Genomic DNA, 144,179 nt, shown 5'->3' with positions numbered 1-144,179 from the left:
CCCCAGTATGCGCAGGTTATTCTGTCGAGACCTATTCTCCAACGCCTCCAACTTCCATTGCATATCTATCATCTGCTCACCCTGTTGATCTACCTTGCTAGAGGCTGACTCTGTTTCCGTCGACACCACTCTTTCTTCCAGATTAGTGACCCGTTCTCCCAGATTCACACACACCTTAGTCAGTTTCCTCACCACTCCTTGCATTTTTCTGACCGCCGCCTGTGATTTGCGACTTTCCTGTCGTGCTTCTTCCCTATGTGCGATTATTTCCTGGTGTATCACCTCCAGAAGAGACATTTGTGCTGCTTCCCCTCCAGGGCTCGCCAGCACAGAATTAGTCGTCGGATGATCCAGTTTTTGACCGTGTATTTTTGCACCTGCCGTGGATTTCACCGCGTTGTTGGGGGGCTGAACTCCTCCTTCTCCAACTCACTGTTGGTAGCTGATCCACTATCCTCTTGCTCCAGACTATCATTGTCTTCCTCCGACCATTCCCCTCCCTCTGAAACTGAAAAGAAAGCCTCACTGGGGATTTCCTTTTTATCGCTTGTATCTTCACCTGCATCTTCTTCCAGCGCATCTTCTAGCACCAGGGGTGACACAGTGGTATTATCCTCAGCTTCTCCCACTCCGCCGGCTTTCCCTTTACTATTCTCCTCTTTATCTGTAGATGCAGCAGGCTGAGCAGGTATTTCCAACACATTTTCAGCTGCCCCCGCTGTACCTTTGGGACTACCGCCCTCCTCTGGCAGCACCACAATAGTCTCATTATTAGTGTCTTTGTCTTTAATAAGTTTTTGAAAGATGTCGGATATCGGGGTGGTGCCCTGATTGTCCTGATTGCCCTTAGCTGCACCTTGTTGTTGCGCCATTCTTTTAGCAGGGGAAAGTTGTTTTTTCTTCTTGTTCCCATTTGTCTCCCTGTCTGCCATTAGTTCTGCCTGCTCCGCTGCAGCCCTTCTTCTCGCAGCCGCTTTGGCACTTGCACTAGTTTTTGGAGCCATAATCTCCCTCCTCCTTTCCTTGTCCCCAAACTGCTCCTTACCGCCTAGTGTGCTGCCCCACTTTCTTTCTTCTGGCTCAGCGGCGGTCTCCAGGACACTCCGTAATCTTTCCCCCGTCCTATGCTGCAAGCTCGTCTGCAGGCTCGTCCGCCTTGACTTCCCAGACCGGAGCCGCCTCCTCAGCAGCGAGCTCCGCCCGCTACGCGAACTCCGCTCCGTTTGTTTGGCAACCTCCGCGAGCAGTCCCGCACCTGACACGCCTCTCAGCGTGACTCTCCTCACTACCTGCAGCAACTCCCATAGAAGCCGATTGAGCGGCCGGCGGCAAGTAAGGAGCATCCAGCGGTATCGTTTTTCACCTTTTCTTCTGCCGATTTTAACTCCGGACTTTTTCGGCTTCTTTCAGCTCCTTTACTCGACCTCGCTAACGGCGCTCCGTGGGTCTACAATGTCATACTGCTTCAATCCGACATCTCCTCAGCCACACTGCTTCCCGGCCATCCTAAGCGGCCGCCATCTTGCTCCCCTACCCCACACCCCCTTTATTGTTAATGTTGTATTATATATATGTCTTGCACGTCCGTTTTGGGTGTAGTTAGTCTGAATGCTAAATTGCCTTGTAAGTGCCCTTCCTTTCTGAGTCTTACCCATCTTGTTCACTTGTACAGGCTTCCCCTTTGGATCCCTTTTCTTCTCTGACTCCCTGTATGATCCTGGGCAGCACTGTACTCCTCCTTTCTGTGTACGTCTTCTACCCAGTTCCCAGTCCTTGTCCAAGTCCCTGACTGTGTTCCCCACAAAGCCCCGGACAGTCCCTGACACAGGCCATGTGGACTGCTCCCATTCTGCAAAGTTCTGACTATTCCAAACAGTTCATTGTTCAAACTGATGCATCTGAGTTGGGGGTAGGGTCTGTGTTATCACAACTGAATTAAGAGGTCAGGATCAGCCAGTAGCTTTTATTAGCAGAAGGCTGACCCCCAGAGAGAAACATTGGTCAGCTATTGAGAGCGAAGCCTTTGCTGTGGTTTGGGCTCTGAAGAAGTTGAGGCCATACTTGTTTGGCACTCACTTCATTGTTCAGATAGACCAAAAGCCCCTCTTATGGCTAAAACAGAAGGGTGAAACTACTTCCCCTCTGAAGCGAACACGCATGCGCGCTGGTACAGCATCTCCTGTGGCAGACGGAAAGAGCTTGTCCTACTCCGCAATTTGTGCAGATTTACAGATGTCTAACCCAAATCTGCGATAACCATAAGGCTGCCTGACCACAGTACCTCCTAGAAGAACGCCTTGGGATTGGTAGAGCAAGCACCTGTCTACTGCAACAGCAGACCGGGAGACCGGGACAACTCACCAGCAGGTCACAATCAGCTCCTGGGGCCCTAACGCTGTGGACTCACCGCGGTCGCTTCACTCCACCTGGCGACTGGCGGCTGGAGACTACAGCTCCCAGGGAGCCTAGCACCAACTTCCTGCCGCAGTGCGCCCGGAGGCGCTACAAATTCAGGATGCTCCCTCGGTGGAGCGGGGGGCATTTTGCAGCAACAGCAGACCGGGAGACCGGGACAACTCACCAGCAGGTCACAGTCAGCTCCTGGGGCCCTAACGCTGTGGACTCGCCGCGGTCGCTTCACTCCACCTGGCGACTGGCGGCTGGAGACTACAGCTCCCAGGGAGCCCAGCACCAACTTCCTGCCGCAGCGCGCCCGGAGGGGCTACAAATTCAGGACGCTCCCTCGGTGGAGCGGGGGGCATTTTGCAGCAACAGCAGACTGGGAGACCGGGACAACTCACCAGCAGGTCACAGTCAGCTCCTGGGGCCCTAACGCTGTGGACTCGCCGCGGTCGCTTCACTCCACCTGGCGACTGGAGACTACAGCTCCCAGGGAGCCTAGCACAAACTTCCTGCCGCAGCGCGCCCGGAGGCGCTACAAATTCAGGACGCTCCCTCCGCGTCGCGGGACGCGCACGGGCGACGCCGGGCTGAGCCCGGGCAGAGGGCGGGCCGTCTGTGGCCGTCAGTGGACTACAGTGGTCGGGCGGGCTACCCCTCTAACATCGACTTCATGATAGTGGTGAGTGTAATTCATTTACCATGGAGCATGCAGATAGAGTTGCCACACAGTATGATTTTCCATTCCCCCCTCCCACATTTGAGTCCCTACTTGAAAATGCTCTTAACTTGGTCTCAAATGAAATAGCGGATACTGAAAGAAGAATGTCCATGAGCTGTACCTATAATATTACACAGCCAATATCATTGCCAACTAGCCCAAGTATTTCATTATCGCCAGCTGTAGTAATTACAAAACCGGCATCGGTACCCACACTCCCCGAACCCCAGGCGACAGAAGCCGCCCCAACTATCATAATTGCTTCCCAGGAAGATATTAATACTACTGGAACCATGGAAACCAACAACAAACAGGGAGGGGAAAAACGCAAAAGAGGTACCGCCAAACCAAGTGCTAATAAAAGGAAACAACCATTAAATAATAAGAGCCAGCCCACTCCTCAAAGCTTGTGGAATAAACAAAAATCCTCTGGGGCACAAACTATTCATATTGATGAAAAAGACCGAGTGGATGCGGATGAAATCCCGACCGCAACCATTAGCAACTTAAGTGGGAATTCTAATACGATATGGACACAAACCACTTTAATGGGAGACAACTACAATCTTTCTAAACAAAATGGAAATCTTATAGAAACTATAGTTGACACCATTTTTAATCGACTAGAGAAGCAAATGATCAAACAGTTTAATAATGTTTTTAAAAGACTTGACAGATTAGAAAACCTGGTTAAAAACGAGGAAGTAAAAAGAAAGGGGACTGTTACTTTGGACCAAATTAGAGCTGATCGTTTGCTAAAAGAACTTGAGTCTGTAAGTAACACTCTGTCACAGAAAAAGCAGGAAACTTCCACTTTACCGGATGGGGCCACCAGTAACCCCGGATCATTATCATCGCCTATTGTACAACCCACAATTCAACCACGACTTGTTAATGGCGGAAAGAACTTGGCGAAATCTAACTTACCTTCCAAAACTGCACCCACGCCCGCACCCCGAAAAGCAGCCCCCCTCGTAACTACTAACGTAAATACCACCAATCACAATAACGGTTCCATCCAACCGACAACAGCTGCAAGGTCAACCGCAGATAACAACAAAGGCACTGGGCAATCTGGGAAAAGCAGGCCTTTTAAGCATCAAGGGCCGGCCCTACATCTGCCACCGGATGCCTGTCCTTTTGTCCTGGTCCTTGCAGGTGTGCCACCGCTGAGGGAGGAACAGGGGGAATCGTGGGTACAATTGCGAAATAATTGTATTGACTGGCTAACCAAGCACAAAGGTGTCGGATATGACATCTCGAGAGAGATTCTATCGGCTTGCAGGGTGTCTTGGGTTGGGCCTCTATTCAAAGATAAGGAAGGTGACTGCATAGTTCTTAATTTTAAAAATCCTGCTACTGTAAGACATCTAATCAACATAAATAATAATTGCTCTGCTATTTCCACCGAAGTTATTTCTATAGACCACCCCCAATGCAACCCCGGTTACCTTTAATGCAATTCCAGCCACCCGCAATGCAATTTCAGCCACCTCCTATGCACTTTCAGCCAGCTCCATTTCCACTCAAGATGTTTAATAGATTCGCACCCTTTTCGGATTTGGACATGCTAGACTGACCATCAGTGATCAATCCAGTTGAACTATCTTTGGTACCCAATTCTGAACCTCAGGAAATTCCACAACTTCCATCATGGACTGTAGCTAGTCAAAAATTTTCAAACCAAAGAATGACTGTCCAGGATCCCGAACTATCTCTTGTAAGCTGGAATATAGCGGGTCTTAATTCTAAATTGAAAATTAAAGAATGGTCAGATTGGGTTAATGTCAATTGTGACATATTGATATTACAAGAGACTTGGTGCACAACCACGCCTACAATGGAGGGATTTAGCTGTTGTAATCTACTGGCATCCCCCTCACCCATGGGTCGCCCTAGTGGTGGCCTATCTATCTGGACGAAAATAAAAACCGGGGTGCAAACAAAATTGATCCCTACACAGGGCAAATGTTTTATGGCTATGAAATATACTAACATGATGAAACTATGTATAATTAATTTTTACAATAATGATTTTGTTACCCACCCTAATAGCAACTTTTCGATATTATTTAATTTTATTGATGAAATTATGGAGGGGCAGAAGCATGGGTCCTTTGATGGTATCTGTATTGGAGGAGATTTCAATGCCCATATGTACCGCAATAGCCCACCATGTAGAAATGGAGAGGAGTTGAAAGACCATTTAGCCTCCCATGACCTATTGAATGCTATGGAGATTGCAGGAACAAATGGAAGCAATATATTGACACCTACATATATTGGTCAGGGCTGTGCCTCCACAATAGACTACATGCTGATCTCTCCATCATTAAGTGACATAATTTTAAAAGCTGAAGTCATCTGTTCCGCATATAGTGATCACTATCCACTTAGAATATATTTACAAAATATGCAGTGCATGAAGGATGCACCGAGAGTAGAGATTGGGGCTCAAAATCTGGCACTATCCACTGATAGATTAAGATTGATATGGAAAGGGGTGGACAACAAAGATATTTTAGCCAGAGTCATTAATAAACACCCGACGCTAGTTGAGACTTGCTTGTCGCCCAACATTCCAGGCCCTGATGTGGTCGTTGCCTTTAGTAATCTCTGCGGGGCTATTAAAAGAGAATCCTCTAAACCAGTACGGCCCAATAAAGATCATGGCCCCTTTGGTTTGATTCTTCATGCTCTAAGGCTAACAGGGACCTGAGGGCGGCCCTAAAAACCAATCCAAGGGACGCTCTACTTGTAAGAGATCTAAGATCAAAATATAAAACCACTTTACGCATTCGATCTGAGGCTCTAGTGGTTGATCATTGGGAATCCCTCACCCGTACTGCCACATTAAAAGATACGACGGGTTTTTGGAGAGAGGTTAAGTCTCTCAGATCCTTTGGTTCAAACATCAAACCAATAAATTGTAACATAACTGGTGAGGCATGGGTGGAGCATTTCTCCAAAATTTATGCTACTTCTGGCCTTCCCCAGATATTGTCCCCCCATCTAATACCGCCGGATCATTGAATATCTTACTATCCGAGGTCGAAGAGGCTATAGTCGAGAGCGCCAGTAATAAAGCCCCCGGCCCGGATGGTCTCTCAATTGATCAGATCAAATCTGAAATTAATTTTTGGGCCCCTTTATTATGCAATTTATTTAATAATCTGTCAGACAGCTCAATTCCTGAATCATGGTCGAATAGTGTAATCGTACCGATATTTAAAAAGGGTGATAGGATGGACCCTGCCTGTTACAGTCCGATTTCACTGATCAATAACACGCTGAAAGTCCTTGGAAGGGTAATTTTTAAAAGGATTAGGAACTGGGCTGAGGATAATAATGTTTTAAATTGCAGTCAATTAGGTTTTAGAAGTCATGTGGGCACCATTGAACAATGTCTTAACTTGAATCTGATCATGGCCAAGTATATCACTGTAAAAAAGTCCCCGCTTTACTTGGGATTCATGGATTTGAGTTCTGCATTTTATTTTATTAATCGTTCTAGTTTGTGGTCACTTTTGCCTAATTATGGTTTGGATGATTCTTTGGTATACTTCCTTTCTTATTTACATAGGGACCTAAAGGCCAGAGTACGTATTAATAATGAGGGCGAAGTCTCCAATTATATTTTTATTAGCAGAGGAGTTAGACAGGGCTGAGTACTCGCCCCACTGCTTTTTATTCTTTATATTAACGGGTTGAGCAGTACTTTGAGCCAGATTACTAAGGATGTACCAATCATAAATGGCTCCCCTATTACTGCCCTGCTCTATGCGGATGACGCAGTATTAATGGGGCGTACACCTAATGCTTTACGTATTTTAATCACTGGGTTTGTCACTTTTATGTCTGATTTGGGTTTAAACACTAATTTTCAAAAATCATTTATTATGAATTGTGGACCGAAAAAATATAATATTACCTCGATCAAATCAGGTTACAACACTTTAACATGCACCAGCACTTTCCCTTATCTGGGGCTGTTATTCTCTAACACAGGCTCATGGCAGCCACATGCAGCCTATGAGAGAAATAAAATTAGCAAGTCAGTTAATTCAATTTTATCTCTCCGGCAACCCAAACAGGCCGATGTCACCACCCCTCTGCTAAACATCTTCCGCACTCAATGTCAACCAACGGGGACTTATGGAGCAGAGGTGTGGGCCTACTGCAATAGCACACATGTTCAGTTGGAGGAAAACAGATTCTGTAGGAGGGTGCTGGGGGGAGTCCCTTGTGCCTCTACATTTATCTGTCACAATGAGCTTAAGTTGCCATATATTGAGGATTTTATTAGATCTAGGCCCGCCCTTTTTTGGATAAAAATATGGCTAAACCCAGCGGCATCCTTAACACGCACCATAATATCTGACTGCTTACTATGCGAAAGATCCCATCATGTACCTTGGTTAAATGCCGTTAAGAAAAGCCTGTTGAGCGTGGGCCAGGGATCTCTGTTTGGCTCCTCTAACACTATTGTTCATGCTCACAAGAACATTGTTAAACGGGCATTGCTTGACTTATATAAGGAGGAACGGATGAGATCCGAATATGCTAAATCTGCAGTTATTAAATATTTGCCCTATGCTGAATCTGGCAATGAAAATTTAAGCAAGCCATGTAGATATCTGTCAATTTCGATAGGAAGATGGAATCGGAGCCTTTTGTTCCGATTCCGGGATGGAAGCATTGTCAACTTATTAAGCTTCCCCTTCGGCTATAATAGAAATCTAGAACAGTTGGATTGTCCCTGCTCTGAAGGTGGGAAACAAAGTTTGTTGCATTATTTCTTCTTTTGTGGCTATTATAAATTGTATACCCGCCAATATTTAATGCTGATTCTCCGTAAACATGACCAAAGGGATTTTACCCTGGCAATGAGAATTCTACAAATGTTGTCAACAGATGAGGTGATATGTGCTGTTAGTTGCTTTTTAAAAGCCTGTGTGAGATCAAGGGCAAGCATGGAACATGCTTGATGGACTACAGTATTTAGTTACCAAAGGCATATTGCACTTTATTACGACATATTTTGCACAAAGAACTTACCGTATGCTTGGCTGGATGTAAATGACTATCTCAGGGAGAATATAAACTAAGTTGAAATCTGTGACTAAAAAATACTGGTATTTTTAGGACCCTTTTGTATCTTGCCCTTTGTACTTTGCACTTTATGTGATATATGCTGCTCTAAACTTTATTGAGAAAGTTTTGTCTTTTATCTAACATTTTAAAAATATGCTTTTATGTGTTTTTAATGTGTTTCATACTGTATGTACTTTTATGGGTGTATCAAATTCCGAATAAAGATCATTTGACTTGACTTGACTTGAGAAGGGTGAAAACCCCAAACTGTAGAGATGGTCCATTTCCCTACAGGGGATGGACTATACAGTGGAACATAGACCTGGGAGTAACCATGCCAATGCAGAGGGACTCTTCAAATATTTCCACTTAGTACATGAAGACTCAGCTGGTCATTGTTAGATTAATGTCCTTACATTTGGGGGGGGTGTAGGAAAGTAGTATCTGCTTCTTATGGTTACCCCTAGAACCTCAATCTATCTGTTTTCTCCCTTAAATTGCAATGCATGTACTTTAGGTACACTCCAGATGGGTACCCTTATCAGTCCCTAGTGTTTGGTACACCATGTACCCAGGGCATAGGTACCCCAGAGGCCTCCCATGGGCTGCAGCATGTATTATGCCAACCATGAGAGGCCATCCAAATTTTGGGTCCGCTTACCGACCCGATGATGAATCATGTCACACACTTCGGTGTGTGAGTGAGGGCAGTTTTTCATAACAAATGTTTTGTCCTTTTCTGTCTTGTGCTGCTTCAGTCTCCACACCCCCTCTTGTGTGTTAAGTTCTGCTTTGGGGGCTCGGGGTGGTGGAGTTGTATAAATGGTTTGGCCCTCCCCCCTTTATTGTGATTAGTGAGGCCATCCAAATTGACACAACAGGCCTGCTACTGCAGACTGTGTAAGATGGTGCTTGCACCACTTACTGAGATATAGGTTCCCTATATCGCTCTAAATCTCTACACTTAAATACCTATCAGTCACTCCTATGGCAGGCCTTATCAATCCTGAAGGCAGGGTCTGGGTTTCACATGAGAGGGTACCCCTGCATGAGCAGAGCCCCTTTGCAGCCTTTGGTCCAGCTCAAACCAGTTCTGGGAGCCGTTGGCTCCTGCTCTGGTGTGAAACTGGACAAAGCATATAGGTGTAGCCACCCCTCTGTCCCGCCGCTCCCATAGGAGGGTCCACAAAATCTATATAACCCCTTCCCATGGGTAAAAAGTGGGTTACCTGATCACAGGACTTTAGATTTTACCTGGAAAAGATTCTGCTAAGATGAAACCAAGTACTTCAACTGCCTGCACAACGTTGCATGGCTGAAGAATCTCCCTTGGAGTAAAGGAGTTACTCCCCTGCAAAAGCAGGCACCTAAACGCATCTAACCAGTTTGCTTCTCCCGAGCTCCTGAGGACTCAGAAGATTTCAGCAACACAGAGGGGGGGTCCCGTGGGTCCCTGAGGTCGATCTGCCCTCTCAGCAATTCTAAGACCAGTATCCCTTGTGGGGACCGTGCAACCTGAACCCCTGTGCACGGCATGGTTTTGCAGTTGCATATATTAGAGATGGTTCCTGAGCCTGTGCTTTGGACTCTGTGTAGTCCTGACCAGAGCAGTATTTGCACTGAAGATTTCCAGCCCCCACTCCACTTGTGTCCTGTGGGCTGGTATTTACATACTTGCTTGAGATCTCTTGGCCTGTGGGTCCCGGTGAGGGTTACCTTTTGAATTCTTGGACCTAGCTGGTTGCTCCAGATGAACCCTGACTCTCCGTTGTTTTAAGAGTCCCCTGGACCTTGCTGGTCCACACCGTAACCTGATTCTACTGACCGCGTGGGTTGCAGTTGCAAAGGCTTGTTGGTGCTCCAGCCGGGTATGGACCCCTCAGCTCTCAACATATTTTGTGGGACAGCTCACCTCTGGATTTTGGTCATCCTTGCCCTGGTCCTTGTGGCTGCAGAGTCAAGCAACCCTTCTCTGCACCTGAAGCACCCAACATCAGTGGGCATTCGACTACCGAGCCCCTGGTCACCAGAAGGGACCCAGATTCTGTCTCCTTTGCTTTCCGGTTCCTCTCACCTTGAATCCAGGCTTGGATTCCATCGGACACTCTTCGTTTTCCTGGTAGCAGTACTTTTTTGCAGCTGTTCATTAAACGACAAAGGTTTTCAACATCAATTGACACCTTTGCACCCGGCTCCTCTGGGATAGGTAACACAGGTACCTCAGTACTTACTGGTGGGTTGGCCTTAGAACCTCCAATGTTCCAAAGGGTTTGCTTGAAATCCTCTTAGAAGTGTCCTTGAACTGTAATTTTCAAACCGCAACTTTCCCATATAGTTGTACGGAGCACACGTCCGTGTTTCCTCACTTCCTCCATCCTCCATGGGCTCCCTGTGTCACTCCTCTGGGTGGTTCCTAGTGGTCCCAGTGATTCTACATGCTCTAGGCACTATGTCTAGTTAAGACGTTGTTATACAAATTTTTTATTACATGGTTCAGTCTCCCCTTGGAGCCCACTGTGTATTGTGCTATTTACGAATGATTTCATATGGATTAAAAAAAAATCGAGGTGGTAAACACATTTGCATATTTAGGAGACCTCTTGGCCCCATAAAAATTATTTATCAAGTTCAGTAATTTGTACAGCGCACTACTCACCCCAGAGGGTCTCAACGCGCTTGAGTGAGGGTGGGTGCATTATTTATCGAATAGCCAGGTTTTTAGCTGCTTTCTGAAGGAGAGGTGGTTCTGTGTGAGGCGGAGGTGAGTGGGGAGAGAATTCTAGATTTTGGCCGCTAAGTAGGAGAAAGACCTTACTTCCATGGTGGATCTATTGATGCGCGGGATTGTGGCGAGGGCTTGATTGGATGAACGTAGTTGGCGGCTGGGTGTGTAGAAGGATAGTCGTTTGTTGAGCCATTCGGGTCCAAGGTCGTAGAGGGCCTTGTGTTCGTGGGTGAGGAGACGGAACGTTATTCTCTTGTTGACGGGAAGCCAGTGGAGATCTTTCAGATGACCAGAAATGTGAGCTTGACGGGGGATGTCCAATATGAGTCTGGCTGAGGCGTTTTGGATGCGTTGGAGTTTTTTCTGTAGTTTGGCTGTGGTTCCGGCATAGAGGGTGTTTCCATAATCCAGTCGGCTAGTGACTAGTGCATGGGTGACTGTCTTTCTTGTTTCGGTGGGGATCCAGCGGAAGATTTTTTTGAGCATGCGTAGGATGTTGAAGCATGATGATGAGACGGCGTTGACTTGTCTGGTCATCGATAGGGAGGAGTCTAGGATGAAGCCCAGGTTACGTGCGTGATCTGTAGGTATGGGTGCTGTGCCCAGAGCCGGTGGCCACCATGAGTCGTCCCAAGTCGAGGGGGATGATTCTAAGATGAGGACTTCCATTTTGTCCGAGTTTAGTTTTAAATGACTGTTCTTCATCCATTCGGCTACTTCTTTCATTCCTTCGTGTAGATTGGTTTTCGAGGTGTTAGGATCTTTGGTGAGGGAGAGGATCAGCTGGGTGTCGTCAGCGTAGGAGATGATGTTGAGGTTGTGTTGTCGCGCGATGGATGCGAGGGGACTCATGTACACGTTTAAGAGGGTGGGACTGAGTGATGATCCTTGTGGTACGCCGCAGATGACTTCGGTTGCCTCTGATTTGAATGGGGGGAGGCGGACTCTCTGGGTTCTTCCGGCGAGGAACGAGATGATCCAGTCCAACGCTTTTCCTTGTATTCCGATGTTGCTGTGGCGTTGTATGAGGGTGTTATGAGAGACTGTGTCGAAGGCGACGGAGAGGTCAAGTAGGATGAGGGCAACTGTTTCTCCGTTGTCCAGTAGCTTTCGGATGTCGTCTGTAGCAGCGATGAGGGCGGTTTCGGTGCTGTGTTTGGCTTGGAAGCCGGACTGTGAGAGGTCAAGTGAGTTGTTGGATTCAAGGAAGGCGGCGAGCTGACTATTGACGGCTTTCTCGATGACTTTGGCCGGGAAGGGGAGGAGTGAGATGGGGCGGTAGTTCTTAAGTTCAGAGGGGTCCGCTGTGGGTTTCTTCAGAAGGGCGCTGAGTTCGGCATGTTTCCAGCTTTCTGGGAAGGTGGCGGAGTTGAAGGAGCAGTTGATGACATCGCGGAGATGGGGTGCAATGATGGAGTCTGCTTTGTTGAAAATGTGGTGGGGACATGGGTCGGTTGGCGATCCTGAGTGGATGGAGTTCATCAGGCGGATGGTGTCTTTAGTCGTGATTGGGTTCCAGGCGCAAAGGTTGTGAGAGTGCTGTTTTGGTTCGGAGGTGGGTGGAGTGGGTTGTTCTTCGGACAGGTTTCCAAAGCTGTTACGAATGTCGGCGATTTTGTTGTGGAAGAAAGAGGATAGGGAGTCGCAGAGGTCTTGGGAGGGAGTGATGCCGTTGGTGCCGGCGGTGGGGTTGGTAAATTCTCTGACGATGTTGAATAATTCTTTGCTGTTGTGGGTGTTGTTGTCGAGTCGATCCTTGAATGCTGATTTCTTGGTGGATCGGATCAGTTGGTGGTGTTTGCGGGTGGCGTCCTTGAAGGTGGTCAGGTTGTTAGTGGTTGGGTTTTTTCTCCAGGTTTTCTCGAGGGTACAACATAATTTCTTGGATTTCTTAAGGTCATCGTTGAACCAAGGGGCCTTTTTGCTACCTTGTTTGATCTGGTGGTTTTTCAAGGGTGCTAATTTGTCAGGGCTGTGGGTGATCCATTGTGTGAGTTTGGTGGCAGCTTGGTTTGCGTCCGATGATATGGCGGGGGGGTTTTGGTTAAGCGATGTGAGGAGTTGGTCGGTGGTGATTTTGTTCCAGTTTCTTCGAGGAATCGGTTGTGGTGGGATGTGGGTCGTGGTCTTTTTGTAGCTGAAGTGAACGCAGCTGTGGTCCGTCCAATGGAGGGCCGTGGTGTAGTCGAAGGAGATGTGCTTGCTGGAGGTGAAGATAGGGTCGAGCGTGTGTCCGGCAAGGTGGGTGGGGGTGTCAACAAGTTGTTTGAGTCCGAGATTGGCCAGGTTGTCCAGAAGGGTGGTGGTGTTGTTGTCGTTATTCTTTTCTAGGTGGAAGTTGAGGTCTCCCAGTAAAATGTAGTTCTCGGAGGTGAGGGCATGTGGGCTGATGAAGTCAGTGATGTCTTCATTAAATTGTGTGCGGGTTCCTGGTGGTCTGTAGATGAGGGTGCCTCTAAGTGTGGTCCTGGGGTCGGTGTGGATCTGGAAGTGAAGGTGTTCGGCGGTCGCGAGGTTATCGTCGGAGCTGGTCGTGATTAGGATGGTGTTCTTATGGGCGATGGCGATGCCTCCTCCTGTTTGGTTGGTGCAGTCTTTTCGGATGATCTTGTAAGCGTCCGGGATGGCTATGGTGATGTCGGGCGCTGATGATGCGTTCATCCAGGTTTCTGTAAGAAAGGCGACGTCTGGGGATGTGGTGTCGAGTAGGTCCCAGAGTTCAGTGGCGTGTTTGTGGACCGAGCAGGTGTTCAGCAGGATGCACTTCAGGTGGGTAGGGTCGGAGCTTGTTTGGAGGAGGACGATTTGGTGTGGGTCCTGATGCAGGCGAACTTGCATGAGTGGCATGCGAATGGTCCCTGGGTATGTACTGGGGTAGCTACGCAGCATTGTGGGGTGCGTCCGGGGTTAAGGGCAAGGAGAGTAGCGGCGTCATACGTTAAGCGAGCGGGGTGGGTATTGCGAGGACCAGGGGGTCTGGCGCTGGGCGCGGTCCAGGCGCAGACGGGCGTAGACAGGCTTACCTTTGGCGCACCTTCGGCGCGCATCCGCTGCGTGTGAACGCTGCGCGCAATAGCATCTGTCATAAGTGGATAGTTAGAGGGGAGGGGCGAGGGAGGGTCAGCTGGGAGGCGGGAGCGGGGTGGAGATCAGGGCAGGGAGGCTCAAACAACAACAAACAAAATGGCTGCAAGCCAATAAGGAAACCGGACTGGGGCACGATCGGCAATAGCGCAAGGCAAATGGCAGTGGCGTCGACACAATCAGGCAAATTCAATCTGCAGGCAGCACACGTTAAAAGTTGGACTAGCGCACCTTGGCAATATGCGCTACTATCAAATATACCTCAGCAAAAACGAAATAATTATGCAGGCTATCAATTTAGATGAGATTATTATGCAGGCAATCGATTTACATGAAATAAATTGTGCAGGCTCAAGCAGTGCAGCGCGAGATCGCTACTATACCAGGTGAAGGCATGGAGCAGCGTGTGGAGCGACCGCTTCTGCTGGGAGCAGGACGGTCACAGCGCAACCACGGCGGAGCGGGTTAATCAGTATCAGTGGGAGGGAGGGTCAGCTGGGAGGCGGGAGCGGGGTGCAGATCAGGGCAGGGAGGCTCAAACAACAACAAACAAAATGGATGCAAGCCAATAAGGAAACCGGACTGGGGCACGATCGGCAATAGCGCGAGGCAAATGGCAGTGGCGTCGGCACAATCAGGCAAATTCAATCTGCAGGCAGCACACGTTAAAAGTTGGACTAGCGCACCTTGGCAATAAGCCCTACTATCAAATATACCTCAGCAAAAACGAAATAATTATGCAGGCTATCAATTTAGATGAGATTATTATGCAGGCAATCGATTTACATGAAATAAATTGTGCAGGCTCAAGCAGTGCAGTGCGAGATTGCTACTATACCAGGTGAAGGCGTGGAGGAGCGTGTGGAGCGACCGCTTCTGCTGGGAGCAGGACAGTCACAGTGCAACCACGGCGGAGCGGGGTAATCAGTATCAGTGGGAGGGAGGGTCAGCTGGGAGGCGGAAGCGGGATGGAGATCAGGGCAGGGAGGCTCAAACAACAACAAACAAAATGGCTGCAAGCCAATAAGGAAACCGGACTGGGGCACGATCGGCAATAGCGCGAGGCAAATGGCAGTGACGTCGGCACAATCAGGCAAATTCAATCTGCAGGCAGCACACGTTAAAAGTTGGACTAGCGCACCTTGGCAATAAGCGCTACTATCAAATATACCTCAGCAAAAACGAAATAATTATGCAGGCTATCAATTTAGATGAGATTATTATGCAGGCAATCGATTTACATGAAATAAATTGTGCAGGCTCAAGCAGTGCAGTGCGAGATTGCCACTATACCAGGTGAATGCGTGGAGCAGCGTGTGGAGCGACCGCTTCTGCTGGGAGCAGGGCTGGGAGCAGGACGGTCACAGGCATCAGGTCACTGGTATCAGGCCAAAACAGAATCAGCTGCGGCATATTGGGCAGGTGTATGAGGCATGGCCACCACTGAGCCATTACAGATAGCTGAAAACTATTTTTTTAAATCTCTAATCTCCCTTCCACTATCATACTCAAATCATATCTCTCATACAGAATCGGCCCTTCTTGATATAAACTGACTTAATTCGCTTGGCATCTCTCATGTTATGGTTGTCGATTTGGCGAAGGGTCACAGTCCCCCTTAACCAAAGGATAATTACAGACCTGTACATAATGGTGAACCACAGCAGGAGTGGATGGTTAACTATGTTGAGCAGAATTTCTGCACCTTAGGCTTGTTGAATCTTTTTAAGGTACCAATGGCGTGCCAGAACTTTCCTAAGTTGAGGTTGACCGAGATTTTCAAGCTGAGGGCCCAATATGAACATAGAGAGAAGAATTGAGGTAAACAGATGGTTCGGTTGTATGAACTAACACCCCAAGAAAGGAGGGTCAGTTTTCATATTTAGCAGAGGTCCCATTCTCTCATCACAAGTGTATCCCACTTCAATTTCACCTAAATCTGATCCAGTTGATGTTGGGATATCCAGGTAGAAGATTCAGGCACTCTAACTTACCTCTGTGCCCTTACTATTAGAAGTCACAACAAATTGATTTGCATTAGGTATTTTTCTGTAGCATGTATGCTCAAGAAAGAAAGTCATTTATTGTACCAATTTTAAAAAGACATCAATCCCGTCAATGCCGGGTTGCATTATAATTTTTAGAATCACTCCCAAACCCGTTTGTCTGCTTTGCAGTCGCATCTTTTTTATGGGCATGTATGCGTAAAAGGAAATATGCAGTCCATTAATAAATTATGAGGATCTTTTATCTGTTCACTGTTTTTACAATTCTTTAAAATGAAAATATATATATATGTATATAATTTTATATCAAATAATTCTTCAAAATGGAAAATATACATATGTATATAAATTTATACCAAGTAATTTTTAACTTAATTTATGTCCTAAAATGTGTTTTATATGGAAATCCACTGTAAACCTGATCAAGGGGGCTTGTTTAAGGAAAGAATTGTGACGTGTTGCATTTTTAAAGCTTTGTTTTATCTATTATTATGCACTTTTATGATCTTGACAAAAAAAGATTGAATAAAGTTTTTAACAAATGAACAAACTTATTGATCTTCATGTATAGTTTGGATGTGCAAAATGTTTATTATGCATGGTTAGCAACTATTGGCATTCACATATTTTTCAGTTTTTTGACTGCCATTCATCAGAGCTGATTTTATTTTTCCTTTAAAAGTGGTACTTGGTGCTTAACATTCCCATGAATACTGTAAAATAATTAATTTTATCATAAAGAACTGTGCTGACTCGGTGAGAGCTATAACCTTTTTTTCATGTGCAGGGTCTAAAGCTCAAACATATAACTCGGAAAATCTTTGAGGTAATGTCCAAAGATTGTGCATGGAAACTTCTGTGTTATATGTCTAAATTTAGTAACAAAGTACAGCTCAGAAAAAGAAAGAGGTAAACCATCCTCTAATAAAACTGCCTAAAACTCAACACAGACAAAACACAAGTGCTGATCTTTGGGAACACCTTCCAGCGGAACAAATCACAGTGGCCCACTGGACTGGAACCCTCGCCCATTCCGACAAACCATGTCCTCAACCTCAGCATTACTCTTGACAGCAAGCTCACCTTGAAAAGCCAGATCAAAGCTGTCTTATCCACCTGCTTCCTCACTCTTCACATCCTCTGGAAAATCGTCAAATGACTACCTGTCAACAATAGACAAAACATCACTCAAGTCCTAATCACCAATCGGCTGGACGATGGCAACGCATTCTAGGTAAGACTCACCACGCACCTCCTGAAGAGACTTTAGACCATAGAGAACTCATTGGCCAGACTCATCTTTGCCATCCCCAAATGGACCCACATCACCTCTCACCTCAAGAAACTCCACTGGCTTCCTATTCAGAAGAGATGTTTATTCAAGATGACGATCCACACCTACAAAGCTCTACACAACCAAGTACCAGCATACATCAATCACTGCCTAAACCTCCACCAACCTTCCAGACACCTGCGCTCAGCGTCCCTCTCTCACATCCCTGCATCTACTGAAGCAACAGTGAAGGATGCTCCATCTAGTACCTGAGAGCTAACTTCTGGAAAAACCTCACCCTTAAACTCCATTCCATCCATTCTTCTAGAATTCCGGAAAAGACTCAAGACCTAGCTGTTCAACTGAAGCGACCCAAAGCAGCAAGGTCCTCAGCGACTGGATATACTTGTGGGTGATTAACCGCAGTTTAAAAATCTATTTGATTGTTCAAACCTCACTTTTTTGAAGCTGTACTGTCTGAAATGAAGACCTATCTCATAGAACTATATATGGTTACCTTGATTTTCTTAAGAAACTGAAGGTGCACAAAAACAGTAGCTGTAAGGCTCCAGGTTTGTCAGTAACTCACAAATATTTTGTATGCAGGTGTGAGGTTCCGTGATTCTGAACCCGTTCAATAAAAGTCGTCGTATCTAGACGATTTTGGTATCAGCGGACCGCAAATGGCGAGTGCGGTATGAACGAGTGTTTTCGTCATAATCGATCAATGGAAACACTGTGTATTTATGGATTTCGTTCGAACCATCGGGTTCCATTTTGTGTACGGCAGCCATTTTGTGGTTGCCCTCACATAGGCCGATGACTACGGCTGAACGAGTCCTTTGGACACGTACACCTTTAGCTGACTTTTGCGTGACCTGAACGAGCTGACTCCCTTGCCCGAGGCTGACCTCGTTGAGCCAGTTCCTTGTTAGGCAGCTGGTCAGATAGAGATCAAAGAGCAGGACATTGCTGAGTTTATGGTACATGCACACACCCTTCTATCTTGCTTCTCATCTGTTTCTGTTCCTTCCTTTATGGCTTAATTTCTGATATGGGTTGAGGTCCTTTTATTATGTGTTCGTCCGGCCTATCCGAGCAGGAATGTTGGATTTTGCCTAGTCATTTCTGGTGGGCTGGACAACGGAAAGTGGGTTTGTCGTCATGCGATATGTTTGAAATGTCATCATCTGATTGGTCAGTTTGTATGTAACTGATGATAGCCAGGAATGGGATTTTTAGCATAAAAGACGATGCTTTGCTCTATGAATTTGTGCAGTCTCTAGCGAACCACCCATGCTGTGCTTCGTAGACCTCTGTTCCTGGTTGCAGCCAATAAAATTGGTCTTTGATATCACCGAGAAGTATTCCGTGTCTCTGTATTCTAAGACAGGTGAACCCGAAGACATCGGGCGTTTCCCCTGGCGCCGCTGGGTTCTAAAACCCGGTTCTTCAGGTGTAGATCTTATATAGCACTTTCTGGCGAGTATTGTGAAGCTGTGTTGTTCCAGTGACTCACTTATCTGCAAGCAAATGTTCTGAATTTAATGGGAAGAACTAATTAGGAAGAACTTTTATTAAATTAATGTAATGGCAGAACTTATCATAGCTCACATATTTTTCATATATATGCTTAACAAAAACAGACATGTGTGAGAGAAACACAACATGTCAATTGTTCTCAGGATTTTTAACGAAATATACACAGAGAAAAACCATGCTGATTTTGAGATAAATGTTTGGGACATGATGTTTTTGTGCTATTTGAGTTGAATTCCTTAGTACCACAAGTACTGCATTCTTTTCATATTTTCTTTCTTTGTGAACACTATTTTGATGTTGACTTGCAGTATACATCAAGGGGCACATTTACTCTTATTTCACACAACATGGTGCAGCAAAGGAACTTGCTGCACTCTGTTGCATTAAAGGGAAGGAGCAGAAATGCTCCATATTTACAAAGATATGAAGCATTTCTATTCTTTCTTTTAATTGGTGCATTTTGTCGGACTGTAGGAAGGTGGAGGATTATGTGGTGATACTGGATAAGCTTCACCATGCAATACTCTCACAATATCCTAAAGATGTTTTGGGGATTTACAATAATAAATCCCTACCTTAGTCCTTTTAGAGTGGCAAAGAGCAATCAGGCTTTACTAGAGGAACATTTGTTAAGCATTTCAGAGTACCAACATGGACAATAAGAAATTGCCACGACTGGAAAGAAATCCAACACTAATTTATAAAAGTTGAGTTGATTTGTGTATAATTATAGACAGCAAAACAAAGTAAATCAGAAAAGTATAACCAGAGTTATGGTTTTTAGAAGCAATATTAAATCTCTGCAAACTGTTATCATTGCGGTCAAGGGGAAAAAGCACAAGTGACAATCGGTCCCTTGCAGGTCGAGTTGTATAGAACCCAAAGAGGGTAAAGGTAATTCAGGTCCCAGGACCAAGCCACAATAGTCAGATTATTTTTACCTACCTGAAGAAGCCCGGATGCAAGAGTTGTCCTGGCGATCCTTGGTACTGAATTGAGAGCCGCTGAAAAGCTGGTTTTAATGCTCACACGATGCTGGTGGGGAATAGAGTGCAGAAAGTTGACAACAAAGCCACTACTGATGTTGAATGAAGGTTTTACAGAGTTTCCATGAGGTGCCACATTGACTAAAGGGGGTGGTTGCAGGACTGGTGACCAGCAGAGAGCTCAGCTGGGAGTTGTTTTGAAGTCTGGAAGTTTGGTGGAACATGGTATCCACCTAAAACATCATTGAGGTCAGGAATACATTTCCCACAATGCACTGGACCATCTTCCTTTGGGCAATCCCTTGAAGGGTCTGATAGCCAGTGGTCCTTTGGTTCCAGTACATTGTTTTTACCTGTGGTGTGGAGAGGACCGGTGCCACTATTCCAGGAGAGTCTGTAGTTACCTTTGGCTCTCAAAAGGTTTCCCCTGTCAGTGAGCACTGACCTTCAGTCCAGGTCAAGTCACAGTTGTGAAGTTCCAAGAAAGTTGACACAGGTTTAGAGCATCGCACCTTTGATTTTTGAAGCTCCTGTTGTAACAGACTTGGGTCTCTCTCTTCTTGTGTCCTTTGTTGCAAGTCAGATCAGAACTGAGGTTCTGGTGTCAGGGTATCCCTTGAATCCTGAATTTGAGGGTGTTAAGGGTATGGGTACAAGTTGCCAATGGTCTACTAGCCTCAGCAACTAATCCACCCATGAGGTGACCACATCCAGTGTTGTAGGTCACATTTTCTACCCAGAACTCTCTATCCAACCACCTTTAAAGATGACAAAAGCATTCCTTAGCTGTACTGACCAAATAGCCTGCCCTAGCGGTGTGGCTAGCCTCCGGGGGTGTATACCTCCAGAATACCTAGTTTTCCCACCTGCCCAGGTACAAATTTGCCTGTGACAGAGGGAGGGCTGTTTTCTCCTTTGGGAAGAAGTCAGATTGCATATCAAAGGCAGCGTAGCCTTTGAAGTGCTCCGCCTTGATGTGTCACTTCACTAGAAATCCTGTCAGGGATGAGGCATGACCTCCGTCCCATCCAGGCCATTGTTTTTAACTCCTGTGAGAGTTCACACATCCTGGTAGGTAGGTCAGATTCCTTTCATGGCAGCAGAAGCTGCAGGCTGGCAGCCAGAACAATGGAAAGACTGGGGCAACCGGATGGGAAACATCTAGGTAGCTATCTGGGTGCATGCCAAATCGTCCTTGACTCGAGATTCGTGTCTAGGCTGATGAGGCACATTGTTTGATACCAAACATGAAATATATTGACGGAACCATAATGGAGCTGCCAACCTCGGATTGCCTCGGGTGCCAGCCCATGTTATCCTATTGACCGCCCATCACTTATAGTAGCCTGTAATGGTAAAGTCAAGTATAGGGGCATATAAGCTTGCACTTACATGCTCACACCGTGCGCCCTGCCGCTTAGGCTTTGGAGGCCTTCCTTAAGGGTGACTGGCATATATTAAAAATAGTGCTTTGGCTTTGCCACACTTAGTAAGGACAAAGTCAAGATCAAGCTGTTTGCACTGCTCCTGCAATATGTAATGATAGGTCTGCTGTCAATACCTTATTTTGATCACACTGGGTGGTTCAAACAGTACTTTAGGCCCTGGTGATGCCTTTAACACTAATCCCCTGGGCACCCCTGTTATCATATACTAGGGAGTTATTAGGGGGTTAAAGTCCTTGCCAATTGGAGTTATACATTCACACATATCAGTTTTGGGGAGGGAGCATTGGCACTGGGGCCTGGGCAACATGCTACAGGGCACCTTCAGCATCATAACCATCAGCATTGGAGCACAAACTGTGTGTGTGTGGGGGGGCTTGACCATACAAAAAGCGCACTTCCTACAGGGTGCAGGATTAGTTTTGTACAGGAAGGGAAGCTTTTCTGAACAAAAACAATCTTTAGCAGTTTATTTCTCTATCTTTGTGTCCTGCAGGATGCATCACACATTAAAAGAGGAAGTAATGAGGAGATATTAAGATATTTCTCTTCTTTACCTCTCTGTCAGGTAAGTGCATCATTTTGGCACAAACCCAGGATTGTAAGTCTTTGTAAATCTTGGTTTGCATCAAAATACATGAGCGGATGCATGGAAATGCCCATGCTTCAATCATGTAATGTCTACCAGCAGCAAAGTAACGCTAGGCTGTGCTATGAACCGTAATGCGTTACTTTGAAGTTACTAAGGGGCATATTATCAAGAAACGGCGTTAAAATGATCTCTGCATTAGCGGCAGGAAACTGCTGCTAAAGCGGCGATATTGGGCTTGATAATATGCCCTTGGGAATTCCCATAGAAGCCCATGTTCTAGTGTGAACATGGGGTTCTATTGGAATTATCAATGGCATATTATCAAGCCCATTATCGCTGCTTTAGCTGCAGTTTTCAGCCACTAAAGTGGCGATAATTTTAACGCCCTGCTTGATAATATGCCCCCCAATTATGCAAAGTCACATAATGTGGCTTGGTGTGTCTTAGCAAATGGCAAAAATGATTTTGCGTTGGGGCTGAGGCACAAAACTGGCACAACTCCAACACATGGATATAACATAACTTCACAGAATATTATTCTCTGTTACATCTGTCCGGCAATCAGTTTGGCTCTAACTGAATACGCAAGCAAGATCTATACACTTTGACATAGCGTGTTAACAATTAACTGAAATGACCTCACACTGAGTTTTCAACATACTATGGGCCTCATTTATGAGGCTGTGCGCCACTTTTGCGCCGCCGGTGCATCACTTTTTGTGATGCTCCAGTAGCGTAAAAAATGTGCCTTGTTACGCCATATTTACAAAGTGAGGCATATAGGTAGATGCATCACTTTGTAAACCCCTGCACCACATTATACCTGCGCCAGGTATAATGTATGCAAGGGGGGCGTTTTGACGCAAGAAAGGGTCATGGAAGTGACGCAGTGAAATCTATGAGATTTCACTGCGCCACTTCTAGGACACAAATGCGTCAATTTCTTATGCCTGCCTCACAGCAGGCATAAGACTGACGCAGGCCCTTTCACATGGGGCTTGCCCCATGTACAAGGACACATTGCTGGAGTTGCATCTGAACACTCCAGCAATGCGTCACTTTTGCACCCAGCAGATACGTCAGAAATACTGACGTATCTGTAACTCCTTGCGCCATGATGCGTCATACTGTAAATATGACGCATCATTGGTATCGCAAGGAGGGCGCAGTAAAAAGTGACGCATGGCTGTTTTCAAGCAGCGTTGCGTCACTTTTCATAAATGAGGCCCTATTTATTTTGCAGCGATGTTTTACTATTTATGCTGTTTATTCTACAGTTATTGACAATGGCATTGGTGATTCTCATGATTGGCGTATGTTCTGAAAATATGAAAAGTGGTAAGTGAATAACTTTTGACAAAAGAGTTGATCATGTTTTATTGTGACAAACATTATAGGTAGGGGAAAAAACATATTTCTCACAAAGATGCTGAACAAACCAAAAACCATCAGATGATATATATTCAATTAAATATAACACGAAACGAGAACGCACACTGCTACATTTTTAGAAAGAATTTATTAGAATTTAATCTGATTTTTTTCTAGCCTACAAGAGCCATTTTTCTTACAAAACCAGGGCTATCTATATAATATCGTATTACCGTATTAATTCTTTATCACTGAAAAAGGGATCAAGCACTCTAGAGTTGTGGTTCCTCTTTCACATTAAATCTTAATGAAATTTTTGCAAGGAATGTGCATTCTCTTTGTTATATATGGTATGTTCAGACTAATTAACTTGGAACGGACAAGTTTTATCCATTACTGGACTGCAACCTACAGCCTTCATTGTCAGTAGCAATAGTCTAGGATTACGCACAGAGTTAAGATGATGGATTTCTGTGAAGAAAGTGTCCCTAGCTCAAAGAACATGCATTTTACATTATAAAAAGGAGGCATCTGACGATCTATGTTAACAATCACGTTTCATGTCCCAGATAATAAAAGCCGGCAGATATTTTATGCTTTTATCTTCCATGGCAAGAAGAAAAACGTGGTTATAAAATGAGAAGCAAAATCTCCAGATATACATTGTGGCAAATACATGGTCACTACTCCAGATTGCAATGCAGCGAACAACCCGATATGCCATTAATAGGAGCACCTTTCTGAAACACATGACACTCATAGGGGAATATGGAATTGGCGGAGTGAGGCGTTGGCTGTCATGGCTTAACACCTCACTCCGCCTCTTCAGAAACGTAGGGCTGCACCAAATTTACAAGGATATGGTGCAGCCCTGCGTTTCCCCCTGCGCTGGCGCTACACTTCTCAGTGTGGGGCCAACACAGGCACTCTTGCACCATATTGCAAGGGTGTGGAGAATTGTTTATGTGTAAGAAGGTGCCCCTTCCTGCACATAAACAATCCTAAAATGCCATTGTAAACAATCCATGGCAGTTTGCTTTTTCCACTTGTGCTGCACAAGGCAGCACACATGGAAAATGCAAAACGAGGAGAACTAATGCATTTCTCCTCTTTTTGCCAAGTCAAGACCAGGTTTTCCCTGGTCTTAATTTGGGTGCCGCCTCCTATGTACGCTGCCCTTGTACATAGGGGGGCAGCGTCAAAATCAACAAGTGTTGCGGTGGATCGCCCATCGCAACACACACTGCCCTCCCCTTTCACGCTAACCATAGCATGAAAGGGGACCATATTTACAAGGCAGCATTAAGCCACGGTAAGTGGCTTAACGCTGCCTTGTAAATAAGGCTAAGCCTCTATCGTCACCACAACTTCGGAAAAAGTGACGCTGTGGTGGCTATAGGGGCTTGAACATATGCCCTATAGAATATCAGGGGATTTAAACTTACTTAAAGTGTATTTATTGATTTGATTATTCAAAGTTTTAATATGCACGTAACACACTCCTTCACATTTACTGATGCCGTTATGTGTCATTGACTCAAATCAAGATTATATTCACAAACTTTATTGAGAGAACTCATCAGATATTAAAGAACAAGGTCCCCTCAAAACTCTAGTGGATTGGTTCCTGGCATTGGACCTGAATATGTTTAAATCTTTCACTTGCAAATGTTAGGACTATACCATGTATCTAAATACACACCTGTGCCTGACCAGCTGCACGTTTTACTGGTTATTCCAGCTGCCCCCTACACTGAGAACCATGAAATGAGGAGTTAGATAAAATCCTGCAGCACTTGAATTGAATTGCAGGGGGCAGATGTGACACATCTATAGGGATGCGTCACTTTACCTGCGCCACCCTGAGAAACCCTTGGGCCACCATGGATGCGCCGTATTTACTATATGGCGCACCATGACGCAAGGAGTGACAGAAACGTCAGAAATTCTGATGCATCTGTTAACCCAACAGTCACGCATTACTGGTGTTGTGTTGCAAGCGCGATGCAACTCCAGCAATGCATGGGGAGGCCTATACTCATTGTGCTGCATCACTCCTTATTCCTGCTCCAAGCAGGCGTAAGGTTTTGACGCAGTGGCATCCTATTAGAGGCACAGAGAAATCTTGTAAATTTCACTGCTACAATTTTATGAGGCTTTTTTAAAAGTGGGAACACCCACCCTGCATACATTATACATGATGCTGGTATAATGTGACGCAGGGCTTTACAATGTGATGCATCTCCCTAGATGCATCATGTTGCATGGTTACGAGCTCCATGTACAGCGTGTTTTTGTGCATGATCTCCGGTTGAGAAGGATTTGAAAACTGGCAATGAGCAGGGGTTACCTGCTTCGAAGAAACAAGACTTCTTTCCTGAAGAGTTTACAAAGAAAAAGCAAATTACTTTGGTGTGCCATATGTGCCTAAGCAAGTGTACAGTGGGTGTATGCTGAGTGTGAGCTACACTCAAGCACGTACAGAGTCTTGTGGAGAAGCTGAATGCCTAGCAGAGGAGTGACATTGGAAAATCCTGCCAAGACTGGTCTGCCAAGCTGAAGAAGAATATGGGGCTGCCCCACAAAACTGAGCCATCATTCATAGAAAGAGACTGCTAAAAGGCAGTGACAACCAAGTAAAACATGAAAGACTGTAGCAAAATTACTCATTGGACTTATGACCTCAAAATCGGATGAGGTGACTTGGAAGCAATCACTCGCGTTATATTCGTAAGGTTGTTGGTCCCAATAGAAACTGCTGAAAACTTATGAAAATTTTCAATTGGCTGCCCCAAGATGCAAGGAGTATGGTGCTTCTGCATTTTACATCTTCCACCCATAGCAGAATATTGGTGCCAGAAGGACCACATGGATCAAGACATTTGATGATTTCATTAATGCACTGGAAGAAGTAAATGATGAGAAAATCATAGCTAGAAATAGAATTCCTGGTTGGCTGAGGTATGCACCCTGGCAGGCAGGAACCACCACTCCAATCGGGGAAAGTTAGATACACACTAAAACATAACCTATGCTCACCCTCTGGTAGCTTGGCACCGGACAGTCAGGCTTATCTAAAGAGGCAATGTGTAAAGTATTTGTGCAACACACTCCCACTGTAACATTATGAATACACTACAAAAAGACTTCAAGCAGATTTTGAGAAATAGCTTATTATATTCTGAACGAAACAAGACCAAAACAACAAAAATCCAATGTATAGAACTTGAGATATTGTATTTTAAAAGAATAAATGCAGTCAAGTTCTAAGAAGCAATTAGAGCTAAAAAGGTTTCTTGAGGTTGTGCTAGAATGGTTTAAATCCAAAGTTCAGTCGAACTGCGATGCTGGGCAAGCCTCCTACAGGACTTAGACAGGTCCTGCTGACAAAATACCTTGGATGGAGCAAGCGTCGACGTCGCAGACTTGATGCAAGGAGTTGAGGAGGTGTGTCGTTGATCCCATGCATGGAGGCGAAACATTCAACGCCAATCTGCGCTGTTGATGAAAGCTTAGATGTTGAACCCCTTTTTTATGATGCATGTGCTGTGTCAAGGTCGAGCCGAGCTGTCTGTTGCTATCAAGCCATGCACTCAATCAAGGTGATGTCGATTGGCTCATGCATCAGCATGGAAGGGAAAAGTGTCAGTTCCGATCTGTGCAAAGTCATCACTGCATTGACTTTGAAGCAGAAACAGCTGCAGAACCCACTTCTGAGGCACAGGGCTGGATTATCACCTCAGGCAAGGCAGGTGGCAAGAGTCCAGCACCTGCAGCAGAACTGTAGCAAATCTTTAATGGCCCTGAGACTTCAAGAACATGGGGCAGGTCAACACCACCTTGGAGATCACTTCAGTGTGAAGGCAGAGTCCAGCTCTCTTAAGCAGGGTCAGAGAGCAGCAGGCATCAAGGCATCAAACAGAAATCCAGCCCTTCTAGATCAGCAGTCCACTTGAGTCATTTAAGCAGCACATTAGTTCTTCTGGAACAGCATCAGCTACAAGACCAGTAGTGTATGATTTGATGTGGTCAGAGACCCAGTAATTATACCCAAATATGCCTTTGATGTGGAGGTTACTTCAAAGCAGTTTTATGAAGTGCAACATTATCCCTTTCAACCCAGTCCTGTCTGTGAGGCTATCTGTGAGGGGGGCAATCGTCCTTTGTGTAGGGACAGGACACTGCCTATTCAAGTAAAGTGTTAGCCTTCCCTTTCATCCTGCCCAGCAAGACGATCAGAATGCAGATAAATGTAGATGGGTACTCAGATACACATATCCGTTCTGTGTTGTTGCTGTCTTACTGGGAATGCACAAAGTGTACCTGACACCCATCGCAGATGGGTATTGGAACACACTGCAAGGAATACAGAGCAGTAAGAGCAGAGAAATATCCAGGGGCAGATTTATAAGAAAGTGACGCATCTGTAGAGGTGCGTCACTTTTCCTGCACCACCATGCAAACCACTTGCGTCACATGGGTGCACAGAATTTACAATATGGTGCACCATGATGCAATGGGTGACAGATGCGTCGGAAATTCTGGCGCATCTGTTGATGGAAAAGTCATGCATTGCTGTAGTTGCGTCGCAAGCACAACGCAACTCCAGCAATGCTTGTTGCGGCCTATTCCCAATACACTGCATACCTCCTTATGCCTGCTTCAAACAGGCATAAGGTTTTGACGCAGTGGCGTCCTAAAAGTCACGCAGTGAAATTTTGTAGATTGCACTGCATCACTTTTACAAGGCTTTCCTGCCCGGGAAAGCCTACCCTGCATACATTTTACCTGATGCAGGTATAATGTCACGCAGGGCTTTACAACGTGACGTATCTCCCTAAATGCATCACATTGTAAATGGACAGCAACTTTTACGCCGTCGAGCATCACAAAAGTGACGCAACAACGGCACAAAAGTGATGCAATGGGTTTGTAAATCTGCCCCTCACTTTCTAAAAATCCAACTTAACCAGTGAAGATATGAAATATGATGCAGCTATTCCTTTCTAATCAGGAATTGCAGCTTGAAAGAGTGTATGAAATTGCCAATGCTAGCCTACAAGATGAGTAGGCCTCACAGAAGTGAAAAACAAATGTAGCCGTTTGTCACTATCAGAACATGTCAAACTTAAAAGTACATCTACTACCTTTTAGTTACACAGCAGCCTGCCCTTTGGGCCATTTTGGGCTTACCTTGGGTGTAATATATATGTAATAACAGGGGAGTTTGAGGCTTGACAAGTGGTTTTAAATGTCAAGTCGAAGTAGCAGCAAGCTGCACACACAGGCCTTTCAATGGAAGGCCTGGGGCAGGTTTGAAAAACTACAGTTTTTATGTCAGAAATTCTCAAAAAAATTGATTAAAGAAAGTATAAATGACCACTGCAATGATTAGATTTCCAGTACTGCAACCAGTGCTGCAGGTTCACTAGTAGCATTTAGATTACGAGCCCTGGGTATATGGGATACCACTTTGTAAGGGACTTATAGGTAAACTAAATGTGTCAATCAGGTATATGCCAATGCCACCATGTTTATCTATGAAGTTCCTATACTTTAGCACTGCTCAACAGGGGTACGGTGGTGAGAGTCCTAAAGCCAACAAAAAGAAGTCCAGAAAATAGGAGGAGGAAGGCAAAACATTTTGGGTGACCCTTCAGAGAGGGTCATTTTTCAAAAATCATTAAATAATTAAAAGAATCTTGCTGAGGATGGAGTAAAAGGAGTGATAAATAAAATCTCACAGACTGAGACAATGTCGTACCAGCAGATCAATGAGGTTTCATTATGAGCCAACTCTGATGGCAAACGTTGAATAGGAAAGGTACATTTTAAAACAAACAATACAACAAATTGATGAAACGATGGATGAGTTTGTTGAGAGACTTTAGATGTGTTTGTCAAACGCTGTAAGTTTAGTGAATTTAGTGATGAAGAAGCCATGCACATCAAAAGCATATGTCATGGGGGACCATAACTGATATTTGTTTCCTGCAGTCAAGGCATGGCTTAAATCTGAGTCATTGATGGCTGTCTTTTGTACTCGTTCAGAAGAGGCATGTTGAGACAGATGCTCAGTTTAGAAAAAGTACCAATGGCTGTAAGAACCAAGGAGATGGAAGCGGGAACAGCAAAATGTTTGTCAGCGTTATTCATAAAGAGCAAACACAAGCACAAAGTAGATGCATGTAAGTGGACATCCTCCAAAAAGATCAACTGAGTTTCTGATGTGGATTTTCATTTCGACATAAAATCAAATGTCCAGCCATCAGACAGATGTGCAAAGGATTCAGAAAGGAAACCAACTTCATAGCAGTTTGTAAAGCAAAAGAGAAACCAATTGAGTGACAATGAGATGAGAAAATGGATGTCAGAAGATTCCAGAAGCATTCTCACCACACTCACTAGGACAAGAAGCAACTTGAACTGCAACAGGTGGAAACTAAATAAAGTCAATTGTCATCAAGTTTAACCTGCAAGAGTTCCTTGACGTCACCGTCGAGCAACTGTGAAGAGGGTGAGTGTGCAATGATCATATCTAATAAAAAATAACATTCACACGTGGCCCTTGCTCACATGCAAGGAAGACAAACGACTGAGAAAAACAAGTGAGTCAATAAAACAAAAGAATTCATATGGAAATTAAAAGTCAACCCTTGATATACAACATCGGTGCATCAATCAAGATCATGCCCATACCATGACTCAAGATTATAACTAAGGGAGGCAACACTTGTGCCCCTTACTGCTGCACTGCGAAAATGAGGAATCTTCCTCTTACAATAAACCATATTTGAACCGGGTAAACCACAGTAATCCATAGTAATCCAATTTCAGTTTGCGACAATGATAATCCATGTACTCCATTCTTTTCTTTTTAAATCACTTCAGAAACAGCCAGGTTGAAATGAAATTATTTCTTCCGCATTTTCAAATGTCAAATGCTGCCAAAAGCTTAAAACATTGACACGTGCTTTCAACCTTCCTTAGACCGGTACAGTAAATGAACCCAATGCATTTCGAACATTTGTTCTTCAGGGGTACTGCAAATGAATTAACAAAGAGCTGCATCAACAATAATAAAAAGTGCACAACATTTTGATGTCTTAAAAAACAATGACATCAGCTATAGTTTTACCCAGGACTGCCTTTGGCCTCACATCCCCTCTTAAAACCCAAACAAACCAGATTGTAATGCAGCAAAAGATTACTTTGCCCTGGCTCCCTTATTGTGAAATAAAACCATCAAGAAACAATGTGCATTTACGTCGTGAAACCGGCAACTCAGAATCTACATCTCTTCCCTCGTACACGAAAAGTTATCAACTTCCCTCCTTCTGCTACTCTTTCCTAAATCCTGTTTGCACACGATTTCCCCATTAGACCTAATTAAACCATATCACATTACCTGCTGTGTCCTTTGGTGTTCGTGAACAAAAACTAAACACTCCCCTTCCCATAATGCACTGACTCAGAAATAAAACCCCAGATCAGGAATTTAACACGCATCAGAGCAAATCCCCCTTAAAGCACAAGTAATTTACGGACATAATTAATAATGCAAAAACCTCTTGCTTTAGTGTACTGACAAAGAATAAACATCAAAGAGTAAACATGAAATAGTGATGGCTAGAATCCGAAGAAAATCCATGGTATAATTAGCAGCCCTTTAGGTGTTAAGTCAGCTTCCTTAGAATGAAATGAATGCAGTTCAAATGTCAATATTTGTTTAAAGGATGATCTTGAGGTCCTTTAGGTTATCCTGTCCCTAAAGTGATATATATTTCAAATGTAATGCACCACACTTGATTCAATAATAAGTAACTCATGGGGTGCAACTCGTTTTTGGGACGAGTTAAATTGTGAAGCAAATGTAGAAGTATGAGTGCACACCTTCCCTTCATTTTGTAAATCTGTCTTTGCTTTGACTGACAAATATGCGTGCATCAAAGCGCTGCGGTCGCACCAACTCAAGGCATGAAACGCAAAGGTGTACACATGGGTGGCTTCCAAATCATTACATAGTCAAGGATCATTCACTGTGACCTTGCAGCATAAAAAGACATCTGTGCAAGCCCCAAACGACGTTCTTTAAGGTACTTCATCCAGTGCATGTCTAATTTGTTCTGAAATTGCTGGTGACATGTGACTGATCTCTATCAATTACAAACTCATATGGTAAAAGCCCCTATCGCCACCACAACATCACTTTTACCGAAGTTGTTGTGGCGATAGGGGCTGCGACTTATGTACAAGGCAGTGTAAAGCTACCTAACGTGGCTTAAAGCTGCCTTTTACATAAGGCCCCCTGTCACGCTATGGTTAGCTTGAAAGTGCGGTTGGTGTTGTGGTGAACATTACAATGCAACACCCATTGTATTTTACCCTGCCCCCTATGTACAAGGATGGCGTACATAGGAGGTAGCGTCAAAATTAATACCAGGAAAACCCTGGTCTTAAGTTGGCAAAACGAGGAGAAATGCATTATTTCTCCTCCTTTTTGTTAAAAAAAGCAAAATGCCAAGGTTTGTTTATATACAGGAAGGTGTATCCCCACAGAACATAAACAAACCTTTACAAAAAATGCCATTTTGTTACTTTTATGTATGCTGCATGAAGCACACATGAAAGTCACAGTATGGCATTTTAGGAATATTTAAGTGCAAGAAGGGACACATACCTACACATAAACAATCCTCTCCTGAACACAGACATTCCAGCACAATGATGCAAGGGGGCCTGCATTGATGCTAAGTTGCTAAACAAAGCGCCATGGCACGAGGTAACGAAAGGCTGCACCACATTCTTGTAAATATGGTGCAGCCTTGCATTTCAGAAGTGGCGGAGCGTGTCGTTAAGCCAAGGAGGTTAACGGCACACTCTGCCACTTCCTTGTACATATTCCCCTAAATACGCAATCAGAATTTATGAGTTAATTTCCGTCACTATTTCATGTTTTCAAGGCATAAGGGATTATGTAGGCTTCTCCACCTGGTGCCACACTTGTGTCCTCTCACACATGACACACGCTGTGAGGGAACCACCAGGAAAGATTCCTCTTCACTACATGTCGTTCAGTAAAGCACCCATTCTAGCCCACCTGGGTCTGCTTGGATATTCTCTCTTTGCCCCACCCCGCTTCAGTCTTGGCCCTGGGCTCACCTGACTTGTGGACATGGAATCTACCACTGGCACTGGCATTGACTGGCGCGTCCCTCTCCCCATAATTGTACCCGGTACACCCGTGAAGACGGGCGCACTCTGTTGATAGCAGGGAATATATGATGATACATCGAATGCAATTACAACGTATGCAAATACAACATGGTTGTCACAACACGTGTTGTTACAAAAAATTGCTTTTACATTGTAAAAAAATTCCAACTATTTGTATTTGCCACGCATGCCATTATAATGCAAAGGCATGTGTGGTAAAGGCATACACTTGGTAAATGTGCTTAAGGTAAGTAGATAGATAGATAGATAGATAGATAGATAGATAGATAGATAGATAGATAGATAGATAGATAGATAGATAGATAGATAGATAGATAGATAGAGTGGTCAGGTTTCTCATTGCGAGTGGTTGCGTATGCTCGCAATGAGAAACTTCCAGTCTGCGTTGAGAAAGCTGCTGCTCGAGTACAAATCTACTCGAGCGGCAGAAAACGACTGCTTGCACTGTGCAAGATGCGGTTTGCACTGATAGAACAATGCAGACACGTATCTGGCACTATGCAATCAGTGCAAACAGCGTTTTGCACACTGCACTACCCAGTTCGCGTAGCTGCGAGTAGCTTGTGTAGTGCGAAAAGCACTTCGCGTAGCTTCGCGAAGCTACGCCTAGCGCTACTATGCAAACTATGCCCAGGGTTCCAAAAAACCCATACCCAACCTGAACCTCAAAATTAACACTTGAACTCCAAAATTTAAACTCACCCTCAACGCTAAAATTACCCCTGGGACCCCAAAACCCAAACCCACCCTGAACCCTAAAACTACTCCCGACTCTCCAAAACCATACCCACCCTGAACTACAAAATTAACCCTTGCACCCCAAAACCCAAACACACCCTGAACTCTAAAATTAACCCTTGCATCCCAAAGACCAAGCACACTCTGAACACTAAAATTTCCCCATCACCCCAAAGCCCTAAAAACACCCTAAATCCTAAAATTACCCCTGGCACCCAAAACCAAGTCCCACCCAGAACCCTAAAATCACCCCATGGACCCTAAAACCTAAACCCACCCTGAACACAAAAATGACCCTTAGCACACCCCTGAACCCCACAAACCATACCTACCCTGAACCCCAAGATTAAACCTTCCACCCCAAAACCCAAACACACCCTGAATCCTAAAATTACCCCTGGCACCCTAAAACCCAAAGCCACCCTTAACACTAAAATTACCCCTGACAAGCCAAAACCCATACTCACCCTGAACCTTGAAATTTCCCCTGGCACCCCAAAATCCCAAAACCACCCTAAACCCTAAAATTGCCCCTGACACCCCAAAACCCAAACCCGCTCTGAACCCTAAAATTAACCCTGACACCCCATTAGAACAGAATAGAGCCTATACAGATTGAATATAGGCATATTCGTGGGCTGTAATTTTCAGGAACAGAATGATTATTGGGTAGATTTCTTTGGTGATTATGTTTTGAGAAAGACCTTATTTGCACTACCATTTCCTACTATAAATTATTGGATTTTGTCTATTCCTCGTGCGAACATATCATCTGTTACATTTAAGTCACTTGTCATTTTTTATGCCATTTTGTATATATGTACCTCGTCAACTTATTTTATTTCATTTTTATCCGATGTGACTTAGAGTATCTTTACACACTGGGTGGTTATTAGCTTGCTATACAAAAGGGACATTAATTTATTTGACTAGAAACTAGTTGCACTATCCAATGAATATATACAACCACTAAGGCTTTTTATCATGGTTCCATACAACATTTTATAAGCTTTTTAGTCAATGTTTAATTCTGTCTATTTGCACATACAATAAGATACTTATTTTTATTGATACAACAAGACGCTATTATCATGCTTCTTTTCCTTTGTTTCTACACTATATATTTGTACTTTACAGATGTGATTTACATGTATGGGTTAAGGTAACAATGAATTTGGACATTTTTGTCCATAATGCAAATTCAGAGGATATCTTACACCTATCCTTTAAAGGACCCCTGAATGGCAATAGAGTTGACCTCTTTAATGTATATGCCAGAGGAAGCCCAAGCAATCAAAACTCGGCCAAAGTTTTATCCCTGGAAACGGCCTTAGTAGGTATCCCCCCACGATCCAATATCATCTTAGGAGGTGATTTAAATTGCGCGTACGAACCCCTAAGTAAGGAAGACCTCCTGGGTCTAGTGAGCAAGACATGAAATTCTCCATCCCTGTATTAAACCTGAGTCCCATTAAGAGATGGACGGTTAGGGCCTTACAGATCAATGCCCTGACATTGGAATATAACCTGCGGGCACTTAATGGGAGAACAACTTAAGACCCCAATGGGGCTATGACATTTAACAGGCTGAACGGCCCCTCACGGATTTATTATATCATCTTAGACTTAAGATTATGGGGGAACGTGGTAGATATGGAGGTCAAACAGATGCCTGATAGTGACCACAACCCTCGTTGTGCTGGCATCAGATGGGAAGATAAAGGAAGCTTACAAACCCTTAACTCTCCTCAAAAGCAGTAGTTCCATCTAACTGCAATCGTAGGTTAAAATGGCACAAGGTGGCATGTCAGGAGGAAACACTGTCTAGTATAGATTTCCAGGTAAATGTTAAAAAATGTAAATTGATACTTGTATAGCGCACTACTCACCCGCAAGGGTCTCAAGGCGCTTGTACAAATACCGCTGTGGAACCCATACTGGCTTTCCCTGTGAGGCGTCCACTCCTGGGCACCCCCAAGGTGGAGGCCAGGCATCCTTAGTGTTGTGGGGGCCGTTGTGGAGATTAAGCAGGCTATTGCCCAGAGTTGCAGAGTGGGACTCCATGATTGGAATAGGCACCAAGGCGAGAATTATCAGGTCCACGGAATTTTTGAGCCCAAGACCCGCCAAGGCAGGGAATTGAACCCTGGTACCAGGCTAGACCTCTGCATCAGGGTCTGCCGCTCTAACCATTGAGCCACACTTCTCCACTCCACACGTGTCATCTAAAACAGTGGAACTCTCCACTTTTAATTCCATGCTTAATCCTATGCCCACGTTTGATCTCAGTGAATCTTACAAGGTATTTATAGATATCATAGGCTCCCATTTTAAAATTGAGGGGACCAGAGGTTGGAAAAATCCTGTACATAAAATTGGCAATCCCCGGTTTACCGCAGAATGCAGAGAAAGGAGAAAAGCCATCTCTATAGCTCTACAGAAAAAAGATCCTGTGGCCATAAGGCTAGCGAGACGGGAATATAGAAATATCACGGTATCTGCAAAACGGGCATGGGAGGAGGATCACTGGCAGAAACACAGGAAGGCGGCTTTTTTAAAAGACCCAACTCTCTTTTGGAATCTAATAGCTACACTAACTAGAAGGGGAACTGACTCTGTCCCAAATTATATAACCGAACAACAATGGTTTTCATATTTTTTAAATCTTTACAGTTGTGAGGTTGGTTCGGAGCAAACACCGGCTGTCCAACTAGACCCCGAGCCAGAGAGCATGAACCTTGACTCAATTGACCCCATTACACTCCCTGAGGTTGAGGCAGCCATTAACAGCATAGCCCCTGGAAAGTCTGCTGGCCCGGATGGGTTGCCTGGTGACTTAATTCTCCTTGATCCCATTGTTTGGGCCAATTTTATTCTACACTTGATGAATCTCCTGTTACAGGGCCATTCAGTTCCAGATTCCTGGAAAGGAGCGGAAGTGGTCGCAATACACAAGAAGGGGGCGAGAGAGGATCCTGCTAACTACAGACCAATAGGTTTAATTGATGTGATCCAAAAGGTGGTTGGCAGGGTTCTGATCTCTAGATGGGTGGCTTGGTTAGAGGAGGGAGACATAGTAACGCACCTACAAGCAGGGTTTAGGTAGAAAATAGGCACAATGGATCAAGTATTCAGATTTACAGCTACATATTGGAAGACTGTTGGTAAGGGGTCGTTGTATCTGGCCTTTATTGACCTCAAAACTGCTTTCGACCTTGTCCTGCATGCCAAATTGTGGCAGGTGCTACAGGACATGGGCCTACCGCGATATCTCCTTGAGTTACTCAAAAGGATGCACGATGGCACCTATGCAAGAATCAGATGGGGGAGTGCAGGACAATTGGCTGAGAGAATACCAGTACAGAGGGGGGTCCGCCAGAGATGTGTGATGGCTCCCACTCTATTCTCCCTCTTTATAAATGGGGTGACAGACCATTTGAGGGAAAACCCAGTGGATGCCTCCACCCTGGCGGGTGAAAAGATACTGACCCTCCTCTTTGCAGATGACACCCTCTTAATGTCAAAAACCCCCTCTGGTCTCCAGAAACTATTAAATAGGTTCAGTGCCTTCTGTGAGGAACGTGGGCTCACAGTTAACACCACCAAAACTAAACTGATGGTGCTGTCTACCCGCAGGAAAGTCAGGAGGATTAATGTTTCCCTCAATGGCATTTTACTAGAGGAAGTGGATGCCTTTGACTACTTGGGAGTCTGGATAAATCGTAAAATGAAGTGGGACTCCCACGTAGCCAAAATGCTTTTAAGCCTCAAAAGAGTGGCGGGAGCTATTTATAGAGATCATTGTGCGTTCTCTAGTAGACCCATTAGCCCTGCTCTAGCAGTCTACGATGGTAAAGCTTTTGCTGTTGCAACCTATGGGTCAGAACTGTGGGGTTTCGACAGAGTCCCAGATCTAGTTAGAGCGGAAAATACGTTTCTGAGAGAGGTCTCCCCATTTCCACTCCCTTAAAACCATTACTCCACGATATGGGCCGACCCTCTTTTAAAGACATAGTTGGCCTTCGGCCTTTACTTTATTGGGTATGCCTTAGAAGGACGCCGGAGCTTGCCAACTATGCTGCTGTCCTTGATGATCTCATCACCCTGAACTCTCCAATGAAGATTGGCTGGCTGAAAAAATTGAGGGACCTGGTGATCAATTTGGGGCTAAGTGAAGAATGGATCTCACAGTCACCACCCCTGAAAGAAACCATTAAGAAACTTTACTGGGGGTGGATCCAAGCAAGAGACTTGAAAAATCCAAAGGGGGGGGGGCCTTTTAACCGACCAGTTCTTGGACCACAAGCCAGAGAGGAAGCTGGAACCCTTTCTTGATTTAATTGGAAACCCAAGAGACAGAACATTGTTTTTGAAATTGAGGTATGGAACCCTACCCCTGAATGCCTTTACTAGAAGCTGTAGAGACTTCTCTTACCATCAAGCTACCTGCCCGGGGTGTGCTCATCCTAGTGAGTCCCTAGCTCATTTTTTGTTTGCCTGCAGAGCGTATAGGGGACCCAGGAGAAGATGGTTAAGATCAGTTTGTAGCGAACTTGGAACAAGGCAATATTCAGTGGCTCTCCGCATTCTAACAACAGATACCACATCCATGATTGTAATATGCGGAGTTGCAAAATTCCTGGGGAAAGCATGGCAAATACAAACAAAGCTTACTCAACTGCGAGTGGGGTAGGACACCAAGCGGTATAATTGTGTTATTATATCAACTAGCACTTTATTATTTAACACTTTCTAGCCCTGGAACAAACCAAACTGGACCTGTTTTTATCACTGATGTGTATTTTAACTCGTTTTTTAACTTGTTTCTTCACTTTGTACTTCGAAATGTGTTTTTTATCTAATTTTACCTTTTTTGATGAAATTGTATTTACTTTTATGATACCTTGTTATCGAATAAAGTATTACAACAACAGATTTACATTAGATTAGGTTGTTTGAATTCATAAATATACTGTTGCATTATATAATTTGCATATTTGCTTATTGAAAATACTGTTACAAAGGTTTATTCATATTTAGTGTGAAGTCTCTATACCGGTATCTATTTGAGATTTTATCACACCAGTCTCATCGAGCTGCTATCTAGTCTGTCTATTATGTTTGCTATCCTGGTGAGGCTGTTTCTACAGTCATTTTTGCATGTTTTTTTTAATTGGGTTTCCCGGATATGTGGCATATCATGTGATCAAGCTCGCTGTGTCGAGCAAAACACGTCATGGCAGGCATTTTGACTGTTTGATTCTGTGGTTTACTTTGGCATTAACTGCACTGCTTTCTCCACGACATCACCTTGTTTCAAGTCTTTCTGAGAGTCAAATCGAGGTCCGTGCCTGGTTGGTCTGTATAGGATTGGCAGACAGGACGTTTGCTTGCAAAAATGTGTATGGATATATATTTTTGACCCCCTAAAACTCTAAAATTACCCTTATCACCCCAATACCCATACACCTCAAATCCTAAAATTTCCCTTTCAACCCCAAAACCCTAACCCACCCTGAACCCTAAAATTACCCCAGGCACCCCAAAACAAATACCCATCCTGAACCTCAAAATTACCCCTTGAACGCCAAAACCCAAAAACACCCTGAACGCTAAAATAACCCCTGGGGCCACAGAAAATAAAACTCAGCCTGAACCCTAAAATTACTCCTGACTCTCAAAAACCCATACCCATCGTGAACCACAAAAATAACCCTTGCACCCCAAAACCGAAACATACTTTGAACTCTAAAATGAATCCTTACATCCCAAACCCCGAACACTAAAATACCCATGCACCCTAAAAACCCAAACACAACCTAAACCCTAAAATTACCCCTTGCACTCCAATACCCACACCCACCTTAAACCCTAAGATCACCCCAAACCTACCCTGAACACTAAAATCACCCCTGGCTAACCAAAACCCAAACCCACCCTGAATCCTAAAATTAACCCTAACACCCCAAAACTCATACTCACCCTGAACCCCAGATTTACCACTGACACTCCAATACCAACTCACCCCCTGAACTCTAAAATTTTCCCTGGCACCCCAAAAACCCAAACCCACAATAAACCCTCAAATTACTCCTGACACCCCAACACCAAAATACTCCCTGAACCCCAAAATTAACCCTTGGACCCCAAAACTCAAACAAACTCTGAACCATAGAATTAACCCTGGTACCCCAAAATACCCTGAATCCTAAAATTACCCTTAACACCCCAAAAGGCATACCAACCCTTAACCCCAAAATTAACCCTTGTGCCCCCAAACACCCTGAACCCTAAAAATAACCCTTGCACTTCAAAGCCTAAACCCATCTTGAATCCTAAAATTCCCCCTGGCACCCCAAAAACCCCAAACCACCCTAAACCCTAAAATTATCCTTGACACCCCAAAAGCCAAAACCACCCTAAACGCTAAAATTACCACAGGCACACCAAAACCTAAACACACTCTGAACCCTAAAAATACGGATGGCACCCCAAAACCCATACCCACCCTGAACACTCAAATTGCCCCTGGACCCACAAAACCCATGCCCACCCTAAACCGTAAAACTTCCCCTGGCACCTCAAAAAGCCAAAACCACTGTGAACCCTAAACTCAGCCCTGATACCCCAAACCCATCCTAAACCCCATCATTTATCCTGACACCCCAAAACCCATACCAACCCTGAATACCAAAATTAACCATTTCACCCCAAAACCCCAACCCACTCTGAAACCTAAAAGTATCCCAAGCACCCCAAAGCCCATACCCACCCTGAACCCGAAAATTACCCCTGACACCCCAAAACCCATACCCACACTGAACCCTAAAATTACCTCTGGCACCCCAATACCCAAACACACCCTGAACCCTTAAATTAACCCTTGCACCCCAAAACCCAAACACACCCTGAAACATAAAATTGACCCTGGCACCCAAAAACCCTAAAACACTCTGAATCCTAAAATTAACCTCTAACACCCCAAAATGCATACTCACCGTAAACCCCAAAATTAACCCTTGCACCCCAAAATCTTAAAAATCCCTGAACCCTAAAAATAACCCTTGCACTCCAAAACCTAAACCCACCTTGAACTCTGTAATTTCCCCTGGCACCTCAAAACCCCAAGTCACCCTAAACCCTAAAATTACCCCTGAAACCTCAAAACCCAAACCCCCCTAAACCCCAAAATTAACCTTGACAACCAAAAACCCATACCCACCCTGAACCCTATAATTACCCCAGGCAGCCCAAAATTCAAACATACCCCAAACCCTAAAATTACCCCTGGTCCCCCAAAACCCATACCCACCCAGAACCCTAAAATTTCCCCTTGGGCCCCAAAAACCCAAAACCACCCTAAACCCTAAACTTACCCCTAACACCCCAAAACCCTGCACACAGACACCCTTGCAATCTGGTGCGATGGTGCATGCGTTGGCGCTACGTCGTGAAACTTTGCACAATGGCAGGGGGAGACGCAAGGCTGCACCACATCCTTGTAAATATGGTGCAGCCTTGCGTTTCTGAAGTGGCGGGGCATGTCGTTAAGCCCAGGAGGCTAACGACATGCTCCCCCACATCCCTGAGATTTTAAAGGTGGAATTTGTATATTATTCTCAAACCTTCTTACCAGTTGATCGATTTAGAGTGCGAACAATAATGGGGAATACGGGCACCCCAGTCTTGTACCTTGTTGTATCATTCTCCTATCAGAACGCCACCTATAAAAAAGATGCTGGTTCTCGGTCTCTGATACAATGCTATTATGGCCAGAACGAACGCTGAACCAATACCCATTTTTCCCATTATCGCCCAAAGATACAGTAAGGAGACCCTATGTAATGCTTTTTTTGTATCCAAAAGTATTAAAGCCATAGGGTCCCCGGTTACTGCTGCTGCATCGAAAAGGATTATAACTCCTCGCTTATAATCTGTTGTTCACCGGCCAGGAATAAAACCATGCTGCTGGGAGTACACAATCTTGCTGATTATCCCTGACGGCCTCATCACAAGAATTTTAAAATAAATGTTAGAGTTACTATTCATTAGTGTGATAGGTCGATACAAGCCTAATTCTTGCAGAGATTTCGCTTTCTTGGGAAAAACTACTAAAATTGTAGAAGCCCACGACTAAGGCAAATCCCAGCCACCTTATATTTTCCGAAAAATATCCAGCATATAGAATTTGACACAGGTAAAGAAGATCTTATACAACTCCCCGGGGATAAAGTCTGTTTCAACTGTTTTTCTAAATGGGATGCTAGAAATAGCAGCTGTAATTTACTCTAACCAGAAAGGCTGCTTTAAAAACTCTTGGTCCACCACATCTAATTTTTTAATGTGAAAGTAACTACAGATACACTGACATATCCCCAGCCCCTGCTTCTAAATCCTCAATATACAGCTGCTGATAGAATCTTTTAAAGGCAGCCTGCATTCCACACCAATCCAATACATGGATCCCGGATTTCCCTGACTTGACACTGAACTGCTGGCTGCCTAGTCCATATAGCCAGGAGGTGCTCCACCCTTTCACTATATTAATAAAATATATGTTTCTGTGCTACATATTTGTTTAGCAGCTTGTTTTGTTGAGATATTTACTATTGCTGCTTAAGTAACTGGAACTTTATGTTTCACTGTCTGAATCTTAGTTCTCCTAATTACTGTATCTATCAGATTAGTTTATGCTATCATCAATTGTTTATACAGATCCTCAGCTGCCTGACTCCTTGCCTCATCGCATAGGATCACCTTTATTTTTGCATAGCGCAGGAGCGCTTATTGATTTCCTTTGCATAGCGCATAAGCGCTAATTGATTTCCCTTACTTAGCGCAGGAGCGCTTATTGATTTCCTTTACTTATCGCAGTTGCGCTAGCTACTTGGCAAGATATTCAGTTCCTTTTCCTTGATGGTAGCAAGCCTTCTGATGTCCACTTAGAAGGTAATCGCTGTTCCCACATGAGGGTATGTTTATGTGTGGTCGCTGGGTTGTTGTGTTGATGGTGACAGGTGTTCCCTTGTCTTCCTGTCCAGCTGGTGCCCACGGTTTATCTGAACGGAAGGACGTCCACTAATACCTTCCTGACATCATCCTGATCTTTTTAGCTACCATCCTCACTTCCATCTTCACCCTAGCTTCTCTCATATCTAGAGTAGGGTAAGGTGGGCGTGGGGGCAATAGCTCATGTCTTCTTTGCAAGATCCCTCCGCAAGAAGCAGGTAACTTGTGGGGAACCTCACAATGACCTGGATGGGAGACGTATTTTTCCACCCAAACATCTACTAATCCATGGGCCGATCTTAAGTCTGCCAATTATCTAAAAATGTTAGGCTTATGGCTATGATACTGATTGATGCCTGCACCCAGGAAATCCCTCTTTAGATTGATATTTAAATCTCCACATATGATAAGTGGCAGTTGCCATAAGGTAAGCTCGCTGTTTAACCAGTCGAATACAGCTAGATCATCCAAACCAGACTCATAAATTGAGTAAAGTATGAAGCCCCATTGGGAAAGCGGCACTCTGTAACAGCACAGTGGCTGTACTTACCTGCACTGCAGCACGGAAAAGTTCCTCTTCCTTTCCGGGCCAAGATTAGCTCCTACAACTAGTTGCTGAAGTGCAAGTGATTGCTTTTTAAAATCTAAATGAGAAAGAGGGGGTATAGCCAGCTTTGACCGAATACCATTGCTGGAAATATTGATGAAGAACACTACCCCTTCCATCTCGCAGTTACATGGCTGTTTGCTGGAAAGGGTTCCGGATGACTTGGAGAAACAGAATGGGAAATGGCGGGATAGGTTTGATATGGCCGACTCAGAGTTTTTGAGATGCTTGAGGTGGGAGGGGTAATCATGTGCGCCTCGGATCTACAGTCATAACACTATAAGGCGTTGTTTGATCTGTATATACCTCCAGCAATGATCACACAATGGGGTAGTGTGGCTGGGAACCGATGCCCTAGATGCCAGGCACTGGAGGCAGACCTGGTTCACATATTTTATTCCTGCCCTAGTATACAATCACTTCAATTGGAAATTGAAGGCGTTTTAGGGAAGGTTTTAAAATGTAATATCTCCCCATCGCCACAACTAATGTTATTGAGGGTGGACCCTGCAGCTGCGGCCCCAGGAGCGAAAATAATTTTTATTGCAATGACAGTTTAAAGGCTGTGTATCTCTTCATCCTGGTTACACCCTTTACCCCCAACTTTTCAGTAATTTATGTATATCACTTTGAAAAGGCACTGTAAGCACTGAAAGGCAAGCGCTCTAAAAGGATGGGGAGGAGGACTTGGGGGGTCTTAATGACATGGCTGGAACAATTTTTTTAGGCAATATTGTTTCGATTATTTTACACGCTGACTCTGCTCACAATTCGGAATGTATTATGAATTAGTCCCGCTACTCCGTTTATTGAATGTTATTTATTTTATCTACTTAATGGATTTTTATGTAACTACAATTCCTGGTATTGTAGTTATATATGTGTGAAAAAGTTTTTTTTTAAATCAATGGTGTAGCAGAGTCTCCACATGACACATTGAACAACTCGGTGCTCTTATGGCTCCTGCCAGTAATTGCTGAAGTACAAGTGATGCTGGTAAACAAGGGATTCATTTGAGGCAGTGGTTTGGGATGCTCAGCACCAGCACTTAATTGTCAACACTCATGGCAGTCTGCCACATGGTGGTACTGAGTGTCTGAATTGAGAAGAGCACAACAACAGTTGTTTACTAATTAAAAATAAATTAAACATGACTAATGCCTGTCTCCCAAGATATTATTATTGCTGTGGGGGCCTGGAGTAGTGTATATTGTCACACTTGTAGGAATTTGATGGTTTGTAGTTGGTGTTGGTAGTGTCATAGGCAATGCTGGCAGGGCAATGGGTTGTGCAAGCCACAGTGTCCTCCTGACGAGGGCCCTGGTACTTAATCTTTTACAACTTAGTCACTGTGGTAAACCAAGGCCAAGTTCTAAATCATAGATAGGAGGGTACAAGATTTGGATTCTAGATGTGAATAAATGAAACAGAAGGTTTCTGCTCTAGAAGATGTGCAAACAATTCACTTGGAATAATAACAAAACTCAAGAAAAAGATGAATAATCTCAAATTAAAGTTGAAAAAGAGTGTAAATAGATATTGGAAGGCATATTTATGACTGTTTGGTGTCCCAGAGAGCATCAATGCAAACAAGGGCATGGTCAATGAAGTTTCCAAACTGATTTCAATGCATGTGCTTATATGAGCCTCACTCAAACCTATCAGTTTTGAGAGTTCATAGAATTATTTTCATGCCATTAAAATATGGTGCAAAACCTCAGGCTATTGAAATCTACTTTCAGGACTTTAAAATTTGAGAGAAAGTCTTGAGAAAAGCAATTCAACCCAAATCCATTAATTTGGAAGAAATCTTTTCTTCCAAAACCTTTCCTGACATCTTCTATAAACCTCTAGACTTTGCTGGGAGTTCAAACAAAATAGATAGAAACATTCAAGGCAAATGGAGCTCCAGCACAAATTGTTCAACTGGCCAAGCTATAGGCGTTCTAGTCCCTTTCATATCTTTTCAGAGACATCTAAATCTACACATTCTTGAAAATAATGGGAAGCTCACACAAATCGGAAATTGGACTCTAGGCAATCAATCAATCAATCAATATTCTTTATTTCACATTGTTGCCAACGCACATAAAGTACATGATTAAAAACATCTCCACATGGGTGACAATAAAAATTAATCGATAGAAAAATCAACTATAAATACAAATACCACATAGATAAATATATAAAGTGTATTTTACCTTCAAATGTGAGCACCCCACCAATTTAAGGTGCATTGTTGGTTTGATCTTAATCATCACAATAGTATAATGTGCATTGTGCCCTGAGAAAATAGTTTCAATAATTCCCTTTTTGCACCGCTAATCTAATCTATCAAACCTATCCAATAATTTGGTATTGTCCTCTAATATACCTAAATATCATATCAAGGCATTCATTGATGCAATCAGAATGCACCAACTAGATGGAAGACACAGATGGACTTAGTTTACAGGGATAGGTGCACCAAAGAAAAAGAGTGCAGTAGACACAGGGCATTGGGTGAATGTTTGAGTGGTGGGGAGGAAAGGGAGGGAGAGATATATGATATAAGAAAGAACTTTGGGGGGCACTATAAAGAGGAAATAATAGATTTTAATCAGCTTCAGAAGCAGATATGGTGGTATAGTAGGTAAATGTTTGACTTTAATTACTAAAGATAAAGCAAAGTTACTGAAAAGGTCTCTCGTCTTGTTGAGAGGCAGGGTCTATCATCATTCTTCAAAGTGTTTGATTGATCAAGGGTCTTAAGCTTTTTTATATGAGTGTTATTTCTGAAATTTAAATGTAAATTGCTCTTATGCCTCATAACTTTGACCGCCCCTTCAACCTAACTATTGCCTTTTTTTACTCCTGTTTCATTTCGTAATGTTCTTGTAAACACCTCCCAGCTGTCAATAAGATCTGTTGTTCCTGTTTGCACTTTGCCTAATACCTGTTTAGTATGGAATTCAAGACTTTGTGGGTCATCCTTTCTACCTTTTACCTGCATATTATTCGCAGTGTATTCTAAGCTATGTGCGTTAGCTGTAGGTGGGTTTAGTATTGAGATGGCATTGATCCTTACTTCCTGGGGCAGATGGTCACTGTAGTCTTGTGAGCCAATGTGGAAATCCCTTGCCCTCTGGTACAAACTGCATGAAAGGAATGTAAAATCAATTGTGGGACTGGCTGTTGCACTGTGAAAGGTTGCTGCTTGAGGGCGGTCCCATGAGAATCTGCCATTAAGTGCTCGGAAGCCCAGTTCTTCTAGTGATTAAAGAAGTCTCTGTGCTGTTTTTGAGAATTTGTCTCTCAAATGAATAGATCCTCCTCATAAGTGATATCTGTAGTTGGTTTGCTGAACATATTTAGACTAAAATCCCCGCTGATAATCCAACTGTTTGTATCCTCAACATTTAATCATTTTATGAGCTATTCCTTCAGCTGCTGTGCTCCACTGTTTTTTTCACTGGGATGTAGAGAAAGGTTTATCAAAATGATATCTTCCTTTTTGGCCTTCCCCCTAAAAGAAATTTGTATCAATTGCATTGCATTTGGCGGGGTTAGTTCTTGTGTGAGGGGCATCACTGCATAAATGCTCCCTATGTAACTAAATACGGCAAGGCCGCCCTTTTTATGACCAAACCCTGAGTTTTGCATGGGAGCAATGAAGTTCAGATTATAGCCAGGAAGTGCCGGCAGATAATCGGACCACGTTTCTTGCAGTGCAATAATATTGAATCTTTTCAGATAGGTATAAAGTTCTGTGTCGGTAAACTTATCACCTAGGTCATTGATGTTCCAAGAGCACAGGATAAGAGTGTTGGAAGAGTTCTTGTCATTTTACTTATTTTGTCAATGATTTTCTATTTTGACATTTATAATCCTAGAGAGCCAGCTCCAGTACTGAAAGGCAGGGCTTTTCGTGATGAATGATCTTGTATTGTGTTACTTTCTAAGGTCTGGGATGTCTAGGGTATTGCTGCGAGCCCCACGCAGTACCGAAAGTGATCGTGGATTTGTATCTGATTGACAATTATCTTTCTGTTGTTCACTGTCTGGTACCAGTGGATCGGGGTATTTTGGTTTTGAGAATGGTTGGAGCTTTATACACTTGGCTTGTTCTTTTAGTACTCTCTGAGCCATTTCTGCGGTTGACCAAACTTTTTTTGTTGCTTCGGCCCCTGGGTGATCCAATATTTCTATGAACTCGACTGACTCCAAGTCGCTGGTAGATATATTTTTTAGGCTGATTATGGAATTCAGTACGCCTAGTATATTACCCTTGTTTAAGATGTCAATCGGACCCTTGGATTTGTACTCTGGGAAGAACACGATTGTGAGGCTGTCTGCCTGCCCCATCTTGAGTGTTGGGCTGTCCTGAGTGATGGTGGAAATGTCCCCTGAGCCATGCTTTTCTTCGCTCAGAATTCCGCAACCCTGAGTGCTATTTTCCTTTGCCTGTGTCAGCAATATTTGCTGATGTTATTATGGCCCCTTCTGGGTGACCCGCTTCATTTCTAAGAGTGGGCTAGAGACAAATCTGCTGTTTCGAGTGGTATATTTTTCTTTTTCATCTCTTCCTGGTTCGGACTTTCCCTAAGATCATGGACCAAATCTTTTTCATTGTTTCTCTGAGCATGTTCTGATTCTTTTTTGTGAGTGACGCTAGTTGCTGTTTTTTAGTTACATGTGGTACTATTTTTGGTCTTTTGCCTCTCTTCTTGAGACAGGTTTTCTCTTAAATTGTGATCCGTATCTATTTCATTGCAGTTCTCGGCTAACATATCTCTTATCGGTTCAGATGTCAGATCCCCTGTACTGTTATTTTTTCCTCTGAATATTGCGGGGATTTTTTTCTTTTGGTTACGGGCCTTCCTTTTCTGCTTTCTCCCCTGTTTTGTAGATAGGAGGTGTTCCGGTGATTCTTTATTTTGTGGGGTAACGTCCAGTAGCATTATGTTAGTAGGTGATGACATTTGGCATTCTCTTTTCCTTAAGCTCCTGTCTGATCCTTGCTTTGTTATGTCTGCGGCTTCACCCTCCTACTGTGCTTCTTAGATCAATTTTGTAGTTGCCAGACTTGGTGCCCAGGAGCCTGCGCTCTGAATCGGCCATGCTTTGTCTCTTGGCTGGTCCAGACCCTTTGCTGGATTTTTTTTGTAGCCTCCCTGATTTCTGAGAGGAGATTGCCCATTGCCATTGGGAGTGTAGCCAGCTTGTCTATGATTGTTATACATGACAAGTTGATTTGTATTAATTGTGTCTCTGTTAGAACTGGGATTCCTGGTTGGCTAAGGCTTGCGCAAAGGCCAGGCAGAAACCATCACTGTAGTCAGGGCAAGGGAGTCACACGCCAAGATAACCCCTGCTCACTTGCCCATTTTTAAAATGCCTGGGGAAGATGGATTCTGCACTGAATTTTATAGAATGTTCTTCACCACCTTAATAGATCTCTTAAAGAGTTTGATTAATTTAATTTTACAGTTTGAATTAATTATACCTGCGTCCCTTAAAAACTTTATGTTCATTCATTATTTAAAAAGTGGAATCCAGAAACAGGCCTAGTTTGTATAGGCCAATAACATCACTTAATACTGAATACAATTTTTTTTACTAAAATATCAACTAACCATATAAACCAATAATTAATAATATCATTCACCAAGATCACAATGGGTGTGTAATTGGATGAAGCTTAACTGCCAAATCACATTGGGCCCGATTCACAGAACTAACTTAAGACAAAATCCTAAACTTACTACCATTTTGGTATTCACAAAAGGCACTTACTCATTTTGGTATTCACAGAAGTTAGGAGTCCTAACTTTAGGACTCCTAAATGCTTTCTGTGAATACCGAAAGTCTTAAAGTTAGGAGTTTTCTCAGTTTAGGAGTAGCAAAGTTAGAACTCCGAACTTTAGGAATCCTAAATGCCTTCTGTGAATACCGAAAGTCTTAAAGTTAGTATTTTTTTAGTTTAGGAGTCCTACAGTTAGAAGTCCTAGTCATAGTTACTTTTACTTGAGGTAACTATAACAGGTGAATTTCAGTGTTATTTATTTTTTGTTTCAAACAATAATTTTGGCCAGGCTGTGCAAACAACTCCTCATGGGTAGCCAACCCTAATACGTGGCCGTTCTTTCAATGTGAAAAAAAAGGATTGTCTTTAAATATTTAATACAATTATATTTTTTTAAAAATCTAATATGTGTTTTTTAGTCTATAAGGGAAGCTGACTTAGTATATGGTGCACCCTTATTTAAGTGAAGCTCCTTGCACTAATCCAGAAACCTTTAGATCGATTTTAGTAGTCTTAGACAACGATAGAAAGCTCTCATGGTGGTTGCTGTGGAGAGCAGCCTTCAGGCTTATCTTGAAGGAGTGTTAAGCAGCTTGTTTTACTGGATCTAATCATGTAGCGTAGGTTAAATGAAACAAAAACACACAGTAAACTTATAGAAAATGTCTATTTATTACAGAACACCACTACAACAATGGTATTTCTCGTACCTGGAGATATCAATACAAACACACACAATACTTCAACTGTAAATAGGCAAGCAAGCACAATTCACAGGGGTCTCCCCGGGGAGACTAAACTATATTCTAAGGAAGTAGAATGCAAACTGTGACCGAAGTCGGGACTTGGACCAGGAGACTCAGAAGAGCTGGGGATACAAGGAACTACCCAAGTTAAGTACCCAAGAACCACATGGAGGCTGTGTGCAGAGTGGAAATACAGATGTGTAATCAATGGAAGTCAACAGGAAAGTCGTGATCACCGTTTTGAAGAAGAAATACCCTTCCCTGTGGACCCTGAAGAACCCCAGTGGAAGACAGAAGGTTGGAGAATCACCCAACCGTGGACACCCCAAGAACCAGGATTGAAGGATTCCAATCAGACTAGTCAAACAACATTCTGACACCAGCAAAAAGTGGGGGTAACCATGAAAGCAGATCCTACTTTCCTACAGTCCATCTTCAACCTTTTTATTCAGACAAGTACAGCCATAGAACCAAAGACAAGTTGGCTCTGCACTCCAGGTGAAGAGCATAGAATCCAGCTAGGAGTACTTTAATAAATAAATGAATTTAATGCCCCAGGCAATTTATTGTTTTTATTTTATAGTTCCAGGGGAGCTGCTGCAGTTCTTGCAGCCCCAACAACATGAAAAGTAATGCTTGGCGGTCCCCTAACCTTTTTTGAGACACCACAAAGATAAAACAATGCAAAAAAACCTTTACAGGGCATTATGGAGTGCACCATTCCTAGGGAAGTGACTATTAAATGAATGACTCACATCACTCTTGGAATATGTGAGAATGTGTAGATGATTTTGTTTTGGGGTAAGTAGTCTTCTGTGCTTCCCCTCACATCTGAATACCATGGAGCTGGTGTACCTCTCGGATATTTCCATTTAAAGAAACAGATGACACACTCACTAATTCACTTTGCAAACTCATATGATTAGACACTGTCATCCTGCTGTTTCCATTCTCATTGTCCACCTACACCACAAAAAACGAGCAATCATTTCTCAAACCTCATTCACTCAGTCGCAGAAGTCTTCCACTATATAGGCCCAGCAAACTCATAATGAACAAAAGATGAACAAGCAAGCAGGGGTTGTACTAATATATAAAATGGGACCGGGCACCAAAATAAAAGTGGTCCCGTTATTTGTGATTGATATAGCTAAAGAACTGGCTTATGTCTTCAAATCGGTTTTTTTAAACTGTTTTAAAGACATGCTGTATATGTATGTTTCAAGGCATAGTAGACTGCATGCATGTGTGCTTGCTGAAGCTATGTTCGTGATAAAAGCAGGAAAACCAACAGTAAAAACCAGCTCAATAGACCATAAAATTTGGTAAAACAGAAAAGACCCACAAACATCCAAAAAAGCACAAGCACTTATATTGCATACAAACCTTTTAGGCACTTTCTGATTCCCATGTATTTTTTATTTTAGTTTATTTTTATTATTTTATAAAGCGCAAACTTGACCTCGTGGGTTATCAGAGGTCTTCACATTAAAACCTCATATCCGTAGTTTCCACAGTACATTTTTGCTTGAAAGCATTTAACAACATATAACCAATTCAGAAAAAGTAACAGTAACTTCATTCAGCAACATAGACTTATGCACATTCACAGACTGTAAGTCTAGTAGATTCAATATTGCATATTAGTTTATTAACACAATGGAATGCAAACACCTATAAATAACAAGTGAGATGAGACCTTGGTAAGAGATGCTTGTGCGTAAATTAAGCACAAGTTTATAGGTGAGATGACGACATTGAACAGAAAAGGTCATGGGAGGAATTTGCTCATTAGAAATATCTTGGTTTCTTTCTTGAATCTTGTGGCGTTTGGTTATCTTCTGATGCTTGGAGGTAGTGAGTTCCAGATTCTCGGAGTTGCTCCAGAGAATGCTCTGTCATGTTTTTATTTCTTCTGAAACATTGGTGGCTCCCGTAGTAGATCTCTGGCGATCCTGGAAGACCTGATTCCCTGAAAATCAGCGATTTCTGAGCTATATACCTTGGCGTATTGAGGTGTAATATTTTGTGTGTGATGCTATTTTGAGTTGAATACTAGGTTTGCATGGTAGCCAGTTCAGGGGCTTCAGGTAAGGAGAGATGCGTTCAAATTTTTCAGACCCTGTTATACTCCTTGTTGCTGAGTTGAGGCAGGCTTTTAGAGGACCTGTTGTGATCTTGGGAAGCCCTGAAAGGGCAGTGCATCCGTATTTAATCCCCAACATTACTAATGCCTGGACGCCATTTTGAGGTCCACTGTTTCCATGAAAGGTCTCAATTTTCTAATGTAATTCAAGTCAAAACGTATATTCTTAGCTAACGAGTTGATGTGGGCTTGCAAGTTCAGGCTCTGATCAATAGTAATTCCTAGTGATTTGGTTGAAACCACAATGTTCGAGTGCAGTGAAAGAACTTTTCCATTCTTTTAGAGTGGGCACATTTTTGGTGTGGGATATAAGGAGGAATTCTGGGGCATATTACCAAGCAATAGCGATAATTATCGCTATTGCTTTGTTAGAGACAAAAATTTACCGCAGAGCTGCGGCTATTTTTACCGCAAATAAACCTTGGTATTACCAAGGTTTATTGCAAATGCGATAAAAATCGCCGCAATGCATGAATATCGCTGAAAAGTCAGCGATATTCATGCATTACCGAGCTAATGCTCTTAGCCATGTTATTCACCTCCCATTGGATAACATGGCTAAGAACTGCCCAGGGCAGGTGTTAGCTTTTGGAGATATTTGCACTTAGCGCGAATATCTCCAAAAGATGGTAATAGGAGATAGCGATGTTAGCGACTGTTTCCAGTCGCTAACATCTTGGCACGCCCACTTTGCATGTCATTAGTGATAAATATCACTGACATGCAAAGTGGGGCCCAAGATAGTCGCTATCTCCTACTAGCTGTCGCTAACTGGTGTTAGCGACAGCTAGGCAATAGGGAGATAATTTTATCTCCGCTGTCTTGGCTTTTAAAGCCAAAAAAGATGAGATAAACCCCCTTGATAATATGTACCTCTGTTTTTTGCATGCTTAGTTTGAGTTGATTACTAGTTAACCATAGCATCGTTGCATTTAATGCCTCATTCGTTGACTCAATCTCCTCCAAAGATGAAATCTTAATGTAAATCTGAGTGTCATCAGCGTACTTGTGGAAAGAGATGTTGACAAGGCGAAGTATATCTGTTAGTATTTCCAGATATAGGTTGAATTGTGACTGGGAGAGGGTTGAGCCTTGTGGAACTCCGATCTGAGGGGGGAAGATGCTGATAGGTTATAACTCAGCAGAAATCTCTGTGTTCTGTTCCTCAAGAAGGACTTGAACCATTCTAGAACTTTCTCTGAAAAACCCATCCTGTTTTCCAGATGATATAGCCACAGGTCATGGTTGACTGCGTTGAAAGCTGATGATAGGTCAAGAAGGATTAAAAGGCATGTTTTGTTCTGGTCAAGGGCGAGTAATGCATTGTCTACTATATGTAGAATTGCTGTTTCTGTACTATGATTAGGTCTCAATCCCGATTGGCAGATGTCTAGTAGATTACAATGGATATGTTTTGGCTCAGTTGTTGCTGCACACACTTTTCTATCACTTTTTCTAATAGGGGGATATTTGATACCCTACGAAAATCGTTAGGGTCTGCGGGATTCTCTGTTTGTTTTTTTATGATGGGGATGACTTGGCCCATAATTAGGAAACATAGAAAAGATCCCTGAGATAGGAAACCATTGACTATTGATGTGCAACTGGGGATGATAGACTGGTCGATGGCCGACACAAATTTTGCTGGGAGTGGATCGTTGTAATGGTTGTTTGGTTTTATGGCTGACATGGTTTTGAAGAGGTCTTTGCTGTTGTATAATTTGAAGGTGGACGAAGGAGCTTCGTTTTTGAGTACTAACTGATGGAGTATTGTTAAATCAATTTGATGCAATGCCTCCAATGTAGCTGCTGCTGTCCTAAACTCAGTTTCCATAGTATTTCCCTTTGTTGTGAAGAAAGTAGAGAATTATTTGCAGCTGTTGTGAGATTTTGTGGTTTCTTGTGTGCTTTTGCCCATTGTGTTAGAGTGATAGTTTACCGGTTTGAAGAGTTTTCAAGGTCTGTTTTTAGCGTTCTCCAATTCCTTCCTGAAATATTTTTGGGGAGGATTTACAAATATTTTTGTTGTAGGCATTTCTGGTGTTCCTTAGCAGTTTTACCTGTGGGGAAGATGGTAGATGTCTCCATTTTTGTTTTGCTAGTTTCAGCCTGTGACCTTCTTCGTTTAGTGCTCCACTACACCAGGATTTTTCATCTTTGTTCAGAATTTGTTTTAGTTTTAACTGAGCTATTGCATCCATTATCTTTGACATCTTCGCATTATAGTGCTCTGTAAGCTCGCTTATGTTTGTCATGTGTCTTGGAGGGGGACGAACCTTCCAGCACAACAATGCTAGCTTTTCGTTGACCACACCCTTAGAGTCCTTTATCCATTGTTTGGGTTTGATTGATTGAGTGGGGTTTTTCTTCAATATTCCTGGTATTTGGAATGTTATTAGGTGATGGTCTGACCAGTCACATGGCATGATGGAGGTTAGGTTCACATCTTTTTCTTTGGAGTTGATCCAGTCTAGCGTGGAGCCTTACATGTGAGTTGTCAGGGTGCAGGCTTGGGTTAGGTTTTGAACTTCTAGGAAGTTTTTAAAGGTGTTGATCTGGGGGTCACTAGTGTCATTCCAGTGGAGGTTGAAGTACCCTAGGAATATGTTATTGGAGTGAGGGAAGAAGCATGCTGTGATGATATCCATTTGATAAAAGGTTAATTCTTGGACAGTGAACAATAGAATGCATAGATCATGTGAACTTGTTTCTCTGTGGCTGCATTGCAATGTATCCACATGATTTATGAGGGTCGGACAGTAATGGAGTAACCACACAGTGAGAGTGATGAATTAATGAAATAACCCCCCTTTTCTTTTGCTAGTCTAGTCTCACTATGTGATGGTTTGGGGGCAACAGTAGATCCGGACGTGGTGAGGATGATTCTGTGAGGCAAGTTTCTGTCAGGATTTATCTCCTGACTCAGGATAAGATCAGCGATGTTGGATGCGTGTCTCACTGCTGAGCGGCAGTTGATTAATGGTCCTGTGATTGGTTACTGAGTAACCTGGATAGAGGCAAGATTCAGGGTGGATAGCGTAATACTCCTCAGGTTATACGTGTTTAGCTTTCTGTTACTTGGTTTGCGTTCCCTGAAGGTGTTGATTGGGACTGAGCTGATTAAATTTTCCTTGATTTCGATAGGTATAGTGGATGTAGTCTGAGTTTGATAGTAGTATTGAAGTAGGGCTTGCCTGTCCGCATTGGTTATATAATTAGGGTGTTTGCATGGCCGATGTTGTCTTTTTGATAGAGGCATTGGTGTCATCTTTGTATTATACTGTAGTGAGAGTACTACCTCTCAAATATTCTTGATTTTAGGTAGTTAAATTTCAGTGAGGAGAGCAATATTCTTCTGATTAAGTATTGCCTTGTTGATGGTATGGAGTAGGGTACTGGAATGTGGATTCAGAGAGTCTGTAACCCCTGTTGATGCCGGAAGCATGCAGGATGAGCTCTGCAGTCTTGAGGTTTGATTGTTTGGTAATTTGCCATCTGTTATCTCAGTGACACTTATCTTAGGAGCAGCCTTGTTTCCGCCTCTAGCTTTACTTCTGCCATGTGAGAGTCCTTTTGGGTGATGTATGAGATTCGGTGGAGACCTCTAACTGTTCAGAGCGTTAGATGTTATTGTGGCTGTGTGTGATGTTTGCATGGATGTAGTAGAATAATCCCCTTTGTTGTGGGGTAAAGCAGCCAATTTAGGTCAATTCAAGCCACCGAACAGATATATCAAGATGTATAGATATATATCTATTACACATTAGAAGTAAGTAGGTAAGCTACTGCTGTACACAGACTTTGCTTCATGCACAACCCCTTGTGGACAGCCCAAACACCCAATTCCTCTCAGATAGCTAAACCTCCACTACTCATGACCTCTGCCATATGATAAACCCTTTGCAGACAGCCATCCCCCCGGGGTAGGAAACCACACATGGGTGGGTAAGACACTGATGCACAGTTTTTACCCTGTGTACAACCCTCATTGACAGCCACTTCATTCCAACACCCAAGCCCCCATAGGTGGCCAACCTCCACAGTGCATGGTGCCCTGTATGAACCCTTTACAGATAGCTGCCCCTCTGTTAGCAGCACACCACATGTGTGGTCCAGACATTGCTGTGCACAGGCTTCACCCTGTGCACAACCCTAATAAACAGATGGCTCCCTCAAGACAGCCAGACCCCAGTTAAGTTGTCAAACCTCAAGCGCACATAGCCTTCACCTTGTGCTGAGTCCTTTGTGGTAACCTGTCTGCAACCAGACGCAAATTAGTGAGCAAGCCAGTTTTTACTTTCTGCACAGACCCTTGTGGACAGCCCACTCCCTCAAGGCTTCCAAGCCCCATTAGGTTGTTCAACCCTTGCTCATACAGACTATGGCATGTGCACAACCCTTCGTGGACAGCCAACTTCTGCTGGCAACAAACCACACTAAGTGGGCAAGGCACTGCTGCACATGGTTTTCAGCCTGTGCACAACTCTTCATGGACATTACACTCCTTCCAGACACCAATGCCGTCACTGCATACTTTCTTCGCTCTGTGCTGAATCTGGGACTTATAGTCTGCTGTAGCAGTCCAAGTTTGTTGTTGTATGGCTTTAGGTTGTCCTATAACAGTAGAGTAGCGCTTTACTACTTATTGAAGTCTGCTCTAGCGAAGTATGAACATATATTAAAATGAATAGACAAACACGACTAACAAAATACATTATTTTTCTATTTTTAACCATAAAAGATGTTTCTAGAAAGAGCCTTTGTGGGGGAGGGGGGATTTTCAAACTTGAACTAAAAACAAGAAAAAGGGACATCAAAACGTGGATTAAAAGTTTTTGAATAAAGACCACTTTATGCATCTCCGCTCATGTGCAGTCAAGACCTTGTCCCTGACAATGCTGCTGTGCTCCCCTGCAGATACAAATGTACCACAATGTTGAACAATTTGATGTTGTAGGTGGTTGAAATGTTCTGTTTCATCGCTGTTTCATCTGTGGTATTGCCAGAAATGTGGCCACTCCGTGGTACTCTTGTAACTCAGAGTTTCAGGCTAATTCCACCAATCACCACATGGTGGAATTTTTTCTTACATGCGTCTCCAGAACTGTAAGTTTACAAGTGAGATTTGTCATCCCTTAGTGTGATTTCCTGTCGCTAGTAGGGCAACAGCCAGATTTTTTTAACAAAGATAGTTGAGCTTAGCGCGAATATCTCCAAAAGTTGGTAATAGGAGATAGCGATGTTAGCGACTGTTTCCAGTCGCTAACATCTTGGCACGCCCACTTTGCATGTCATTAGTGATGAATATCACTGACATGCAAAGCGGGGCCCAAGATGGTCTCTATCTCCTACTAGCTGTCGCTAACTGGTGTTAGCGACAGCTAGGTAATAGGGAGATCATTTTATCTCCGCTTTCTTGGCTTTTAAAGCCAAAAAAGCGGAGATAAACCCCCTTGATAATATGCCCCTTTGTTTCCCTTGATAAAGCTAGCTGCATGCCGTGGCTTGCTTATGTCAAATCTATGTTTGGAAAAATTTGGCGCATTGATCTCTTCAACTCCCCAGAATGTATTAAGCGGGAAGATGTAAAATGTATAAAATCCAATTTTTAAAAATTTTTAATGATGGAACGGGAAGAACAAGAGTTAAAGAAACCATAATTATGGCTCATTTGTTAACAATAGCCTCACCCTTTATGGAGCCCTACTTACGACTAAGCCCTTCCATCGTTGGCTTTTAACTAGATTTCATTTTAATTTAATCCATCATACATTGGGAACCTCCCCAGGGTGGGGTAATCCTGTGAATCTAGGTCCCTGCCAATGCGATAGCTTTTCATCACAAGACACTATGCATTTTATTATATTTTGTGATTTCTACTCTGATATTCGAAATACATGTTTAAATCCATTGCTGAGGGACAAGGGTTTTTTACAAGTTAAACCAGCCCTTTTGTATTTGCAAATGCCTAACTCCGCTAGGGATATTTTCTATATTGCTAGTTTTTTAGTCGCTGCTGTACGCCTTAAACGCAGGAGATTTTCGTTACTGAATAATGTTGCCTGATTTTACATATCCTAATGATTAATTGTTGCCTGTATTCTCGCTGTTTTTATCTACATGAAATTCTCTCACCCACTTACAAACTGCATCGTTTTATAAAAAATAAAAAATGTTGATTCTTTTTATGTAAAGAAGAGCTTTGTATTGTGTGTTTTTCTGTACTTTTATGATTTTAATTAATCAAATAAAGTTTTTTTGACTGACTGACTGATAAGTTAAAATGTTCTAACTATAACATGTGACACCACCATACACACTTTGTCATCAATGATGTAATTTCAAATGGTGCAGTGATATTATCAATGATGTCACGAGTCATGTAATATGTGGGGTAAAAGGCAGTGCATGGTGAGGGTGTGACCTTGCCATGAGGCTTAGAGGTCATTTATTTTTTTAAACCTTTTTCTAGGTCTCTGGACTGAGCCCCAAGTCCTAACTTGACTGCTGCCACATCCTTGCTGAAGTGATGGCAGCTATTCAGTTCCCACCATGAGATCTGTCAGCCAGTGGACCCTTCTCAGTGTGATATATACAACATTTTTGGTCATTAATTGCACAAAACCTACCAAACTGATTTACAACAAATCACAAAAAGCACTCTTTGAGGACTAAGAATGAGCTGTATGCCAATTGTGGTGTAAATCTGTTCAGCAATTTAGAATGTAGCTGTGTATAAAGTTCTTATGAACAAATGAGGAAAATGCATTTTGGCACAACCCCTTTTTCTCAGCCCTTGCTTGATCGATCACCCCAAAACCTTCTAGGATGGAACTAAGCGAAATCATTTTTTTTTTTTAAGTTTCAAGAAGATTTGTCAAGCTGCACCAAAGATACAAGCAAACAAAAAAACTGCATTTTTTGGAAACACAATCCTAACTATAACTATACCTATCGTGTGGTGACTGTCTATCTATCTATCTATCTATCTATCTATCTATCTATCTATCTATCTATCTATCTATCTATCTATCTATCTATCTATCTATCTATCTATCTATCTATCTATCTATCTATCTATCTATCTATCTATCCATCTATCTATAGCTCTCGCTTCCAAACACCAAAGCAGATTGCTTTTGCACAAGGGGAGCTGCATGTCAGCAGCTCCCCTTGTGCAAAAGCAATGCCGGCTCCCGCAGGAGGCTGGGAGCCGGTGGGAACATGGGGGCATTTCGGCCCCCCACGGTCCCCAACCATGAGGCCAGGCCCTGGGTGATGAGGGCCCCAGGGCCAGAAGTGGCCTTTTTATACTTTTATTTTTAAAAAATAAGGCTCGCCCGGGTCAGATTTAGCCTAAGGAGGGGGACCACACGGCCACCCTCCCCAGAGTTTTAAAAATGAAAACAAGGCAGCCAGGCCCTGGGAATGGTGTCCCCGGGGCCAATAGTGGCCAAGGGAAGGGAGCCCAAGCAGCCCCCCTCCCATAAAAGAAAAAAGATGAAAGAAAAAGAAACCAGCAACTCACCTGAGGCCCCGTCCCCTCCCCTCATGACTCTGCAAATGCGCCCCCTGGTGCATTCTAAGTTGGGGAATCAAGTCCCCTTGAATACTGAAGGTACCTGGGGGCCAACTAGCCCACCAGGTACCTCCACTAAGCGCCACACAGCTTGATTGCTCAGAGTGGTCTGAAGCCACGCCTCTTTTTACACCTCTCTGCAAATGCTCCTGTTGGTGCACTGCTGGTGGGGAGATAAGGTCCACTAGTGTCCTGAGGAGCAATTCCACTTTCTTGAACATACAGGAGGTATCAGGTAGTGTTAGAACTGGGGGTCTCTAGTTGGCTGAGGCAGTTGCCTTAGTTCAAATAGTGACCCTTGCTTCTAGTTAGGGAAAGGAGGGACACCCTCTCTGATAATACCTGCTCACCCCCTGGTAGCTTGGCACGAGCAGCTAGGCTTATCTTCAAGGCAATGTGTAAAGTATTTGCAACCACACTCCCAGTGACACAGTGATAACATCACAAATGGACACCACACTGATGTATAAAAATAGTGGTATATTTATCAAGAAGAAAAGTAAGATAAGACCAAACGATAAAAATCCACATATGCATATTCGTAATATTTCACTTATTAGGCCAACAAACACTTGTAGGTTCTTGCGGTATTAATAAGCAGTTCACAATGTTCAAATGCAGTCCTAATGCAATGCTATGCAGTTCGTATTGTCAAATCAATCCAGTTTGTAATGCAATAATAATGCAATTCTCAATGCAAGTAATCAGGCAGTTCGTAATGCAAGAATCATGCAATCCTCAATGCAAGTAATCAGGCAGTTCATAATGCAAGAATAATGCAATCCTCAATGCACGTAATCAGGCAGTTCGTAATGCAAGTATAACGCACTCCTTAATGTAAGTGATAAGGCAGTTCATAATGCAGGAATAATACAATCTCTTTTGCAAACAATAAGGCAGTTCGTAATGCAGGAATAATACAATCCCTAATGCAAGTAATAAGCCAGTTCTTAATGCAGGAATAATACCAGGCTAATCAACGTGTTTAGCGCAGGCACCACTAGGCGCCAACCACAGACAACAGTCCTAAACTTTCAAGGGTGGCCCTGGTACTGCCGGGAAGGTCCAGACCGCTCGAGGAATCAGCGTGTCTAACGCGATGCAGCGGGAGAGAGATGGGAGCCCTCCTGGACTCCTCCTGCACGCCTCCCCAGGCCACACACACTTGCGGCTCCCAACCAAAGTCCAAGCCTTGCCTGGGGGATGCGCTTCCTCACTGTCGCTCTCCCCCGGATCATGGGACGTCCAGCTGGGCGCTCCCGATTTTGACGCAGCTCCAATGCAAAGCAACGCTGTAGCCGGACAGGATCTCTCAATTTCCTTAGCTTTACGAAATCCTTCAGCAAGTTGCTACTCGGGCCGAATGCAGTGATCTTGATCTGCAGCCTCTGTTACAATAATGGCTGGGGCCACAAACAGCCACACAGCAGCGTGGACGATGATTCACATTGCGGGGGCACTGCAGTCACGGGGCACTTTCCAACCAACACCTGGACCCCACGCAGTCTCAGGCTGCACACGCACCAAGTGTCACTGAGACTCACTTGGGTTTCGGGTCACACAGTCCCGTTGCAATGCTTACGAAAGTCTCAGGCTGCATAAAGCACACGCACACAGCATCGCTGAGACTCACTTGGGTTTCGGGTTACACAGTCCCGGTGCAATGCGTACGAAGGTCCCAGGCTACAAAAAGCACACGCACACAGCCCGCGGAGGCACACTTGGAAACTTCGATTTTCCTGAGTTTCCACAACAGGGAGCCAGCTCCCCTCGGGCCTTTGGAGACAAGTTACTTCAGGACACAGCACACAGCAAAGTCTCTTAGCCACACCATAGTTAAATCAGCAAACTACAGGCATGCCCCAGAACACACAACAAGGGTCAGTCCTTCTCTTCAGTGTCCTCATCTGTCATTCCTTGGCAGAGGTTCGTCTTGACCACAAAGTAGTTTCAATCATTTTCAGTTTTGATTAGTTCAAAGTTCATGGGGTTTCAGTTCTCATACTTATACCCCTAAATGTCTTTGAAGTCTTTGTGTTCAAGGGGGCACTGACCCTGTCCAACCCAGTTCTGGGTGTCTCCCTGCCAGTGACACCTTCTTCCTCTGATTAGTGTGGATCTGGTTCCTCAATCATTAATCACTCAGCAGGAGGTGGAGCCATTCTTTTAAGGCAGCAGCCCAGGCCTCTTCTCGCCTCTAGGGGCTACTCCTCCACCCTACACTGCAGATGCAGGTCAGCCTGTTGCTGTCTCCTACTCACCCCTGGGTCAAGATATTTCCCAGACCCTATCACATTCAAATCCAGACAGTCAATCCACAACCAGGCAGAGGCACACAGAATTGTTAGAGCAAACAAATCAGCCACTTCTAAAAGCGCGGTTTCTAAACACGCATTGCAAAAACCACCTTCACAAAAGGATGTGTCATTAAATTTTGAGTTCAGGCACACTAAACTTCACCTCTCCATCTTCAGCCTATGGGAATATAGGCTGGAACCATATTCCACAGCCTTCCCCATTCTGTCCTATGGGCAAGATGGCCTTGCAACAGTGAAAGACGAAATGGAGAGTATTTCACTGTTAGGACATGGTGCACACCTCAGTACATGTCCTAACTTTCACAGACACTTCACCCTGCCCAAGGGGTACCTTGGACCTACCGTAGGGGTGACTGATGTGCATGGAAAGGGAAGGGTAGGGCCTGGCAAGTGGTGGGGAAACGGGGTATGGCCTGCTATGACAACTTAGCAATCCTGCTATGTGGGACTTACTGGAGGTAATAGGAGGAGTAGTTGGACCCTAAGGATGGCTTTGGGGGCCAACTATCCCTCTTGTTACCTCCAGTAAGTCCCGCACAGTGGGATGGCTAAGACATCTTCGGAGACCATGCCCTCTTTTCTCCACCACTCTGCAAACATGCCTCCTGGCAGAGAACGTGATGAGAATTTACTCCTGAGGGACTATGGGGGCCAGAAGCCCTCCTTGTACCTCCTGTAGGTCCTACACTGCTTATTTCTGCACCTCACTTACCTCTCTCTGCACTTCTCTTTCTACACCTCTGTTGCTTCTTTCAGCGATTCTCTTGCCTCTTTCTGCACTTCTCTTGCTTGTTTCTGCACCTCTTTTGCTTCTTTCTGTACCTCTGTGGCCTCTTTTTGCACTTCAATTGCTTCTTTCTGTATCTTTTTTTACTCTTTTGGCACCTCTGTTGCTTCTTTCTGCACCCCTCTTCTGTACTTGTGCAACTCTCTTACCTCTTTCTACACCTCTCCTTTCTCTCTCTGCAGCACTTGTGCCTGCTTTTGCACCTCTACTTCTTTCTGCCCGTCTCTTGGTTCTTTGTTCACTGCTCCTGCTTCTTTCTGCATCTTTCTTGCCTCCTTTTGCACCACTGTGCCTCTTTCTGCACTCTTCATGCCTCTTTCAGCACCTCTGTTGCTTCTTTCTGCACTTCTCTTCCTTCTTTCTGCACCCCTTGTGCCTCCTTTTGCACCTCTGTTGTTTCTTTCTGCACTTCTCTTAGTTCTTACTTTACTGCTCTTGCCTCTTTCTGCATTCCTCTTGGCTCTTTGAATACCTCTCTTGCTTCTTTCTGCACCTCACTTGCATCTTTCAGCACCCCTGTTGCTTTTTTCTAAAGATCTTGTGCCCCTTTCTGTACCCCTCTTTTCTACCCCCCGAGCACACTCCCCGTGAGTGAGCCCGTCCTCTGGTGCCGTCTCTGCCCTGAACGGTGCCCTCTGCCAGAACCGCTTCCACAGATCTCTTGTGCCCCCTGCCACCTGCTTGCTTCGCCGCCGTTGTGTTTTTCTTTCCCCGCCGTTTTTTCCCTAGCCCCCAGTGCTCCCCCCTCCTCGCCCAGCCCCGGCCACGTTTCCCGCCACCTCCTTGCCGCTGCCCCCTTGCGGCCCACCCCCTTCCCTCGCTCGCCATCCCCATTCGCCACCGCGCTCCCCCTCCCAGCGGCCCCTCCCTCCCACAAGACTACTTATAGTCCTCTGTGGCCAGTGAGGTGCAGTGACCTCTGTCCCTCCGGGCAGGTCACCCCCCGAGCATACTCCCAGTGAGTGAGCCCATCCTCTGGTGCCGCCTCTGCCCTGAGCTGTGCCCTCTGCCAGATCTGCTTCCACGGATCTCTTGTGCCCCCTGCCAACTGCTTGCTTCGCCGCCGTTGTGTTTTTCTTTCCCCGCCGTTTTTTCCCTAGCCCCCAGTGCTCCCCCCTCCTCGCCCAGCCCCGGCCACGTTTCCCGCCACCTCCTCGCCGCTGCCCCCCTGCGGCCCTGCCCCCTTCCCTTGCTCACCATCCCCATTCGCCACTCCGCTCCCCCTCCCAGTGGCCCCTCCCTCGCTCCCCCCCCCACTCTCCTCATATGGCAGAGTGGCCAATGTGCAGCGTGCACGCGCAGCGGGCGCGCCCTAAGCGCGCCGAAGTTGCGCCAAAGGTAAGCCCGTCTGCGCCCGTCCGGGCCTGGACCGCGCCCAGCGCTCGAACCCCTGGCCCCCGAGGACCCCAGCCCACCCGTCGGACGTACACCGCCGCCACCCTCAACGCGCTCAACACCGGCCGAGTCCCGGGATGCTACTGAGCCACCCTGAGAAGCACCCACGGACCCTTCAGCTGCCACGCCTGCAAGTTCACCTGCATCCGGACCTGCCCCGCACCAGCACCCGCCAAGCCGAACACCAGCAGCAACCACCTCAAGTGCATCCTGCTCAACACCCGCTCCGTCCACAGACACGCCATCGAACTCTGGAACCTCCTCGACACCACAGCTCCTGACGTTGCCTTCCTCACAGAAACCTGGATGAACGACTCCTCAGCGCCCGACATCGCCATCGCCATCCCAAAGGGATACAAGATCACCCGGAGAGATCGCGACATCCAGACTGGAGGAGGCATCGCCATCATCCACAGGGACACCATCCACATCATGACCAACACCGACGACACCCTGACTACCGCCGAACACCTACACCTCCAGATCCGCCCGACCCGAAGACCACCCTCAGAGGCACCCTGATCTACCGACCCCCGGGACCACGCACACAATTCAGCGAGGACATCGCCGACTTCGTCAGCCCGCATGCCCTCCCCTCCGCTGACTACATCCTCCTGGGGGACATCAACTTCCACCTGGAGAACAACAACGACCGCAACACCACCACCCTGCTCGACAACCTCGCCAACCTCGGACTCAAGCAGCTGGTGTCCACCCCCACCACCTCGCCGGACACACACTCAACGCCGTCTTCTCATCCAGCAAAGACATCGCCTTCAGCCACGCCACTGGATTCCACTGGACGGACCACAGCTGCGTCCACTTCACCTTCAGAAGAACGACGATCCACCACCACCAGCAACAGGTTGCTCGAAGAAGCTGGAACAAGATCACAGCCGGCCAGCTCGCCGCTTCCCTGAGCCAGCACCCTCCCGCCAGCTCAGCGAACCCCAGCCAGGCCGCCAACAACCTCACGAAGTGGATCAGCAACTGCGCGGACGAACTCGCCCCACTGAGGACCCCGCCCAGCAGACCCGGCAGCAAGAAGGCCCCATGGTTCACCGACGAACTCAAGAGCTCCAAGAAGAACTGCTCAGCCCTCGAGAAAGCCTGGAGAAGGGAACCAACACCGGACAACATGACCACCCTCAAGCTCGCCACCCGGAAGCACCACCAACTGATCCGCGCCACCAAGAAAACTGCATTCAAGGACCGCTGGACAACAACGCACACAACTGCAAGGAACTCTTCAACATTGTGAAAGAGCTCTCCAACCCCAACGCCGGAAACAACGACATCACCCCATCGCAAGACCTCTGCAACTCCCTCGCCTCCTACTTCCACAACAAGATCGCGGACATACACAACAGCTTCAGCACTCAACCGACGCACGCCACGACCAAACCACCGCCCCCACCACCACCCTCTGCGCCTGGACTCCGATCAGCACCGAAGACACCGTCCGCATGATGAACTCCATCCACTCCGGATCTCCAACCGACCCCTGCCCTCACCACGTCTTCAACAAGGCCGAAGCTGTCATCGCACCCCACCTGCGGAACATCATCAACACCTCCTTCGACACCGCCATCTTTCCGGAGAGCTGGAAGCACGCCGAACTCAGCGCTCTACTAAAGAAAAAAACAGCGGACCCCACCGAACTCAAGAATTACCGCCCCATCTCGCTCCTCCCGTTTCCAGCCAAAGTCATCGAGAAGACCGTCAACAAACAGCTGGCCGCCTTCCTCGAGACGAATGGATCCCTCGACCCCTCACAGTCTGGCTTCCGAGCCAACCACAGCACCGAGACCGCCCTCATCGCTGCCACCGATGACATCCGAGCCCTGATGGACAACGGAGAAACAGCGGCCCTCATCCTCCTAGACCTCTCCGCGGCATTCGGCACTGTCTGCCACCGCACCCTAGTACAGCGCCTCAGCAACGTCGGAATCCAGGAGAAGGCACTGGAATGGATCATCTCCTTCCTCGACGAAAGAACACAGAGAGTCTGCCTACCACCGTACAAGTCATCCTGGGCTCCTCGCCCTCCGCCTGGGACGACTCCTGGTGGCCCCCCGCCCTGGGCACCGCACCCAAACCGACAGACCACGCACGCAACCTGGGCTTCATCCTGGACTCCTCCCTCTCCATGACCAGACAAGTCAACGCCGTCTCCTCGTCGTGCTTCAACATCCAGCGCATGCTACGGAAGATCTTCCGGTGGATCCCCACCGAGACCAGGAAGACGGTCACCCAGGCCCTCGTCACCAGCCGACTGGACTACGGCAACGCCCTCTACGCCGGAACCACCGCCAAGCTCCAGAAGAGACTCCAGCGGATCCAGAAAACCTCAGCCAGACTCATCCTCGACATCCCACGACACAGCCACATCTCCGGACATCTGAGAGACCTGCATTGGCTCCCCGTCAACAAAAGAATCACCTTCCGTCTCCTCACCCACGAGCACAAAGCCCTACACGATCAAGGCCCGAGCTACCTCAACAACCGCATCAAATTCTACGCTCCCAAACGCCATCTCCGATCAACCAGTCACGCCCTCGCCGCCGTCCCCCGCATCCGAAGAACGACAACAGGAGGAAGGTCCTTCTCCTACCTGGCCGCCAAGACCTGGAACTCCCTCCCGACCGACCTGCGCCTGACCCAAGACCACCTCTCCAGTAGCAGCACCCCCCCCCCCCCCCCCCCAAGCGCCTTGAGACCCTCCGGGTAAGTAGCGCGCTCTATAAATGTCTCTGATTGATTGATTTCTACACCTTTCTTGCCTTTTTCTGCACCTCTTTTTCCCTGTTTCTGCACATTTCCTGTATGTTTCTGAACCTCACTTGCCTCTTTCAGCAATTTAGTTGCTTTTTCTGCAAATATCTTGCCTCTTTCTGCACCTCACTTGCCTCTTTCAGCACCTCTGTTGCTTATTTCTGCAGATCTCGTGCCCCTTTCTGCACCTCTCTGTTCTCTTTCTGCACCCTTCTTACCTTTTTGTCCACCTCTGTTCCCTGTTTCTGCACCTTTACTGCCTGTTTATGCACCTTTACTGCCTGTTTATGCACCTCTCTTGCCTCTTTCTGCATATCTGAGTTAGAGGTACTTTTATTCCCCTTGCCCTATTATGTACTAGGTATAAACAGCAAGTTGTGAGCGGGTGTACTTTAGGTAAACAATATCTAGACAAAATCCTCCTTGACTATTAATGTGGTTTCGTGTATTTATTACACTTTTGACGTTGATCAATTTTTGAACATGAACATTCAATATTCTGGATCAAAACTAAGAAGAACAACAATTTAGAACAATCATATTTTCTTTGCTTTTGCCCCTTTACTATACGTTGTTCATAGAGCCTTCTTTTGTACCTATGCTCATATTCCATGTATTACCTGCATCAAAATGTTTGGGCAATGGCATAGAACACTCCATTGTCAGTTGGAGCGATCATCCTGAGCCCTCACTACACTTGTACTTGTTCCTTTGGCTAATTCAATAAAGCTAAACAAATCATTGAAGACTTCCGGCTTATGCTTTCCTGCGATCTTCCTTTACTACAGCAAGCCATCTAAATGGGATTTACAGGAAGCTTACCATCAGGCGGAACTGGATGAATCATCCAGACATCTTACAGTGTTTGTTACACCTGATGGTACAGTCCAGTTCTGCAGAATGCCATTAGGACTGGCGTGTGCTGCGTCCGTATTTCAAAAAGTGATGTGCAACATATTTAATGGTATACCCAAAGTGGTTGTGTTTCAAGAAGACATTTTAGTCCATACCATATCAAAAGAGAAACACAATGAAGTGCTTGAACAAGTCCTTTCTATCTTACAAAACAATCAAGTCACTGTAAGGGAAGACAAATGCATCTTTACAGTTAATGAAATAGAATATCTGGGGCAAGTTCTATCCAAACATGGCCTTAAACCCAAACAAAGCATTGTTGATTGCATTATCAACGCACCACATCCCACTGACAAAGAGCAACTTCCTTCTTTCATTGGGCTTTGTGAATTTTATTCAAAATTCATCAAGAATTTTACAAACCTCACTGAATGTTTCGGAAGTTTATGAAAAAAGGTTCTGACTTTATCTGGACAGCTACTTGCCAAGACAATTTCCAACGTATCAAAGAGAGCATACTTTCTGCTCCCGCTCTTCAAATGTTTGTGGAGTGTCGGGACACATATATCACTGTTGATGCCAGCTTTTATGGCATGGGTGCTGTTTTATAAGAGCTGTGTGGCAACAATGAAGTTACCATCGGGTTTGCCTCAAGAAGGATGAAAGATGTAGAACTGGTGTATTCTGTTATTGAAAAAGAAATGCTCGCATGTGTGTGGGGTGTCCAGAAATTCAAACCTTATTTGTGAGGGAGAAGATTTTGACTTAGAACGGATCACAAACCATTAGTAGATATCCTTTCCAGTAATAAGATTAAGAAAGCCACTGCCAGGTTGGCTAGGCTTGCTACCAAACTGTTAGAATTTAACTTTACTATGCAGCACATAGCTGGCGGCAAGAACATTAAAGCTGACTTCTTATCCAGACTTCCTGTCCAGGAGGACAAACTTAATGTAAAAGAGGAAGAGGACATTGAAGAATGCATTATTGCTTCCAGTGATGATACTGTAATTTGCACAGATAGGGAAGAGTGGTGTAAAACCTTAGAAAATGACTCTAAAAAAGTCATTGATTTTGTTGTGAAAGAAAGGTTGGCCCAAAGAAAGATCTATTGATCTCAATTTACAGCCTTTTTGTAAGATTTACAACAAATTATCCATGGAGGGAGAACTATTAGTTAGAGAGGGTACATTAATACTTCCTTCTTGCTTCAGAAAAAGAATTCTGGAAACTGCACACTCAGGTCATCTAGGTATGACTGCCACCAAACGCAGAATCAGCAAAAATTCTTGGTGGCCCTCTGTTGATCGTGAGGAGGAAGCTCTAGTGAACGAATGTATCCAATGTTTGTCCGGTTCTTCTCCTTCACCCTAACCTACTGTGTCTCCCAACAAGGTGTGGCAAAGGGTTGCTGTAAACTTTCTGGGACCATTTCATGTACTCCCCAATTGTATGAAGTATTTAATTGTTTTAATTGACCATTTATCCAGGTGCGTGGAAGTTAGGGGTGTTTCTAAACCTAATACTAAATCTATTGTCCACTTCCTCGAAGATGTATTCAGCAGAGAGGGTGTCCCCGAAGAATTACTAACCGACAATGGGGTTCAGTTTGCTTTACAGTCTATGCAAGAATAAAAAAAAATGGGTATTAAGCATCTTCGCAATCCATTATATTTTCGCCAAGCCAACGACAAAGTTGAAAGATTCAATAGGGTCTTGGTTGAATGTATTCAAAGTGCAATAAAAGCAAGAGTAGACTGTGAGACCGCCATTAGAGATGTTACGCTATCGCTCGAACAAACTCTCGGTAGAGTTTATGACTGCTGCATGGAAAAATGAACAATGTTTCCCCTACATTGAATGGTTACCCGATTATCATTTATGAAGAGAAGTTTTAAGGGTAATTACGTTTTTAATACCGATATTTAGGACACAGGCAGTAATTCTGGTGACTGAAATGAGCCATTTAGATATTGCTTTTGCCATTGGGAAATGTATGCAAAGAGTGAAGGCATTTTTTATTTCTTTATCTTAATGCTTACCCTGATATAATTGATGGAGGGATTTATAATAATGTCTGTTTTAAGATGTGTTTTAATGTATTTAAAGATGGGTAATTTTAGATGAATTTTAACGAATATATGTAATGTTTGAGGACCAATGGTCCAAATAAACGTGAATTAAAAACTGAAACTGACTTTTTTTATATGCCCATGTGTAAATTATCACACAAAATACTTTACCTGGGAACATTACGCAGAAAACTGTGTGAATCTTCTGTATTTTTAATTCATTTACCTGGCATTCTTTGCACAATCCGCTCCTGACCCCATTCCGCCGCAGCAAAGTGCCGATTGAGCGGAGGGTCTTACTGTAACCGCCACAACTTGCACAACTTCCTGCCTGCTACAGAACTCCCGCAGGTTAGCGGGCTAGTTGCTGCTGACAAATTGTCAACTTAAGACGCCAGTTTGAGCGCCCTTGCTGCGAACGCGGCGATTTTGGCCGCATGACGTGCGCATAGCGCTCCACCAATTCTCGGAGTGATATCTTTGCCTAAATATTAATTGTTATTTTTTAAACTGTGTGACTCTTCTGTATTTTAAATTCATTTACCTGGCATCCTTTGCACAATCCGCTCCTGACCTCGTTCCGCCGCGGCAAAGTGCCGATTGAGCGGAGGGTCTTACTGTGAGCGCCACAACTTGCACAACTTCCTGCCTGCTCCAGAACTACCGCAGGTTAGCGGGCTAGTTCCTTCCCTCATTAGGACTAATTAAGATAGACATCAGAAGGAGGAGCAGCGGACGGGCGCAGCGGTCTCACAGAAGGCAAGCCCGCCTGCGCCCGTCCGCACCCAGCCAGGACCAGGGGCCAGTCATAATGCCCTTCTGATCACCTACACCTCCTCTGACCTCTATAAGACACAGCACAATGGGCCTATGAACCGTAGCGTTAAGTGGGCCGCCATGAAATGTGGTATACTAGCTCCCTGTAGTGTTCCCTCAGCTCCATATGTTCCCTGTGTTCCCTATCAGCCCCATGAGCCCTCCCAGCTACCCTCTAACCCTAAATCTCTGGATACCGACTCTCTTGTCATCACTTACCTGAACACTCGCTCGACGGTGAAGCACCAACTTGAGATTTTTCAGCTGCTAGATGCTAACAACACCTATATTCTTCTCCTGTCAGAAACCTGGCTGACGGACGACTCCTCCCCTGACATCCTAGCAGCAATCCCCACTGGGTATTACATACTTCATACTAATAGGCCGCAGGGTAAATCGGGTGGTGGGGTTGCAGCTATTATTCGCCAACAATACAAATTCACTATCTTAGAAACGGTCACTCTTCCTAGGGTCGACAGTCTTATTCTAAAATTTTCTTACCGAACTCCTCTTTTGTTTGTGCCCTCTACTATCGTCCCCTGATCACATGCCTTTGTTCCCCCAGCTCTTTGGCGACCTAATCTCCCAAATTAACCATGCCATGATTATCATCATTGGGGACTTTAACTATTGGCCCACGGACGTTCGTGAAAGTAACCTCTGGGCGGAATTTTCAGACCTCCTTCTGGGTATGAACTGCTCTCAACACGTTCACGTAGTCACTCATACCAAGGGACACATTTTGGACCAAGTTTGGACTTCAAACATTGACATCACTTCCCCTTTAATTTCCCCCCTGTCCTTGGTCCGACCATTCCTTTATTTCCTTCACTCTGGCTAACATTTCCCTCACTCTTCCACCGCCTGTCAGTAATCTCTTAGCTCGATACTGGAAATTGGCTAATATGGAAGAATTCCATTCTTTACTGGTTACTTCTGTCCCCACTGACCAGGCCTCCATTGCCTGCCAGGCTTCTTGCCTTGAACAATGGTTAGAATCAGCTAGCGACAAGGTCGCACTATGGAAAAAAATAAAAGTAAAACGTCCTCATGATGCCCAACGTTGGTTTTCGGGACAAATAAAGAAGGATAAACTGGCCCTCCGCCAGGCTGAGAGCTGCTGGCGGCGCACATATGCCCCTGATGAGAAATCCGTATATGTCGCCTTGCTGAAACGATATAAAAATTCTATCCTCCATGCCAAAACAGACTACTTCTCACAAAAAATTATAGCCTCTGCTTCAAAGGCGAAAGACATCTTTGCCATCGTCAATGAACTCACACAACCGGATCGGGTGATCATTCAATCCGCCCCCTCACAAATACTCTGTGACTCACTTAATTACTACTTTATCAACAAAATTACTGTTATTAAAAATAACATCCCCACTCCTTCCTCCCCTATCGCTCTGGTCTTACCTTGCAAGAACTCTCTCTCACTGGACTCTTTTCCCTTAATTTCCAAAACAGATTTTTTGGCCTTACTGAACAAAGTGAGTTACGGCTCGCCTAATGACTGTTGCCCAGCCCAGATCCTTAAGGAGGCTTTTCTTGCCTGTCCTGATCCTCCGCTTGCACTCCTTAATAAATCCCTAGCTACAGGCATTGTCCCAGATTCCTTCAAACGTGCCGCAGTTGTCCCCATCCTGAAAAGGCCTAATGCTGACCCCTCGGTATTAAGTAATTTCCGACCTATCTCTCTGCTTCCCTACCTTGGTAAGATCTTAGAGGCCCATGTTACTAACTGCCTACGCTTATTTATTGAGAATTCCCAGTTCCTTGACTCTCAGCAGGCGGGCTTTAGGCCAGCTCATTCTACTGAGTCCGTCATCCTGGCTGTGATGGACGAGCTCAGGAAAGGAGCTGATAATAATATCTTTCAGGCACTTGTGCTTTTGGATTTATTGGCAGCTTTTGACACGGTCGATCACGAACTCCTGATCGACCGTGTCAACAATGCTGGTATTCAGGGCTTGGCGCTTAAGTGCTCCCAGGTGGTTCATTTGTCTACATTTTCAGCATCACAAATCAGTCTGACTTGCGAAGTCCCTCAGGGCTCCGCCTTATCGCCCCTCCTGTGCAATATATACATGCAACCTTTGATCGTATCCCTTCGCAATAGCCCGGTTACTATCTTTAACTATGCTGATGACCTTCAGCTGGTATTCAATCTTGATTCCACCACTGCATCCTGCACTAACTTTCAATCTACCAAGCTCTCTATTAGTGAATGGATGTACCAAAGCCATCTGAAACTCAATCCAGACAAAACAGAGCTTGTCTTAACTGGTGGGCCTGCTAACCCTTGGAATTCTAGCTTCTGGCCATCTTCATTGGGCACTCCCCCCTACAGGCAGACTCTGTTAAGAGTCTCGGTGTCATCATTTGTAAAGATCTATCAATGAAACCTCAGATCAATGCTGTCACTTCCTTTTGCTTTTTCCATCTACGCAGAATTTGTAAAATCTGTAGGTTCCTGACTACGGACGCTCTTTCACTTGTCATCATGGCCCTGGTCACTTCCCGTATTGACTACGCCAACGCTCTCTATGTTGGCATTCCAGCCTACCAGCTCCACCGTCTGCAACTGGTGCAAAATCAAGCAGCCAAGCTCGTTTTTCGTCAACCCAAATTCCAACATGCTTCCCCGTTGCTGAGGAACCTTCACTGGCTCCCGGTGGACATACGCTGCATTTTCAAACTTGGCTGTACCATCTTTAAGGCACTATCCGATCAGGGCCCTGCCTTTATCGCCTCTAGGATCCATCGGTATGCCCCTTCCCGCGATCTTCGCTCCTCTCACAATAACCTGCTTATCATCCCAGCTTTTAAGCGGAAAAAACATGGTGGCCTCCGTTTTTCCCACTTGACCCCCAGGCTATGGAATTCACTCCCGAGCGAACTCAGACTTACTCCTAACTACGCCTCATTTAGGAAACTTCAAAAAACCCATCTGTTTCGGCAAGCCTATGAGTGATAACGCTTCCATCGTCACCTTTTTCGCTGCTAGCGCCATGAAACCGCTTGGTGTCCGTGCGCTGTATAAATATTTTTAATATAACATAACATAACATAACAAAACAGCGCAGAGTAGAATTATAAAATACTGGGACTCACCTCCAACTCTTGAGCTCACTGATTAAATACAGTTAAAAGCGAGGAACAGTGCAGGAGGATTTCACAATGTAATGACCCTGTGTGCACAAAATTTCAATGTGATAGTCACAGCAAGGAGCTGACAGCGTTAAACAATGTTACACAAGCCGGGGTAAGCAGAGTCAGCGACAACAATGTTGCACTCGCTTCGTGTTCGAAGGCTTCCCTGGGGAACACATGAAGTGTCGAGTTCATCAATTCAGTCGCTTCCTAAATGAAATGAAACAATGTATAAGCATATGTGGGTGTATTGAATGCACTCTCTCTAACGTAGACAAGCTGGCTCTCCTCACTTGCCTGAATTTGGAAACATCAGCTACTGCAACTTTTCTCAGGCAGGTCTGAGCCAGAAAGACTTCTCAGGAAGTGGAACAAAGTTCACACGAGACCTAACTTGTAGATTCTTGTCACGTGGATGGCGCATAGCATGATGGTACTTGTAGTCTGGTGAGAGAGCTAATTGATTTAAGACTGTGTTGGAGGAATCTACAGACTGTTCATCTTGGACATTTCATTCAGGCCTGAAGAGCCAGTATTGAATTTCATATTTAAATATGTCTCTCTTTGGAGAAGAGGTATTTCAAGGTTGCCACTCCGATGAGTGGGTTTAATGACACTGTCCAGCAAAAATCTTTTTCTGAGTGCCCCAAATTTTAAAAATGCGTGACAAGAGGAGCATTGGGTACTTTATTCTTCAGTCTGGATTGGTGTTGGGTTATGCGATGTCTGATTTCTTGCTTTGTTTTACCAATATACAGCAGCTTGCACAGGCAAAAAATCACATAAACCACGTTCTTAGTCTTGCAGTTGGAAAATTCAGAATGTTTCCATTTTTTTCTCCTGTTATTGAATTCAGACCCCTCTAATGTAGAGCTGCAAGCCTGGCAGTTGCCACATTTATGGTGTCCCAAAACTGGTTAAAGATTGAAAAAAGGGTGTATTGATTCAACTTTTTTCTGGGGTTCCTCTGATGCTCGTATGATGCGTTGGCCAATGCCGGCCTTCTTTGTTGGAGCAAAAAGACCTATTTTGAGATACTTGTCAACATCTCTTATCAAATGCCAATTTTGGTGAACAATTGTTTTTAATGAGTTAGTGAGGGGTCCAAATGTGGAAGCACATACTAGGTGGGCCATTGGTTCTTTGACTTTCTTCTTGAGCAGGACTTCTCTTGGTGTGAACCATGCGTGCCTGCGCGAGTGTTTGAGCAGTTTCGATGGATAACCTTTGGCTTTTAATTTTTCAGTCAGGGCTTGGGAATGGATATCTTAATCCTCCCTGCGCGAGCAATTACGTTGCACCTGCAGGAACTGACCATACAGTAAATTATATTTCAGACTTTTAGGATGAAAGCTGTTGAAGTGCAATGCAGTATTTTTGTCTGTGGGCTTGGTATACAGTGTGGTTATCCGTCCTGCTTCCTTGGGTCGTATCTCCACATCCAAGAATGTGAGACTGGTTGTGCGGTGTGCCAAAGTGAATTAGATATGACGATTCCTGTCATTGAGCCATGTATGGAAACTGAGGACATCGTCTTTAGTGCCTGCCCAAATGCACCACACATCATCTATATATCGATGCCATTGTGCCACATGATTCTTGTTTGGGTTGTTATTGTAGAAGTGCCGCTCCTCATATCTTGTCACATAAAGTACCGCCATATCTGGTGCGAAGGGACATCCCATAGCGGTCCCTTTCACTTGGAGAAAAAAATCATTTGCAAACTTGAAATAATTTGTTTTCAATGCCAATGATGCCAGATCTAAAATGAATGTGGTCAGTACCTGATGGGGGTGCTCTCTGCACTCTAGATAGGATTCCAACACTTGCGGTATTTGCATGTACACACAACATCCAATGTGACTATTCTGTGGTGAGCAGATTAGAATTCGAAACCCTCAAGTTTGTTTATAAAGTCAGTCGTATCCCTCAATTATGATGTGACCTCTTTTCGAAATTCTTTGAGGAATAGATCAACGTATTTGGCAATGGGCTCTAAAACAGAGTTACATGCCGAAACTATCGGGCGGCCAGGTGGAACAGCGGCACTCTCATGCCCCTTTGGAAGAAAGTAAATTAAAGGTGTCCTTGGATTTTTTTAAGGGGGTATTCATGTTCCTTAGGATCCAGAATGCCTTTCTCCAAGCCTTCATCCAGGATGATTTTAATCGCACCTTGAATTTACTTGACCAGGTCAGAGGGAATCCTTCTGTACCATGTTTGGTTGAAGACATGTTTTTGTCCCTCAGCTACATAAGCCTCTCTTGACCACACTACCATCATGACACCTTTGTAGGTAGGTTTGATTATTATGTCTTTATCCTCTGTCAATTCCTTAATAGCCAGTCTTTGTGTTAACGGCATATTGTTTTTAACAAAGGTTTTTTGATGGCTCAAGTGATTGAGGGATGATAAAATCATTTGATGTTCTTCAGAATGGTATGTGAAGGAGAACAAAAGGTTGATTTGTTGTGGAGACCTGAGACTTCTCCAGAAGATGACTGTTCTTTATCTTTGAAAACTGTATGGAGTCTGATTTTTCTAAAGTTCCATGGCTTCCATTTTGAGATGAGTTATGTCTTGCTTCTGACTGGGAATACATTTGAGACCAAGTTCTAAAACAGCTTCTTGATCATGTGTCAATGTTTTTGTGGATAGGTTGATGATGGTTGTTGGATTCATGATTTGTAGTGTTGGCGCCTTGTGCGCATTCCCCATGGCTGGAGATTGTACCGTTCTCTTTTCTGTTCTTGGCCTCCTCCTAAAAAATTGTTGGGGCATATTACCAAGGGCATTATCGTCGCATTAGCGGGACTTTTTCCCGCTAATGCGGCTATATTTTATCACCCTATTACCAAGCTGTCGCTAACACCAGTTAGCGACAGCTGGTAGGCGATAGCGGGCATTAAGGGGCCTACTTTCCATGTCAGAGATAATTATCGCTAATGACATGCAAAGTGGTCGTGCCAAGATGTTAGCGACTGAAAACAGTCGCTAACATCTCTAATTCCTATTAACAACTTTTGGAAATATTCGCGCTAAGCGCGAATATCTCCAAAAGCTAACGCCTGCTAAAAGCAGTTCTTAGCCATGTTATCCAATGGAAGGTGGATAACATGGCTAAGAGCAATGCAAAACCCACAGTTGATGGGCAGAATGTAGAAAAATGTCATACATTCACCCCAGTACAAGGATCTGGGCCTAAATCCATCGTTTTTTTGCACTCCACACCACCATGGGTTAGACACTGGCTATATGCAAATCAGCTCTGACCCTGTGCCTCATGGGAACAGTCCAGTCCGAACTACCAAGCAACGTTTTTTTCCAGACCGGAATCAAGCATCCAAGGACCGGTTTCTAGCTATCAGCCTTCATCAGCCTGGATAACTTGACTCCAGTGGTGTGGAGAGCCTGGGACTCACGTCTGAGCAACCCAGCCCACTCGGGGTGAAAATTGCAAAAAACACAGTTGATGGACAGAATGTAGAACAATGTCATACATTCACCCCAGTACAAGGATCTGGGCCTAAATCCATAGTTTTTTGCACTCCACACCACCCTGGGTTAGACACTGGCTATATGCAAATCAGCTCTGACCCTGTGCCTCATGGGAACAGTCCAGTCCGAACTACCAAGCCATGTCTTTCCCAGACCGGAATCAAGCATCCAAGGACCGGTTTCTGGCTATCAGCCTTCATCAGCCTGGATAGCTTGACTCCAGTGGTGTGGAGAGCCTGGGACTCACGTCTGAGCATACCCAGCCCACTCGGGGTGAAAATTGCAAAAAACACAGTTGATGGACAGAATGTAGAACAATGTCATACATTCACCCCAGTACAAGGATCTGGGCCTAAATCCATCATTTTTTTGCACTCCACACCACCCTGGGTTAGACACTGGCTATATGCAAATCAGCTCTGACCCTGTGCCTCATGGGAACAGTCCAGTCCGAACTACCAAGCCATGTCTTTCCCAGACCGGAATCAAGCATCCAAGGACCGGTTTCTGGCTATCAGCCTTCATCAGCCTGGATAGCTTGACTCCAGTGGTGTGGAGAGCCTGGGACACACGTCTGAGCATACCCAGCCCACTCGGGGTGAAAAATTGCAAAAAACACAGTTGATGGACAGAATGTAGAACAATGTCATACATTCACCCCAGTACAAGGATCTCGACCTAAATCCATCGTTTTTTTGCACTCCACACCACCCTGGGTTAGACACTGGCTATATGCAAATCAGCTCTGACCCTGTGCCTCATGGGAACAGTCCAGTCCGAACTACCAAGCCATGTCTTTCCCAGACCGGAATCAAGCATCCAAGGACCGGTTTCTGGCTATCAGCCTTCATCAGCCTGGATAGCTTGACTCCAGTGGTGTGGAGAGCCTGGGACTCACGTCTGAGCATACCCAGCCCACTCGGGGTGAAAATTGCAAAAAACACAGTTGATGGACAGAATGTAGAACAATGTCATACATTCACCCCAGTACAAGGATCTGGGCCTAAATCCATCATTTTTTTGCACTCCACACCACCCTGGGTTAGACACTGGCTATATGCAAATCAGCTCTGACCCTGTGCCTCATGGGAACAGTCCAGTCCGAACTACCAAGCCATGTCTTTCCCAGACCGGAATCAAGCATCCAAGGACTGGTTTCTGGCTATCAGCCTTCATCAGCCTGGATAGCTTGACTCCAGTGGTGTGGAGAGCCTGGGACTCACATCTGAGCATACCCAGCCCACTTGGGGTGAAAATTGCAAAAAACACAGTTGATGGACAGAATGTAGAACAATGTCATACATTCCCCCCAGTACAAGGATCTGGGCCTAAATCCATCGTTTTTTTGCACTCCACACCACCCTGGGTTAGACACTGGCTATATGCAAATCAGCTCTGACCCTGTGCCTCATGGGAACAGTCCAGTCCGAACTACCAAGCCATGTCTTTCCCAGACCGGAATCAAGCATCCAAGGACCGGTTTCTGGCTATCAGCCTTCATCAGCCTGGATAGCTTGACTCCAGTGGTATGAAGAGCCTGGGACTCACGTCTGAGCTTACCCAGCCCACTCGGGGTGAAAATTGCAAAAAACACAGTTGATGGACAGAATGTAGAACAATGTAATACATTCACCCCAGTACAAGGATCTGGCCTAAATCCATTGTTTTTTTGCACTCCACACCACCCTGGGTTAGACACTGGCTATATGCAAATCAGCTCTGACCCTGTGCCTCATGGGAACAGTCCAGTCCGAACTACCAAGCCATGTCTTTCCCAGACCGGAATCAAGCATCCAAGGACCGGTTTCTGGCTATCAGCCTTCATCAGCCTGGATAGCTTGACTCCAGTGGTGTGGAGAGCCTGGGACTCACGTCTGAGCATACCCAGCCCACTCGGGGTGAAAATTGCAAAAAACACAGTTGATGGACAGAATGTAGAACAATGTCATACATTCACCCCAGTACAAGGATCTGGGCCTAAATCCATCGTTTTTTTGCACTCCACACCACCCTGGGTTAGACACTGGCTATATGCAAATCAGCTCTGACCCTGTGCCTCATGGGAACAGTCCAGTCTGAACTACCAAGCCATGTCTTTCCCAGACCGGAATCAAGCATCCAAGGACCGGTTTCTGGCTATCAGCCTTCATCAGCCTGGATAGCTTGACTCCAGTGGTGTGGAGAGCCTGGGACTCACGTCTGAGCATACCCAGCCCACTCGGGGTGAAAATTGCAAAAAACACAGTTGACGGACAGAGGTGGATAACATGGCTAAGAGCATTGTCACGATAATGCATGAATAGTGCTGATTTTTCAGCAATATTCATGCATATTCATGCATTTCGCAGGATTTTTACCGCTTTTGAGATAAACCTTGATAATATCAAGGTATCTCAGCGGTAAAAATCCTCGGTGCTCAGCGATATTTTTTTCCCGCTAACCAAGCAATAGCGATAATTATCGCTATTGCTTGGTAATATGCCCCGTTGTTTTTTCTTCTTTGCTGATTGGGGTTTGAGGGTCCTGCACTTTCATCTGATTCTCCTGTAGACTCAGCTGATGATGTTTCAGAAAAAGTTAACAACTTGCATCTGGATCTACCACGAAATTCTGGAATGAACCTGCGGGATTCCTCTCTTGTATAGAAATCTTCCCTCAGATAGGGGTAAACGGTCTCTAAGTTGAAGGATTTCTTGTCACGTTCAAATTTTGAATTTTTTCAATCTATGGTGTTGTCTTTAAATGTGGCAATATCTTTTTCTATTTTCTCTAAGAGAGTCTTGGCCTCAGAGACAGTATGGTTTACTTTAATTGATTGTATCAATTGATCTATTTTTCCGCTTGTGTGCCCAAAGCCTTTGAGCAGTCTCAATAGAGTATACCATTAAGTCTCTACTACATTTGGTACTGATACAGCTGAAGCTCTTCTTATATTCTGGGTCTACAGTAAAAATAACAGGAATGGTCTTTACCTGGAGACCCCACCGGATGGTGCTGGCTTTTAGATTTTCCAAAAATCAAATAATCATGTAATTTGGTTCTGATCAATTGTTTTTTGGAGTCTCATAATTTTTTCAGACTCGTTTTGTGTTTTACCGGTTGTACTCAGATTAATAGTAGGAAAAAGGGACAGTTCTGAGAAAAGTTTTAGATTATGATGAACTAACTATAACGGTGGAATTTCTATGGTTTTGTACGAGTGAAATGTCCAGCTAACAATAACGTCCCTGAAACCTATGGTTTTTTCAGAAAATTTCAAAGGATTTAAGAATACTAATTTCTAACTACAATGTCCCTGCAACCTATATTGTTTTTAAGAAAATGTTAAAAAGACGTGCATCCTTTTTATAGTGAAAAACTGACTGTAACAGTAGTCTGTTATAAGTTATAATTTAACACTGTTTAAAACTTAATTGGCAGTATTTAACATATAAGTGTGGGAAAACTGTGATGCAGCAGCTATGATACCTGACTTTGAACAACAGTGTTCATAATTCGATTCCCGGCTCCAGCGGCACATTAGCCCACCACTATGTCATTGTGGGTAACACCTTGCTTAATCTTTCCGATGGCCACAAACGCCGGCACATGTTTTCGGGGGTAGCAGTACGCTTTACAAATGCTGGTATTTTTTTTAATTTAAAATCGTAGTGATGAGAAATATTTTTTTCATGTCTTCTATTTAGAATTACAGCAATTAATATATTTTTTTAGTCATAAGAATGGAAAAGACACGGTTTGCCGGGTAACAGTTTTTAACCACTCCAAAGTTAAGGACCTCATACGTGTTAGGATCAAAATCAAAACCTTTACCGCTTCACATTTTGTAACTTTTCCCAACAGGTGCAGAGTTAAAACGTGAGCATGTGTGAACTGTTAAACATGACATCTAAATGGGCATCTTCCTTCCATTGACTACTTTATAACCAAAAAGTATATAAACCATACCAGTTGTTTGATTAGTTTTGTTTTTACGAGTTATTTACGCATGTCCATTCTGTGATGCAGGTTCCCTTTTATAGCTTTGGATTCTTGTTTTGCAGTAACAAAACATATTCTAAGTATGGGCGTAAAATCCATTTCGCGGGTGAATTTGCGGATTTTTGACGATTTTGCGATCTGCGAATCCCGCAAATTTACCCAATAATCCGCAAATTCGCAAGCTACGAATTATTTTGCTTGGTCGCGCTTGAAAAATACAATATCGCGCGCGCTGCATTGACTTACCGTGATTCTGAGTTCGCCGAGTTGTTTTTCTCCCGGTTTTGCGTGTGCTGCGCCATTTTCGATCTTGCTGTGTGATCGCTAAGCATAGGCAAATTTTGTGAATCTGGCATTCGCATATTTGCGTATTTGCGAACTCGCAATCCGCAAAATCCGCGAATTTGCAGATTTTTTTTTTTGTGTTCGCAAGGGTTTCTGCCAGTTCGCGAGGGTTTTGTACCAGTTCGCAATTGCGAACTTACTTGTCGGCTCGCAACGGTCGCAACTTTGTTGTTTCTACGTCTGGTTCATCATCACAGGTTCACAGCACCGTCTGTTTCACCACTGCCACCCTCTGATTCACCCATGCCACCCTCTGGTACATCACTGCCACCCTCTGATTCATCACTGTAGATTATGGGGGGAAAAGCAAGCACACCTGCCCTGCTTAAACTGACATGAATTAATTTGGGGTTGATTATGTGTCACTGAATTTAAACTTCCTGTCTGGCACCTGCTTCCTTATCTGTAATTTGCTTTCTGTTGCAGTGCAATTTTTTTTCCCAGGACCTTTGTGGCCTATTCTATGAGCCTGCTGTGAGGGTCAGCGCAGGGTCATAGAATAGTTGCAAGTAGGCAACTGAACTCTGGAGGGGACCCTCAGGAAGCACTACAGGGGATGGTTACTAATGATGAGTGAACTTTTGCACCTGCTGAGTGCTTTCAGTTTTGCAAAACTCGTTTTTCTGCAGAACAGCAACTGTACGTAGGCAACTGAACTCTGGAGGGGCCCCAGTGAACTTTTGCACCTGCTGAGTGCTTTCAGTTTTGCAAAACTCATTTTTCTGCAGAACAGCAACTGTAATGCCCTAAACAAACTTACTTGTGAGAGTTAATTTCTAATCCAAAAGTGATCCAAAGAAAGTCAAAAAAAGGCCTCAAATCCAAAAAATGTGCAGGCAAATGTCAACCTGAGGAGTTATTCTGATAAAAATTATCATTTTCAGAAGGTTTATGCTGCTTGCTGGTGGATTTCTTGTGCAGAATTGCAAATTTTGTAATTTCGCGAGTGCGAGATTGTTGCTGCCTGCCACATCTACATGTTCACAATTGCGAACTCTCGCGATGCGTCGCCAAACTCCCGCGGGATCCCGCAGCAAGATCCAAAATGGCGCAGCACTTGCAAAATATCGAGAAAAACAACTCGGCAAATGCTGAATGATGGTAAGTGAACGCCGCACGCCGCAATATTGTATCACCAAGCAAAAAAATCCACTGCGTGCAAATTTACGGATTTTCGGTAAATGCGCGAGAGTTCGCGGATTGCGAATTTACCGAAAATCCGCGAGCGGAACATATTTTCCGCTCATGCTTAGTGATCGCGCGAGACTTTTTCGAACACAATTATGTTATCGCTGCTTGCCATCTTACATGGCGAGAGTTTGACAACGCAAGTACGTCATAAAGGCCCGCGATCACGCATTGCTGGAGTAAACAATGCCAAAAATGTAGATGCGGCGCGCAGCTGACTTCCGGCAGGAGATTGAACAGCTCGCGCTCCCAAAATTGCAAAAATTGCAATTCTGCACAAGAAATCCACTGCAGAAAGCATAAACCTTGTGAAAATGATGATTTTGATCAGAATAACTCCTCAGATTGACATTTGGCTGCACTTTTTGGTGCAGGAGTCCATTTTTTGGGGTGGGGTGGGAGGAAGGAAGTGCCCCAGAGTCTCCAACTTCCTGTTCCTGTCCAGCAGGCTCCTCCCAGTGCTTTGTCCATGTCCTGGTCACTTTTCATTTGGCTGTGGAGCTGGAAGGATTACTTTTTGTGACTGCTGCTGGCTATTTGTATTTTTAGGACTTTTTGGAGTTTGGATCACTTTTGGACTTGAGATTTTACAAGTAAGTTGGTGTTGTTTATTTGGGGCATTGCAGTTGAGGCAACTACAGTTCTAAAACTTTTTCACGACTTTAACAAAATATATATTGTGGTGGGTAGCCACAGTACTCAGTAGGCCCAGGGTTAGTCATGGGTGCATGATACAACTGTTTCTGTGATTTTTTTTAACTTAATTCTCATTTATGTCATGGAATTTTAGCTCACTGTTATATGTTGATTTTAAAAAAAATGTTAGGGTGCCTGTAAAGCCTCACTAGCCAGTAGGCCCAGGTGTAGTGAGTGGTGCATGGGCCTAGTCTTTCTGTGGGGTGTCTTGAATTTAAACATCATTGAGGGCATGGATGGCATGGGATTGTGGTGATTTTTGAGTGTTTTTTGATTTTTTGGGGTGTTGCTGGGGCCTGGCCATGTAGGTGGGGGCCATTTTGAGGCTTGGTACAGGCACAACTTTGGAAAGGCGGTTCCATGCATAATCCCCAAATCAGGGTATGCAACAGTAGCTGGGCACTAAAGGAATACGAAGCCTTAGGATAGTATAGCGCATCACAACCGGAATTCCTAGATCTTTTAGACGACATTCAAACATGCCCCAGTCGACAGATTACTCATTTCAGGACTATCCCTATCCTCGAGGGCAGCCAGCCAGCGCATATTATAATCAACCCTCGCATGCAAGTAGTTTGTCTGACCCCATATAAACTCCTAGTTCGCATGATTACAATGCTCAATTCACCTTTAGGATAGAGGCGCTTATACGCCAATATGGAAACAATCTAGTTTAGGGCGTGCTATATCTAATGCAAGACCTATCCGGATACACCTTCAAATAGGGCAAGGACACATACAAACAACGGGAGGACCTCGGTGTAAACCGAACCAACACACAGAGGAGGGCCGATACAGGAGCTTTAAGCACCCAATAGGATCGTGCGAATCTAAAGCGCATTATGCTAATTCCTACCCTCCAAATAAGCATAGATGATTGTCCGAACCATAAATCGGCACAGACCAATCGTATTAGAGCATCTCATACTTAAGCAAGGGCGGCTGCTACCTACTAGATCATTTCTTCGAGAACCCCCGAGACGGCGTGATTCATCCGCAGCAGCAGGTAAGATTCCTCCTGCCCTTATATTCGAGATTTGGCACATAGGCCAGTCTCTAACTCCCTTTTACTTTTAGAGTCCATCCTAATCGTCATATCTTCCACCTTGTTTTTCATTCTATTAGGGGCCTCCAATTCCTGGTAAGGGAAGTTTTTTTCCCCAACATCAGAGCGCTCAGCCTTAAAACATCTGCAATTCTCGGCAGTTATAGGCATCGCAACTGCTCTTCCTAAATAAGACTGCGGGCACAGTGCACTACTCTTATCTTCTCAATATCCAGAGATAACGAATTATTCCACATTGAAGGTATGTGCACTAAGCCCTATACATCATAACCCGTTAACAGTATTTTTACAATTTCCTGATCGGATGTCTCTGTGCTCTCTCCCACCCAAAGAGAATGAGAGTCATCCACAACAGGAATCATATACGGTCGCAACCTCAAAAAGAGCTCCGACATAATAGACTTAATAGACAACACATGTATATTTACTTTAATACAAATTTCCAGTACTCCTGTAAATAAGCCATATCCTAAACTAACATAGAGCAAGAGTAGTTCAAACCTCTCGACCACCTCTCAATAACTATGCAAAATACAACTAAGGGAAAGAGTTCCAAACAATATACCATTATTGGGCAAAATTCAGTCTAAAAAAGTTGTGTTGTCCTTGCAGATGTCCCGAATAACTTCCATCATAAACAGAAGACACTTGGCCCACAAGGCATACAGGAAATGTGATTGAGATCAGGCCCCAGACTCAATTTGTCAAACACGTATTGCTGATTATTAGAGGTAAGATGGAGATTTAATCATCCACATTACAATAGTATCCAGGTATCAAGATTTCAGGAAAAGTGGAAGACACTTCATGAGTTCCCTTCCTTAACACTCTATATGTACAAGGTCACATCCTCCCAAGATGGGTGCAAAGACACCAACAGCAGCAGGGGGGCTAGACAATCACCTAAGATGGTTAGGGTAATATTCCAGTAGAATACTTTAGTGTAAAAGGGTGAGGTGTGTTTAAGCAGACATTGAGAATAGAGGATGATACTTTCACCAACCAATTTCCTAAAAACTTTGTGACTTGATTTCCAACAACAGTTAGCAAAGATAGAGACAATAGAGATAATGCACGATAGTAAAAATATACCATAGCTGTACTATGCTAGTCGCAAAATATGTCATGTGAATAGGAAATGTTCGGCAACAATGTGATATCGAAATGTTATGTATTGAATAATGATCACAATTGTGGAAACCTTTGAAGAGAATGGATGATTAATTGTATGTATATCTATTATAGGGTAATTTTTCAGACCCAGTAATTAGACAGACATCAAACCTTAGTCTTGACAAAGGTGGAGCATATTTCCGTCCAGTACCACCGAAACGCGTTGACGCAAAACCATTGTACAATTCAAGACCCTTCCTCCCTTGTCTATATGAAATTTGTGGCTATACAACAAGGGTGTGATGTAATTACAACGTTGAATGTACCAACCGTATTTGACAATTTTTATGTTTTACAAATTTTATGTCTGTCCTTTGTATTGTGCAGGTCACAATAGATTGTATTATTAGTTGACATTTTAATTGGTATGCTTAGGAACCTTATTATGCATAAATGTGAACTGTTTTAGTCTCGTTACTTTTTAATTCATTTTGTTACAATTCATGTTTTAGACTACATTAGTTTATGATTTTATCTTTTTGACTTAAGGCTATGTTTTAGCTTATTCCGTATAGTTCTCAAGGGAACCAGTTGATTTCTTTGGTACAGGCAGGGCCTGGCCATGTGGTGGGGGTGAAGGGACCATTTTGAAGCCAGGCAGTGTGTTCAGGCCTGCACCCAGTTTGCATTGCTTTCAACCATTATGCCCAGGGGTACTCAGTGGTGCATGGGTCTAGTCTTTCTGTGGGGTGTCTTTAATTTAAATATTATTGAGGGCATGGATGGCATGGGATTGTGGAGATTTTTGAGTGTTTTTTTACTTTTTGGGGTGTTGTTGGGGCACCACTCAGCGCCACCACAGCATCACTCAGCGCCACCACAACATCACTCAGCGCCACCACATTATCACTCAGCATCACCACAGCACAACTCAGCACCACCACAGCAACACTCAGCACCACCAGAGCACCAACCAGCACCACCACAGCACCACTCAGCACCACCACAGCATCATTCAGCACCACCACAGCATCACTCAGCACCACCACATTATCACCACTCAGCACCACCACAGCATCACTCAGCACCACCACAGCACCACTCAGCACCACCCCAGCATCATTCAGCACCATCTAAGTATCACTCAGCACCACCACAGCACAACTCAGCATCACCACAGCACCACTCAGCACCACCACAGCACCACTCAGCACCACCCCAGCATCAATCTGCGCAACCATTCAACAACAACTGTAAATCTGCCCCAATACATTTAGCCAACGAGGGAGCACTTACTGATTAGACAGTAGAAAGTACTCCAGTTGAGTAGAGGTATTGCACAAAAAGGTGTCATCTTCGTTGACAAACACGCAGGGCTTGATTCATTCTACCCCCTGTTAGACTCATTTTTTGGGGCCTTCTGCCCTCTGTTAGACTCGTTTTTCACTTGTTTTTCTGCCCTTCTGCCCTCTGTTAGACTCGTTTTTCCCTTGTTTTTCTGCCCTTCTGCCCCATGTTAGACTCATTTTTTGTGCCCTTCTGCCCTCTGTTAGACTCGTTTTTTGTGCCCTTCTGCCCTCTGTTATTCCCTTGTTTTTGTGCCCTTCTGCCCTCTGTTAGACTCGTTTTTTTGTGCCCTTCTGCCCTCTGTTAGACTCGTTTTTGTGCCTTTCTGCCCCCTTTTAGACTCGTTTTTTGTGCCCTTTTGCCCTTTGTTAGACTCGTTTTTTCCCTTGTTTTTCTGCCCTTCTGTCCTCTGTTAGACTGTTTTTTTCCTTGTTTTTCTGCCCTTCTGCCCTTTGTTAGACTGCTTTTTGTGCCTTTCTGCTTTCTGCATCACCACAGCACCACTCAGCACCACCACAGCATCACTCAGCGCCACCACAGCATTACTCAGCGCCACCACATTATCACTCAGCATCACCACAGCACAACTCAGCACCACCACAGCATCACTCAGCACCACCACAGCACCAATCAGCACCACCACAGCACCCTCAGCACCACCACAGCATCACTCAGCACCACCACAGCATCACTCAGCACCACCACAGCATCACTCAGCACCACCACATTATCAATCAGCACCACCACAGCACCACTCAGCACCACCACAGCATCACTCAGCACCACTACAGCATCACTCAGCACCACCACAGCACCACTCTACACCACCCCAGCATCATTCAACACCATCTAAGTATCACTCGGCACCACCACAGCACCACTCAGCATCACCACAGCACCACTCAGCACCACTCAGCGCCACCCCAGCATCAATCTGCGCAACCATTCAACAGCAACTGGTTCAAATATGTTCTCTCAATGTTTCAAGCTTTATTACAAATGCCACAAAAAATGTTAATATTTCACTTCTGTTCTTGGATTTTTGTCACAGTAAAATACACTGAACATAATCTTCACAAAAGTTATTTACAAAAGCTTACGCTAATGCCATTATAAATTAAAATCACTTATATTTAAGTATTAATTATTTAAAAACATTAAAAGCCATTGTAATTTGTAATATAAATACATCTAAGTCACGTAAATACAAAACAAGTTGCATTACAAATGCTATAGGTGTCACATTTACAAAAGTTATAACTATTGGCATTGTAAATGACAAAGCTATTAATTTAGCTATTTTCAAAACCAACACATAAATAAAAAAAAATGTCATTTACAAGACCAATAGCTCAAACTTTCATAATGCGAGACCTATTGCATTGCAAATGCTTGTTTTTATATCTGTCAGTGCTTCCTGTTGAGGTTTAATTTTCGTGACAGGCGCCTCATTGCCTACTTGTAACTATTCTCTGACCCTGCTTCAAGGGTCAGAGCAGGGTCAGAGAACAGTTGCAAGTAGGCAATGAGACACAAGGAAGCACTTACAGGCTTACAGCAGCAGGTGCCCAAGTTGAAGTTAATTTCTTTGTAACCCTTTTGTAAAAGGTTACAAAAATTAGCTTCAACTTTTGCACCTGCTGCTATAACCCTGTAAGTGCTTGGCTGAAAATCTGTCCCCGCTGATTCGTCAAAGTGCCCATTTTTCAATTTTTGCTTTTTGGCTGTTTGGGGGGGGTTAAACTTGTTTCCGCCTTAGTTGACGGGTCTGGGGGCATTTCTGTGAAGGTTTAATAACGGATAAAAGTGGTTGGAGAAAATCGGAGGTGAAAAAGTGTTTCAATTTTCAGGCATTTCGCTCACTTTAGCATTTTCGGGGGGCTGTTTGGGGGGGTTCCTAGTGTTTCTGGGTGGGTTTTGTGGTCTTGGAGCAACACTGGGAATGGATTGCAAGAGGTTTGAAGAAAATCCATGGTGGCAATGGGGAGTTAGTTCCTAGCTGCAGAGCGCGCACAGAGTGATCTGGGAAATATGCAGAAATTTGTCAAAGGGCCCATTTTTCCATTTTTGCTTTTTGGCTGTTTGGGGGGGGGTTAAACTTGTTTCCGCCTGGGTTGACGGGTCTGGGGGCATTGCTGTGAAGGTCTAATACCGGATAAAAGTGGTTTGGAGAAAATCGGAGGTGAAAATGTTTTTACATTTTCAGGAATTTCGCTAACTTTAGCATTTTCGGGGGGTGTTTGGGGGGGTTCCTGGTGTTTGTGGGTGGGTTTTGGGGTCTTGGAGCAACGCTGGGTATGGATACTTTTGATTGTAAGAGGTTTGAAGAAAATCCATGGTTGCAAAGGGGAGTTAGGGCCTAGCTGCAGAGCGCGCACAGAGTGATCTGGGAAATATGCAGAAATTTGTCAAAGTGCCCAATTTTCCATTTTTGCTTTTTGGCTGTTTGGGGAGGTTAAACTTGTTTCCGCCTGGGTTGACGGGTCTGGGGCATTGCTGTGAAGGTCTAATACCGGATAAAAGTGGTTTGGAGAAAATCGGAGGTGAAAAAGTTTTTTAACTTTTCAGAGTTTCCGCTCACTTTCGTGTTTTCGGGGGCCTGCTTGGGGGGTTCCTGGTGTTTTTGGGTGGGTTTGGGGGTCTTGGAGCAACGCTGGGTATGGATACTTTTGATTGCAAGAGGTTTGAAGAAAATCCATGGTGGCAAAGGGAGTTAGGGCCTAGTTGAAGAAAGCGTTTGACACTATTTTTAACTTAGGGCTCGTTAGGGTTAGCAGTATTGCATGTGTTTGGGGGTGCTTGAGATTTTGGCAACTGGGTTCTGGGGTCTACTCTTGGAGCACTTGTCGAGAAATGTCTAATTTTGGTTGCAAGTGGTTTGAAGAAAATCCATGGTGGGAAAGGGGGGATTTGGGCCTACTTTACTTTCAAAGTACGTTTTGTCTCCATTTTCCACTAGGCCTCAGACAGGTAGCAGTATCGCACGTTTTTTGTGGTCTGATTGGGGGTATTCTACATTTTAGCATCTGTGTTTAAGGGTCTGGGAGCACTGCTGGGAAGGTCTAATTGTGTTCTAAAATTGTAGTTTACGGAGAGGAGGAGGATGTTAGACGGTTGCTGCAGGCGCAGCGAGATGCTGCATCCCTGCAACTTGAGAAATCACGCCAGGTGTGGCTAGCGACACAGAGCAGAATCTATCAGTGGGGGGATAAGTCGGGCACAATGCTATATAGACTATGCCAGGGCACACTCCAGGCGCCGACACTGCTGGCGCTTCGGGACGGAGCCGGCGGCTCCCTTTCGGACCCTAGGGCGATTGCTGACAGCTTTGCATGCTATGCAGCACAATACTCCCCTAGGGAATTCCTTCCGGCAGAGGAGGTTGACAAGTTTCTGGTGGATCTCCCACCGCGGGGGGTCTCCGATGATGAGCGTGATAGCCTTGAGCTCCCTCTGTCTACGGAAGAGCTGGGGACGGCCCTTGGAGAATTGAACACAGGGAAGGCCCCCGGGCCCAATGGGTTCCCGTGGGAGTTTTTCCGGATATATCATATTCAGTTAGGGGCACACTATAAGAGGGCGTTGGATGCTGCTAGGGAGTCTGGCCGCCAGGGGACTGGAGACACGCTGAGATAGTGGTCTTCTGCAAACCGGGTAGACCCCCAGACCGCCACGAATCTTATCGCCCTATCTCGTTATTGAATACCGAGGCAAAGATACTTGCCAAGGCCCTCGCCAACCGTCTCCTCCCATTAATTACCACCATGGTCCACCCAGACCAGGCTGGCTTTATGCCACACAGAGCTACCAATTCAGACACTCTGTTCATCACCACCCCCTTTTGTAAATCGATTTTGGCCACTATAGGTGTGGCAGGGTATACTCAGACATGAGTCCCTTTCTCACTGCTCCATCAGGATTCAAGCAAGCCGGGCCGAAGAGGCTGAAATGCCAGAAACCGGTCCCCGGTAGCTTGTCTCCTTTCTGGTAAAGAATTGGCTTGGTAGTTTAGTCTGCCCTGTTCCCATGATGCACTGGGCCAGGGACAGACTGATTTGCATATAGCCAGGTTCTGAGCTGGGATGGGGCAGTGAGATAAATAACGGTGATGGATCAAGCCCTGATCTTTGGACTGGGTAAGAGTGGTCTGCTCAATTCAGACACTCTGTTCATCACCACCCCCTTTTGTAAATCGATTTTGGCCACTATAGGTGTGGCAGGGTATACTCAGACATGAGTCCCTTTCTCACTGCTCCATCAGGATTCAAGCAAGCCGGGCCGAAGAGGCTGAAATGCCAGAAACCGGTCCCCGGTAGCTTGTCTCCTTTCTGGTAAAGAATTGGCTTGGTAGTTTAGTCTGCCCTGTTCCCATGATGCACTGGGCCAGGGACAGACTGATTTGCATATAGCCAGGTTCTGAGCTGGGATGGGGCAGTGAGATAAATAACGGTGATGGATCAAGCCCTGATCTTTGGACTGGGTAAGAGTGGTCTGCTCAATTCAGACACTCTGTTCATCACCACCCCCTTTTGTAAATCGATTTTGGCCACTATAGGTGTGGCAGGGTATACTCAGACATGAGTCCCTTTCTCACTGCTCCATCAGGATTCAAGCAAGCCGGGCCGTAGAGGCTGAAATGCCAGAAACCGGTCCCCGGTAGCTTGTCTCCTTTCTGGTAAAGAATTGGCTTGGTAGTTTAGTCTGCCCTGTTCCCATGATGCACTGGGCCAGGGACAGACTGATTTGCATATAGCCAGGTTCTGAGCTGGGATGGGGCAGTGAGATAAATAACGGTGATGGATCAAGCCCTGATCTTTGGACTGGGTAAGAGTGGTCTGCTCAATTCAGACACTCTGTTCATCACCACCCCCTTTTGTAAATCGATTTTGGCCACTATAGGTGTGGCAGGGTATACTCAGACATGAGTCCCTTTCTCACTGCTCCATCAGGATTCAAGCAAGACGGGCCGAAGAGGCTGAAATGCCAGAAACCGGTCCCCGGTAGCTTGTCTCCTTTCTGGTAAAGAATTGGCTTGGTAGTTTAGTCTGCCCTGTTCCCATGATGCACTGGGCCAGGGACAGACTGATTTGCATATAGCCAGGTTCTGAGCTGGGATGGGGCAGTGAGATAAATAACGGTGATGGATCAAGCCCTGATCTTTGGACTGGGTAAGAGTGGTCTGCTCAATTCAGACACTCTGTTCATCACCACCCCCTTTTGTAAATCGATTTTGGCCACTATAGGTGTGGCAGGGTATACTCAGACATGAGTCCCTTTCTCACTGCTCCATCAGGATTCAAGCAAGCCGGGCCGAAGAGGCTGAAATGCCAGAAACCGGTCCCCGGTAGCTTGTCTCCTTTCTGGTAAAGAATTGGCTTGGTAGTTTAGTCTGCCCTGTTCCCATGATGCACTGGGCCAGGGACAGACTGATTTGCATATAGCCAGGTTCTGAGCTGGGATGGGGCAGTGAGATAAATAACGGTGATGGATCAAGCCCTGATCTTTGGACTGGGTAAGAGTGGTCTGCTCAATTCAGACACTCTGTTCATCACCACCCCCTTTTGTAAATCGATTTTGGCCACTATAGGTGTGGCAGGGTATACTCAGACATGAGTCCCTTTCTCACTGCTCCATCAGGATTCAAGCAAGCCGGGCCGAAGAGGCTGAAATGCCAGAAACCGGTCCCCGGTAGCTTGTCTCCTTTCTGGTAAAGAATTGGCTTGGTAGTTTAGTCTGCCCTGTTCCCATGATGCACTGGGCCAGGGACAGACTGATTTGCATATAGCCAAGTTCTGAGCTGGGATGGGGCAGTGAGATAAATAACGGTGATGGATCAAGCTCTGATCTTTGGACTGGGTAAGAGTGGTCTGCTCAATTCAGACACTCTGTTCATCACCACCCCCTTTTGTAAATCGATTTTGGACACTATAGGTGTGGCAGGGTATACTCAGACATGAGTCCCTTTCTCACTGCTCCATCAGGATTCAAGCAAGCCGGGCCGAAGAGGCTGAAATGCCAGAAACCGGTCCCCGGTAGCTTGTCTCCTTTCTGGTAAAGAATTGGCTTGGTAGTTTAGTCTGCCCTGTTCCCATGATGCACTGGGCCAGGGACAGACTGATTTGCATATAGCCAGGTTCTGAGCTGGGATGGGGCAGTGAGATAAATAACGGTGATGGATCAAGCCCTGATCTTTGGACTGGGTAAGAGTGGTCTGCTCAATTCAGACACTCTGTTCATCACCACCCCCTTTTGTAAATCGATTTTGGCCACTATAGGTGTGGCAGGGTATACTCAGACATGAGTCCCTTTCTCACTGCTCCATCAGGATTCAAGCAAGCCGGGCCGAAGAGGCTGAAATGCCAGAAACCGGTCCCCGGTAGCTTGTCTCCTTTCTGGTAAAGAATTGGCTTGGTAGTTTAGTCTGCCCTGTTTCCATGATGCACTGGGCCAGGGACAGACTGATTTGCATATAGCCAGGTTCTGAGCTGGGATGGGGCAGTGAGATAAATAACGGTGATGGATCAAGCCCTGATCTTTGGACTGGGTAAGAGTGGTCTGCTCAATTCAGACACTCTGTTCATCACCACCCCCTTTTGTAAATCGATTTTGGCCACTATAGGTGTGGCAGGGTATACTCAGACATGAGTCCCTTTCTCACTGCTCCATCAGGATTCAAGCAAGCCGGGCCGAAGAGGCTGAAATGCCAGAAACCGGTCCCCGGTAGCTTGTCTCCTTTCTGGTAAAGAATTGGCTTGGTAGTTTAGTCTGCCCTGTTCCCATGATGCACTGGGCCAGGGACAGACTGATTTGCATATAGCCAGGTTCTGAGCTGGGATGGGGCAGTGAGATAAATAACGGTGATGGATCAAGCCCTGATCTTTGGACTGGGTAAGAGTGGTCTGCTCAATTCAGACACTCTGTTCATCACCACCCCCTTTTGTAAATCGATTTTGGCCACTATAGGTGTGGCAGGGTATACTCAGACATGAGTCCCTTTCTCACTGCTCCATCAGGATTCAAGCAAGCCGGGCCGAAGAGGCTGAAATGCCAGAAACCGGTCCCCGGTAGCTTGTCTCCTTTCTGGTAAAGAATTGGCTTGGTAGTTTAGTCTGCCCTGTTCCCATGATGCACTGGGCCAGGGACAGACTGATTTGCATATAGCCAGGTTCTGAGCTGGGATGGGGCAGTGAGATAAATAACGGTGATGGATCAAGCCCTGATCTTTGGACTGGGTAAGAGTGGTCTGCTCAATTCAGACACTCTGTTCATCACCACCCCCTTTTGTAAATCGATTTTGGCCACTATAGGTGTGGCAGGGTATACTCAGACATGAGTCCCTTTCTCACTGCTCCATCAGGATTCAAGCAAGCCGGGCCGAAGAGGCTGAAATGCCAGAAACCGGTCCCCGGTAGCTTGTCTCCTTTCTGGTAAAGAATTGGCTTGGTAGTTTAGTCTGCCCTGTTCCCATGATGCACTGGGCCAGGGACAGACTGATTTGCATATAGCCAGGTTCTGAGCTGGGATGTTGCAGTGAGATAAATAACGGTGATGGATCAAGCCCTGATCTTTGGACTGGGTAAGAGTGGTCTGCTCAATTCAGACACTCTGTTCATCACCACCCCCTTTTGTAAATCGATTTTGGCCACTATAGGTGTGGCAGGGTATACTCAGACATGAGTCCCTTTCTCACTGCTCCATCAGGATTCAAGCAAGCCGGGCCGAAGAGGCTGAAATGCCAGGAACCGGTCCCCGGTAGCTTGTCTCCTTTCTGGTAAAGAATTGGCTTGGTAGTTTAGTCTGCCCTGTTCCCATGATGCACTGGGCCAGCGACAGACTGATTTGCATATAGCCAGGTTCTGAGCTGGGATGGGGCAGTGAGATAAATAACGGTGATGGATCAAGCCCTGATCTTTGGACTGGGTAAGAGTGGTCTGCTCAATTCAGACACTCTGTTCATCACCACCCCCCTTTTGTAAATCGATTTTGGCCACTATAGGTGTGGCAGGGTATACTCAGACATGAGTCCCTTTCTCACTGCTCCATCAGGATTCAAGCAAGCCGGGCCGAAGAGGCTGAAATGCCAGAAACCGGTCCCCGGTAGCTTGTCTCCTTTCTGGTAAAGAATTGGCTTGGTAGTTTAGTCTGCCCTGTTCCCATGATGCACTGGGCCAGGGACAGACTGATTTGCATATAGCCAGGTTCTGAGCTGGGATGGGGCAGTGAGATAAATAACGGTGATGGATCAAGCCCTGATCTTTGGACTGGGTAAGAGTGGTCTGCTCAATTCAGACACTCTGTTCATCACCACCCCCTTTTGTAAATCGACACAGAGCTACCAAGCATAATATTAGGCGAGCCCAGGCTGCCTTGGAAATGATGAAAGCTACCGGAACCCAAGCGGCGCTTTCACTAGCAGATATAGATCGAGCATTTGACTCCCTGAGCTTGGTCTATCTGCAGGCGCTCCTGTCACGGCTAAATCTTGGACCCCACTTTCTTTCCTACATTTGGCTGCTATATACTGACTTGACGGCATCGGTTCGGGTGGCGGGCGCGGTCTCGGAGGTCTTCCCTATTGGGCAGGTTACCCGTGAGGGCTGCCCTCTCTTGCCATATTTATTTGCTCTCGCCATGGAACCTCTAGCGGCGTGGGTACGCATAGACGCGCAGATGAAGGGATTTGAGTGGGACTCTGGGTCATCCGATAGGATCGCTCTTTATGCAGACGACGTGCTGTTCTTTCTCACCGACCTTAATAGGTCGGGCCCAAGAGTTCTTGAAATTATGAGGATATTCGGTGAAGTCTCGGGGCTTTGTCTTAATGTACAAAAATCTACTTTATGGACCCTGGGAGGTGGTGCGGCGCTAGGTGATTGGGCATCGGCCCTACAGGAGGCAGTGGGGGCCCTTAAATACCTCGGAGTATTCCTGTCGGATGTACCGGGAGTCTCGTGGGAAAGTAACATTTTTCCGGTGTGGGACAAGGTTCGATCTGACATGAAGACATGGTCCCGTACGCCCCTCAATCTCTATGGCCGCTCAGCCATATTTAAGATGGTGGCCCTCCCTCGTCTGATCTATCAGTTACAAAACCACCCTTACCCTGTCTCGCCGCAGGGGTTTCGCCAGGTCAACTCGGCGCTGGGCCGCTCTCTCTGGGCTGGGGGCGCTGTCTGGGTGGTGCTTCGCACCTGCTTCTTGTCCACGTATTGTGGCGGCCTGGCATCGTCAGATATCTTATCTTACTACCAAGCTGCCCATCTGTTGGTGTTAAACGAATGGTGGTATGGTGACCGCAGCGACCCGGCCTATGCCCTGGAACGGTATTTGATGGACCCCGATACCCTTCCTGAGCTGCTGTACTCAGCAGCAAAGAGGAAGAGACTTCCGATGGTTACGCAGGTGGTGTTCCAGGTGTGGCGTCGAGCGCTAGGCCGCATGGGATGGTGGAATACGCTGACGCAGGAGACTCCGCTGTGGCACAATGGCCGTTTACCGTCTCTGGCAGCCTTGCAGGGGTTTCACGGCTGGGACGCAATAGGATCTCAGTTCTGGGTCATGTTATGAAGGGAATGACCCTTAAATCGTTCCAGGCTCTGAGGGACTAATATGACATGCCAAACACCCTATTCTTTCAATACATGCAGTTTAGACACGCTATCTCCCCTGCCTTGGAGAGACTAGAGTCCCTGCCAGAGTTCAGCCCTCTAGAAGCCAAGCTGTTTATGGGGGAACTAAAAGATAGGAAAATAGCCCGCATCTATCAATCACTTGTTACCCCCTGTTCCTCCTCCCTGGATAACTTGCGGTCTACTTAGGAGAGAGACGTAGGAGAATTATATAAGGAGAGCTGGAGAGAGGCTCTGGCGGCCCCGAGGGAGACGGCCATCGCAGTGCGACTGCGATTCATCCAGTTTAAATACCTGCACAGGGCCTATTACACAAGAGAGCGATTGCATAGAGCTGGTCTGATTGCCTCCCCTGACTGTCTGAGATGTGGCCGAGAGGTGGGTACAATTGTACACACGGTATGGTCCTGCGGGGCATTGGAAAGATACTGGAAGCGAGTTTGGGATTGTTTAGATGAGGTGTTTGGTTGGACACTCCCCCGTACATCACAGCTGGTTCTCTTACATGTTCTGGAGCTGGTGGGAGGCAATATCTATAAAAGACACTTCTTACTCCTGGGCCTAGTAGTGGCTAAAAGGGATGTGGCCCGTGCCTGGAAAAGCCCTCGAGCTCCCCCGATAGAGGCCTGGAAACAGGGCTTGGACTACTATATGGGTCTAGAACGTCCAGTGTTCGAGGCCCGAGGCTGCCCTAAAAAGCACTTCAAAATTTGGAAGAGGTGGGCAGACTATAGGGGTCTCTGGCTGGAGCCGCCGGCGCGACAGGATGTTATCAGTGAACAACTGCTTGATGAACCAGGGGGTGGGTAAGAGTGTATTGCCTTTTTTCATACGGACTGCTTTATCAGATGTGGACTAATATCGTGAACGGGGTTAGGGGGGGATCCGGGTGGGGGGTAGTTCTTATAGGGTGGGCCAAATGGGGGTTATTCGATAAACCTGATTAGTGTTGATTTCTAAATTGATTGCTTATCTCTGTATTTTTATCTTATGCTCACAGTTCCTCCGGAGTTCGGAGTACAGTGGATTGTTTTTGCAATCTTCCCTAATACAAAAATAAAATTTGTTTTGAAAAAAAAATCGTAGTTTACACTACACCTAGCTTGAGGGGAAAGATCCGCAAAATTTGCCCATACTTATTTATCCTTCAAAAGGAGACTCAGAGTACGCCCTTTCGAAACTATTGTACTGTTGATTCTGAAACTGAAAGTGTGACTTTTTGCACTAAACAGCGTATGTACCTTATATTTTTTTCTCAGTGGTGTTTTAATATCACTTCCTGTTTTTGCATCAACATTTACAGGGCCGCTTTCACCCTGTGCAATGGAAAAAAGGATGAAGTCAGGCTTCACATTAGAGACCTGCAATTCAGCATCCGCCAGGCAGGCAGTGGAAAGGGTGTCTTCTGGTCACCAACAATGATCGACGGAGCGTCAGATGGAACGGAGGAGTACCGCAAATAAGAGTAATGGCTTGATGCATGCAACTTCCCAAATTCAACAGGACAAGTACAACAACATACAATAACAGCATCCATTCATTTCTACTTATCTTTTAAGTAATGTTATTGCTGTGAACTTCTATGAGTGTGACTCTGCATTTCTTTGCTCTCTGCTTCTAAATTTGCTATTTCTTTGCTATGTTTAACAGTAATTTAATGTTCTAAGTGTTTATTCTCTCTGAGGGCAGAGAGGCAAGTGAAATTGCGTAATGACTTCAGCCCTGTACTCTCAACTTGTTTCTTCGTAGTTACTAGTAAGTTGCAGTAAGTAGTAGTGCTACTTTGCAGTAACCTAACCATCCATTTAGTAAACAACTTCTGACATGCAGTAGTGCACTTCCTTTATGTCCCTTTAAAGATTTATCAATATCTTCAAATCCAAAGATTTGTTTCTCTTCATTTGTTGTTTGACTGTCCATGCTGTGTTTTTTTTTCCTCTCTACCAAACTTTCCCCCCAAAAAACATTCCCATCTGATTTTCAAACCCTTACCCTCTTCCCCCAGGCTCTGTGGTATTTCATTGTGGTGTGACTGACAACAACAATAAATTCCACACACTTGCTGGGGAGGATAATGTCAAAGCAGCCAAAATCATTACAATCAGAAGTTCATGTGCGCCATTGTGGATTGATAAGAACATCCTCCTCCTACACGACGTGAACAATTAAATGCTTAATGCTTACGTTACGTTGATGATGTGTCCTTTGCCTTAATTTCTTATAGCAGTCCAACTCCACGCAACTACTACTTATATTTACATTAATTTAACACTGCTTAGGCTACAATTTAGGCCACTGTTCTCCACCGTACTATCTAATGTACTGTTTCTAATGCTACGCTCAGCCCACTCAATGTTTCATTTCCTTTTTTTCATATGATGATACTGCCAGTGTGTACCACTACTGCTACCAGCACAACAATGATATTACATCTGTCAAGGATTCAAGTCAACAACCAACCTTATTCACCAACCGTGATTCACAAATCACAGGTAAGATAAGCATATTGGAGAGGTAGTAGAATAATGGGCTAGGACTAAGTTGGGAGGAGAGCAAAGACAGACGGTAGTACTAGTAAAGTACAGTAGTAGGGCTACTTAATTGACTAACTTGGTTACTTTCATTTTGGTACATTTCAGGACAAGATGTTTCATTCATGCTGGTAAGTTTGAAAAACCAAACGTCCAGTCACCACCGCCAACCCCCACACAAAATAATATGAGCACGTATACTGTGTTTTGGTATGAAAAATATAATTATTAAGAAATATAAATGATGGATGTTGTCACAAAAATAAAATAAATTACCCCAACTCACCCCCCCTCACCAACCAAACCAATGTCCAAAAATCAAAAAGTCCCCTTTCCCAAAAACCCAATTCCCACCCCCCCAACAGTCTTTAAAAAAGGGGCAAGGGACAGTTACTTCCTCCGGTGGCGTAGTGTGGACAGCTGGTGCTGCACGTCCCGCAGCTCTTTGCGGAGGTCCCAGAGCTGGCGCTGATGTTTTTCGCCCAACCGCTTCAGGTAGTCCACTCGCTTTCGGAGGCGGCGCACACGTGCCATCTAGGCTCTGGGGGGGGCAGCTGTTGTTTTTGCTGTGGTGCGGCGGCGGCGGGAGGCTGTCGGGCCACGGCTCCGTTTGGCTGGAGGCTTGTGGCTGGTGGACCCGGGGGCAGTGGAGGAGGATGTACTGGTTGATGTGTCCTCATGCTCCCGAGCCCACAACCGCCGATACTCGGCACAAATAGCCTCCAGCTTACGGGCCCTGGCCCGGACAGCCATCTCCTTGCAAGTGAGCTTTTTTGGAGTAGCATCTATGAAGAAAGAAAGAAAAATACTGTAGCCAATAGTCTTTAACATAAAGTCAAAATAATTCAACGGAAAGTAGACACTCAGTAACACCAGCATCAGTAACACCAGCAAGTAGCAAACACAGTATAACATTTTGGCATGTATCTTTCCGCCATCTTTGTAAGCCTTTGACATTAATGGGAGTTTCAGGAATTCCACTAGCAGCACTATGGGTGGACTCACTACTACATACATAGTCAGAGAGTACAAAAAAAGGCAATTTTTACTTTTTTCTCTTGTGTTGCAAACAAAATTACTGGTACGTGAACATGTGGTAGCCGCCATAATGGCAGCTCACTCAGATTTCACCCAAGAAATACAGACACAGGCCATGATGATGCAGACTCGCAGTACTTTAAGCAGTACATGCAGGTGGGGATAGGAATGTCTTACTTTTCTATAGGGGTGGCACTGCCACTGGCCATACTTCATCCACTCAGCGTCTGCTCTACTACATCATACACCTCTGCTATCGATGAAGACAAAGAAGATAACATCCAGGCTTCCAAAGTACATCTATGATTCTTCTTAATGTCTGAAATGTACCAAAATTTATTTTTGTCAACAACCCACTAATACACGTTTCATTATATTTTAGAAACTGCCGTCTTCTTATCTTGAATTGCATTCAACAAAACCATTCTTTACAGTCATAAATATTAACCCCTTCAATGCTTGTGACGAAACCATTCCGTCATCAGTCACGGTTGAGCTGTGCTGATGACGGAATGGTTCCGTCACGACCACATCCAGTTATGGAATGTCCAGCACCGGAGGGAAATCGGGGCCGCACGCAAGGTGTTAAGACTCGCTCGTCCTTCGTTTCACCCTTCTTTAACTTTTTTGTTCTTCACATCCCTAAACTACATCTGATATGACTTGGCTTCACAATAAAAATTTGCCAGCTGAGTTGAAGTGAAATAGAGGGGGCCATTGGTTACCCGAAAAGTACCACAGGTAATGCTATTACAAGTCAAGGTTGACTGTCTTCTCCGTGATAGTATCCCAAAAAGTAGTTCTAAACTAGTAACTGTTCTTAACAGTACGGTCTACTTATACTAGTGTACTGTGTACTACTGTACAGTACATCATACACTCTTTTGCGAGCCTACTCAAAAACATTTCAATGAGTAAGGAGTACAATAACTTACCACCATCCGCCGCCGGTGAGTCTTCCCCCCCAGCTCCTCCTGTTGGCGGTGCCGCATCCAGAGTGGACCCCTCCGCACTGCTGGCACCGGCACTGGTGGTCATCTGATGCTGTGACGTCAAGGAAAAACATGTCATATTTTCAGATGCCATACACAACCCCCTATTTTATCTCGTAATGGAAGAAAATGTTACATAACATATTTTTTATTAGTGGGATTGAAAAAAAGTAACAGTTTTGGGGAGGAAGTGTTAACCTTTTATATGCTTATTCCATTAAATGCTCCACTTCTTCTTATGACAACTAATGAATGCTTGCTTAACATGCACCATTTTTCTCATTACAGAAAGAAGATTCCATTGCCCCTCTGCCAGACGATTCACCAACTGCTAGAAAGTCATCACCAGCAGTACTTTAAGTACTTTAAAGAAGGTGGGGGCTCCCGCACAGTTATTCTAATAATTTCCTGTGTCTGTTAACTATTATCAAGTTTGAGTCATAGTAATTTAATTCATGGGAATGTTGTTTAAACTTTAACGTCGTCTTCATCCATCAGCATTGCTCGCTCCGAATACTACGCTATTAAAAATAAAGAAATAATGTTTTCATTTCTTAATTGAAAATAAAACTTTAAAACAAACAAACACTGTGTGGTTTTTGTTCACGAGTGAGTGAGCGGAAGGGTTTGAACTACTGCACTTGGCAGTCATGTTTCAGTGACTCAGATAGGCCGGGACTCGGCTGTAGTCTTCTTCTGTTCTTCTGGGTCGTAAAATCATTGATCAGACACACTAGATAGTCGGTAAGGGGATTGGGGGTTCAACTTCTGTTCAGACTGAGCTTTGTCGAAAGTCGAACTGCACCTATCATCAACCATGTCCTATTTCTCTTGTCCATACTTCTTTGTTTGCAGAATAGTCCCTGAAACACTAGCGGTGTGGGATGTGCTCCTCTCAAATCAAAAAGGCAACTGCTCCCTTTTACTTGGTGTAAAAAATGACATTTTGTTGTTGGAAATTGTCAAAGCACTTACATTAAGAAGACTGGAATAGACAGCAAGGGCAACACAGAGGACTGCACTCAGTGCCTAAGCTATTGCTGGATCAGAGTTTTGTCAACTGGGCAAGCTTAGCTACCTACACAGACCGACTCATAATCGTAAATAGTAGCAGTACAGAGAGTGATTGTAGAGGCAGGATATGAATGTAGAAAGTAGTCTACATAAGAAGAAGATCAAAGACTATTTTGTAAAACATAACATTATTAGGAAACAGTTTGTAATGAATAGGAGCTGTAAAAGTTAGGGAAGTATAAGTATTAATATAACAATAGAACAACTTACTGGGGCCAGCAGAAGAGCCTGCAAGGGACTGATCCTGTCCACCTTCTTCCACCGGAGTCTCGGTCGCCGTCGCCGCCTTGCCCATGGGAGCTTCTGGTGAACATGAAATAAAGAAACACAACATGGATGATTGTTTTTTGGGAAATATTTGAATGCTTTGAACACAATCTAAAATTATGTCGGGGAAACAAATTAACAACAATAAGCATCTGATCTGGTCAACTAGGAGGATAGTAGTACAGTATTGCAGGATTCGCAGACCGTCTAATAGGAAAGTTATGTAATTCACTAACTACACCAACAACAAAAAGGTTCTAGTATGACTGCCATCACTCAGCAGCACGAGACGTCGCGTGACAGACACAGTCCGTCATCATGATTGCAGACCACTAACAAATGTCCTATAACAAGTAATACATAATGTACTCAACGTATCAATCCACCACTATCTCTTCAAAGTGGCAGCAGCAGGAGTGCAAAGAAGGACTAGACTTGAGTCTACTGTCTCTACCATTACGCAGTTATGCTCTCAAATGAGTAAAAAGTTGCAAACAAGTAAGCATAGTAGCAACGCAAATAACCAGGTGAGCACCTGCAAAGACAGAAGCTATTTAAAGATTAATTTACCTGCAATGTAATCGAAACAGCAGCATTCGTACTCTTCAGGAAAGAAATAGATTAGCAATATAACAGAGCAAAAGAAAAAAAAGTAGGTATTAAATAGCTACTTACCAAGGCCAGGGATCTCCAATCCTAGCAGGGAGAGCATGTCATGCTCCCGGTCCAGGATGTCAGTCCACCGGTGCGTCGCTTGCTGGTAGGTGCGCCGGACCCTAGACTCCTTCCACATGCGCCGGCACACCTTCTCCCACAGTTGGCGATGCTCCCGGAGGCCGTAACCGGAAGCAACCCGCCCCCCTGTCTTAGGGAGGTGGACTTGGACAAAAAACATCAAGGCGGCCAACTCCACCGCAGAGAAGAGCTCCCTGGCCTGGAGTAGCTCCTCACTCAAACGCCCGCAAGGGAGCCGGGTACTGGGTGCTGGGCCCCCCCTTGCCCTTGTCGGCTCCCTTTGCCATGGTCCTGGGCACAAGAAAAAGGAAAGAAGAATAGGTGTGAAAAAGATAAGAGAGAGAGCGAAAGAAATAAAGTAGGTAAAAAAGTAACAAAAAGTAAAAAAAACACAAAATATATAGATGTAGGAAATTGTAGAGATAGATAATAGGCAAAAAAAGCAAAAAAAAGTTCAGAAAAACAGGATTACAAAGATGTAAGATGGATAGAAAGGTAGAATGCCCAAAAACCATAGCAATGAATGAAAAACAAGATGGCCGCGCCCATAGAGGACCGCGTGGGTAAATTTGCGCGATATTTTCCCCACGAGCACGCAAAAACACAGGAGAACTCGTAATAGGGCGCCGCACATACTTTGAGATTGCCAATAGTGCCCGGTACCGGAAATACGCAAAGCGCACAAGATGGGCGCGCCCATGTACGACCGCATGGGTAACTTCGCGGTCGGTGCGCTGCAAGCGGCTTGCGAAGACACAAAAAACACGCAAAAAAAACAATCCGCTAATTTGTACGAATTCGCGGATTGCGAGTTCGATTTAGCACAAATTTGTGCCCCGCAAATCTCGCGAAATTGCACAAAAACTAATTTTACTAAACTGAAAACACTTAGCAGGTGCAAAGGTTCAAGCTAATTTGTAACCATTCCCTGTACAGCTTCCTGAGGGGCCCCTCCAAAGTTCAGTTGCCTACTTGCAACTATTCTCTGACCCTGCTTTGACCCTCAAAGCAGGGTCAGAGAATAGTTACAAGTATGGCATAATGCTCCTGTAAAAAAAAAACTGAAACATGAAGCACTTACAGCTAAGGAGGCAGTTACTAGACTTGAAGCTCAAATTCAGTGACACATTAACCAGCCCCAAATTAATTCATCTCAGTTGAGGCTGGGCAGGTGTGCTTTCCCCCCATGATCTGCAGTGGTGAACCAGAGGGTGCTGTGATGAACCAGAGGGTGGCAGTGATGAACCAGAGGGTGGCAGGGATGGACCAGAGGGTGGCAGTGATGAACCAGAGGGTGGCAGGGATGAACCAGAGGGTGGCAGTGGTGATCCAGAGGGTGGCAGTGGCGAACCAGAGGGTGGCAGTGTTGAAGCAGAGGGTGGCAGTGATGATCCAGAGGGTGGAATTTGCAAACCAGTGGGTGGCAGTAATGAACCAGAGGGTGGCAGTGATGATCCAGAGAGTGGCAGTGGAGAACCAGAGGGTGGCAGTAATGAACCATAGGGTGGCAGTGATGAACCAGAGGGTGGCAGGGATGAACCAGACGATGGCAGTGATCAACCAGGGGGTGGCAGCCTTAAACCAGAGGATGGCAGTGATGAACCAGAGGGTGGCAGTGATGAACCAGAGGATGGCAGTGGTGAACCACAAGGTGATGAACAAGAGGATAGCAGTAATGAACCAGAGGGTGGCAGTGGTCAACCAAAGGGTGGCAGTGATGATCCAGAGGATGGCAGAGACAAACCAGAGGGTGGCAGTGATGAACCAGAGGGTGGCAATGATGATCCAGAGGGTGGCAGTGGGGAACCGGAGGGTGCTGTGATGAACCAGAGGGTGGCAGTGATGAACCCGAGGGTGGCAGGGATGAACCAGAGGATGGCATGGATCAACCAGAGGGTGGCATCCTTGAACCAGAGGATGGCAGTGATGAACCAGAGGGTGGCAGTGATGAACCAGAGGGTGGCAGTGGTGAATCACAAGGTGATGAACCAGAGGATAGCAGTAATGAACCAGAGGGTGGCAGTGGTCAACCAGAGGGTGGCAGTGATGATCCAGAGGATGGCAGAGGCAAACCAGAGGGTGGCAGTGATGAACCAGAGGGTGGCAGTGATGATCCAGAGGGTGGTAGTGGGGAACCAGAGGGTGCTGTGATGAGCCACAGGGTGGCAGTGATGAACCAGAGGGTGGCAGTGGTAACCCACAAGGTGATAAACCAGAGGATAGCAGTGATGAACCAGAGGGTGGCAGTGATGAACCAGAGGGTGGCATTAATGAACCAGAGGGTGGCAGTGATGAACCAGAGGGTGGCAGTGGTGAACCACAAGTTAATGAACCAGAGGATAGCAGTGATGAACCAGAGTGTGGCAGTCTTGAACCAGAGGGTGGCAGTGGTGAACCAGAGGGTGATGTGATGAACCAGAGGGTGGCAGTGGTGAACCAGAGGGTGGCAGTAATGAAACAGAGGGTGGCAGTGATGATCCAGAGGGTGGCAGTGGTGAACCAGCGGGTGGCAGTGATGATCCAGAGGGTGGTAGTGGGGAACCAGAGGGTGCTGTGATGAGCCAGAGGGTGGCAGTGATGAACCAGAGGGTGGCAGTGGTAACCCACAAGGTGATAAACCAGAGGATAGCAGTGATGAACCAGAGGGTGGCAGTGATGAACCAGAGGGTGGCATTAATGAACCAGAGGGTGACAGTGATGAACCAGAGGATGGCAGTGGTGAACCACAAGGTGATGAACCAGAGGATAGCAGTAATGAACCAGAGGGTGGCAGTGGTCAACCAGAGGGTGGCAGTGATGATCCAGAGAATGGCAGAGACAAACCAGAGGGTGGCAGGGATGAACCAGAGGGTGGCAATGATGATCCACAGGGTGGCAGTGGGGAACCGGAGGGTGCTGTGATGAACCAGAGGGTGGCAGTGATGAACCCGAGGGTGGCAGGGATGAACCAGAGGATGGCAGTGATCAACCAGAGGGTGGCATCCTTGAACCAGAGGATGGCAGTGATGAACCAGAGGGTGGCAGTGATGAACCAGAGGGTGGCAGTGGTGAATCACAAGGTGATGAACCAGAGGATAGCAGTAATGAACCAGAGGGTGGCAGTGGTCAACCAGAGGGTGGCAGTGATGATCCAGAGGATGGCAGAGGCAAACCAGAGGGTGGCAGTGATGAACCAGAGGGTGGCAGTGATGATCCAGAGGGTGGTAGTGGGGAACCAGAGGGTGCTGTGATGAGCCAGAGGGTGGCAGTGATGAACCAGAGGGTGGCAGTGGTAACCCACAAGGTGATAAACCAGAGGATAGCAGTGATGAACCAGAGGGTGGCAGTGATGAACCAGAGGGTGGCATTAATGAACCAGAGGGTGGCAGTGATGAACCAGAGGGTGGCAGTGGTGAACCACAAGGTGATTAACCAGAGGATAGCAGTGATGAACCAGAGTGTGGCAGTCTTGAACCAGGGGGTAGCAGTGGTGAACCAGAGGGTGATGTGATGAACCAGAGGGTGGCAGTGGTGAACCAGAGGGTGGCAGTAATGAAACAGAGGGTGGCAGTGATGATCCAGAGGGTGGCAGTGGCGAACCAGAGGGTGGCAGTGATGATCCAGAGGGTGGTAGTGGGGAACCAGAGGGTGCTGTGATGAGCCAGAGGGTGGCAGTGATGAACCAGAGGGTGGCAGTGGTAACCCACAAGGTGATAAACCAGAGGATAGCAGTGATGAACCAGAGGGTGGCAGTGATGAACCAGAGGGTGGCATTAATGAACCAGAGGGTGGCAGTGATGAACCAGAGGATGGCAGTGGTGAACCACAAGGTGATGAACCAGAGGATAGCAGTAATGAACCAGAGGGTGGCAGTGGTCAACCAGAGGGTGGCAGTGATGATCCAGAGGATGGCAGAGACAAACCAGAGGGTGGCAGTGATGAACCAGAGGGTGGCAATGATGATCCAGAGGGTGGCAGTGGGGAACCGGAGGGTGCTGTGATGAACCAGAGGGTGGCAGTGATGAATCCGAGGGTGGCAGGGATGAACCGGAGGATGGCAGTGATCAACCAGAGGGTGGCATCCTTGAACCAGAGGATGGCAGTGATGAACCAGAGGGTGGCAGTGATGAACCAGAGGGTGGCAGTGGTGAATCACGAGGTGATGAACCAGAGGATAGCAGTAATGAACCAGAGGGTGGCAGTGGTCAACCAGAGGGTGGCAGTGATGATCCAGAGGATGGCAGAGGCAAACCAGAGGGTGGCAGTGATGAACCAGAGGGTCACAGTGATGATCCAGAGGGTGGTAGTGGGGAACCAGAGGGTGCTGTGATGAGCCAGAGGGTGGCAGTGGTAACCCACAAGGTGATAAACCAGAGGATAGCAGTGATGAACCAGAGGGTGGCAGTGATGAACCAGAGGGTGGCAATAATGAACCAGAGGGTGACAGTGATGAACCAGAGGGTGGCAGTGGTGAACCACAAGGTGATGAACCAGAGGATAGCAGTGATGAACCAGAGTGTGGCAGTCTTGAACCAGAGGGTGGCAGTGGTGAACCAGAGGGTGGCAGTAATGAAACAGAGGGTGGCAGTGATGATCCAGAGTGTGGCAGTGGCGAACCAGAGGGTGGCAGTGATGATCCAGAGGGTGGTAGTGGGGAACCAGAGGGTGCTGTGATGAGCCAGAGGGTGGCAGTGATGAACCAGAGGGTGGCAGTGGTAACCCACAAGGTGATAAACCAGAGGATAGCGGTGATGAACCAGAGGGTGGCAGTGATGAACCAGAGGGTGGCATTAATGAACCAGAGGGTGGCAGTGATGAACCAGAGGATGGCAGTGGTGAACCACAAGGTGATGAACCAGAGGATAGCAGTAATGAACCAGAGGGTGGCAGTGGTCAACCAGAGGGTGGCAGTGATGATCCAGAGGATGGCAGAGACAAACCAGAGGGTGGCAGTGATGAACCAGAGGGTGGCAATAATGATCCAGAGGGTGGCAGTGGGGAACCGGAGGGTGCTGTGATGAACCAGAGGGTGGCAGTGATGAATCCGAGGGTGGCAGGGATGAACCAGAGGATGGCAGTGATCAACCAGAGGGTGGCATCCTTGAACCAGAGGATGGCAGTGATGAACCAGAGGGTGGCAGTGATGAACCAGAGGGTGGCAGTGGTGAATCACAAGGTGATGAACCAGAGGATAGCAGTAATGAACCAGAGGGTGGCAGTGGTCAACCAGAGGGTGGCAGTGATGATCCAGAGGATGGCAGAGGCAAACCAGAGGGTGGCAGTGATGAACCAGAGGGTGGCAGTGATGATCCAGAGGGTGGTAGTGGGGAACCAGAGGGTGCTGAGATGAGCCAGAGGGTGGCAGTGATGAACCAGAGGGTGGCAGTGGTAACCCACAAGGTGATAAACCAGAGGATAGCAGTGATGAACCAGAGGGTGGCAGTGATGAACCAGAGGGTGGCATTAATGAACCAGAGGGTGACAGTGATGAACCAGAGGGTGGCAGTGGTGAACCACAAGGTGATGAACCAGAGGATAGCAGTGATGAACAAGAGTGTGGCAGTCTTGAACCAGAGGGTGGCAGTGGTGAACCAGAGGGTGGCAGTAATGAAACAGAGGGTGGCAGTGATGATCCAGAGGGTGGCAGTGGCGAACCAGAGGGTGGCAGTGATGATCCAGAGGGTGGTAGTGGGGAACCAGAGGGTGCTGTGATGAGCCAGAGGGTGGCAGTGATGAACCAGAGGGTGGCAGTGGTAACCCACAAGGTGATAAACCAGAGGATAGCAGTGATGAACCAGAGGGTGGCAGTGATGAACCAGAGGGTGGCATTAATGAACCAGAGGGTGGCAGTGATGAACCAGAGGATGGCAGTGGTGAAACACAAGGTGATGAACCAGAGGATAGCAGTAATGAACCAGAGGGTGGCAGTGGTCAACCAGAGGGTGGCAGTGATGATCCAGAGGATGGCAGAGACAAACCAGAGGGTGGCAGTGATGAACCAGAGGGTGGTAATGATGATCCAGAGGGTGGCAGTGGGGAACCGGAGGGTGCTGTGATGAACCAGAGGGTGGCAGTGATGAACCCGAGGGTGGCAGGGATGAACCAGAGGATGGCAGTGATCAACCAGAGAGTGGCATCCTTGAACCAGAGGATGGCAGTGATGAACCAGAGGGTGGCAGTGATGAACCAGAGGGTGGCAGTGGTGAATCACAAGGTGATGAACCAGAGGATAGCAGTAATGAACCAGAGGGTGGCAGTGGTCAACCAGAGGGTGGCAGTGATGATCCAGAGGATGGCAGAGGCAAACCAGAGGGTGGCAGTGATGACCCAGAGGGTGGTAGTGGGGAACCAGAGGGTGCTGTGATAAGCCAGAGGGTGGCAGTGATGAACCAGAGGGTGGCAGTGATAACCCACAAGGTGATAAACCAGAGGATAGCAGTGATGAACCAGAGGGTGGCAGTGATGAACCAGAGGGTGGCATTAATGAACCAGAGGGTGGCAGTGATGAACCAGAGGGTGGCAGTGGTGAACCACAAGGTGATGAACCAGAGGATAGCAGTGATGAACCAGAGTGTGGCAGTCTTGAACCAGAGGGTGGCAGTGGTGAACCAGAGGGTGATGTGATGAACCAGAGGGTGGCAGTGGTGAAACAGAGGGTGGCAGTGATGATCCAGAGGGTGGCAGTGGCAAACCAGAGGGTGGCAGTAATGAACCAGAGGGTGGCAGTGATGAGCCAGAGGGTGGCAGAGATGAACCAGAGGATGGCAGTGATCAACCAGAGGGTGGCAGCCTTGAACCAAAGGGTGGCAGTGATCAACCAGAGGGTGTCAGTGATGAACCAGAGGGTGGCAGTGGTGAACCAGAGGGGGGCAGTGATGATCCAGAGTGTGGCAGTGGCAAACCAGAGGGTGGCAGTGATGAACCAGAGGGTGGCAGTGATGATCCAGAGGGTGGCAGTGGTGAACCAGAGGGTGGCAGTAATGAACCAGAGGGTGGCAGTGGTGAACCACAAGGTGATGAACCAGAGGATAGCAGTGATGAACCAGAGGGTGGCAGTGGTGAACCAGAGGGTGGCAGTGAAGATCCAGAGGGTGGCAGTGGCAAACCAGAGGGTGGCAGTGATGAACCTGAGGGTGGCAGTGGCAAACCAGAGGGTGGCAGTGATGAACCACAAGGTGATGAACCAGGGGATAGCAGTGATGAACCAGAGGGTGGCAGTGGTGAACCAGAGGGTGGCAGTGATGAACCAGAGGGTGGCAGTGATGATCCAGCGGGTGGCAGTGGCAAACCATAGGGTGGTGTGATGAACCAGAGGATGGCAGTCATCAACCAGAGGGTGGCAGTCTTGAACCAGAGGGTGGCAGTGGTGAACCAGAGGGTGCTGTGATGAACCAGAGGGTGGCAGTGGTGAGCCAGAGGGTGATAGTGGTGAACCAACCAGAGGGTGAACCAAAGATTGACAGTGGTGAACAAAAGAGTGGAAGTGGTGAACCAGAGGGTGCTGTGATGAACCAGAGGGTGGCAGTGGTGAACCAGAGGGCGATAGTGATGAACCAGAGGGTGGCATTGGTGAACCAGAGGGTGACAGTGATGAACCGGAGGGTGGCCGCGATGAACCACAGGGTCGGAAACAGGCTGGACACGTAGAAACAACATGGTTGTGACCGTTGCGACCACACAAGTAAGTTCGCGTTCCCGAACGTATAAAAAACCCTCGCAAACTGGCAAAAACCCTTGCGAACGTGCAAAAAAAATCAAATTTGCAAATTCACACGAATGCGCGGATTTTGCGAATTGCAAGTTCGCTTTCGCACGAATTTGCGGACCGCGAATTCGCAAATTTCGCCCATACTTAACATATTCCAGAGTTGTAAGTTGTTTGATTATGGCATTGTAGATATTCATAATATGTAGCTATTTGTCAATATTAAAATATTTGTATTTAGAAAAAAGCGTTATTGGTTGTTTTTTGCCTTATTTCTGTAACATCAGCAGCTTCTTTTTTCAAACTGACAGAATACAGCAAACATTGCTCCTTTTCTGGCTCCTTTGAGCTCATATACTGTGACTTTTTAAATTATAATATTGACACTGTACGTGACCTCAGAGGTGTTGGTGACCCGTCAGTGCGAAGACTAAAGATTTATAAGTAACATCACCAGCTTCCGGCTGTTACTCTGTTTCCCCTTTGGGATCAAATACTGTGAATATGTATATTATAATATTAACAGTCATTGTGATCTCAGAGGAGTTCATGACCCATCGGCAAGAGGACTAACGATTTATATGTAACGTCAGCAGCTTCTGGTATTGAACTCTGTTTTCCCCTTTTGGATTATATAGTGTGAATATGTATATTATAATATTCACAGTTATTATGATCTCAGAGGAGTTTATGACCCGTTGCTGCAAAGATAAATGATTTCAAAGTCCCGGAGAAAAGAAGCTCTGGACATTTTCACCGCTGGAAAGTATTTAGTTATTGATCTTGTTTTGTATTCATAACTTTATTTTCCTTTTCCTTTTTGTGTGGCATCAGTGACACTCTCTATATTGTAATATAGTATATATTGTCACAGAGCAGGAATTGAAGATTTGTCGGCGCCAGGAGTAAACCATCTGAAATACAGATTACTGAAATTTATAACTTACTTGATCTGATATTTTTACAGTGAGAATATTTTTCGAAATTGCAGTCTATAAAAAGATAGATTGCATAGATACTTTCTTAGTGAATACCTTTCTTAAACCCCACATTTCTGAATGATATTGTATAATTTTTTTTCTCAGTTGTGGTTCCTATTCACTTTCTCCCTATAAAATATATAGAACCAGTAGTGTAACCGCGGGACCAGAAAAGGGCAGGAGACGTGTTTTAGTGACTCTGGCTTTTAATTGTTCATACAGTGCATCTGTACAGTTTTTGCGGACTGTGGACCTTCGTGGTGATCTGCTTCTCTCTCTGTGCTGTTTCCTACGGGTTCCCTCTTCTTTCCTCCGGACCGGACTCCGCCGCTCAGGGGGATCTGGAGGCTCCGTGCTGGCTGCCCACGCCGATGCCGAAGGGGAAAAAGGAAAAGAGAGGCGAGTATCAGTATAGATCCACAGGTATGCAGTGGGACACACAAGGTTGGGGTAGTGAGGGGAACACGTAGTACAGTGATCTTGCTCCGCTAGTTTAACTTAAGGAGGAGGGCGAGTGCTCGTGCTTTCCCCCCTGGGGACGTCCCTCAGGTTCCTCCCTCCCCTGTCCGCTAGTCTTCTGGCTTTATCGGTGAACCACCCCAGGAAGCGTTTACGTACCTCCGTGAGCCGTACCCCTCCTGGCGTACGGCTGGGCGACGCGTGGTGTTGGCCTCCAGGCGTTCCCCGATCCTCCTCAGGTTTCTCGGCGTCTACTTCCTCCTGTAATGCTCGGTCCGAGCTGCTCTCGGAGATCAGCTCCCAGGTCCACTCTTGATCCGTCGGCTCTCCTTCAGAGCGAGGGGTCTCGTCGATCCTCCTGATGCTGTCGCTCGGCTTGTCCTCGCGCTCTCCGCTTCCTCCTCTCCTCCGCTCCTTTCCACTCTGACCGCTCCTCCGGTGTATAGACACACCTGGGGCTGGGCGTTCTCCTCCTTTATCCACCTGGGAGACTCCGCCTCTTCTACACCGCCGGACTGGTTAAAGGGCCATACGTCTTCCTCGTCGCAACTGTAGGTGTCGGGGCTGTACCACTCCGAATACTGCGTGGGCTGTGGAAAGAAGAGGGGGGGGTCACATTGGGTCAGTTCGCGCCCTGTGGCGGTGCTCGCAAGGGGGACCCCGTTACACACCTCCCCCCCTGGACGCTTCTGCTCGGGAAGCGGATGACGAGACAGAAAATCAGCCCCAACGTTGTCCACACCACGCTTGTGGCACACCCTGAAGTTGTACGGCTGCAATGCCAGGAACCACCTCATGACCCTGGCATTGGTCGATTTGTTCCGGGCCATCCAAGTAAGGGGCGCATGGTCCGTGTAGAGCGAGAAGGGCCGGCCCTCGAGGTAATAGGCCAATTTTTCCACGGCCCACCGGATAGCCAGGCACTCCTTCTCTACCGTTGCATACTTTAGTTCCCGCGGGAACAGCTTCCGGCTGACGAACAGGATTGGGTGGTCCAATCCATCCCGGCCTTCCTGTGACAGCACCGCGCCGATCCCAAACTCGGACGCGTCCGTGTGCAAGGCGAATGGACGCGTATAATCCGGGGAATTGAGGACGGGGGTGGAAGTGATCCTTTTCTTCAACTCATTGAAAGAGTCCAACATCACCACCGTGGGTTTGGCCAGCGCGGCCTGCTTGACAGAGGTCTGCAGGGCGTCCGTGAGGGGGGCGGCCACCTGAGCAAAGTTCGGTATAAACCGTCGATAGTACCCTATTAGCCCCAAAAACGCACGTAGTTCTTTTTTTGTGGTGGGAAACGGTGCCTCAGAAATGGCCCGGACTTTCTCCGTTTGCGGCTCGATCATGCCGTGTCCCAGGACGTACCCCAGGTACTTGACTTTGTGAAAGGCTATCCGTGATTTTTTTGCATTAATCTTCAGTCCCGCATGTTTCAGGGTATCCAACACTTGCGACAGGTGTCTCAAATGGGTCTTCCAGTCGGGGCTGAACACCACAATGTCGTCCAGGTACGCTGAGGTGAAGGACGACAGACCGTGTAGTACGTTATTCATAAGTCTCTGAAAGGTGGCGGGTGCTCCGTGAAGGCCAAACGGTAGCACCGTAAACTCATAATGGCCCTCCTCGGTTGAAAAGGCTGTTTTATGCCGGTCCTCCTCCCTCAGCGGTACCTGCCAGTACCCTTTTGTGAGGTCGATCGTGCTTATGTACTGCGCATCTCCCAACTTCTCTATGAGTTCGTCAATCCGAGGGATGGGATATGCATCGAACTTCGAGATGGCGTTTAGGGCCCGGAAGTCCATACAGAATCTGCGTGATCCGTCCGGTTTGGGTATGAGAACGATTGGGCTTGACCAGTTGCTGTGTGAGGGGCGTATGACGCCGAGTTGTAACATGTCAGTTACCTCGCGGCGTATGTCTTGTCTCCTGGCTTCTGGGATCCTATAGGGCCGTATTTGTACGGTCTTCCCTGGGTCAGTGTCTATTCGGTGTTCAGCCATCGTGGTTTTCCCCGGGAGGTCGGAAAACACCTGTTCTTGTTTCAGCAGGACGTCCAGCAACTCTTGTTTTTCCTCCTGTCTCAAATCATCGTTGATCACTAGCAGGGGAATCGTGGAAAGGCAAGGGTTTTTATCCGACTCAGCAAGGTGGACCGGGTGGGGGGGTTTCCCCAACCACTTCTTTAGCAGGTTTATGTGGTAGACTTGCTTTTTTCTGGCGTTCACTTGTAGCCGGTAACTGGTCTTACCGATCTTCTCCACTACTTGGTACGGACCACTCCACTCCGCTTTGAATTTTTGAGTGGAGGAGGGCAACAACACTAGAGCCCAATCTCCTCTTTCCAAGATCCTCCATTTCTTTCCTTTATCATAAAGGGTCTTCTGTTTGTTCTGGTGTTTCTCGAGATTGGCGAACGCCAGGTCCCTTAGTTTCCCTAGCTTGGAACGCAGGTTTCGAGCGTATTCCAGGGTATTTGCGGTCTCTTCTGGGGTTTCTTTTTCCCACGCCTCTTTGGTCATGTCCAGTAGTGATCTGGGCTTTCTCCCATATAACATCTCAAAGGCCGAGACCCCTAAACTGCTTTGGGTCTGCCCTCGGATGACATACAAAGCAATGGGAAGCACCTGGTCCCATTCGTTACTGTTGACTTCCAGCATTTTTCTTAAGGTGGTTTTTAGTGTGCGGTTGTATCTCTCTACTAATCCGTCTGTTTGCGGGTGGTATACAGCGGTCCTTATCTGGTGTATATGAAGCACTTTACATACGTCCCCCATGAGGCGTGACACGAAAGGGGTCCCCTGGTCGGTTAGTATTTCCTTAGGGAAACCCACCCGGGTGAATAGCTCAAGCATCTTGTCCGCCACGTTCTTGGAGGTGGTGGAGGTGAGGGGAAATGCTTCCGGGAAGCGCGTGGCATAGTCGACGATGACTAGGACATATGAATATCCTTTCTTTGTTTTTGGGAGAGGTCCAATAATGTCCATACCAATCCGTTCAAAGGGAACTCCAATAATGGGGAGGGGTTGTAATGGCACCGCAGGGGGCCTCGTCATGTTTCTGGTTTGGCAAATGTCACACTCTTTGCAGTAGGTCAAAGCGTCTTTGTATATCCCGGGCCAGTAAAAACACTTCAGGAGGTTCTGGGTGGTTTTCTCTGCTCCCGTGTGACCGGCCACCAAATGAGAATGCGAAAAGAACAGGACTTGTTCGCGGAACGACACCGGAACCAACAACTGCTCGGGGTCCTCTTTTCCCCCCTGTCGGTACAACAGGCCGTTTTTGATATACAGTCTCGGATAACGCAGTGGGTCTTTGTCTTGGGTGTGATGTGCCTTCTCCCAGGCGTTAACCAATGTGGAGTCATTGGCCTGGGCGAATTGAAAACTGCGGTCCAATGTCCAGGGATCCGATGAAGCTAACGCCGTCACCGCTTCTGAGGGTCTCCTTGTTTCCAGTGTCTTCTTCGTCTGGGCCATACTCCGCTCGAACATGGACAAAAAGTCCGGGTTGTCCGTTCCTATTATCAGGTCTTCAGGCAGCGTAGATAATACCCCGACCCGAACCCTTACGGCTGGTCCTTCCTGGGGTTCTAGGGGCAATAGAGCGACGGGATAGGGTTTCACATCCCCGTGGACACATCGGATGTATACTTGTTCGTGGGGTATGAGCTGGTGGGGCCTTACGTGGTGGGCCTGTACTACCGACTGGCGGCAGCCAGAATCCAGGAGCGCCTGCACTGGGTTACCGTTTATCCTCATACTTACGCGGTATGCGTGTCCCATCTCCGCCGAGTAGAGGACGGTTCGGGGCAGATATCCTACTTCCATCGGTTCGTCTGCCGGTCTTCTCCTGGGGCAATGCTTGGCTATATGACCCCAGGTCCCGCATTCAAAGCACTGTGGTCCCGTGTGAGGGAGGGGTTCGCTTTTCCAGGGACGTGGTTTGGGTGGTTCTGGAACCCTCAGGAGTTTTTTCTCTGGTCTGAAGGGCGTCTTCACCTTGTCAGCCTCCTGGGCCTGTAGGGGTCTCTGTTGTACCCGTGAGTATGTGTTAGCCATCTCTACGGCTTGAGCTGTCGTCAGATCAGGGTGTTGTTTTAGCCACCTCTGGGTGGGAAAGGGTAGCGCCTCTACAAACTGTTCCAAATAAATCCGGTCCATTATTTCCTCTTTTGTGCTTTCGTTCGGGCTGAGCCACTTGTCGGCGGCCATCTTCAATCTGACAAACAGAGTTTTTGGCGTTTCTCCTGTTACGCCTCGTTCTCGCCGGAACCTCAGCCGGTAAGCTTCCCGGTCCAATCCCAGATGGTCCAGGATAATCCGTTTGATATCCGTATAAGGGGTATCACCCCTTGGATTGGCCACCTGGTAGGCGGCTTGGGCCTCGCCGACCAACAGCGGGGCCAAAAAAAACGGCCATTTGGCCCCAGGCCATCCACAGGCTCTGGCCGCCCGCTCAAAATTTAATAAGAAGGCATCGGGGTCCTCTCCAGGTTGGTACTTTTGCAGAGAGACCCCGCCTATGGTGTGGGGTATGTTGCTGACTGACACTGGGCCGGACGTAAGAGGGGGGTCCAGAGCACGGGCCGTCACGGCTGTTTTTATCAGTTCTCTGTCGGCTTCTGCTGCCCTGAGCTGTTGCTCTGCCAACCTCTCTAACCTCTCCTGCCCTTGCACCAGGGCTTGTACAACGCTCTCCATCTTCTGGTCGCAGATGGCTACAGTGCCCGCATTCTCCACCACTGTAACCGCGGGACCAGAAAAGGGCAGGAGACGTGTTTTAGTGACTCTGGCTTTTAATTGTTCATACAGTGCATCTGTACAGGTTTTGCGGACTGTGGACCTTCGTGGTGATCTGCTTCTCTCTCTGTGCTGTTTCCTACGGGTTCCCTCTTCTTTCCTCCGGACCGGACTCCGCCGCTCAGGGGGATCTGGAGGCTCCGTGCTGGCCGCCCACGCCGATGCCGAAGGGGAAAAAGGAAAAGAGAGGCGAGTATCAGTATAGATCCACAGGTATGCAGTGGGACACACAAGGTTGGGGTAGTGAGGGGAACACGTAGTACAGTGATCTTGCTCCGCTAGTTTAACTTAAGGAGGAGGGCGAGTGCTCGTGCTTTCCCCCCTGGGGACGTCCCTCAGGTTCCTCCCTCCCCTGTCCGCTAGTCTTCTGGCTTTATCGGTGAACCACCCCAGGAAGCGTTTACGTACCTCCGTGAGCCGTACCCCTCCTGGCGTACGGCTGGGCGACGCGTGGTGTTGGCCTCCAGGCGTTCCCCGATCCTCCTCAGGTTTCTCGGCGTCTACTTCCTCCTGTAATGCTCGGTCCGAGCTGCTCTCGGAGATCAGCTCCCAGGTCCACTCTTGATCCGTCGGCTCTCCTTCAGAGCGAGGGGTCTCGTCGATCCTCCTGATGCTGTCGCTCGGCTTGTCCTCGCGCTCTCCGCTTCCTCCTCTCCTCCGCTCCTTTCCTCTCTGACCGCTCCTCCGGTGTATAGACACACCTGGGGCTGGGCGTTCTCCTCCTTTATCCACCTGGGAGACTCCGCCTCTTCTACACCGCCGGACTGGTTAAAGGGCCATACGTCTTCCTCGTCGCAACTGTAGGTGTCGGGGCTGTACCACTCCGAATACTGCGTGGGCTGTGGAAAGAAGAGGGGGGGGTCACATTGGGTCAGTTCGCGCCCTGTGGCGGTGCTCGCAAGGGGGACCCCGTTACAAGTAGTGTTTATTATAATACTACTATCCTATATATTCTTAAAAGAGTACATGATTTGTTAGTGGAACAGTGAGCGATCTCTAAGCACTATAACAGAATGTTCCATAAATCTACAGAATAGAAATTGTAAAAAATTATAAAGCCTACATTTCTATGTAACATAAAGTCATTTGTGTTTAACTGTTTTTTACTTTAGTGTGGGAGTGTTTCTTGTAGCACTACTTTTCTACTTTATCTAAAAGTAACTCATGCCCTCTTATATTATCAAGAATATGGGGCAACACTTTTACAAACTACAGCAGAAAAAAAAGAGAGAGTGTGGCCACGCTTAAGGGATAATTTATGAATTGCGTTTCATTTGTCACCCCTTTGATAAGTTTATTTGTAATTGTTTAGTAAAAACTGTATCAAACCTAGACTGAAATTTCCCGGTCAGAAAAGTAAACACCACATTATAAGTAAATAGTGTTCCTGGGAAGTATCCCACCCACAAACCTAATAAAAAGAAGACTTCGACACACTTGGTTATTTTTCCGCCATGGTTTGTACACCCCATGCCAATTATATAAATGGCCCTAAAATTTTCACAATCCCTGTCCACCACTTTGTGACCACTGTACTGAGTTAATAGTGTTCCTACCCTCCCCGCTACTACTTTGTTTTCCCATACTCCATTGAAGTGCATCACAAAATGGTTCACAACAGGGAACCGTTCCCAGCCAATAATGAGCAAACTTGTACTCAGAACACTTTAGCCAATAAAATGTCCATGGTGTTCTGCAGAGGTTTTTACGGGAATCGCTGCCAACACTTCTACTTTTAATTCTTCACAGCAAATGAACATTGAGCTTGGGAAGATCCTGCTTGGAACACGTTACCCACTCAGATATCCCTGATGCTCCACGGAGGAGGAGGGAATGGCTGGCAACACTTCTACTTTCAATGGTTTACAGCCAATGAACTTTAAGCTTGGGAAGGTCCTGCTTGGAACACGTCAGCCAATCAGATGTCCTTGCAACTCCGTGCAGGGTGAGGGTATGGCTGGCAACACTTCTCCTTTTAATTGTTCTCAGCAAAGAAACATTGAGTTAGTTGTTGGAACACCTCAGCCAATTAAATGTTAATTTTGTTCAACGCACAGGAACAGAACACAGCCTCCCACATAATATAAAATGTTGTCTAACAAAGTGACACTGTCCATGATAAAAGTGAACACTGCATTATAAGTAAACATTACTGTGTTTTATATTAAAGGAAAGCTGCAATACGTCACATTGATAGTTTTGCGGACGTGATTTCCACAGCCTACGCAACATTCACACAACCTGTGTGTGCACCCTACGCACTGCTTACCGCAATACGGTGCATTGTTTTCCTGACGGGATTTCCAGAGCCTACGCAACCTTACTGCTTGCCGCAATACAGCGCATTGTTTTCCCGACGGGATTTCCAGAGCCTACGCAGCCTTACTGCTTGCCACAATTCGGTGCATTGTTTTCCACAAGGGATTTCCAGAGCCTACGCAACATACAAACTCCCTGCCTCTGCACAGTACAGACTGCTTAAACTAAGATCACAGTGTTCCTACTATACCCTTGTATATAATTATTCTCTTTATTTCCCCTACACCTTTTAACTCAGTCACAAAAAGGCAGCCAACAATTCCTAGTTTCAACAGTTTGCAGCCAATGAGCCTCACGCTCGTGCTCGTAACGCCTCAGCCAATCAGATGTCAGAATTCTCAAATATCAATATCTGTAATTTTGATATTTCTTCAAAACTACTGAACATACTTATCCCATTGAAACAAAGGTGTGCTTTCTGGACCAAGACCTTTCTCCCTGCCAAATGTGGCGTAATTCTGTTCAGCAGTTTGACCTGTAGCCTTGTCTAAAGTTTCCTATGGAAATTGCATGGTGAAAACACGTTTTCGGGATAGCCCTTTTTTCCCAGCCCCCCTTGACGAATCACCCCCAAACTTTCAAGATAGGAGCTGATTTAAAAAGGGAAACTGTCTAGAAAATGTCATAAACATTTGTCAAACTACGCCAAAGTTATAAGCAAATCAAGAAAACGCTTTGCCTATGGAAACATGATCCTAACTATAACTATCTACTGGCGGCCGTCAGTAGATTTTATATATATATATATATTCACTGAAAAAAACCATAGGTTTCACACCAGTTATAGTTAGGAATTAGCATTTAAAAAACCTATTAAATTCACTGAAAAAAACATAGGTTTCACACCAGTTATAGTTAGCTGGAAATTTTACTGATATAAAACCATTGAAATTCCCACGTTATAGTTAGTCGGACTCACTATAACTTGCGCGTGCAATGCACTGCTGATGACATCACATATTACATCACTCATGACATGGTCAGTGACATCACTCATGACATCACTGATGACACCATCCAGTGAATATGTGTCTTTCTGAAAAATAAATATTAGTGAGTTATGTTTTAATATTTAAATTCATATATTAGTGTTTCACTTTGTGTATAAGTGGCTACGTGTGTTGATAAGTAGCTACATGCGTATGTATATGGGTTATTTGATATTTTTAGTAGTATCAGTATGAGTGTCTATATGGTTTGGTGGAGGTATTACTTAGCACATAGATGCATGAGTGACTGACTCTTTGTTTGTATGTATTTTGAAGACAGCATATGTACAGGACTGTATGGGTGGATGAGTGTCTATATGTGTTTGTTAGTGAGTGAATGACTGTCCCACTAGTGTCTTTATCAGTAACTACATATGTTTTAATCTAGTATATATGAATATTGATGTATATAAGTGAGTATATGTGAGAGTAAGAGATTGTAAGATTTCCTGTTTAAATAAGTATGTGTTTCTATAAGTGATTGTTTAAGAGAATAAATATGTGTAATTTTCAATAGAAGTAAGGTGGAAGTGTGTGTATAACTCTATATTCAAATAAATGGTTGTTCAATAGTTTATTTGCACGTGTGAATATGTGTGTGAGTAACTTTTGGATGAATGTCGGTGTGTAACAGGATGTATAGGTGTATCTCTTCATATGATGAGTGAGTATATGTATGAGTGACTATATAGAACTGTTGGTGAATGAATGGATGTGTACATAGATAGTGGAAGTACAGAATTGCTTGTTGTAACTGATATAGGTATGTCCATTTTTTAAAAATTTCAGTTTCTATTTTTGAATATGTGTCTCAAGGGTTACTTTACACTGAGAGGAGGTCTGTGACTATGTCACAAGGATGGTGTCATCAGTGATGTCATGAGTGATGTCACTGACCATGTCATGAGTGATGTAATATGTGATGTCATCAGCAGTGCATTGCACGCGCAAGTTATAGTGAGTCCGACTAACTATAACGTGGGAATTTCAATGGTTTTATATCAGTAAAATTTCCAGCTAACTATAACTGGTGTGAAACCTATGGTTTTTTCAGTGAATTTAATAAGTTTTTTAAATGCTAATTCCTAACTATAACTGGTGTGAAACCTATGGTTTTTTTCGGTGAATTTCAAAGGTTTTTTTAATGCTAATTCCTAACTATAAGTTTCACTTTATAAATAAGACTGTTAGCACTCTAGTTGTTCTTTTTAACACTCTGGTACATTCTGTCATTGGGCTACAGTTGGGCTACATCTAGTTGAATTTTGGGCTACATTTACAATTTTTGATCTCTGGTGGCCATCTTTGGGCTACATTGGGCTACTTTGGGCTACATTTTGGCTCTAACATATATTAAGCCCAATGTAGCACAATACATATTTTTATAAAGTTAATTTTTTTACAAACCACTTCAGAATATGGCTACCTGTCTCTACAATTATCCCATTTTTTATTTTTTTATTTTTGGGGGGAGCGCTCCCGGAGCGCGCCCCGGAGTGCGCCCCGAAAAGCGTATTTCTGAAAAGCGCCCCCGGGCGCGCTCCGGGGAGCGTCTCGTAAGCGTCAATATCGCAAACGAAAACATGATCGTGACGTATCGCGTAGCCGCGACCGCGTGATACGCACGGCGTAAGCGCACCCGGAAGTACTCGAGCGAATACGATCGCACAACGTAAACTTCTGGCGCGCTTACGCTGCGCGTCCCGGGCCGCGCCCCCGGGCGCGTAGCGTAAGCGCGTCGGGTCATGTGAGCAGAAAATAACACTTTTCATTGGTTCATAACAGTTTTAGTTTCATAATGATGAAGCCCCTGGTCTTGTGATCTGAAAATAACACTTCTCATTGGTTCAGGACAGTTTTTTTTTCTAAATGATGAAAGACCTCACCTTTTTTCCTTATTCTGACTTTGTCCTTTGACTGAGGAAGACCTGTTTGTTGCTCTCTCTACTTTTTTGCTCTAAATAATGGCTTCATTAGTAGCATCAGCTGGTGCATCTGCCCCACCACCACCACCACCACCACCAAGAGGACCAGCTCCAAATTATATTGGTGGTCAAGAACAGGAGGAGGAGGAAGAGGAAGAGGAGGAGGGGAGAAGAAGATGGCTGCCAGAAGAAAATACACCTTATAAACCCAAACCACACATTTTTTGGCAGTTTTTTTCAATTCCAGAGGGGAAAAAAAAGGTGAATGCTCCCAAGGTGACTTGCCTCATCTGCAATGATGAACTTTCACGGGGCAACCCAAACAAGAAATATTCTTTTGGTAACTATACCATGATTCGGCACATGACAAGAAAGCATCCAAACAACTACTCTCGAGCAGAGTTCCAGGAACTGGCCAGTAACCTCCCCCAGTCATCAAGGACCCCCTCCCAAAGAAACCAACCCACTTCCTCGCAACCAGAAACATCTGAGGTGATGCCTTGCATTCAGCCGAGATTTGCTGATTTTAAAATTACTTGTACTGCTTGTGGCAAGCTTATCTCCTATGGGGAACAAAGTATTAAGCTCATCGTCCTTGCAGGTGATAATCACAAGTGCCCCAAAAAGAAATAATTTTTTGGGTTTTTTGTTTTTTTGCTCCAGTTGAGCCAGTTTCAATTCCCTTTTTTTGTTTCTCCCCCTAAAAAATACAAAAAAAAATATAAAACTGTTTTGAAAAACCAAAAAAAGTTCAAAAAGTTCAAAAAACACAAAAAAAATATAAAACAACAAAAAGAAGAAAAAAAAAAGTTCTTTTTAGAACTACCTCCAATTTCTAAATAAAAACTTCATTTTTTTGAAAACTCTGTCATCTTTTTCCCTCATTTTACGCTCCCCGGTGCGCTACCTGGTGCACGCACCGTGCGCTTCCCCCGCGCAAAACGAAAAAAAAAAAATATTTTAAATGCCCCGCGGGGCCCTTTTATAGCCCCCACATCAAACCTAGGGGGTCAAAGGGGTCTATCCCTGACGCCTTATGGTCAGTTCCCACTTTGTTTTAGCCGCCTCTTATGTCTCGATTTTACCGAGACACAAGATGGCGACCGCTCTGGACTGTTTGGAATGTTTACAGACACCCGAGAGCCAATCAGCTTTTCATGCGCACCTCGCGTGTCGCGCCTGGAGCGCTCTCCGGTGCGCGCACCGGTGCGCTGCTATAGATATATATATTTTTTTGAACCTAAATTACTCAAAATCCACTGGAGCACATATCTTGAGACATAGCAAAGGCACATCGGGCTACCAGTCCCTACAATTTTGCCAAGTTTGGTGTAAATCCATTCAGCCGTTCGGGCTAAAAGTGAAATCGACCGCCCTATGGAAATTAAAATGGGGAAAACGCGTTTTGGGACCCCCCTTTTATCTCGGCCCCCGCTTGACGAATCCCCCCCAAACTTTCAAGGAAGGACCGGAGCTCGACGAGGCCATTTTCAGGAAATTTTCAGGCAGATTCGTCAACCGGTGCCAAAGTTATTCCAAATAGAATTTTGAGATTTAACATTGAAAAAAATCCTAACTATAACTACCTACTGGCGACCGCCAGTAGGTAATATATATATATATATATATATATATATATATATATATATATATATATATATATATATATATATATATATATATATATATATATATATATATATATATATATATATATATATATTATATATATATATATATATATATATATATATATATATATATATATATATATATATATATATATATATATATAAATATATGTATATATATGTGTGTATATATATATATTACCTACTGGCGGTCGCCAGTAGGTATATATAGTTAGGATTGTTTCTCTATGGGATTTTTAAAAATTCTATGTCTAATACCGTTGGCGTTTGTGGACGGAATTGGCTGACATTTTCAGGAAAATGGCACATTTTGTTTCTGAGCAGCCCCTGAAAATTTGGGGGGGTTACGTTAAGGGGGGGCCGAGAAAAAAGGGGGGGTCCCAAAACACGTTTTTAACATTGAGTTTTCCATAGGGCGGTTGGCCTCACTTTTAGCTCGAACGGCTGAATGGATTTGCACGAAACTTGGCAAAATTGTAGGGACTGTTAGCCCGATGTGCCTTTGCTAGGTCTCAATATATGTGCTCCAGTGGATTTTGAGAAATGAACGTTTTAAAAAACAGATATATCTGTCCCGGGTGGCGCTCTGGTTCGCGTACTTTTCGCGTAACGGAACTTTGCGAAGCGAAGCTGATTGGCTCTTCGGTGTCTGTCAACATTCTAAACAGTCCGGAGCGGCCGCCATCTTGTCTCTCGGTAGGATCGAGAGACAAGAGGAGGCCAAAACGAAGGGGGAAATGACCATAAGGGGGCATAGTAGATCCTCCCTGACCCCCTAGGTTTGATGTGGAGGCTTTAAAAGGGCCCCGCGGGGCAAAAAAAAAACCCCCAAAACATTTTTTTTGCATGGGGTGCGCCCGGTACGCGAACCGGGTAGCGAACCGGGAAGCGAACATAAGTGAAAATTAGTGAAAAAAGGTACATTAGAAATTTTTAAAGAGTAATTAAAGTTAAGGTAGCTCTGAAAAGAGCTTTTGGGTTCTGTGTAAGTTCTAGGCACTTATAAGTAGGTACCAATACACAGTCTTAAATTTTGTATGAAAACTCTGTTCCCCTCATCTGAGAAGTGCACGCCATCTCCTCTGTAGATATCTTGCATGTAGTAACGCAAGTTATTGTTGTAGATGCAGCCCATTCCATGGTCTCTCATGTAAGCTGAAACAGACTTATTTACATGCTTCCTCGATTTTTCAATTTGTGGACAAAATTGATTGGACCACCTCCATTTTTGTCTTTGGCATATATTGGAATATACCAAGGCAGTTTGAGGAAAAAGTGCCATCAATTGCTCAAAGGTGTCCTTTAAGAGCATTTCCAGACCTACCCCAGTCAAAGTGCCCAAATCATTTCCTCCACAGTGCACTATTATGAGGTCAGGGTTTGGCAAATGCAAAAAGGTTTTCACCAATGGTATCAATTGGTGACATCTCAATCCTCTTTGGCCAATCCATTTGATTTCCACATTTTGTAAATTGAGGTTGTGTAAATTTCTGTTATCAGCATACCTGTGAGTCCAGTGGATGTAACTATGTCCAACAACCCAGACAGAAAACATGGTGAGAGGAGGTTCTGCTTTAGTCAGATGAAGTGTGGGAATGAAATGGCAGTTGAAACAGTGGAGTTTGTAAAGAAAAAAAACTGTGGAGTTTGAGTGCTAATGATTCATTAGCAGTGATTGGTGGATTTTCATTGCTGAAAACAGAAAGTTAGTGTGCATGGATGTGTTCTTTGAAAGATGTAATTTTAATGGTTAATAAAAAATGATTTTATGAAAGATTGCAGTGGATTAGCAGGTGTAGTGAGAGTTCAGGGTTCATTTGAAACATTGTTGTGTGAACTTGTAAACATGAGAGGTCTGGCAGGAGGTAGTTGCTATGGAAAAGGGCAGAAAGGGCAGAGGGGGGAAGGGTGTTGATTTGAAAAAAGTGAGGGAAGAGTTTTGATTGGCTGACATGAGAGATATGTGTGATGAATATCAGCATTTATGTGCCTTTCTTGGTTGCAGCCTCCGGAGTGCATACCTTTTGTTCTGCTAAAGAAAAATTGGTGTGTTTCTGAGACTGTTTTGAAATTCAAAAAGCATTTGTTAAGGTGAGATATTGTTTCTTTATTTTAGAGAAAATAAGAAAGCCAGCTGTGCATTTCAAATGATGTTTTGAGTCAAGTGTTTGCATTATGTTTTCAAAGAAGATTTTGCATTCTTTTACAAATTGTAATTGCAGATAATGTAAAATATTAGTACTGACAAGGTGTGGTTGTACATAGGAGCTGTGCTGTGTTTTCAAATTATGATTAGAAAATCGTTTTTAAGGAAAAGGAATGCTTTTAAAATTGATGAGAATTTATTTACTTGCGATGTGACTCCTGCAATGCGTCGTTTTTGCGGAACAGATGCATGATGCAAAAAAAATGTTCTAAACCAATGAAAAGTGTTATTTTTAGGTCATATGACCAAGCCTTCCATCATTAGGAAACTAAAAGTAAAATGAACCATTTGAAAAGTTTTATAAACAAGTCACATGACCTGTTATGCTTACGTTACGTGCTCCGCGCCGCGCCCCGGATCACTTCCGGGGCGCTGCGCTTCGCGCCTCGATTCGCGTTCCAGAGCGCTTCCGGGTGCGCTAACGCGGCACGTCATAAGACGCATTACGCGCTTACGGGACGCGTCACGATGTTGCTTTCTAACGCGGTACTTGCGCTAACAGAACGTTTACCGGTTGGTGGACCGGGTCTCGTAACAAATTGAAGCTAACGAGAAGCTGCCTGGTTCGCGGACCGGCAGCGAAACAAAAAAAATTACTTAAATAAATATTTAAATGAAAAAAATATAATACAAAAATATAAAAAATATATTTTTGAATTAGAATAAGAATACATTTTACAGCTTTTGATATTTGCTATTAAAAAACCATTGAAATTCACTGAAAAAACCATAGGTTATAGACCATATATAGTTAGGAATTAGCATTTACAAAACCTTGAAAATTCACTGAAAAAACCATAGGTTATAGACCATATATAGTTAGGGATTAGCATTTACTTTTACTCACACAAAACCATTGAAATTTCATATACGGTTAGTTGCACTAACTATATATCGCGCACCCGCAATCCACTGCTGATGATGTCACATATTACATCATTCATGACATGGTCAGTGACATCACTGATGACATCACTGATGACATCTCAAATGACATCACTGATGACAACATCCAGTTACTGTCTGTTTCTGTAAAGTTAAAATATGTCTTACATATTGAAGAATGCGTGGATGTATAAGTGTCTGGATGAAGGATTTAGTAGGTGCATGACTGACTGTATGAGTGAGTGAGTGATTAAATGTGTCTCACTGAGTGCATGGGTTAGTGACTAAACTGTCTTAATTTGTGCATCATTATGTCTGTTGTTCTGTAAACTGCTGCATGTGTTGATCAGTAGCTATATGAGTAACTATATGGGTTATTGATTGATTGTCCAAGTATTTGTAAGGGAGACTGAGTGTGTGTGTGGCTGGCTGGGAGATGTGTGACTCTGTGCAGATCAATGTGTTCTTGTATCAATGATTGTATAAGAGAGTAAGTATGTGTTAGTATATGTTTGAAAATGTAAGGTACTCTATGTTTAACTGTATTGATTAGAAAATAGAAGTGTGATTGATTCTTTACAGGACTGACTAGGTGTGTGAGTAACTTCATGGATGAGTGGCAGAGTGTGAGTGTCTGAATAGGTGTATGAGTGCATATGATAGTGTTGTAAAGATGAGTGATTGTATGTATGAATGATTGTATGGGTGAATGAGTGAATGTGTGTGTAGACATAGAAATCAGTGAGTGCGTATGTAGTAACTAGTATTGGTGTGTCAATGGTTTAAAAAATTATATTCTGTATTTTACACTGGATGTAACAGAGGTTATATTAAAGTGTGAAGAGATGCATTGTATTGTCACATGAATGATATCATCAGTGATGTGACCATTGATATCAAATGAGATGTCATCAGTGATGTCATTTGTTATGTCATCAGTGATGTCATCAGTGATGTCATTTGAGATGTCATCAGTGATGTCATTTGAGATGTCATCAGTGATGCCATCAGTGATGTCACTGACCAAGTCATGAATGATGTAATACGTGACATCATCAGCAGTGGATTGCGGGTGCGCGATATATAGTTAGTGCAACTAACTATATATGAAATTTCAATGGTTTTGTGTGAGTAAAATAAGGTTTAGTAAATGCTAATCCCTAACTATATATGGTCTATAACCTATGGTTTTTTCAGTGAATATATATATGTATATGTCACCCCCGACAGATGCGTTTCGCCTCACGGCTTCCTAATTGAACTGACATTGAGCCTACTAAAGGATTGAGTACCTCCATGGCACTACGAGTCCCACAATGCCATGATTACTCAAATCAAGTGAAGCTCAGCCCACCGTGGGCGTGTTTTACAAATAAAAACTTGCGCATGGAGGCGATGTTTCAATTTTGGTATTTCTGCCAAAGCCCATGAATAAGAGGCGTTCGAGCCTCGAAACGCGTGGGCGGCATGATAAAAGTTAAGGCCGTGGAGGAGCGAGCTGCAGCGAGGCTTATACTTACCTGATGGTACAGGGGCGCCGTCAAGTGCTCTTTGAATGCTGGGGCATCATTGTCATATAAAAGATTTATGCAGCGGCCCGCCGTGAAAAGCTGCAACATTTCCTGCAAGGTGAAAGGCTGTGAGGAGAGAAATGTTCCTCCTTGGAAGCAAGGCATCCTGTCGCAAATTGAGCCCCCTCATTTTGCCTACCTACAAAGTTTGAAGAAATAGCTTTCTAATTGAACTGACATTAAGCCTACCAAAAGATTGATTGTACCTTCATGGAACTACGAGTCCCACAATACCATGATTATTATAATCAAGTTAAGGTCAGCCCACTGTGGGTGTTTTTTACAAACAAAAACCTGCGCATGGAGGCGATGTTTCAATGCCAGTTTTTCTGCCAAAGCCCATGAAGAAGAGGCGCTCGAGCCTCGAACCAAGTCGTTGCCATGATAAAAGTTAAGGCAGTGGAGGAGCGAGCTGCAGCGAGGCTTATACTTACCTGATGGTACAAGGGCGCCGTTATGTGCTCTTTGAATGCTGGGGCATCATTGTCATATATATATATATATATATATATATATATATATATATATATTTTAGATGTCCATCATCATGCATGGTGTACAGTGCCGGTGGGTGTCCAAGCCCCTGCCCCTGCACATGGCTGGCAATGTCATGCAACAATGTAAAAGTTGTCATTTTAAGTAAGGTAGGCCCAATGGCTTTGTCAAAGGCTCAAAATACCAAAATAATAGTGGAAGGTTTTATCAGGGCGTCAGCACCTAAACATATACAAAGCAGACATATTGGCTTTGTCAAAAATTCTTTAATAACCATACTCAAATGCATAGTTAATTAATTCATATATTGCATGTTTAACAATTGTGATTGTGATAAAAAAAATTCAATAAGGCAATTTCAAGAAAAGATGACCATGTGTTCGAGTGTATTAAACATTTTTCTGGCCACAAAGTGCAGCCATTTAACCATCCACTAGAAGTTCCTGCACTCCAGCTGAAGAGCATACGGCACCAGGTCAGAGCTCTTTAAAAAAAAAACTAAGCTCTCTTTGTGTCACTGAGTCAATGACACAGGAGACTTACTATGTTGTTTATGTTGTTTTAGGGCTGCTGCTCCCTGCAATCCTCCTACAATAGACAAAAATGTTTGGCAGCACCCCTGATCATTCTAGGGGTAGTACCAGCAAGAAAATATATAATTTATAAAAGCCCTAAGATATTTGGGGGGCATTCCTCTTGGAGCAGTAAATAAGAAGAGATTTGATTTGATTGTATTTGAATACATGGACTTGGAAACATGTTTTAGTACAATTGACTCCTTGATGAGAAAAGGTTTTGTGGTAAAAAAGCGTAATTCCTTTTCCTCATGACAAAATGGGCGATCCACCTCTCTATACCTCCAGCGACACCATTTGTTTTAAGCCAGTTGCTCTAACCCTGCTTCAAATAACAAGCAAAAAAGCCAAATTTGTCTCTAAAATTATCCAAAACATATTGAGCACTGTGATTAGCATATACCGTTTAAAAAACACCAAGGGGCAGTTTTACAATTACTGGTGAATCCCTGCATATCAGGAAGGATGCGCCAGTAATTGTGAGCCGCAGCTCCGCCACCCATGATGCGCCGCATTTACAATGTAAAAAACACAGTTGATGGACAGAATGCAGAACAATGTCTTACATTCACCCCAGTACAAAGATCTGGGTCTAAATCCATCGGTTTTTTTGCACTCCACACCACCCTAGGTCAGACAATGGCTATATGCAAATCAGCCTTGACCCTGTGCCTCATAGGAACAGTCCAGCCCGAACTACCAAGCCATGTCTTTCCTAGACCGGAATCAAGCATCCAAGGACCGGTTTCTGACTATCAACCTTCTTCAGCCTGGCTAGCTTGACTCCAGTGATGTGGTGAGCCTGGGACTCACGTCTGAGCATACCCAGCCCACTCAACTGTGTTTTTTGCAATTTTCACCCCGAGTGGGCTGGGTATGCTCAGACGTGAGTCTCAGGCTCTCCACATCACTGAGGCAGAGGTCAAGGCTGATTTGCATATCGTAGAAGTGGCGCATTGAAATATATGAGACTTCAGTGCGCCACTTCTGGGATGCCATTACGTCAATATCTTATGCCTGAGTTAAGACTGACACCGACAATTTCACATGGGGCTCCACGTCAAACAACACAGTGCTGGAGCTGTGTCTGTTTTCAGACACACTGCAGCAATGTGCCACTTTTGCGCCTACAGATACTTCAGAAATACTGACGTATCTGGAACTCCTTGCAACATGATACTTCATACAGTAAATATCTGCATCCATCATGTTGCAAGGAGGGTGGCCTGAGAAGTGATGAGGGCGGCCTGAGAAGTGACACATTGCTGTTTTTATGCAGCGATGCGTCACTTCCAATAAATCAGGCACTTTGGGCCTCATTTATGAGAAATGACGCATCGCTGCGTGAAAGCAGCAATGCGTCACTTCTCAGTGCGCACTCCTTGCGACATACCTGATGCGTCATATTTAAAGTATGATGCATCATGTCGCAAGGAGTTACAGATACGTCAGTATTTCTGGCATATCTGTAAGCGCAAAAGTGACGCATTCCTGGAGTGTGTCACAAAAGTGACACAACTCCAGCAATGCATCCTTTCACATGGGGCAAGCCCCATGTGAAAGGTCCTGCGTCAGTCTTACGCCTGCTGTGAGGCAGGCGTAAGATATTGACGCATTTGTGGCCTAGAAGTGGTGCAGTGAAATCTCATAGATTTCACTGCGTCACTTCTATGACCCTTTCTTGCCCCAGAACATCCCCTGCATACATTATACCTGGCGCAGGTATTTGTGGCGCAGGGGTTTACAAAGTGACGTATGTACCTAGATGCGTCACTTCGTAAATATGCTGCAACAGGTCACATTTTTTACACGACTGGTGCGTCACAAAAAGTGACGCACCGGCGGTGTGAAAATGACGCATGGTCTCATAAATAAGGCCCTTTGTATTTTGTCTAAAACACATTATGTAATTTGCAAACAAATTGATTTCACATCTTTAAAGCATATAAAGTGATTGCCAATACCTGAGTGTTTGTGGGAGGTGTTAACCCGTCGACTGTGTTTTGATATTGTCTGCAGCTTTTTTGTATTAAATTGTACGCCGAGGAAATTCCCATCCTCCTTGCAGGTAAATACACGTCCTAAAACTTGAAACAGTTGTGTGCTAGCAAAATAATGGTTGAACATCCATTTCTGATGACCAGCATTTTTACTCCATTTGGGAACACAGCAGTGTGTCAAGGGGATGGTTTTCAATCAGAGTAATTTCACATTGTATTCAAGTGCCATACCAAATCTCCTGAAACTAATAAGATTTTCAGTTCAGGCAGAAAAAAACAGATTATAGAACCACTTGCAGTTCAGCTCCGTTCTACAAATAATACAGTTCAGAATGCTAAAAAATACTTTCCTACTAACCGGTTTTTTTAAATTGATTTTTTTTCTGGTATAACATCAAATTAAATATCTGCAAGACTATTAAGTAAAGTCCGAGGATATGAAATTGGTTCAAATTCTAGAATATGTGGTTAACACAGCGTTTTGATCTAGCAAAACGAATTTTAACGTGTCACTTTGTAAGATACTGAAATCATTTTCTTTGCAAGTGCACCTTGGAATTTCATTTCAATTTTTGACTTTTCAACCATTTTCAAACGTGCACATCTGATTAATTTTTTAACACGTTCGTCTCCTTTTAGTGATAGAGTCACTGGCCCAGATTTACTTAAGTGGCTCGAGGAATACAGGGCTAACAATAGCGTGGAGCAACTTTCACGCGAAAAGGCTTTTTCGTTGGCAGAAGTCACAGTGAATTGGGAGCTAAATGCTATAGTATCTTGTATTTCCAAAAGATCAGATATTATACGCAAAGAGGGATTTGTGGAGTAAGGAGTGGGAACTACCCAAACAGCAATAAATATCAATGCAAACCCAGACCTGCTAAAGCAGGCACGGTAGTGCGCCCTAACATTGTGTTGAATGCCAACGCCCAATTAAATCAAGCACAAACAATGGGAAAAAGTTTGAATGTATACTTTCTGTAACAGCTGCAAAACATACACATATTGTGTGATTTCCCCTTGGCAGTCGCCTCTGTAAAGACAAAGATACCTCAGGGCATGCCTTGGTTCCAAAAATCACGTATGACACAGCATACACAATGTTAAATGGTATAGCTGCACCAAATCATGAATTTAATTGTTCGCTTGGTAGATTACATTATTGGAGCCTAACGCACCCCAACTACAGTGCTACCAAATTTGTGTTTTTTCTTCTCAGTGCAACAGACAATACAGCTGTTTTTTAAGAAGCAATACATTGCTGAAATCTAAGCAATTCTCCCTTTTCTAGTAGACAGTTGGGGTTGTAGAAAAAAAATGTGTGGTCAAACTCAGGACCCATATGTAGCATTTTTTCACGCAGTGCAACTCAGCAAGCCACAACACGAAAGGAAAGTGGCAGGAGTGTGCTGTAGGTGACATTAAATGGCACATTCCTGTCCTTTCCTAGTGCTGGTGCACTTTTGTCAGGCTAACGCCAACACAGCCATTCTTGCATCATGGTGAAAGGGTGCATGCATTGTAGGTGGGATTGTTTTTGTGCAGTAAGCAGGGCCGGACTGACTACCGGGCGTTTTGGAATGCTGCCGAGCTGGGGGCTGATTACACTGTGGTGGGGGCTGATTTCGTTCATGGAGACCTGCGTGTGATTGAAAATAATTAAAGCAAAACGAATTTCGTTCATTACATGCAGGTCCCCATCAACAAACTCAGCCCCCAGCTCAGCAGCGTTCCAAAACGCCCGGTAGCCAGTCCGGCCCTGGCAGTAAGGTATACCTTCCTGCCCAAGAGGCATTTTCATTTTTCTACATGTGCTGCAGAATACAGCACACATGTAAAAAGGAAAAAAACAAGGAGAGATAAAGATATTTTTTCTTTGTTACGCCTCATCTGGGGAAGCATAGCATTTTGACGTACTCCCACATCTATCACTAATGGTGAATCTGGGAATGATCCAAAATCATAGGTGGATGCAAGGGAATACCCATAGCCCACCAATAGAACACCTCCCTGGGGCAGACTAGCACAAGGCAGCGATTTGCGCTGCCTTGCATTACTCCAGATGTATCAAGCCATGCAGGGCCACATAAGGTAGCCTTGCCTGGCTTGATAAGTCTCACTTAGGTTTTGCATGGTGTTAGACCTGACATCTTTTGGCGTGATTACCCCTATCTTTTTGCCTCTGCCTCCTGTATTTTTCGATGCTGTGCTGGATTCGTTTTTTCTGGTTTAGATGCTTTGGACACTCTGCCACTGCTGATCAGTGTCAGAGTGTAAGTGCTCCCTATATAAAGTGTTATTCTGATTGGATATACATGTTTGGCATATTTGTATCACCATGAAGTCCCTCGTAAAGTGCACTGGGTGTGCCAGGGCCGGTGATGACAAATGCTACTCGTGGGCCTGCAGCACTGATTGTGCCACCCACAGGAGTAGCCCTAAAATGGTGTCTCGGGCCTGCCACTGCAGCGCCTACGGGCAGTTTAGAACTGCCATGTCCTCCTGGTCCGCGTCCCCGCTGACCAGGCCGAACCCTTCCCTTTTCGTGCACATCAGTCACCCCTATGGAAGGCCCAAGGTACCCCCCTGGGCAGGGTGCCGTGTATGTGAAAGGTAGAGCATGTACTGGTGCAGGTGACATGCTCTGGTAGTGAATTACAGCCATTTTCGTTTTTCACTATTGTAAGGCTATCTTGCTCCATAGGTTAACATGGGGGATGCTGGCTACAGTGGTTAACGGCATTTCTTCCCATAGGAACAAGATAGGACATAAGTATCTAGTATCCCTGAACTCAGAATTTAATAACGCATCTTTTAGGAAAGGTGGTTTTTAGATCCTGTGTTTGAGAACAGCACTTTTAGAAAGTTGCTGTTCTCTTGTCTGACCCTTCTGTGTGCCTGAGACTGTTTGTGTATTGACTGTCTGGTTTGTGAGTGACAGGGCTGGGGTCTGCCCCAGAGGCTGGATGAGTCAGCACTAGGCTGAGTAGAGCAATTGCTACCTGAGTGGTGGGAGGAGTTAGCACCTGGGCTGAATAGGGCTGTGCCTGCCTGCCACAAGGCTGGCTCCACCTCCTGCTGGGCGGCGGAGGACTCTGCCCCTCACTCTGAAAGGAAAGATGCAGCCAGCACATCAAGGTGCTCAGGATCCACCCAGAACTGGTTCAGACCGGGCTCAGGGCCCACATGCACAGAGAGAACAAAGACTTTAGGGGTGTAAGTACAGGACCCCTGACAACAGAAAATTAGATCATCCTGGAAATCAAGAAGGAACCTCTGCCGAGGAGAAAGCTGACGTGGAAGGAGGAAGACTGTCCTGCTGTTGCTCTGCTGGACTGACCTGCTGTTGCTTTGCTGCCAAGGAGAGGGGAAGGACTTTGCTGTGAGCTGTGTCCCCTGTCTTGTAAGGAATCTCCAAGGGCCTGAGAAGAGCTGGCTCCCTGTTTCCGAAGTCCCAGGAACAAAAGGACTTCATCCCCAGTCTCCCCGAACTCTGCTGAGAGAGTTCTGTCCTTCGTAGAGTGCTTGATCCAGTTGTGGGGCCTCTAGAAGTTGAACCTGAGCTGGGAAGCTTGAGACTAAGCTGAGAAACTTGTGAAGCTGAAAAGTGTCGCCTCGCTCGCTTACGGAGTGCAACCCCGACAGTGCGAGCAGTTCCCCGCCGCTACGAAGGTCGAGATCGGCGCAGCACCTGACATCGCTGCCGAGGCCGTCGCACCCTTCGTTTGCGGGACGCACCAGGCCGGTGCAGGGGTATCGAACATCGCTGTGAGTGTCGTCGCAGAGCCTGTCGCTGGGTGAGATCACCGCACCGCTTGCTTGCGGACCGCATCACGTCGCTGCGAACATCGTCGCAGAAACATCACATCGAGGAGCTGCGAGAGAGAGGGTCACCGCTGGACTGCGCATCGTCGCCCCGGAGATCGTCGCAGCTCCTACGAGATCATCGCATCGTGCCTTTGCGAGAACAGACTTCCCACGGAACCTACGCACCGGAATCTACGCAAGCTGCCTTCCTCCCCTTACAGACCGGATTCGTCGCCGCACGCCCGCTGCTGCAGCGGGGCTGTCGCATCGCCTCCCCAGGGTCTCAGGAGTAACGCATCGCTTGTTTCCACCGCACCAGCTTCCTGCTTGTGGAACTTTGTTGCATCTAAAAGGTACTGTGAGTCAACGTGACGCAACTGTGAACTTTTCACGCATCTGTGGATTATTTGATCGTAACTTAAAGAACTTTGATTACAACCTGAAGAACTCATTTGAAACCGTAACCTTGCATTGTGTATGTTGGATTTCTGCCGTTTTGGTCTTGTGTAGTTTAGAATAAATATCTTTATTTTCCTAAACTGTTGTGGAATCAGTTTGTGGTGTTTTCACTGTGTTACTGTGAGTGTTGGTACAAATACTTAACGCATTGCCTCTGGTTAGCCTAGACTGCTCAGGCCAAGCTACCTTGAGGGCGAGCAGGGGTTATCTAAGAGGGTTATCTCCTCGTCCTGACTAGAAGCAAGGGTCCCTATTTGGACATTGGTACCTACCTCTGCCAACTAGAGACCCCCAGTTCTAACATTGGTGGTCAGGCGGTGGGATTTGAACTTGTATTTGTACTTGACCCACAGTAATTGGTGTACATCACTAGTGAGTGCAGACCATTACGCCACCGCATACTACTGGTTTTTGAGTTTTTGCATTCTGTTGTTGAGTAACTCTTCGGAAAGCATCATGTCTCTGAATGGGAAAGCGCCCAGTGAGGAGGCAGAGCTAGATTTGGAATTCTCGATTGAAGATCTGTACTCCTACCCGGTAAAGCATCTTAGGTACTTCTGCCAGCAGTTTGATTGCCCCATAAAGAGCGCCTACAGGAAGGAGGAGCTGCAGAAAATCTTGAAAACCTATTGGGAAGCACAGGAAGGAAATGAGGTTGTGGATGCAGACAGTGCTTTTTAAGGCAAAGACCTGCCAGTTGGTAGAGTAGGCTCAGGAGCTGGCAGCAACCACTCCAGTAGGGGCCTCACCCCAGAAGAGTTACAGGAAAATCAAAGAATAAGAGAATATGACCTGGAGGTCATGAAAATGAAAATGAAGCAATTGGAAGTCGAGAAGGCGGCGGAGGAGAGCAAGAATGCCCGCGCCATAGAGGAGAAGAAATTGCTTTTGGCTCACGAGTTGAGAATGAGAGAGCTGGATCTGAAAAACAAGGAGGCGGATGACAGTTCAAATGGTGGCAGCGCACAGCCAGTGCATGGGGGTAAAGTATATATTCCCAAAGACCTGGTACAGAATTACCATAGGAGTGAGGATATTTATGCCTGGTTCACTTCGTATGAAATTGCATTGAAGATGAATGATGTGCCTGACAAGTATTGGGGGTCGGGCCTGTGGAAACATTTTGAGGCGTCTGGGAGGAGTGCTCTAGAGCCCTTAGAGTTGACAGGTGCCATGACCTACCCCAATATGAAGGAGGCCTTATGTCTCAGGTATGGCCTTACTCCAGAGCAGTACAGACTGCAGTTTAGAAACTCCAAGAAGAAAGAGTCTGAGACTTGGATGGAGTGTGTGAATGGGTACTCGCGTGCACTGGACGGTTGGATGAAGGGCAGTAAAGTAACTGATTTGAAGGGGTTGTTGCATTTAATCAGTTGGGAGCACTTGAGTAGTCTTTGTGTTCCAGAGCTGCGCCAGCATCTTTTAGACAGCAAGCTGACCGACCCCATTGAGCTTGCTAAGGAGGCGGACCGCTGGACCAGTACCAGGGTCCACAAAGGAATTGTGGGTACCACAGCCAAAGGTGGGCAGGGTCCCCAGCAGAAGAGTGGGGGGGGACAAGGGTAACCAAAAGGAGTTCTTGCAAGGGCCCCAAAGTAGTTCCCCGGAAAAGGATTCCCAAACCCCCAAGCCTAAACAGCCATGGCCCTCTAAGGGTAGGCGGGACAAGAGAAATAACCAGGGTCCCCCTACCTGCTATCACTGCAACGAGGTGGGCCATATTGCTCCGAAATGTCCCAAGAAGAAGCCCGCACCCACTGGTGCTCCAGCCCCAGCGTTAGCTAGTGTAGCTTTGGGTGGGGATTTGGTTTTTAGTGATTGGGGAGAGCTAGCGGTCATGACCCTTGTCTCGCTAGGAGACCGAGAGATGGTCCCGGAAACCTTACTGCCCTCAAACACTAAGAAATATGGGCAGAAGGTGACCATCAATGGGAGGGAGGTTGAAGCACTGAGAGACACCGGGGCCAGTGTGACATCCGTGAGGTGTCAGTGGGTGTCTGACGAGAAAATCATCCCTGGCGTGCTCCGCCCTGTAGTGGCCGCTGACAGCTCAGTGCGCCTCTGCAAGTTAGCGAAGGTTTCCTTTGAATGGGGAGGAGTCTCTGGTCTTTTGGAGGTAGTGGTCAGTGATGCCTTGCCTGTGGACTGTCTGTTAGGTAACGACCTGGAGAGTTCTCCATGGAAGGACATAGAACACCGAACTCACTTGGAGATGTTGGGTCTGCCTGCGTGGATCTGCGTGACCACGCGTGCTATGGCAGCCAGTAAGGGTGAATTAGCAGAACTGGAGCCTGAAACAGTGGCCCAGAGACCTGCCAGGAGAGGAAGAGGCAGAGGGCGCGGGAAACTAGCCCCAGCCGTTCCCACGGTCCAGGAGGAAGCAGAACCTGAGGGGGATGCCCTGGAACCTACAGGGGAACAGGTAGCCGAACTGGGAGACCTACCTGAGCTGACCCATTGGCAGCAAGAGGGTGGTCCCTCCAGGGAGGAGTTCTGCCAGGCGCAGAAGGAATGCCCTTCCCTCATTGGTCTGCGGCAACAGGCTGTAGATCAGGCAGCAGGTGGAGCAGTCAAAGATCACTATGTCTACTGGGAAGGTGACCTACTCTATAGCGAGCCTAGGTTTGCTGAGCCCGGTGCAGCCCGTGTGCTGGTGGTACCCGAGCGCTTTAGAAACTTCCTAATGGGTCTGGCTCATGACGTGCCTCTCACAGGACATCAGGGGCAAGACAAGACCCTGAACCGGCTTGTCACCCACTTCCACTGGCCCCAGATGAGGAAGCACGTCGGTTCCTTTTGCAGATCTTGCCAAACCTGTCAAGCTAGTGGCAAGACTGGAATGAAGTTGAAGGCCCCCCTTCAACCCTTCCCAGTGGTGAGCACCCCTTTTGAGCGGGTGGGCATAGATATCGTAGGGCCCCTGGACCCCAAGACAGCCTTAGGCAACAGGTTCATCCTGGTCTTGGTGGACCATGCCACCCGGTACCTGGAAGCAGTCCCTCTCAGGACAATCACAGCACCCGTGGTGGGCCGTGCATTGATGGGGATCTTTTCCCGTGTGGGGTTCCCCAGAGAGGAGGTCTCCGACCGGGGTACCAACTTCATCTCTAGGTACATGAAGTCTCTGTGGGAGGAGTGTGGGGTAACTTATAAGTTCACCACTCCTTACCACCCTCAAGGAAATGGGCTGGTTGAAAGGTTCAACCGGACCCTGAAAGGTATGATTATGGGCCTAGCGGAGCCCATGAGACGTAAGTGGGACATCTTGTTACCATGCCTTTTGTTTGCCTACAGGGAGGTGCCTCAGAAGTCCTTAGGGTTCAGTCCCTTCGAACTCCTGTATGGCCACCCTGTCAGAGGACCTCTCTCGCTGGTGAAGGAGGGTTGGGAAAAGTCCCGTGGGAAAACCCCCCAGGATATGTTCAGCTATGTGCTGGCCATCCGCAACCAGACACAACGCTTCAGGAAACTCGCTCAGGCGAACCTGGAAGCAAGCCAGGAAGAAATGAAAAGATGGTACGACCAGAATACCACCCTGGTCGAGTTTCAACCTGGGCAGAAAGTGTGGGTGATGGCACCAGTGGAGCCTTGCGCGCTCCAAGACAAGTGGTCTGGGCCATACGAGGTGGTGGAAAGGAAGAGTGAGGTAACCTACCTGGTTAACTTGAAGACTCCCAGGCAGCCCCTGAGAGTTTTGCACGTGAACCGCCTCAAACCACTCTTTGAGAGGTCTGAAGTAACCATGCTCCTGGCTACAGATGCAGGGATGGAAGAGGATAGCAATCCTCTCCCTGACCTCCTGTCAGTTAAGGAGCACGACGGGTCAGTGGATGGTGTGGTCCTCTCGCCCACCCTGACCCCCGAACAGCAGGATGACTGTCGCCAAGTGTTGGGTCAGTTCTCCTCTCTGTTCTCCCTGACCCCAGGAGTCACCAACTGGTGCGTCCATGACGTGGACACTGGAGACAGTCTGCCTGTGAAGCAAAAATTTTACAGGGTAGCTGACAAGGTCAGGGCCAGCATCAAGGAAGAGGTTTCCAAGATGCTGGCGCTAGGGGTGATTGAGCCCTCCAGCAGCCCATGGGCTAGCCCTGTGGTCTTGGTCCCCAAGAAAGCAGCTACCCCCGGTGGCCCGCCAGAACTCCGGTTTTGCGTGGACTACCGTGGGCTCAATGCGGTCACAAGACTGATGCACACCCTATCCCCAGAGCTGATGAGCTCGTGGATCGGTTGGGAGCTGCCAAGTACCTCAGTACGTTTGATTTGACTTCGGAGTACTGGCAGATTGCCTTAACTGACGGGGCCAAAGAGAGGTCAGCATTTTCAACGCCAGAGGGGCACTTCCAGTTCCGTGTCATGCCCTTTGGGTTGAAGAATGCCCCTGCCACGTTCCAGAGACTGGTTAACCAGGTACTGTCCGGGCTGGAGGAATTCAGCACCGCATACCTGGATGACATTGCGGTGTTCAGCTCCACGTGGGAAGAACACTTGCAACACCTCTGCGAAGTGTTGAAGGCTCTGCAGAAGGCAGGCCTCACTATCAAGGCCAGTAAGTGCCAGATAGGGCAGGGATCCGTGGTGTATTTGGGACACCAGGTGGGGAGCGGCCAGGTGGCGCCCCTACAGGCAAAGATTGATACCATTCTGGCTTGGGAGCCCCCCAAGACCCAGACAGAGGTGAGAGCCTTTTTAGGACTCACCGGGTATTACAGACGGTTTGTCAAGGGATATGGCACCATTGTCGCCCCCTTGACAGAACTCACTTCCAAGAAGTTGCCCAAAAGAGTTGACTGGATTGACGCCTGCCAAACTGCTTTTGAGGCCCTGAAGACTGCGATGTGCACAGCACCGGTGCTCAAGGCACCTGACTTTTCCAGTGAGTTCATAGTTCAGACAGACGCTTCAGAGCATGGTGTGGGAGCAGTACTCTCACAAGCCACTGAGGAGAATGGAGACCAGCCAGTAGCTTTCATTAGTCGGAGGCTACTCCCCAGGGAACAGAAGTGGAGTGCGATTGAAAGGGAGGCTTTTGCTGTGGTCTGGGCTCTGAAAAAGTTGAGGCCCTACCTGTTTGGGACTCACTTTCGTGTTCAGACCGACCACAGGCCCCTCAGGTGGTTAATGCACATGAGGGGTGAAAATCCAAAACTGTTGAGGTGGTCCATCTCCCTACAGGGAATGGACTTTACGGTGGAACATCGCCCTGGTACAGAACACGCCAACGCTGGCGGTCTATCCAGGTTTTTCCGCCTTAGTGAAGAGAACTCCCAAGAGGGTGGGTAGTTCTCCCCACTTTCAGCTGGAGGGGACACGTGTTAGACCTGACATCTTTTGGCGTGATTACCCCTATCTTTTTGCCTCTGCCTCCTGTATTTTTCGATGCTGTGCTGGATTCGTTTTTGCTGGTTTAGATGCTTTGGACACTCTGCCACTGCTGATCAGTGCCAGAGTGTAAGTGCTCCCTATATAAAGTGTTATTCTGATTGGATATACATGTTTGGCATATTTGTATCACCATGAAGTCCCTCGTAAAGTGCACTGGGTGTGCCAGGGCCGGTGATGACAAATGCTACTCGTGGGCCTGCAGTACTGATTGTGCCACCCACAGGAGTAGCCCTAAAATGGTGTCTCGGGCCTGCCACTGCAGCGCCTACGGGCAGTTTAGAACTGCCATGTCCTCCTGGTCCGCGTCCCCGCTGACCAGGCCGAACCCTTCCCTTTTCGTGCACATCAGTCACCCCTATGGAAGGCCCAAGGTACCCCCCTGGGCAGGGTGCCGTGTATGTGAAAGGTAGAGCATGTACTGGTGCAGGTGACATGCTCTGGTAGTGAATTACAGCCATTTTCGTTTTTCACTATTGTAAGGCTATCTTGCTCCATAGGTTAACATGGGGGATGCTGGCTACAGTGGTTAACGGCATTTCTTCCCATAGGAACAAGATAGGACATAAGTATCTAGTATCCCTGAACTCAGAATTTAATAACGCATCTTTTAGGAAAGGTGGTTTTTAGATCCTGTGTTTGAGAACAGCACTTTTAGAAAGTTGCTGTTCTCTTGTCTGACCCTTCTGTGTGCCTGAGACTGTTTGTGTATTGACTGTCTGGTTTGTGAGTGACATGGCTGGGGACTGCCCCAGAGGCTGGATGAGTCAGCACTAGGCTGAGTAGAGCAATTGCTACCTGAGTGGTGGGAGGAGTTAGCACCTGGGCTGAATAGGGCTGTGCCTGCCTGCCACAAGGCTGGCTCCACCTCCTGCTGGGCGGCGGAGGACTCTGCCCCTCACTCTGAAAGGAAAGATGCAGCCAGCACATCAAGGTGCTCAGGATCCACCCAGAACTGGTTCAGACCGGGCTCAGGGCCCACATGCACAGAGAGAACAAAGACTTTAGGGGTATAAGTACAGGACCCCTGACAACAGAAAATTAGATCATCCTGGAAATCAAGAAGGAACCTCTGCCGAGGAGAAAGCTGACGTGGAAGGAGGAAGACTGTCCTGCTGTTGCTCTGCTGGACTGACCTGCTGTTGCTTTGCTGCCAAGGAGAGGGGAAGGACTTTGCTGTGAGCTGTGTCCCCTGTCTTGTAAGGAATCTCCAAGGGCCTGAGAAGAGCTGGCTCCCTGTTTCCGAAGTCCCAGGAACAAAAGGACTTCATCCCCAGTCTCCCCAAACTCTGCTGAGAGAGTTCTGTCCTTCGTAGAGTGCTTGATCCAGTTGTGGGGCCTCTAGAAGTTGAACCTGAGCTGGGAAGCTTGAGACTAAGCTGAGAAACTTGTGAAGCTGAAAAGTGTCGCCTCGCTCGCTTACGGAGCGCAACCCCGACAGTGCGAGAAGTTCCCCGCCGCTACGAAGGTCGAGATCGGCGCAGCACCTGACATCGCTGCCGAGGCCGTCGCACCCTTCGTTTGCGGGATGCACCAGGCCGGTGCAGGGGTATCGAACATCGCTGTGAGTGTCGTCGCAGAGCCTGTCGCTGGGTGAGATCACCGCACCGCTTGCTTGCGGACCGCATCACGTCGCTGCGAACATCGTCGCAGAAACATCACATCGAGGAGCTGCGAGAGAGAGGGTCACCGCTGGACTGCGCATCGTCGCCCCGGAGATCGTCGCAGCTCCTACGAGATCATCGCATCGTGCCTTTGCGAGAACAGACTTCCCACGGAACCTACGCACCGGAATCTACGCAAGCTGCCTTCCTCCCCTTACAGACCGGATTCGTCGCCGCACGCCCGCTGCTGCAGCGGGGCTGTCGCATCGCCTCCCCAGGGTCTCAGGAGTAACGCATCGCTTGTTTCCACCGCACCAGCTTCCTGCTTGTGGAACTTTGTTGCATCTAAAAGGTACTGTGAGTCAACGTGACGCAACTGTGAACTTTTCACGCATCTGTGGATTATTTGATCGTAACTTAAAGAACTTTGATTACAACCTGAAGAACTCATTTGAAACCGTAACCTTGCATTGTGTATGTTGGATTTCTGCCGTTTTGGTCTTGTGTAGTTTAGAATAAATATCTTTATTTTCCTAAACTGTTGTGGAATCAGTTTGTGGTGTTTTCACTGTGTTACTGTGAGTGTTGGTACAAATACTTAACGCATTGCCTCTGGTTAGCCTAGACTGCTCAGGCCAAGCTACCTTGAGGGCGAGCAGGGGTTATCTAAGAGGGTTATCTCCTCGTCCTGACTAGAAGCAAGGGTCCCTATTTGGACATTGGTACCTACCTCTGCCAACTAGAGACCCCCAGTTCTAACACATGGCCCTTGCACCCCTTGCATGAACAGTAGGTGACACAAAACCTTGATAAATCTGGCTCCTCGTTTTAAAGTCCCACCATTTCATACGGTTGTATTTTCCATGACATCACAATAATGAAGACTGTAATTGTACCATGCTGGACTTACTGATAAAACAACCCACTACACTTAATAAATTAGAAAGAAAAATAGGTGGAGCATTTCCCATCTGGATGCCTCTAATAAGAAGAGCAGTACTTTCTTTCCTGCATCCCTCAAGTTGGCATTTAGGATTTTCTGCTCTTAAAATCTTCAATGCTAATCCCTGAGCTAGGTTGACTTACAGCCTGATTTAGAGATCAGCGGAAGGTTTACTCCATCACACATGTGACAGATGGCCAGTGCTTAATCTGTGAAATATTAAGTCCAGGTGCTCAAGTTTTTTTGAGAGGTCACACCCACTACCCTTGCTCCACCCACATCCCCCACTGTCTCCAACCACTTACTCTATTGGCCCCAATCACATCCTCAACTGGCACTTCTGAAAGCCAGATGTAATACCCAATCTGAATTTCAGCAATGAAGCCTTCCTAAACTAAGGTTTTGATGGGAAGTTTTCTTCGTCCCCAAGAGCATTTTGAAGGAGGCATATGTCCAAGGCTCTAGGGATCTTCTAAGACTTAGGGAGCCTAACCATAAGAGAAGTAATGTGCTGTTGGACCGTGAAGTCTTTGCACTTGGTCTGGGGATGTGACAGATTCTGGGTACTATTTGTGAAGGGTATCTTCGTCTACCACCTATTGCCAAGGTCTCATATGCTGCTGCACTCCAAGTGGATACCAAAGTCACTCTCTTTGCAGCTCCTGACTCTTGGGGGCATATTACC

Source organism: Lissotriton vulgaris, chromosome 2_1 (assembly GCF_964263255.1).
Source record: "Lissotriton vulgaris chromosome 2_1, aLisVul1.2, whole genome shotgun sequence".
NCBI classification, from domain to species: domain Eukaryota; kingdom Metazoa; phylum Chordata; class Amphibia; order Caudata; family Salamandridae; genus Lissotriton; species Lissotriton vulgaris.
This window is presented reverse-complemented; position numbering follows the sequence as displayed.